A 101,702-nucleotide genomic window follows, 5' to 3' on the forward strand; every position below is an offset into this window, starting at 1 on the left:
GTCTGATACTGGCTGTAGCTGTAGATTTGGCTCTTGTCCTCAAGAGAAGGAATCCTGAGTATAATTTATAATAATAATTTCTGAAGCATGAGAATCTAGCAGCTGGTGTAGTGCAATAAGGTCTGTGCTCACAAGATTTTGTTAATCTCTTTAAGACTGCATTAGCATTCTGTTCTATATGTTTTGGTAGTTTTCAATGTGTGCGGACTTTCACCTGACAGGTACTGAAAGTGCTTTGTCAGAGTAAAACCAAATTAAAGGGGAAAGAGGGGACACTCTGTCAACTTCACCTGTATTTAGTGTGAAGCTTCCAAAGCTTCTTGCTTGGCAAGGAATTAAGAAAAACTTCACAAACATAAGGATAAGATGATATCTAAGTATCAAACAGCTAAGTGCAGGGGATGAAAGTTCATTAATTTTTTCAAAGCATTTTGAAAGAACTGTGAGGCAGGCTGTCTCTAATAGCATCTCTTTGCTAATACTCCTGTCATTATGGCATCAAGCTGAAGATCTGAGCAGTTGTGCAGGGGCTCCTCAGGGAGAGGAGCTGCAAGACCCCATTTCCCAGCCTCTCTTTTCAATAGGTAGCAGAGATTGAGGCCTAGTTTAGTGCACATTGTCATTGAACTAAACTGCTGTTTTAGTATTGATTTCAGTGGAGCAAAACAAGGCCTAGCAGTTCTGATTGCAGTTATAATATATGGAAACTGAATAGATACAGCTGAGAGCAAAATTAATTCCACTATTTGGAGAGGGAGAAAGTTGTACATTTGCAATTATGAGGAACCAAAAATATTTTGAATAAGTCACAGGACATTCAATGTCTTAATAGCCCAATTTAAGACTCTAACATGAATAAACTCTACTTGTTCAGAAAATTGTATGCAAGATAGCAGTAAATAGGCTGAGCTAGCAGTCCTGTAGAAATATTTGCATTCTCACCAGTTTCAAAGCATTGGTCTTCTGCAATTATGTGCTTGTAATAAACCACTATTGAAGGCTGAATTTGAAAAATAAAGTAGAAGATTATTTCACTGCTGACACAGGACTAGTTGTATATCCAAAACAACATCTACTTTTTGTAAGTGCATCAAGGGTCACTGCTTTAGTAAGAAAGGTATAGAGAAATTTGGTATTTTGAACAAACCCTCAGCAGCATTCCATGGCTGATTTCTGCTTTTGTCATACACTTTCAAGCACAAGTTTCTGAATTCAAAAGTACCCTTATCAGGAGAGAGCTGTGTTTGTTCTATTCATCACACAGTTCTTGTGTAAGGGGAAAACTCATGCTGCGGTTTTGTGGAGCTCCAAACACAATTTTTTGAGAAATCTATTCCCAGCATAGTGACTTTCTTGCACAGAACTTATGTTTATTTATTTACTTTTATGATTTTGTAGATATTCAAAATTTCTGCAATTTTGAAAGAGCTCCAAGCTGTTTCTCCAATTTTTCAATCACAATCTCTACATTTAGACACTAATGTTTAATTGAGCATCTTGTGGTGGTACTTCAGTGATTTAAATAATTGCACACAGATTGTCAGCATGCTGCAATTGCTTTGAAATTCACTTCCCATAAATGTTTTTGCAGCTAAATAGAGTTCTTGGTCTTGCATCTGTATTCAAAGGACATACAGTCTTCCTATAGCTTGTGACACAGCTGAATAGTCAAGGAATTATTTAAAAATAATTATTTGAGCAATCCATTGTATGATGGAGCACAAAATAGGATCAGATCAAGAACTGAATGTGCAGTTCCCCAGTGTCCTGAAAGCCCTAACTAACAGCAATTAGAAACTCTGGCAGCAGCAAATTGCAAATGTGATTAACCTTAAATGGAAACAATTTTATTAAACTAAAGATCTGATTAACAACTGAACTGCACAATGCAGATTTTCCAGCAGGGGTTACAATACTACCAAAACTTACAATTTAATGCTGATATGAGTTAATTTGTTTCTTTGCATAAGTGCTGTTGTAAAGAATTTTTTTTTAAACCAGACATGTCCATCCTTAAAATAATTCCTAGGGGATCTATTGTTCCTAGTCAGGAAAAAAAGGAAGATGTGAACTCATTCCCACTGATGGGCATCTCTTGCTTTCTGGGGTAGATATAGCAATAGGTATTGCTGCCTCTCTTCCATTCTCTGTAGTGATATTACAAAATGTCCACAGTTTATTTCCAGCATGTTTTCTTTCTGCCCAGCAGAATTAGGGAACAGTCCCTGTTTGAAAGCTGTAAGGAATTCTGAGGTAATGTACAACACTGTTCCATAAATTCCTTGCCTGTTTTTTATAAAGCTGTTTTTACATTCAGAACTACCCAGCCAAGGTGTGAAAAACAGAGGCAGACAGAATATCTTAGCCAATGTCTAGTGCAGTCATTGCTTTTATTTGTTCAGGCTGCATATTAGGCTTCTCCAGAGAACTCATGACACACCTGGAATCAAACTCTTCTGTAAGAATCCCCACAGATCTAAATCCGCCATGCTCAGTTTTATGGAACAGGGAATGAAGGCACAGCTCATGGGCAGGGGAGCACCACAGTCTATGTATAAATACCAGTAAGAGGAGACCACCTTCATTTGTAATTTCTAGGGATGTTATTCAAGTCTTCTTCCTACAGCCATCTTCTATACAGTTGAAGAAGAGCTCTACAAAGAAAAGATTTTACCATAAATTGGTACATCCTCTCTTTTCCTGTTGCATATGGCCAGTTTTCTGTGGAGTTTAGGTAGCACAACATACCAGTGTTTATGAATGTGGGTGGGTGGGTGGGAGCAAAGTCCTGTTTAGCATTTCATGTAGGAAGTGAAATGTTTCTGCAAATCATCAGCAGAATAAAATGTATGTGCCTTTTGATACTTCAAGGCTTGTTATCCGAGTGCAGTGATGTAGATTTTGACATACACTGAGCTTTTCTTGTGGGGAATCCAATTTTTGTTTTGTGTTTGGGTGAGAGTAGTTGATTCCTTCCAGAGGAATGAATGGAGCACTGTGTGTGTGGTGCAGGGATGTCCAATCCTCACTTGTGAGACTTCTGGCATTATAACAGCCTCTTTTGTGAGGGGAACAATGTCCCTCTGCCACTGCTTTCCCCATTCCCTGGGCAGTGCTGCAGTCCATGCAGTCCTTCTGCCACTGCTGCCATGTGGCTGCTGCCTCTCCACTCCCCAGCATTTTCTATGGGAAAGGAATCTTGTTCCTCATTCAGAAAGCTGGGAATGCAGCTCATTACAATCTTGGCAGCATGAATGAAGCTTGTCATTTAACATCACATCTCATTATGGCTCAACAGAAGATATAAATTGCCAGATAGGGAGCAAACCTAGTACATTATGGATTTAGTAGGATCTTTTTTTTTCTCCCATTTTAATATTTTGGATATTAAATACAAGAGCTTAAATCTCTCACTGAAGTGTTTTTGAAAGTGATCTAATTTCTTCTAGATCTCCAACATTACTGTGCTGCCCTCTTTCTGCCAGAGAATCCAAAGGGCTTAAGGAAATTAAGTGCTGCAGATATGATGCAAGAGTTGCTGAATGGCAACTCCCTTAACTCATTTCCCTTAAGGAGAAATGAGTTATATTTATACATTTTCTTCTTCTTCTTCTGCATTTTCTTTGAGCCTTAAGGAATGTGCACAATCCTCCTGTGAAAATCCTATGCACAGTCTGGAAAAAGGCACAATTTGCTCACTTCCCAATTGATAATCCTCTCTAGTATGTTACTGTTGAATTCCTTTGATTTTGAATTATTCCATGTTATGGTTTTAGGCCTGTTTTACACCTCTGTGTGATGTCATCCCTACCCACATACTCCCACTCCTGCAGTCAGACTTGCTGCTGTACTTCTTTTTTGCCATCTTTTCTAAAAGCACACATTCTCTGTATATATAACTATATCTATTCTCTGTATATATAACTATATATATACTGCAGTTACAGTTGGGGAAATGCTTTCTTGGCTTCTGTGTAGCACTTTTTCCTGATGAAAGCTAAGAAGACTGCAGTTGGGTGAGGTATTGTTAGTGGCAAAAGATTCTTATGGTAGAAACATTCATTCCCTTCCTCAATCCACGCAGATCTCCAGGACAGGCTGAGGAATTATTGGCCCTCATTCCCCAACAATTCCTGCCTCTGGTGGGGGCAGGCAGCTCCTGCCTTGCATGAGTCCTGCACATGGGAAGGAAGGTCTTTTGGGTATTCCTTTAGTCTTTAAAGCCTTGCAGAGGGAAATCTGCAGTAATACTGTCAGCACTAGGAGAGCTATCATTGCACATTAATGCAATCAGGCACAATCTTTCTCTTCATTCCCAAAATGAAGGGATGAGGAGAGGAAAGAATCCTGACACAATCTGCTATGACCATTAGGCACTGGTACAAGGAAGAAGGTACTGCCCCTTTTAGTCTCTGTTGCAGCCAGTTCACTGAGTTTGAAATTAATAGGAAGAAACAAAATCAGAATCAAGTAAGAACCAAAAACATGGTGAAAACTAGCAAGCTGAGTTTATATCATTGAGAGAGAGAAAGAGAGGAGATTTATCCCCACAGTTCAAGTTGCAGGTACAGCTATGTGATCTATATATAGATTTTAATTTCGTGTTAAGTGTGTCCATTTCTGCAATACCTTCTATTTTAACAGGTATTTTCTGCAATTATGCTGTACATGAGTCTGTACTCATGTTATCCATACTTACAGGAGCAAAGTTCAGCTTTCACAGTAAATTGAAACACTGAATGTGTGTGAGTCAAGTTACAGAGCTTCACTAGATGTGTTTAAGCCAGTGTTGTCAGAAAAACTGGAAGATCTTTTAATGAAAAAACACCAGTTATGATTTTAGTTATTACAAGGAATAAGCTGTTTATACTTGTTCAGCTTGTAATTTTTGAGCATTTCAAGTACCAGAAGGTGTATTGATATCTATAGCTTAGAATAAATAGAATTTTGAAATTACTCAAATCATACTGAAATAAAAATTTTAAGAGTCTGAAGCAGCTTTTAATGTTTAACCATGAGTATCTGCAGTAGCTGAGCTGCAATGAGACAATCTGTAGAAATTAAATTAGCATCCTTGAAGTGATTTCCACTGATTTAACTAGATTGGATATGATTCATTTTGTTTTAATTAAAACTGCAGTTCAGACTCTGTGGCTTTCCTGTGTGAGTGAGGCCTCAGAACTGAAGGTACACCAGAATGCAATCTCACCCAGCCCAGCACATTCAACACCACTCGTTTTTAAATCGCATCGCTCTTCTTCTAGGATGAGGAGGTGCTAAAGAAGTGCTAAGTCACAACACAAGACCCATGGTTAAGTCATCTCTACAGTCTGGCAGGACAGAAACTGGCAGTGTCATCTGTCTTACTGTGTTTCTTTGCAAACACACTCTGGTTTTTCCCTGAAGCAAACTGTGCTCTGAGCATAAGGCTGGCTGCGCTCTCTTCGGGGCACCTGTGTTTTGTTGGAGCACAGACTTCAAGTGCTTTTCACACCTGCCAATCATTAATTAATGCACTAAGTTGTGACTGCAAAGAATGGAACTGCTGTGGAAAAGTGTGGCTTCCCTCCTTTATTAAACAAAACACAGAAGAACAGAGTTTTTAAAGGAAATAACAAATTACAAAGCTGAGCACTTGCTAAAGGATGCTGTCTCTGGGCTCCTGTTCTGTGTAGTTTGGGTGATTGTATTAACAGTTCCGATGCCTTAGATGCCTGAAATTAGGTGGGATGAACAGGGGGTCTAAACCTGTTTCAGCCAATGACCTGATTTGCCATGGCTTCTGCAGCTATTAACACATAAGATAACTGTAGCAAAGAGAGAGGCTCCCACAAATAAGCCAGTGTTTAAGGTTCATGTCAAATCAAGAGTCACTACCATTTTCCCTGCATGCTGGATCGTTGCCTGAGGTCCAAGTGTTGGTGCAGTGTGAGCACTGCAGCAAGTTCTGTACTGTCAGCACTGATGGCTGGGGGAGGGGAATGCACAGTGAGTTCTGACTGAACAGGTACTCGAACTGCCTGAGAAGGAGAAGCAGAGCCTGCCATTACCGTGGGTTCTGTTAGTAGGTAAGTAAGTACTGGTGCTTTATACAAGTGCATGCACTCACAGCAGAACTCAATCTATCTATGCAGTGGTGGTGGTTGTGTCAATGGGGACTGACGTCAGAAAAGCTTCAACCTTTTGATGAAAAGCTTAAGTAATTTCTCTAATCTAAAAAGTGCACCCAGCCAGTAATGCAGCCTTGTGATTTCATCATATGTCATGCTGCCTAGCTATTTTGGGCAGAATCAAAAATGTTTGCAGTCTATAACTGTGACGTGGTTTATACAAATAATCTGATCATTAAAAAAAAATCCATAAGACTTAAATTGATTTCATTTATCTACTGTCCAAGCTGTAGTGCCATCATCTGTTTTTATTAGAGCATCACTAAAAATGCTATGCCAGCAATCCCCTATGGTCACCAAGCATTTAGTAGAGAGGATAGGTTATTAGAAGAGGTTATTTTAGCTATTTAGCCTTGGATACTGGGTTTGGAAGTGTAGCTCTTCCTTCTGCTTTCAAATGTTTTATTGGGCTATTTCATGGAGTGTTAGTATTCTCTAACTCCTGTGTTCAGAAAATGCATATGAAAATGTTCATTTTATGGCTAAACATCTGGAAAGGGTAAGGTATTAACCTGTATACAACCAGCCTAGCTGTATGAAACATAACAGAGAGGTTTATGAGATGTCTCTGTAGTGTTCTTTCTGGTTTTTGCATTTGACAGTATCAGCTGAATGCTATGGGTATGAAAAGAGACAACTCTTCAGGGCTTTGAAGTTCTTTTTAAAAATTTTGTCAAGTCTTCCTAATACCAAGCAAACCTAGTAGCAGATGTTGCTTTTCTAGGCTAATACATATCCAGCATACCTTTTTGTCCCTACTGATGGCAGCAGAGATCCCTCATGGTGTGCTGCTTTCAGTGAGGTAGGGACAAAGGACAGGATCTGATAGCCCTGCTGTAGGGCTGACTCTTCAACACTCCTTGAGATCCTGGAGATTTCTGCCCTGAGATTTGCTAGCACAGCTCATTCAATCCAATGTTGTCTCCTGTGGGAGGAAAGCAATGCAGGGTCTGAAATTTAACACACCCACTATAAGGTATTCAGAGGAAAGATATTTGCCAATGTTTTGTTAAATTTCAAAGAGACTGTGGCTCTCTGGAATTTTTAAGTTTAAAGAGGCTTTTAATACATTAAGCCTAGTTTTCACATTATGGAAGGGTTTAAATGTTATTTAAAACATTGCTAAGCAATTATGTCCTAGATACAAACTACCCAGTTCTCCCCTTGCATGTAAGCTCAGCTGAGCTCAGTATGTTGTGGTGCTGCTGGCTGCAAGGCATTATCTGAGCATGTTTGATGGGGAATTACATGCCCTAGAAAGGAAATTAATAAAGATATCTGCTTTCAACTCCTAAATTCTCTACCTACTTCTTTCTGTGATTAAAAAGCACATATTGTAACATATGCAATCCTAACACTTAAAATTACACAGTCCACTTTTTTTGTCACGTCCAGGACTGCAATACAACTCAAGCAATTCATGGGAGAGTGGAAACATTTGTATTATCTCTTCCAGATGAGCTGAAGCCTAGTAAATAGGCTGTAGCCAGCTCTGGGAAAGCAGCTTGTTTCAAAGGGATCCTTTCAGCTGCAGGCCATTATGTCACCCCCTCTGAAGAGCTGCCCAGGCCAGCAGCTCTGGGGGAGCTCAGAGTGTGTCCTGGGCTGGCTGGACAGAGTCCAGGGTTTGGCTGCAGCTTGGGCTGCTGGGTGAGTGGCACATTCACACTGGGGCTGCAGGTGAGAAGCAGAGTGTTAGTGATGCTGGCAAGGTGGCTGTGAAAAAAAGCATTTATATTGCATCCTTTAAGAATCCAAGGTGGTTTTATCCAGCTGCTCTTTGTGGCAGTACAAGCAAAGTCCCACAGAATGCTGTGTTCTTGTGACTCAAAATACACCTCCTGCAGTCATTTGTTTGAGGATTCACCACTGGGGTGTAAAGCTTGCTGATATTAAGATCTGTGATGAAATGTTACTTCCATTACTTTTGATACATGGGCTTCATCCACTTTGTTCACTGGGGCATGGTATTGGTAAACATCCATCAGTGTGTGATACACAAATTCTTTCCTAAATTGGGAAGTAAACTTAAGTATTTTTCACCCCTACGTTTCTTAACCCTTTCTTGTATCTCCTTGAGTAAAACTTGCTTTTTTTTTCATGAGCATCTTTTTTCATCTTCATTTTAACTGGTGGTTTCTCTTTCATCTACTCCTGTTATGTGGTACTTCCATAATAATTTTAAGGTTCAAAACATTAGCAATTTTTTTTTTACAACAGTTCAGTTTATGACAATGTGTATTTTTAGTATCTCTTTACAATGGAGATTCTCCAAATTGCTGTGTCTGTGGGTGTGGTGTCCAGACTACCCTACAGATTTCTAAAGTGAAAGAAGGAGGAAGATATTTTTATGTGGTTTCAGGAGACTCTAAATAAAAGATTAATAAACTGAGATTGAATGCCCTTGGTTAACAACTGGGCACTACCATGGTAAAGCCTACTTGTGACTATGTTACATTCCCTTTCAAACTACTTATTTTTTATCTGCTGGAGGTTAATCACTGAATTAAGGTTCAGTTAAATGCTAATCAAGAGAAAAGCAAGGCTATAAATTAGCACTGAGTTTAGATATGGTCAAGCAGCATGCTGAATTACTCAGAAGCATCTGATGAGCTTCAACCACTTAGGAGGATAATATTCTGTATTACTGGCAATCTTGAATGCCTTTGTGTGTTTACTTTATATATATATTATTTCATGGTCTTGAACTTTGGTGTATTTAGTGTCACTTTGAGAGAAGACTGGGGAGCTGTCAGAGTAATTACTGTGCAGGAGCCACACAGTAATTTTCTGCTAACAGGTTCTTTAGCTTGCAACCTGTGAAAATCCTGTTGACAGCAGGGATCCTTGAAAGCATAAATTCCTTCAGAACACGCATTTAATGGTTTGAAGAAACAGCAGTACCTTGTGTAGCTCCAGGCAGGCCCTGTGAAATGGAAAAAGAAGGTTGGTGCTGTGAGATGAAGCAGAACAAGGCTGCAGGGCCAGGGGCTGTCCCTCCTGTGGTCCCACAGCTCTCCCACAGCCAGCCAGGGAAGAGCTGCTGTGCTTCCAGGGCTGGGATGGCATGGAAGCACAAGGTGGAAGAGAAAGATGACTGAAGAAGCTGGAGTTGATGAAAGATCTTGTCAGGAGTAGGAATAATATCTCATGGATAGTGAAAGCACTGAAGTGGAATTAGGTTCACTTTTCTTGCTTAAATAACTCTAATTATTAATAGTTATTATACACTTGTGTCTGATTAATAAAGGAGCTAAAGGGAAAGAGGGTGATGGTAGTTCTGCCATCCTGATGCAGATGGAAAGAAGGAAAACATAACCAAGTTCACATAGAGGGAATAGCTTGAAACATCTGGAATTAATCTATTTGCAAAAGTTTAAAAGATTAAAAAGGAGCATGGATGATATGGAAGAGAACAATGTTTTGAAAACATAGATCCCATTCAACTTGGAAAGGTCAGAGAAATTGATTTTAAGAGTAATGTGTGTAGTAAAGAAATAGTTGCAGGAATCCAATGAAATATTGTCTGTCCTAATAAATCTTTGCTGTCTGTAGGTAGTATTTTGTTTGTCTTTCTCTTGGAAGTTCATTTCAAATGCAGAAATAACTGCAAGTTTCTGTTATGAAATGAACTTTCGCCCTTTTCTGGTGCCTTTTTTTTTTTTTTTTTGTGAACCTGAAAAACCTGGATCTGTTTTCCAGTTTGCTTTTGCACAGCTGCTGAAAGAGCAGAATTGCAACTGCAGCATTGTCACTCACAATCCTGGCGGGGTTGTTATCACCCATCCACCTTTTCCTGTGTAATTGGGAATTCAGTGCAGCTCTTGCTGAAGAAAGTTGTAGTTTTTTGAGTTTCATTGAGATTTCGTAAGTGCTTCAGATAATCACAGCTAAAAGCATCCAGTGTGCTTGTACTGAAGCAAAGACAAGCAGGTTTTTCCCTTTTTTTCAGGTCAGTGGTCCCCAGAATAATAATGTATGGTTGAACACACAGCCTCAATTCCAGAAGGATGATAACTGCAGCTTGAATGTCTGCTGTTGAATTCTAGCCTCAAATAAACAAATTCTAGCCTCCACATAGGGTTTGAACTGGAAAAAATGCAATATTTTGGTTGATGCCTTGCATTCAGAACCTGAAAATTGATTCATTACTATAATAAAAAGATAAGCTTTAATTTTTTAGAATGCTTATTGTAGGGCACTGAGAATAAAAATTAAATGTGTCAGCAGGAGTTTAACCAATTTGCCCACTGTAATTCCATTTTATTTGGTATATTTGACATTCAAAACTTATCTGAAAAATATCGACAGGCTGACATTTAATTAAAAAGTTGTCACATTCCTCTGCATGGGGAAATTAGATGCTGATTTCACACTGATTTAACATTGCTCTTCTAGGCTGCTCTTGCAGCTGACATTTGTGTCTTTCCTTTGGGTATCCAAACCCAGTGTCTGAACTAATCAGCAATAGCTGAACATTCAATAGTTTCTTCTGGACTATCATTAATTTTATCTTCCTATGAAGCACTGTTGCCTTCACTCTGAGTTTTTCAGGTTTGGTCAGTCCTTTAAACTCTCAGCCCTTTCCACTCTTCCTGCTTCTCCTAGGCAGTAGGCTGGTAAAAACCAGATGTTTGGTAAGGTTGTAATATTTCTCCCTGCAATGCCTTTGCCTCTTATGTATGACTTAACCTGGCTCCAGCCACCTGAAATCTCAAAGAGAAAAAGGAGTTCCCCTGGATGACAGGCATTTTCTGTTTTCCATCTGAACGGAAATCTGCTTATCTCAAGCAAGCAGATTTTTGGATTATATAAACAAACCAAGAAAATAATTACAGACATGTTTTCTTCTGTGCTTGCCTAGAAGGACAAAGAAATTAAGGCGGCTAATTACCATGAAGGTTTTTTGCCCCACAGATGTTACAAAGCACATTTCTGTGTCTGCACCTTCTGGATACAGTGCCTGCCATCTTGTGGACAAGCCACACTCTGAATCCTTGAGATGAATATTTAAAGACCATAATATTTTGTGTATGTGATATTTGTAGCTCAGTGCAAACAATCTTTCTTCTTGGGGACTTATTTTTCAGTTGAAGTTACTTGAGTTTGCTTGGTTCCCTTACTTTTGAGGATGCTTGATTTCCTCTGCTCCACTTGTTAAAACTATCAAATGTAAAATTCTCTGCAGTTTTCTATTTAAGTAAGTTCAAGTCAATAACCTAAAATGTTTATCTGAGAACCAGTCAGAAGTAATTCCGAGAAATCTGTCAAAGCAGCATAATTGCTGCATGCCAACAATAAGGAGAAAATAATTTTAGAAATTCCCTTGCTTCAAATCTGAAAGCAAAAATTTTCCTCTTATTACAGACATAAATAACTTGTGAAAATATTATTTGAAATTAAGATACCTATATTCTTTATTGACCTATACTAGTTTGATACTTTCTTGGTAGAATGCAAGTGACAACTCTTACATCATTCTTTAGTGAGTGAAAAATCCTTTCCAAATGCAATAAGGATTCATTTTATGGGGAGGTCTCTAATCCCCACTATTTGTCAAAATATTGTGCTTGCTAAATTAAATAATTTCCCTTTTGTAAAAGTCCTTTGGAGACAGCCCACTGCCTATTTTTCTAAAATTTGTAGTAAATGTTCCCAAAAAACAAGTATGCAAAAGTTGAAAAAAATTGTTACAAATGTGATGTTTTTGCTGTTAGATTGAAAGTACAGTTCTAACAAGAAACAGCTTCAGCTGTTGGTCTGACTTAAAATCTAACTTGGACTCAATTTTTTTGTTTAAAATCAAAAAGACTGTAATTCAAATTTGATTAAATTAATAAAAGTTAGTGGATGGACTGGCACTATTGTCACTCCCATCTGATTAAAGAAACATTAAGGTTCATTGTGCTGGTAGCTGTGTCTGCCCTGCAGGTGGTCAGAGCCATTCCTGGCTTTAGGGCAGATTTCTGAGTTCAGTTGTGAGCTGCTCCTGCACAGGTGCTGGGAAGGTGGCTGATTCCCAAGCCCTCCCAGCACCCAGGTGTAACAGAATTAGTGCCACAGAGGTAGCAGCTCCTTACAATGGATTTGGGAGGCAACTCTGGGCTGCTGAAACCTACCAAGGAAGTGGCAAAGCAGCTGGGTCAGGAATACAGATGAGGGTAACACAGCTGCTCAGAGAACTGATGACTTACTAAACAATCACCTGGGACTAAACACACGTGTTGCAAGTGTGTGAAGGTTCTAAAAGAGCTGGCTGTAATGTCAATTAATGAGGCTGTGGACAATGTGATAATCATAAGGAACTGTGTTTGCTGACCAGTGCCGGACAGTTATTTATAAACTGGACTACATTGAGCCATAAATTTGCAGAGAAGCAGTTTATTTTTAGTTACTGTAGATTCTGTTGTGATTGTGTCACAGACCACATGATTTTGCTGCAGGGCAAATTCAAGAGGAGCTGTGCATACAATCAAGACTTGCAGAATCTCTGCACCCAGCAGATCAGCCAGCTCTCACCAGCCTACCTGAGGCTTTCTAGTTCACTTATCTTTATTCCAAGTCTTTGTAAGCACGTTCAGTTGTTTACTGATTGCTTTGTTTATCACAAAGGATCGGTCTGAAAAGACAAAGGTTTCATTTCAAACAAGGAGTGTCCCAAACATTTGGCATCCAGTGTAACAAGCCGCTCAAGGCTGCGCAGCAAATTTGGAGAAGTGTTTGCTTACTGTGTAGCAATGGCTGCCGAGATTGCATTTCACCAAGATTAGTCATGTTTGGTAAATGGCTGTCAGTGCTCACACTGCTGTTGTTGTTTGAGCTCTGTAGCTGTGACATTTGTGCCCAGATGATGATAAGCTTCCTGGCTTGCTGCTTCCTACAGACAATCAAGTGACAAGATACAACATCTAATGTGTGAGCTTCTGAAACAGGAACTGAGCCCTTCCAAGCTGAGACTTGAGAGATTCACGGAAGTGGCTTCAATGAAGGCAGTCCTGCAGAGGTGGGCAACTGAAATGCTAAACATGATGTCAAAGCTATCCTTAAATCATAGACCCTAAGTAAAAAAACCTAGAAATTACACCCCAATAAATAAATCAGTATCGATAACTCATAAAGTGAGAGAAGCACAAGAAAATAAATGCTTACAGACATCTAGCTTTGCACATAATGTGTGAGGGATGCTAGAAACAGACTTTAAGGGAAGGGGGTATTTGAGGCCTGAAGGAAAGCCTTATTGGATAACTATGAAATTTTAGTAATATGATCTCAATCTTTATACATATTTCTGTATTTCTTGCCTATATCCCAACTAGATCACAATAATCCTGGATTCCAGATGACAGCTGTGTGAATATTCTATCAGAATTAAGCACAAGAGAATACTGTATCACTCCTTACTCACTTTAGATCCATAGAGTTGGATCAAAGCACTTCATGAAAACATGTCTGGCTGCTGCCTCAAGCAAAATAGCAGGAAGCTTCACTGTAAGATTTAGATCAGTGATTTCAGTGTCAGATACAAGAGCTGGCAAGGCTGATTTATGCCAATCTTATACCACAGCTTGGCCAAACAGCAGGTCAGGCATTATTCTGGAGGAAGGGTAAGAAGAAAGGATTTTTTCAACACTTCGTTCAGCAATGACATCAGAGCAGTGGAAATCATGTTTCAGTTCTGTCTACAGGAAAAACAATCAGGCAGCTTTATTTTTAAATCACATCATTCCTGTACCCTGACAAGGGAGTAGGAAGATGAATTTGAAGGGTAAATAGTTGGAGAATCATAATTTTCCTCTCTATTTTGTCATGGCATTAATAGGTAATCCATCAAATAATGGATAATTTAATCAAGACAGACCTGCTGTTTTTAAAGATGAAGCTTTTCTATCATAATAATTTCTTTTTAGTTGTTCATACTAGGAGAACCATTACTGGCAGTGAGTGGTTATTCTCCTCATAATCCTTTACCTGAAGTGCCAAGTGTTCTGAGAAAAAGAAATCTATCATTACTTCTTTTGACACCACACTTCTGTTTCACTCTCTAAGGGAGATAATATGATTTACATGCTTAAATATTTTGTTGTACTGTGTTTTGCAGTCTGGCAGCTGATATCAGTTGTTATGATGGCCAAAGAACACTACAGGAGTTGGTAATTAAGAAGGAAGCAGTACTAGAAGGACAGCAAAATACTAATATTCAGGTTTGGATGAATTTCACAATTCTGTCAATCAATTGCAGTCCTGGGGAATCATCTGCAGTTTTAGATTAGATATACTGCTTCTGTTTAATGTGATAAATGACACTGAAGTGTGAGATCCTGTTGTCATCTTTGAGGTTTCCCATGTGAACTTCAACACTTGTATCATTGTACTAACTGTTGAAATTGTGTTGGAGTTTTTGTTCTGTTTGCTTAGCAACTTGAATCAGCCATTGCAGCAGTGAAGAAAAAAAACAAACATGCTTTACGATTATTTGACTTAATATATCTGCCTTGCTTCTCTTTAAATCTCTCTTTGTACATTGATTATTGCTCTGAAACTGCATTCTGGTACAACTCCATAAGTATCTAGTATTGCTGAAATGATAAAAAGTCATAGAAATTATCTAACTTCAGCAAATCAGTATATGCAAAATGGCATACACACATAAAAAAGATTTATTTGTATGTGTGCAAGTCCTGTGATTTCCAGGCAGGAGAAATTAAAGGTGAGATGAAGGTTTACTTATTTTATATGTTATTGAGACCATATTATAGTATGTAAAATATGGCTAGCAGGCTTTTAAATGTACATCAACTTTTAAACTTCAATTAGCTTCATTTACAGAAGCCTACTGCTGTAAAAGCAAAGGCTAGTAAATCCAGCATGCAATTATTTTTGGGGTTAAACTGACATCTGCTGGTGTTCTGCAATAGCGTGTGTGCAATCAGTGTGATGACACAACATCCACTGTATGCTTTGTACATTTCCACGGTGCTGTTAGCAGCCCTGGTGATGACTCAGTACAGCAGAGAGAAGCTGAACAGTGAACAGAGCAGAGCAGGTGTGGCTGCTGATCACACCGTGCCACGGGACTGGCATGGAGCAGAGCTCTCGTGGTTACATCCTGCTGCATTTGTGTGTCAGGCTTCTGAAACTGCCACAGGGCCTTTTTATGTATGATTTTTTAAAAATGAGTTATATTTACAATCTTCAGGTACACAGCTCATGGGGAAGCAGGGGTGGGGGTGAGATAAAAAGCTGTATATCAGTTTCTAGCCACATTTCCTCATGCATGTCTTGAGCTGGCACTGGCTGTGGTGCCCCCAGTCATCCAGTGTGCTGCAAGAAGGGAATTTCTGTGGGTGCCAACGTGCAGGCAGCAGCTCTGGGGGAGCTCTGTGGGCTTCCTGGGCCTCACCCAGGTTGGTTGCTGGGCTGTAGCTCTGTTCCATTAGACTAAGAAATCTGGCACAAAATAACCCCACCTGTGCTGGAGATGAGAGGGGCTGAATGCAGCTGGCCTTTATTTCTGGTTATTATCAATTTGGCACTCTGGTCTGGTTGTGTTTATTAAGAACATCCACAAGCACAGATTCACAAATAGTGCTACTTATTGAAGCAACAGGAATACAAATTTGGAATTGCTGTTCATAAATGCTGTTAGTGCTTTAGCACCAGGCAATGGTAAATTAAAAATTCAGTTTTTCATTACACTTCACAGTTATTTAAGCTTAGTTTCACCCATGTATGGTCTGACACAGAAACATGAAACTTACTAAAGAGGCATCTCTCCTTTGGGGAGGAGAGAGGAGCAAAACCATTCACTTGTCTATGAAATGGGGTCATATTCTCATCCTCTACATGGAGGATTCCAAATACCAATTTTATACTTTCAGATAATTGAGGTGAGACTGTAGTCAAATATAATTGGTTACCTGTTGCTTCCATCTTAGATAGTGGGGAGGAAGGCACTTTCTCAGTTGCATGCTGGTGGATGTTTCATAGCTAAATGAGGGATAATGAGGATTTCAGTTACCTTTGGTCAGGCTGAGTGAGGATTAATGGTTGAATCAAAAGCAGAACAGAGACATGATACTTCAGTATTGCTTCCTCCTCCACTCAGCTCAGGCAGCAGTAAAGGTCATCCGACCTTTGCTTGATCATCTTCATTTCCATCAACATTTTACAACTGCACATCACCATCACAGAATCATAGAACAGTGTGGGTTGGAAGGGACCTTTAAATCTCATTTAAAGTCCAAGGCCCCTGTAATGAGCAGAAACATCTTTCAGTAGACCACGTTGCTCCAAGCCCTGTCCAACCTGGCTTTGAATGTTTCCAGGGGCATCCACCACCTCTCTGGGCAAACTGTGACAATGGTTTACCACCCACATTATAAAAGTCTCCCTTTTTAATATCTAATCTAAACTGACCCCTCCTTCCAGTTAAAATCGTAATATCTTTTTCTGTTGCAACAGGCCCTGCTAAAGTTTGTCTCCAATTTTCTTATAGGGCCCCTTCAAGTACTGAAAGGAGCAGTAAGGTCAGTCTGAAGCCTTCTCCAGACTGAACATCTCCAGCTCTCCCAGCCTGTCTCCACAGCAGAGGTGCTGCAGCCCTTGGCACATCTTCATGGCCACCTCTGGATTTGCTTCAGCAGCTCCACGCCCTTGTTCTGCTGGGGGCCACAGACCTGGATGCAGCCCTGCAGGTGGAGTTTCATGAGAGTGGAGCAGAGAGACAGAAACCCCTTCCTTGACCTGCTGGCCACACATCTCCTCAGAGGACCGGATTTCTACTGCTAATACAGCCTGCTGTGTGTGGATAAGGGGGCTGAGGCCCTGTCTCCATACCATGTGTGAGTACACTCTCTGCTTCACTGAGGCACTGGGCTGGGAGCTCTACACTTTAGCCCAGACACCATGAAGGGCTTAAGCCTCCCTCAAGTCAGGTGTAATATAAGCAAGTGCCTCAGCTCATCCTTGCCCAAGCAGCCTCATCAATTCTCCATAGCAAACCTGCCAGTTTTCCACAAGCTTGTCACTGAGAATCAGGAATAAAACTCCTTAACACCAATGTAGTATTAAGAGGCAGGGCTTTACTTTTGGTACCTGATGGACAGGATAACTGTGCCTAAGGTGCACACTTGGCTCAAGGTGGTACAAGTATTTATTAGCAAGGATATACATATTCCCCAGGAAAGTGATACAGTTTGTTACTTTAGGTGGCCACAGAGCCAATTGCCTGTGTTGGGCCGATTTGTTCCACTGAGCACTACACAACATTCCATTAATTGTGACTTCTGTGTAATTGTCCACACACTCCCAAGTGGCTGGCTAAAGCTGATGCTTCTTTCACCCAGTGCCATCCAGCAAAAGGACAGAATTAGCAGATGGTGAGCAGGGTGAGAAGGAGGCTGGACAGTGAGAGGAAATACACTCACCAGTAAATGGATGCCAACTGCCTACTTGGACATTTGGGGGAAACAGTAGTAGGGCAAAAAGGACCTGGGGTCCCCAAGGAGGAGCATGGGCCAGCCTAGACTAGATGCAAAACACAACACATGAGAGAGCATTGGCAGCTGGAGTAAGAAGGCTTTCAGTTGAAGGCCATGCCTTATTTCACCCTGGGACATGTGTTCAGTCATTGCTTATCTCTTTTGTGGCTCCTAAGCTGCTCATAGCCACCTGGGGAAGGGGGTTTAGTTAGTAAGAGAACAATTATTCCAACTTTAGTTAATCCAGGCCAACAAAGACCAAATTACTCAGGTTTTGCTCCTGAGAAAAAGAATATATTATGTGATTTCTTGGTAATGAAGTAAATTTATTCACCTCTAAGTCTAGTTCTAATCTCAGTACTGGTAAATCACACTCCACACTCCTCTCCCTAAATCGGGGGGACTGGAGCATTCATGCCCTCAATACTCTCAACCTCTGATGACATCCCCAAGCGCCCATACTTGCAGGTGAATCAACAGATTACTGTGACTGCAGAGCTTCCTGTTGGGTTTATCATCACTTTGGGTAAACTTCCTTCATCCTATAAAACCTGACTCCTTGCTCCAGGATGGATTTGAAGTTTTAAGTGTGTTCCTTAGGGCAAGGTTCAAGAAGATACTTAAATACAAAACTAGGACTTGGACGGATTTTAGATGTTTTCAGCCAAAAGGCCTTATGAACTGTCCCTGCTGATAATCCGCAGGGGTTAGTTATCAAGACCCTTCAGTCTAAGGTAGATTCACACAAACCAGCATGTGAAGCAGTCCCTTTTGAAGCCCGTTTAGGGATCTGGCCATAATTTAGTTTTGTGTTATCCTGCAGCTGGATAGAGGAAGGATTGACATACTCTTGCGTTTTCCAAAGACTGAATCCAATTCAATTGCTTGTAAAGGCACTACCTAAAATCACAGAATCTTGAACTTGAAAGTTTTGTTGATCATTTTATGTGTTCTTGTATGTTGTCTGAAATATCTGATCTGGTAAGGTAAAGGGCACTGTAGAAGTAGTGAAGTGATTTCCTAGCAGTGTTACAGAACGTGGTGCTTGGCTGCGCTGCTGATGGGGCAGTTGAAGATTACTGGTTTAATGTGAGCGAGCTCTTGGCGAAAGTCGCGGAGTTCCCGATGGCCGTGACTGCGAAACGCGCCAGGAGTGCCTGTACTTGCACAGGCTTTCCCCGTTCCCTTCCCGTCCTGCCCAGACACGCCGCTCCGGGAGCCGATGGCTCGGGGGAAGCGGCCGAAGCGGCTCCCGGGCAGGGCCCGGCCGGGGCCAGCGGAGCGCCCTCCCGAGCAACCCCCGCGGCGCCTGCTCTAGGGGGAAGGGGAGGAGGAAACGCGGGTGGGGACGGGACGGGACGGGACAAGCCAAGCCCTGCTGACGGTGGCCGCGCCCGGGCGAGTGGAGACGAGCGGAGAGGCCAGGAGGGCTGGCGGGCACGGCTGGGCACGGTAAGGGCTGCCCGGAGCCCGGCGGTGCGGCGGGCAGGGCAGGGCAGAGCGGGGCGCCGGGGGGGCTTTGCTGCTCCGCCGGGGCCGCTGCCGGGCCCGAACGCTGCCCTCCCCGGGCCGCTCCCGGTGCTCCGGTGCTCCGGCCCGGCTGCGGGGAGGGGGAGAAGCCGCGGCTCTGAGGCTGGTCCCGCCCCGCGGGAGCCCCCGGGGCACCGAGGGCAGCTTGGGGCTTCGCGGGCCAGCGGTGTCCCGAGCGGCGCGGTCCCGGTCCCGGTCCCGGTTCCGTCCGGGAGAGGCCGTGGGCGGGGGCCGAGCGAGGCCGGAGTTTCGCTTTCCCGAGTGTGGCAGGCGGAAAGTGGCCCTTTCCTTAGGGAATGCTCTCGGGATCCGCGCGGCAGCAGCTCCTCTCGGAGCGGCCCTCCCTGCCCCGGGGAGGGGGTTACTCACAGGATGAAGCCACTCACAGGATTATTCCAAAACTTGACTACTTGATAAAAGTAATACTCTGGCCTCTGAAATCGCTCCTGCCGGCGGAACACACCGTGCTTCTTCTTTTACTTTTATTTCTACTTTTACTACTATACTTCGCCAGTCTAGAATTCAAGGTGACCACAGTGCTGTTGGTTCTTCCTGAAATTGTATGTCAGAGGGTTTTTTTTGTTGTGATTACTGGATTTTATTCTCTCACAAATGCCTGGGGAATTTAAACAACTTTGAGATAGTATTTCTCAGCAGGTTGATAAACTTGGAAGTTGTCCAGAGTTCAGACAAAGTTGGTGGTCCAAGAAGGTGCTGTGTTAGGGCTTTGCACTGCATAACTCCGAGTGCTCTGATAAACCTGTATATCCTGCTGGCTTGTTAAAAGCTTCAACCTGTATTTCATTCTCGGTGTTGCTGACCAGTTGCTGTCTTAGACGTTGATGTGCAGGGAACCCTCAAAACCACCCCTGTTGTTAGAGGGCAGCTTGGGATTTCTAGTGAAGAGGACTGCATAGAAATTGTTTATTTAAGGATTAAATTGTGCCAAATTTTAGCAAGAGATTAAGGGAAGGGCATCAACAGATTTGTTTGGCCAGACTAGGTTAGGATAGCTGTAATTGTAAGCAGCTCTTTACTAGAGGGGTTTTTGGTTGGTTGGTTGGTTTTTTACATACCAAGGAGAGAGGTGGGCTATTATCTTCTTTTTCTCTTGTCCCCAGCCTAATTTTCAAGACCTGGAGTGTGAAACACACTTGCATATTTGCACTGACTGTATGAAGTGATGGATCAAATATCTCTTCAGAGCTGACATTTAAAGCAGAAAGGACATTAGAAAAATGAAATTGAAAAGCTGAAGTTGTGGTTACATCTACATTATTCAGTAATTTGAAGAGGCTTTTTTGTAGTCCCAATGTCATCTTGATGTTTATTAGGAATTTTTGTTTAGATAGATAACTTCAAGGAATTCATACATGGTTTTAGTTTTTTACCATTCACTGTAGTACTTTTTACATGTTGTTTGTGCTACAGATTTGAAACCTAAATAAAAAAAAAGGGATTCCACAAAGTGCTGTGAGGACCTGAAACCTGCTCATGTTTGCCTACAGAAATAGAAAAAAAAAGTGAAAGTGCAGAAAAAGCGCCTTGATCTCTTTTAAACTGAAATGATTGTTCAAAACCCTTTGGTGGTAAGAAATGATCATGCAATGTAATTTAAAATAAGTAAATATCAAGACTTGAAGTGTTCATGCTGGAAGTTATATAACTTTGAAATCTGTGAAAAGGTGTCATTCAATTTCTTACAACTTGCTTGTCAGTGCAGCAGAGCTGAGCAGCTGAAGTAGCTGTGTGTTTAACCTCGCCTGGCAACTGAGCACCACACAGGTGCTCACTCACTGCACCCCTGAAGAAACTGGATGGCTGTGAGAAAACTCATGGGTTGAGATAAGAACTGTTACAGTGAAATAAAATAATAAGAAAAGTAATAATTTAATAGCTGTAATGAAGAGGAAGCTAACAGAGGGAAATACAATCCAGCAAGGGAAGCAAATGAGAGCAATTGCTCACCAGCAACCAACCATTGCCCAGCCAGTCCCTGAGTAGTATTTCTCTCCCAAAAACCTTCCTGGTTTTATGGCTGAGTGTCATGCTCTATGGTCTGGAATATCCCTTTGGTCAGCTGTTCTGGCAGTGTCCCCTCCTGGCTTCCTGTACACCCCCAGCCAACACCAGCACACCAAGTGGGGCCAGTAGATCGTGATTCAGCTCTGTAGTTTAGTCACAAGGAGAAAACTTCTCTTTTCTAAAGAAATCAGAAGATCAGTGTTTTTTAAGGGTATAGCTGTGAAATACTTGTTGCTACAAAAACTTACTGAGTTTCAACATCTTGGACTGCTGTCCTGTTTCCTCTTCATTCTGCCAAAGCTGCAGTGTGAGTATGAGAAAAGTGGGAAGGAGCAATGTTTGTCCCAGGCTTACCACAATTACTGCTCCAGCACCTGTAGGCATGTCTGTTCTTCTGTACCCCTCCTGGCCACAGGGTTACTATAAAACCTACACTTGACTGAGTACACAATTCCCTTTGTAATATACCTTTCCACATTTCTGCTAAATCTGCTGGGAAGACTGTGAGACTCCTGAAATTTATAAACATTGGTGTTTGCTGGTGTATCCCCATGCCTCCAGTGCAGCTGATTAGTCCTGTGTAGCCTGGAAGAGTGAACAAACCTGTGACAAGTTCTTTATGGAAGTGTTTATAGACTTCACTGAAATCCTGATGAAAGCTGTATTGTGTGAGGAAGGTAATCACCAGTATTCCAGGGACTTTTCCATGCTCTGGGAGAGTGGAAGGGCTTGTGTCATTGTTGGGGACTTGTGTGCTGGGTCTCACCCAAGCTTTGTGTGGATGGAGTGACACCAGTCCTAAACAGACACACCCAAAATTCTTTTTCTTGGCCATGTTGTCTTTTGAACCTGCAGATTGCATCAGTGCAATTTCCCTTATTTTATTCACAGTAGTGCTGTGGGTAATTGGAGCTCCTACATAACTTTCATAGCACCATAGAATTAATATTCCAAATACAGCTTGCTTTCCCAGACAGTACTGAGTGAAAAGACATGCATATGTACAGAGGGATCATGTGTGCAGCAGCAGAATGGAGTCTGACTCTTGGAGAGCTGTCTGATGGTCCTTAGGAGGAAGGGGGAAAGGGAGATGCTTGGTCAGCATTGATGCCATGAGACCTTGTTCCACAAAGAAAAGGAAGTGGGTAGGTGGGGAGAAGGAGAGGAAGTCTGCATTGAACCTGCTGTAGTTTCTTGGCGGCAGTCAGCATTCCTATCCTCTGCAACAAAATAACAATTGGTGGAGGAAAGTTTGCCCTACAAACTCATTAAAACATTGCTAAGAAGCAAAAATGGAAAGGGTAGATATAGTAGATATATTTGACAGTTATAAAAGCTTTGAGTTCAGTTGGACATGCTTAATTGTTTGGGTTTCTTTTTCCTTTAATACAATTACTTCTTCTTTCAAATTACAGCAGAGGTAAATAGTATTTTTAAAATATTGAAGTTTTACCACAAACCAGGCTTACATTGGTTAGCAACTACTATGTGGCCTATCATACTGTTCTGTTTTTCAGGAGAACAAGAGAGATTAGAAATAGTGTTCTTGGAGAATTATGAGACTTAGATTATTTAGTATATTAATAAAGCCCCACGTCCCTCCTTTAGTATTTTTAATTTATAAAGGAAGAATTGGTGTTGAGTCAAAGTGTAAAAAATTCCCAGTGAAAAGGAATTGGGTAGTAGGCAACAACAGTGAAATCAAGATTAACATTTAATACTATCAGAAACAAATACCAGCCAATTAATTTTATGCTGGCAAAAGTTCCTTTTAATTTAGTTATCTTCTTGCTGTTGATTCAAGCCAAATTATTTGTCAATTGCCATTAATAAATAATACCTTCTGTTATGATTTTCTCTCTTTGATGTTTTAGACATGTCTGCTGCAAGTGCCAAACCTGTCCCCTCTGCACCACCTTCTTATGAGGAAGCTGTAGGAATCAATGTGAACTATCCTCACCCCTATCCCGTCCCTGGCCCTGGACAGATGCCAGATGGGAAGGGAACAAACCTTCCCCCACACATGGGACAGCCTCCACCAGCAAGTAACCCCAGTAAGCCTCCAGAACTCTTCTGTACCTTATGTCAAGGTGGTGTCAAAGTGGTTGTATAATAGGTGTTGTTAGAAGATGAAAAATTGTGGTTTGCAGGTGTTCAACACCTGCCAAAAGTACTTTTGAAGAGAGTAAGATTAATCTTTTCTTGTGAATCCCTCAGTGTGCAGTGATATCAGTAACATCATTTGGCTTTCTGCAGTTTTTAGTGCAGCTTTATTTTTAAGACAGTGTATTTCTGCATTAGGAAATGCCATGGTTATTTCTGTCATAGTGTATTTCATTGTTCTGAGCCCTGAATATTTCAGTTGTACCTGGTTTAGAGGAAGTTGATTGCTACTCTTTTTTCCTGTTCCTCATGGAGTAACCAGCCATTTCTCTGCCCAGTTACTGTTCAGACGGTGTACGTGCAGCAGCCAGTAATGTTCTATGACCGCCCAGTTCAGATGGTCTGCCCTTCCTGTAACCAGGTGATAGTAACACGTCTCTCGTATGACTCTGGAGCTTTGACCTGGCTGTCATGTGGTGGCCTCTGCCTGCTGGGGTAAGTCAACTCCAATTTGCACTTTTACCTTGACTTTTTTTAGCTCTAACATAGAGCTAAACAGAGCTCTCAGCTTTTCTTTCTCTGTGTGGGACCTGAGCCTTCAATTAGCCTACATCTGCATCTGTGTCCTACTGGACCTTAAAGCAGTTCTGGAACATTTCAGTAATGGACTCCATAGCCATGTGTGTTCTTCCCAAAGCTTATGGCACCAGTTTTACTGATTGCTTTTGAACAAAATACATTTTACCTTCCTGTGTGTATAAAAAGTGGTAAAGCAGTGTTTTTCTCTGTTTTTGCCTTTGCAGGTGTATAGCAGGCTGCTGCTTAATTCCCTTCTGCATTGATGCCCTAAAGGATGTGGATCACACCTGTCCAAAATGCAGTGCTCTTGTTGGCTCTTACAAACGTTTATAGCCAGTGTTTATACATTGATTGATGAAGTTGTTTAGCACCTCTACAGGTCCTCTCTGAAGCTTTATGGAGACTTTCCATTTTTCTGTGCATCCTGTCACTGGAAACAAATAAAAAGTAATGTTTATTGCTAGATGGTTTGAATACACAATTGCTTGAGAGGAGGAGTCTCACTTAGGTCTGTGAAAAGCATACCTAGTCTGTATGGGCCACTCAGTCCAGCACCAATGGAGAGCAATGGAGTGTTTCCCTTTTTGCTTAACACAGAACAGGTTGGTGATATTCTTCAGTTAATCTTGTCTCAGGCATGATGCACATTGTGCTTGCATTGAGACTGTAAAGTCTCAGCACAGAACAAGAGGAGGACATGTATGGAGAACTATTTAGGCCTGTGCTTTGGCAGCAGCACTGCTTACAAACTTGCAGGGAGTTGCCTCAGAGATAGGTGCTCCTCTTTGAAAATAGAAATCCTGTGTTGTCATCTTTTCATGACCACTGGAATTCATTTTAAAACTTTTGTAGTTTGAAGAGAACCAAACCTGAAAGCTTCTTCCTTCTTGGAGGTAGCTTTCCCAAATGGACAATTCAGGTGGTTGTGCAAAAATAGTGAATGAATCTGGTGTCTGAATTTCCTTGCCAGTTTCAAGTCTAGTCATGTCTCTAATCTGAAGTAAAGATGTTCATATAGAAATTTGTTCAGTGGTTTTTGTTAGGCTGGAGGCTTTCTTACTGCTGATTGAAAGTCTTCTTCATGCCAGTGGAAATGCCCAGAGAACCTTGGTTATAGCATTGGAAAACTTCCTTGTACATTTATGTAAGTCAGCTGATTGACCATAAACAAACCTCAGCCTTATCTTAAGGCTCAAATTCCACCTGAAACACAAATAAAACATCCAGGCTTTTAGTTGTTGATCTGCTCATTAATTATTGTTTCCTTATCATGAAGGTAAAATGTGTGTTAAGGAGTTTCTCTGATTTGTCTAAATTAAATAAAAGTTGAGTTCTGTTTTTAGAAACTTAAGCTGGATATGCTTATTTAAGATGATAATCACAAAAAATTTGGGAATGAGGCTCTGAAGGTTGAAGTAATTTCTGTGTCATAAGCAACTGGATCAAACAACATTTTGATGCATATTACAGAATCCAAATCACAAAATCAGCTGGGTTAGAAAAGGCCTTTGAGATCCTTATATCCAACCTGTGTCCTAATGCCACCTTATCAACCAGACTGTGGTGCTGAATACCACACACAATCTTCTCTGAAATACCTCCAGGGACAGTGATTCCACCATCTCCCTGGGCAGCCCATTCCAACATCTGATCACCCTTTCTGGAAAAATCACCTTCCTAATGTCCAACCTAAATGATACCTGTCCAGAAAAGGCAGACAGGTGTTTAAACAAGGCTGTGTTGGTAACACTGTATTAATACCTGTAAAAGTAAAAAGCTAAAATAAATACAAATAAAAATACTGCATTTACTCTTCTTGCCAAATGTGCCTTCTGTATATATTTGGTGTAAATTAGTTTTACAAAAGTCTTTCAACACTTTATGTTTGAAATCCAGTAATTTTGTAGATCATGTACAATCTCTAGGCCTTGTCTTAATTAGGTTTTGTAAACTGATGCTGCTTGTGAGCCCGTCTGCAAGTGATTTAAGAGCTTCCTTGTGCATTTGGAAAAGGTTTCTGGTCTCCTTATGCCATAAGAATGTACATCAGGAGCTACTCACTGGCAAGAGGATGATGGAGATAAAAAGCTGGTGGTTTTGTAGCTTTCCATGCTGATGATGTGGTACCAACAAGTGCTTTTGTCTCCTGGTGCACCCCCATAGTGCACTCTGTGTTCCTGAAGGGCTTGGGTGATGCTGCATTGAATTTTCTGTTCTGGTGACACGAGCAAGTCCTGTGCCTTACTGGGTGTCACAGAAAATGTGCTTCTTGTCAGTTTATTGTCAGAGCAAGACAGAAGAAATGAAGCTCGCAGTGTTTCCAAAATTGGGATTTGCTTGCATGGTACGAAGGATTTTAAATTCTTTTAGTACCTTGTCAGTCTGGTCTGGATAATCCTGCTATATATTCATTTGGTAAGTCTTCCAATTGTTATTACCTTAGCTCCCCTTGTCTCTTTAAAGCAATGATTGGAAAATCTGAGGTGGTGGCACCAGAATGCAAAACACCAAAAAAAAAGATTTATGTGGACAGTCCATTGATTCTCTTTAAGTTCCTTGTATGGATTGCATAGCACACACAATGTTGGCAGCTCTTGCTTCCAATTCAGCATTCTGCAAGGCTTTCTGCTGCCCTTCTGTAGTTGTGTTTCCTTAAATGCAAAGTGTGTTTGTTCTCTTGTGTATGGAATAATCTACAGACTGTGCCAAAGTAACCTGCTTTGTTAAACCTACCTTGGACAAACAAATGCAGGATATAACTTGCTTTGTGTGAAAGCACTTTGTGTTTGATTATGTTGAAATTACTGTTTATTTTTAAAACTGACTCTATTTAAAATAAAAGCTTTGTCTTTCTATCTAGTGCTTGTAATTGAAAAATTATAATATTTGGAATGTTTCCAAACGCATGGATTGGTGAAATGTTAAAAGAAATGTAATTACAGGGAGAAATTTTTCAGTCTCACCTGGGCCAAGTCTCTGATAAATGGCATGGTCTGCCTTGCAGGCCAACTGTCCCACACAGAGCCACACTGAAAATGTGTTGTTTTCTTGCAACCCGGGCCCTAGAAATATTTTTTCAATTAAAACTTTTGGGTAAAACTTTCACTTGCAATGCTGAGATTGCAAGCTGAGAAGGAAAGGTCCCTCCTGAGACTCCTTTCCTCAGGCCCCCCAGCTCCCTCAGCTGTTGCTCATCAGTTTTGATGAGGAGCTCCGCTGCACGTCTCTGGTCACGCCGCAGCAGCTCAGTGTCTTTGTAGCGAGAGGCCCGGAACTGGACACCGGACTGGAGGTGCAGCCCATCACCCGTTTCCCCGCAGCCATCCCTGACTCTTTCGCTCTGCCCGCCCTCGCCCCGGCTGTGCCCCGGAGGCCGAGTTTGGGGCCGGCCCGCCGGGGAGCGGCCGCTGCCAGAGCCCTGGGGCGGACAGGTGGCCCCTCCATCTCTTAACTTCGGCTGGGAAAACGCTCTGGAAAGTGTTGGTACCTCGCAGCGCCTTCGCCGCGTTTTCCCCATAGGTGGGGCATGTTCGTGCTGCTGCCCCGGGCGGTGGCCGGCGCTGTGAGGAGGGCTCCGGGACATGCCCGGAGCTGTGAGGGGTCCCCGGCCGCGGGCTCCGGGACGTGCCCGGTGCTGTGAGGGGGCTCCGGGACGTGCACGGCGCTGTGAGGGACCCCGGCCGCGGGCTCCAGGCGGTGCCCGGTACTGTGGGGGATCCCGGCAGCAGGCTGCCGGCGGTGCCCGGCCCTGTGAGGGGGGCTCCGGGCCGTGCCCTGTGCTGTGAAGGGGGCTCTGGAACGTGCCCAGCGCTGTGAGGGGGGCTCCGGGACATGCCCGGCGCTGTGAGGGGCACCCCGGCCGCGGGCTGCCGGCGGTGCCCGGCGCTGTGAGGGGGGCTTTGGGACATGCCCGGCGCTGTGAAGGGGGGTTCCGGGATATGCTCGGCGCTGTGAGGGCACCCCGGCCGCGGGCTCCCGGCGGTGCCCGGCGCTGTGAGGGCTCCGGGCCTCCGTTCGGGGCCGTAACCAGGCGGAGCTCCCGGCCATGGGAGGGCTGCGAGCGCAGGAAGGCGGAGGTGCGGCGAGCGCAGGTGGGTGTGGGACCCTGGCCAAGGGCTCTTCCCTCCTATCATTGTTACGATAATATTAATTTAATATTATTTGTGGGGCCTTTGCGGACTTTGCCAGTTTGTAAAAGTTCAGGCTTTCTTGGCAATAATGGTGAACAATTCTCTGGTGTCCACGGACAGGCTTACCTGTTGTGTGACAGATAGTACTTTTTATTAAATTCATTTTCCAAACTTGAGTACCGTATCCATTAAAATGGATGAATACTTTTCTGAGACTTACAGCCAGAGTGGGTCTCTAGTGTGTCATTAAACAAGTGTGTTTGCAGCACATGTGTCAGATTTTCTTCCATTTTTTAATATTATCTCGGACAGCAATGTGCTGGAAATTTCTCTTCAGGAAGTTCTTCTTCTGCCTGTTTTGGGGGTGGTGTTTTGATTTTTTAAGAAAAGCTCACCTGTGTTAGGTAGGGAAAAATGCTTACAAGATGTCGACTCTTGGGCTCCATCCTGCACTTGCCAATCACTACATGAGAGATGTCACCTGAGTCAAGTGCACAGGACACTTACGTGGTATTTTATCTTAAAGGTTTGACTTCAGTGTGCATTTAGTGCCTAGCTGCTATTCAGGCACTTAATTCTGTATTTAGATGTTTCAATAAAAACTGCCCTGGTTTGTAGTGAGCAGTAGCTCAGCCTAGACTGGAGGGTTTGCAGCAGCAGGAAACCAATGTTTGCCTGCCCATAGGCTTCCCTTAGGAGGTGCTGGCACACAGGCACAGCTGAGTTGTGGCCATGGCTCAGGGGTACATGGGCTCAGAGTGCATGGGCAATGTGGGAAGAGCCCTGGCCCAGGAAGAGGGGTCTGCCTGGAAGGCCTATGTCTGATGTGTTCTACAAACCTGATTGGTACCAGAAGGATGGTGGTTCAGTGGTTTTGTGTGTTATTCACACACAGTTTCACCCATTTGAGGATTGGGACTTTGGTGGGATGAGCTGCTTCCCATGAACTTGCTTACTCCCAATGGAAACCCCTTCCCTTTACTCCCAAAGGCTTTCATCCTGTGTGCTTTTTTTGGTTGATTGTCAAGGACTGATTGCTAGGGTGGCTTTTATATTTGTTAATTTAGTTTAAACTCACTGCATGGGATTGTTCTGAGCATTTGCTCCGTTATGATGCCATATACCTAATTTTTTTTCCTTGTAGTTTTGTGGGATTTCTCATAGATTAACTTCTCTTTCTCTTCTTTTACAAAAAGGCTGAAATGCTGTTGGGGATGGGATCAGGGGTGATGTGTCTGTCTCTCCCCCTTACCACAACCTCCCCCTCCCCTCTGCAGGCTGCCCCTACCAGAGCCCCTCCTCTGGCAGGAAGAGGGGAGTTGAAATAGTGAGCTCCTGCTTTGTGAAGGAAATTTTCTTTCAGTGCCTTGCTCAGAGGTGCCTTTGAGAGCAGAACTGATGTGTTTTTGTGAACTTCTGCTCTGAGGAGGTGATTTCGATGGCCACAGGGTTGCTCGCCATCATTTTACTCTGTGCTGTTGTGGCTGGAGCTTCAGGGAGTAAGTAGAAGAAATTTTTCCTCTGCTAAGATTGATCTCTCAATGCAGAATACTTCTACTAAGAAATGTTCTCACTGGCAAAACTTCAGAGGATTATGTTACAGCTTGTAGGTTTGTAGTAATTCTTGTAGCAGCTTTGTCTGGGTTTTTATTGTAGTGTAGCAGTTTGCCTGCTGAGCTCTTTGGGTGGTACTGGGCAGGTGGGAGAGCACCCTCCTTGGAAAGGGTGCATTAAATAGTGCATCTTCCCCCAGCATTCTGGGGAAAACAGCAGAAATAGTGAGATTCTGTCAGTCTGTATACTTGATAGAAAAACTCTCATGGATTTATTTGTTTTGAGGACCATGCTTTGATTTCAGTAATTTCACTGAAGTTCAGAAGCAGCAGGTCTGTTCTGAGCTGCACACAAATTTGCAGCACTTCTCTGTTCTGTTACCTGTCATTGCAGGATCCTCAGAGAGGTTAAGTTATGGAGCTTCCTGTTTTACAGAGTGTGCAGGTGAGTAAAACAAGACAAGAAAAGAGGAATTTGAAAACTTGCACAGGGATATTGTGTTCTGAGAAGAATGATACTTATCTCTGAGTGATCAGCATTCATGGAAGTAGCAGAGATGTTCCACCAAGATTTACTGGGTCCACACCTGCCTGAAGTTTGCATTCTGTGAACTCTGAAAAGCTCCTAAGCATTAGAGCTGAGGAAAGGACTAAACCAGTGTGGGACTAAGCCCAGCCATGAGCACAAAAAGCAGAATCTATTTCATCCTGCTGTGGTGGAGGTCCTGCTTTGCTGCTCTCTGAAAGGTGCTGAAAGAGGATCGTGCTGTAAATGCATTACATTTCTGCTCTGCCTTTGGAAATTAACTTCTTGCCTTAAAGGAAATTGTGAGGTTATGTGCTTGGGAGAGGGGAAGTCTTTTCACCCTCCCTACAGGAGCTATGGCTGGCACACAGGGTGTTCTCAGAAATCCAGTTCTTTCAATTGAAAGTCCAAGTGGGAACAATCTAAATATCCATCCCTTTACTCAGGTGATTTCCATGGCTGAAAGATTAAAAGATAGAAAAAAAAAATAGAGAGAAGGGGAAGTTTAATAGGCTTAAGAACACTCCCTATTTTTGTTTATTTCCTAGGACACAGTGCATCATACTTCCCCAAAAGAGCTAGATACAGCTACAGGTACTCAGCAGTCACCAACACATTCCTGCAGGGAAATAGTTACAAAAGCAGTGGCATCTCTCTGGAGAGCACAGTGATCATTGAAGTATTGGGGAATTGCCAGATGGTTTTGAAAGTAAGTATTGTCATAATTGTTTGAGTGATTGAGAGGAGCTGATGTGGAATCTTATTTTTCTTAGGGATTATTACTACATTTCAAACATTTGTTTTTCTTGTAATTGAAAGCCAGTTTGATTCTGGATCTCATAATTAGAGTTGCAGTATTTCTTTGATGCACCACAACTTGAAATTAGGTATTTGCCAGTTTTAAAAGGCAATAATTGTTTTCTTTTCTACGTCACACAACAGTTTCATGGTTTTGTGTTATGAAGTACAGAACTGGAGGTGAAGCCAGTCCTGGAAAGGAACTTGTTTTACTTTAAAGCACTTTGATATCTGTAGGAATAATTTTAAAATAGCAAGCATTTTAAAGAGAGCTTGAGGAACTTGTATGATGTGCTGGATTGGTGCCATTCCTAGCCCAGTGTAAAAGTCAATCTTGTACCACTCCATTCATCCCAACAGGAGATCTGTCTCAGTGACAGGAGCAGCAGGGAGCTTCAAACTGCAGAGCTTCTCCTAGGGTTAGCCCTGTGGCAGGCCAGGTGGAGACCTACAGGGGCAGCAAGGAAAATCAACTCCTCAGCTGCCTGGGCTTTACTTCAGGTTAACAGAGGGGATAATTCACTGGTTTTGCTTTAGTAGACATATGTCTACTAAATACACACCCATGAGGCCAACAAAAAAGAGCAGATTTATACCTCTCCTAGCACATGGATAAAAATTAACTGGTTAGTGATTTGATGGTAAAAGGGATATAATAGTGCTGTGTAAAATGGGTTTAATAGTGAATGAAGTTTCTTCACATAAGAACTTTCTGGAAACTGCCTCAGATATGCTACTGAAGATAGTAGAACTGCTAATGCAGTTCTGTTGCAAGACTGAACCTTTGTTCATATTCTGTGATGTTTGGTGTGGATATCCTGATGTGATAAATCCACAAGTTCCTCTTGACAATGAAATATATTGCCTATAATCTTTGCTCCTAGGTGCAAGATGTACAGATTAAGAAAAGTTTTGCATCCAGAGAGGAGTCTCTGATGGAAATGGAGAGTCTAAGGTAGAAAATCTTCTAATTGGTCTGTTTTTTGGGTTTTTTTGAAATTATATGGCTTAGCAGCAGCTTGACTGGACACCGCTCACTCTGCTTTGTACTCTGCTTAGTTTTAGGGAGTTTCTTTGTTTTGTTTTTTTGTTCTTTGTTTAGTTGCTTTTTTTAGATGAGGATCCAGATATGAGCACCATAAGCAAAAATGAGAGAATGACAGACATTTGGTCCAAACAGGTTTTTCCTCAGCATAACTTTCATCCCTTTGTATGTAAAACCTTTTGGATAGTGGACAGTTCAAATTATTTTGAGTACAAATCACCAGACCTCTAGCAGCATGTGTGGATCACAGCTCTCAGAGCTGCAGATGTTACTTCTACAGACTCTAGAGTGTTGCAGTACATTTCAGAAGTTCTTGGTTTAAAAGATTCTCATAAAGCAAAGCTTTGTGTTTTTTTCTTCCAAGGTATTTATATTTCATTTATTTGTCCAATGAGATTTTCTTCCTTTTCTGTTTTTGGGTTTAGTAGCTCATTCATAACATATGTCAATGTTTCTCATTGACTTGCCAAGGTATAGTCTCTAGTATAGATGGCTAAACAAAAAGATCTCAAACTGTGGAAGTCTGGCATTTTCCCAGAGAGCTGATGCTTCTTGTCTCATCAAAAAAAAAGCAGTTCTGTTGTCTGATGAAGCTCAGCCTTGTAATCTTCCTCTTTGTCCTGCCACTTGGATTCTCAGCCTTTAAACAACACTGAGAGCTGAGGTAATTGACTCAATTCAAAGGGTCAAAAAGAGCAAGCTTGGGGTAAATGCATTGCTTTTTATATTCATCAGGAAGAACTTTGTGTTCTCTCTATGGGCACTGGTACCAGAGTTCAAATGAGTGTACAGGCACATCTTCTGTCAAGTTATTTGCAAGATTTTCATAGCAGTAAGAACAGTTGTGTATTGTTTGCAGAGAAGCCAAAAAAGAGAGGTAGCAAAGAAAGCATTCAGTGAAGCTTGGCTATTCAGAATAATTATTCAGACAAGTGAGCCTTATTAGCATTTGCCTCAGCCTATTGTGAATATACAGTAGTCTAGCTTGTCCTCTGAACATGCATGTAATTTCCACAGATAGTAGCAAAAACAGACTCAGTTGCCTGGGAGTTCAGAAACCTTTATCTCATATGCCCAGTCTCTTCTGGAAGGACTCTATCCAGATGTTGTATATTAAAGTTTTATCTCTTACTTTGTGACTGATTGACTAGATGAATAGTTAGTGTCCCAGTTAATGTGCAGGTGACCTGTCTAGCTCCCTGTATAGGAGCTGACCATTGGGCTACAATAAAATTCTTCCTTTGGATGGTTTGTTTTTCCCCATTTAGAGGGAAAATATATGATTAAAGTATGTTACATTAGGACTGAAAATCAATGTTTAAAAGTGATCTCTTGGAAAGGTAGAAAACACTGTACTCTCAATCTGGGATAGTAAAAGCCATTAGGAAGTGTAGAGATTGGGGAATAAGTAACATAACAGCAGAGATTGGGGAATAAGTTTGGGATAGAGCCTGAGTATTCACACCTAGCAAAGCAGGAAGATATGGGTTAATTGGGAAGCAATTGTTCTTGTGTGCATCACAGCTGAAGAGGTATGGTGCAGTTACTTTGCAATTCAGACATGCCTACCAAAGGCACCCTGAATAATAAAATGGAATTTCTCTCTTAATTAAACAAGAATCATTGCCATTAAGTACATTTACTTGTAAATAATTTGCCAGGACTGTTTTTATTAAGTGTTGCAGTTATGTTGAGGATACTGTAATTATCTTGAGCAGATTTGGTTTTTGGGTTCCACAGGGTTTTTTTAAGGACTCCTTGGGTTAGGCTGAGTTTATGAAGAATAGAAGCTTGCTGTAAAGAATAGAGATACAGAGTGAGACAGATGCATTGTAGAGGAACAGCTCTGTTGAGGAAAATCTGAGTCTAATGTCATAAATTGACTTGCACTCTTTGAAGCAAGAAATGATAAACTTTTTTATCACAGGAAAATACTAGAACAGCATCCTCTTCATTTTTCTTTCCGTGATGGGAAAGTTCTGAAGCTCTGTCCTGTGAGGGGTGAGGAGACCTGGGCACTGAACATCAAGCGAGGCATGCTCAGTGTGCTGCAGACAGAGCCAGAATTCTCTGCTGGTGCTGTTGTTGAGGAGGTGAGTCTGTCTGTCCTGCTCTGAGGTGACTCCTAGCTCTTGTACATGTTAAGTCTACTCCACTTGTAAATAAATAAAGGGTTTTTTCACTTGGCTCAGCAGACAGTGGCAGTTATCTGATTGTTTCTTGTGAATGTTCTAAAATTATCTCAGGCTACTGCTGCGTGTCAGTGCTTACAGAGATGTTCTGCAGTAGGGCTTGGCACACCCATACATAATTGAAGTTACTCTGCTTAGTGATGCTCTTCTGAATTAATGCTTCCCTGCATGCCCACAACATTTTAAATGGAAAAGCATATGTCTGTAATTACCTGATTCAGAATAACACAGTGAAATTAAACAAACCAACAGAGCCTAGATACTATAAACTTGACCAAGGTCTTTAAAATTATTTGCCTTTTCATAGCTTTTGTGGCAAAGCTGGTCTTCTGCAATGGAGAATTTAGATCTCTGTTTTTATTACAAAAAAGGTAACTATTAAAACTAATTGCAATAACCTACACTATCTCCTTGTATTTTATGTGTGTGTGTGTGTGACTCAACAGTGTGTGTTTGTTACTAGGTGGATGTCCTGGGAATCTGCCCAACCAGGTATCAGCAAAAGGGCCCCATTCTTGTAAAGACAAGGGACTTAAACCTCTGCTCCCATCGCTCTTCTGGTTTGACTTCTGTGCAGTCTGTTGTTCTTCCTCACGTGTCAGTAAGTTTTGGAGAATGACACTGACTCTTGCTTTTGACTCATTTGAAGAGAGTGTCTGCCCAAACTTGGGTTCTTAGCAAAGAAATGGTGAATATTATTTTCCCTGTAATGTCTGTTATTCACAGAATTAGTTTCAATGAAAATTTGCATTGTAGTTGATGGATGTTAGACAGTATAAATGCAAGAGGCTGTTAGGCACCTGGATTAAACTTTCATGAAAATACTTTACAGAGGTAAACAGAAAATAGTCTGTGGAAGGGGGGAATCGAGAGATGTAAGAAAAAATAAATCAGAAAAAGAAAGTTACTATTTGTAGAAAACTTTGGAAAGATAGATTTTCTAAATGCCAGACTTGCAACTTTCCACTGTTGACAGAAAATACAATCAATGTTTGTATCTTGTGCTGTTTTTATTAGGTGAATATCACCTGTTTCTTGGATTGTAGTAGCTATTCATAATTTACCAGACTTTTGCTTTTTTCTACTTTGCTGACCAAAAATATCTGATGAACTTTTGAGGCTTTGTGAATTGAAATGAATTGACACCATTTGATCCTGGCAGTTAATAGCAGTTTTTTTAAGTGTAGAAAAACTAGGCTAAAATTAGGAGTGCCTTAACCTCCACAGGCTGGGCACTGTTAGAGATGTGGACAAGAGACTTCTCACTATCCCAGAACTGGAATCCTCTGTGAAGTTGGGAGAGGAAGGATTGGGTAGACTGACACAGGTCATCAAGAATCTTCCTGAAGTATCTGTTTTTCTCAGTCTGAACAGCAGATTGTGTCCTCCCAGCTGGAATGTGTCCAGAGCATCAGGGATGGGGTCCTGGAGGAGGCCAAATGCAGCGAGTCCGAGCGCGCGAGGCTGTTCCCTCAGCAGGGCAGCGGGGCAGAGACGCAGACACGGTCTGTGCTCACACTCATGCACGTGGAAACAGAGACACTCTACAGTAAAGGTAACTGTGCTTCTGCTAAAGTAAAGTAAATTCATTTCCTAGAAAAATACTGTGACTTTGTCTTGCCTGTGAGAACTCTTTGCACCCATGATTTTCACCTTTAACGGAATAAACTGCTTTAATGTGGATGTTTTTACAGGCTGCCTAAGCTGTCCCTTCTTTGGGGCTTGGGCCTGCCATAACAAAACTGTGTGGATCTCCATAACTGGGTAGGTTTCCAACAGTGATGGTCTGTAATGGCTAGCTCCCCTTTATCTACTTTACATACCTAGTCCCCTTGTATGCAGAGCATCAGCCTTCCCAGGTCTGTGGACAATTCCTAGTTTTTATATAAATGGACCCTAAATAATTTTAAGTCCTAATGGAACTAAGGACATGCCATGTCTGAGAACTGTTTTAATTTTTGTTCCTTCTTTGCCCTATATGTTTCTTCTTAGGAAAATTATTTTACTGAAGTCAACAAGGGGCTTGCCTAAGAAATGATTTCCAAGTTGAACTCTAAATGCTGAGGAACATATTTTTTGTCTGTTTCTAAATAATCGTTTGGTTCTTTTTTTTAAAGGAACCCCCAAATTTCCAGAACACTTTGTTTGTAATTATACAAATATAAGATGATAGAATTTTTCCTCAGGAAGAGGTTCAGAGCCAAGCCATTTCTTTTTCTTTGCACCTAGAGCTCCTGTTCACCTTTTGGGTGGTTGAAGTGTGGGACTAGTGATTTGATGACGTTGGAAAAGATGACAAATGTAAAGTAGCAGGGCCATAATAAGAGATGGATGGGTGAAAAATAGGGCTTTTTTTCATGTGTATCTTTGTCTTGTTTCTCTCACTCTTTCTTTGGGTTACACTTGTCTTTGTTCTGTTGTGTTCTTAAATTCAAGCTGACTGCACTCCTGGTAATATTCATACAGGGAGAAATAAAGGCTCAGAAAGGAGGTTTCCCCTTGTATATGGGGTTAATGATAGCAAATGGCCAGCAATCACCAGAGATGTGATTTTTCCTTTATGTTCCTTATTCCAGGGGGCTCTGAGGATCTGTATGTGACTGACATTCTCTATGAAAGGGAGGTAACTAAGAGGGAGGTCACTGGAGCAGAAGTGACTGAACTGGTGTGGAAGCTTTGCTTAGCACACAGTGCAAGTTATGAGGTAAGCTGTACAGCCTCTGCTTCCTTGGGAGGCTCTTTGTGGGCTGAGAATTCTCCTGCACAGATAAGAGGTGACCTGGAGAGCAGCAATTTGGAAATACTGAAGCCTTCCATTGTTTTGGACATTTTTAAATGTGGTATTAGAAAAGAGAAAATGCTTTGAAATGTCATTTTCTTATATAAGCAGTAAATCACACTGAGGAGTTAAAACATACTGTAGCCCCCTGAATATTAGGCAAAAATAATTTTGAACTGTATTGTAAATTAATCTGAAAGAAAATGTCCCAAATTTTTGTTTTGCCGTGAAAAAACAAAAGCATATAAATTATCTGGTTTGGGTTGTCACTGACACTTTTGATACTTGATGTCTTTTACAGCTTTGGTGTGTAATACTACCCCTGGCAGTGCTGTTGTCTCCATGTTTATTGGAGTTCTGCCATCCTTATATTGCCTCATGCCCTCAAAACAGTTGGCACATGAAGCCCTTGCCTCTTGGTCTTGGCTGGCAGGTTCCTTGTGCTTCTGAGGAGCTCTAACAACCATGGTGTTTTCTGGGGCTGCTGCTTGGGTCCAGAGGGAATCTCTGCCCCCTGAACCATTTTCATTGGTGAATGCTGCTAAGATAGGGTGGAATCTTCTGGTCATGTGGAACAGGCAGTGGCTTAAATATTTTTTTATGATGACAATCATTCTAGATATTGATACTGGCAGCAGCTGAATCAGTCAATAATTGTCTCTGTGTTTGAAATTAAGATCCCTGTCTCTGAAATTCAGAGGTTTTCAAGAACACCTGTTAGGTTATAAAGAACACCTGTTGTGTACAATACAGAAGGATCAACAGATGATGGTGCTTAATCACTGTTCACCTGAGATCAGCTGAGGGCAAACAGAGGACAATTCATACTTCATATCCTTCAAATAGAGGGGTTCTTGTTAGTAGTAAAGCTCCTACAGAGAAAAATAAGGGAAAAAAATGTAAATGTGGAAACAGAAGAGAACACTCTTTAAGTAATTTTTGGTTTGGATATTATTAGAAAACAAGTATGTTCTAATAGGAAAGGCACTAAACAGGGCATTGGTGCCTCCATGAATTTGCCACTGATGAGTTTAGTAATTTCATTGCTGATATATTCCCTGTCCTCTGAGGTTCTGGTCAGATTGTTTTACTTTGGAGCAAGGTTATTTCCTGTGCAGAGAGGCTGAGATCTCCCCTGTGAATGCACATAGGTCCAAGTGATGTTAACAGAAGGCTTCATACCCAGCATGGAAGGCACTCACCTTCCTTGTTTAGATGAAGTCCCATGTCAAAGAACAGAAGCTCTCCCTGTCACTCCCCTGGGCTGGACACAGATACTGAGGGATGGAGGAGAGGCTTTATGAGGACTGGAGACAAGTGCAGTGCTGGATTGCAGCTCTGCAGTGATGTCCTGGGTGTGTTCATCCTTCTCTTAGTGTCCCCTGTGATTCATGAGCACAGGTAGGTGTTCATGTTTTGTGTGTGAGACTTCAGGGCAAGGCACAGGGTGGAGCAGGATAAGTCACAGCTGCTGAAGCCATCACCTGCAATCAGCTGTGATAAATTCCAGCCCCAGACCTTACTCCAACCTATTAAATGGTGATCATAGCTGACCTGGTATCACAGCCTGGCTAAAGCCTGGACATGGGGCTGAGCAGAAAGCAGCAGGTGGCCTTTCTGGATGTTGCAATATTAGGGATAAGCTTTTTTCTCTGAGTTATAAGCAGGTCTGCCATCTCTTTTAGCTGCATGCTGTGGAGACTGGGGCTGTGGAGGGCCAAGAGAGCCATACAATAGTGGTTGGTGCTAATACAGAATAAGAGCAGACCTTCCTCTTGGGGAGGGATGATGCTTAATTCCATGGGATTGTCACTGTGCAGCAGTATGAAATGGCATTTAGGCACAGACTAGAGGGTCATATACTGCCTGGAAAATATTGAAGAAAGAAATTACTCCAGGAGACCTGAGAAACTGTAAATCCTATCTTCTGTGGAACACTCCTAATTCAATGTCTTTGAAAGAATGGGAGATGATTTTTCCCAGTAACAATGGGATGTCACTTCTGCCTCCAGAAAGGCTGACTGGCTTCATGTGTGGGAAATTTTGGGGTTTTTTTTCAATCACCAAGATTAGCACAAGTGGCTGCTGTCTGTGCCACTGCCTAAAAGAGAAGTGAATTATTCATCATGTGCCTGTCCCAGCACAGGGTTTGATTGGTTGTCAACCATTTTCACTGTTTCAGGGTGTTCTTTCTGTGTGACCAGACATTTCAAAGAGAATCTTTATCATCCCTCATTTCAACCAATGAAATGTCCTTTGGGCCAAGAAAGAAGTTATGGGAATGCCCACAGTGTTGCTTGGGAGACAGCTTCACTGTTATGCATGTAGAGCTTGTTTGTCCCTTTATTGTTTGGCTCTGAATGAAGTGAGATTATGCATTTCTTTCAGGACACAAAACCAAGAATAAATGGAAGGGAAAATCTCCAGCTCTGGGGAAGCCAGTGAAGGGATGAGAGAATGGAGGTGGAGATGGTGTCAGTTCCAAGGAAGCAAAGTTGTTGTTTAATTTTTTAATGCTATTATGAGACAAGATTGAATTTCAATGTGGATGTAGATTAGCTAATGGACCATTAAGTGAACAAGCTGCCTGCTGACAAAGAATGGAAAAAGCGAGGGGGAGAAGGGACCCTCTCTTGAGAGAGGCTGGAGAGAAGCCTGTCACACCACTTCTGCTGGGGCCGCATTTCCAGTGACTGGCTGGGATTTGGTGCTTGGGCAGTAGCTCTGGTCAATGTGGCTGTGTGTGCAAGAGTAGTCAGATTTGCTTTGCCTTGCTCCTGGACCCCAGTCTGACCCAAAAAAGTTTGTTCTCAGGGCATGATCTTTCATTTTTGTTTGGTTTTGGTTTTTAGGTTTTTTTCCCTGTAGGGCATTCTAATTGCTTTCTTTTACCTAGTTTATTATTTTAAAATAAATAATTTAAATTTAAATAATTTTAAATAATTTTAAATTTTAAAATATGACAGGTCTGCAGGTAGAAGGATAATCTAGCTTCTATGTAGAATAAAAGCCAGGCTTTCTTGTGCTTCTATCAGAGGTGGGAATGGGAGTGAGATTTGAATGTGGTTTGTTATTATGATACTACAAAGGGAGGAATTTACAATGACAGCTCAATTTCAGTGCAACCAACCTTAAAAAATGACAACAGCCCACCTGGTCAGACAGTTCATTCTAAAGATTTATTATTAGAGAGTAAAAATAGCTGCTTGTCTGCAAAATTTTGCATGGAGTTATTAGAGGAGAGCTTGTCTAGTCAGAGGTGTGAAGCAGAATGAAGTCAGTTTACAGTCTAAAATTGTATCACCTAAAAGTAAATCAGTCTGGCAGTTTTATCTTGACCTGTGCTGCAGCTCCAGCTGATGGGACACCTGGGCAGCAGCTGCACACACAGCTCCTTGTGATGAGATCTGTGAGGATCCCCTGCCCCCAGTCGATTTGCCTGTGGAGAAATGCACATAGGGCCCAGGCTTTAGAAATGCTTTTAAAAAATTATTATTATTATTATTATTCACTAGCTCCATAGTGTCCAGGCTTGGAATCTCTTTTTAAAATAGATCTCAGTGGTAATGAGGGAATGGAATGGAATGGAATGCACGTGGATCTATCTGAATTCTAGGTATGGAATTATAAATGTTAACAGAATTAATACATAGGTGGGGCTTCACATACAAGAACAGGTTTTAATTTGATTATATTATATATTATTTCTAAGAATAATATAAATCCCAAAAGAATAAAAACATAAACTATAGCTATATTGGATCTGACAAATTGCTCCCTCAAACAAAATAGTAAGAAGTTACTCAGGCTTCTTACTGAAAGACAGCTTTTTGTTACTGAAAAGGGCTTGGCAGTCTTAAATTAAAATTGAATGCTGGCACTGGGTTGTTCCATGTTTTCATTGTTTTTGGGAGTGGCTCCTGGAAGGAAGGTCAGAAAGTCAAAGTAGGTCTGTCCCCAAACCTTTGGAAATGTGACTTAGTGAAATTAGACTTTGTTTGTATAATTTTTATGTAAAGAAAAATGTTTTCTTTGGAACCATAAATTTAGTCCTATGTCTAAGCCTTTCACATCTGAGGTGAATAAAGCATTGAAGTGAAGCTGACATGGATCGTGTTTAAAGCTTCCACATTATAAAGTTCAGTTAACTTGAACGTACAGGATCTTGTATTGAACATTCTGCTAATTTTTCAAGCAATGAGACCTATCTTCTTTCTTGAACTTTGGATCAGGTCTCAGAGGAATATATCCACATGCTATTTAGCATTGAAAATGCCAGGTAAAATAGCTGCTGTATGATGTAGCAATTCCTCTCAGTGAGAGAGAACAGCTCTTCTGCCTCTGTTTCCAGCTAGTCCTGTGCTGCCTGCAGAGGTAAGGGCAGTTCTGCCTGGGCTTTTCCCCAGTAAGATGGAATAATTTCTCACAGCCCAAGGGTTCTTAAGTGAAACTTCTAAGTGTTGCCCAAATCTCTGTTAAATGATCTTTCACATAAACCTAAGATTCATATACAGTTAGCTTGACAATTTTTTCATTTGTGTCAAAGCTGTCAGCAGTTCTGGTCATAAATCAGGATCTTGCCATACAAACTCAGAGAAGATTGACTTTCTCTTCTGGATTGTAACCACCCTGTTGCCTTTTGGTTTATTATTCATTTGTATGCCAGTGGTATGTGTGGTGGTCACTGAGAACTGTTGTCTTAGGGACTGACTGACACCCAAGGCAAAAGCCCTTCTCCATATATGTTTGCAGTCTGGAGAGAAAAGCAAATGAGGAAGGAATGTAAGGACACAGGGAAGAAAGGGGGTTCAGTCTCAGGTTACATTGTAAATCAGTGGCAATGCCAGCATAACCTCTTGTGCTCTGTTCTCTGAAGCTGGTTTCTGCACAGCAGGAATATTACACTTGTGGTTGTGCACTTACAGACTGCAGACCTTTTCATGACTCTCGTGTTTGAGCTTCGACACCTTTCCCTTGAGGCCTTAAGGGCACTATGGCAAAGATCATCATTCAAGTGCAGAGACAATTGGTAAGTCTTCTTTAGTAATTGCATTCAAAAATATACAGGAAAAAATATTTTGCAAATATTTAATATTTATTTTCAATCTGTGCCAAGTGTTGGATTTAAATTTGGAGCATTTTAAAGGAATAATTTGTATTGCAGATCTTTTTTCTGCAATGGGATGACAGTTTCTTCTCACTGAATGAATGCTGTGTACAAAATAGACTTACCTATTCCCACAGCCAGATTTCCTGTTTCTGAAGCAATGTGAATGGGAAATCTGACTCATGGCTTGGATGGAAATCAGTTCTGCTGCTTTTAAGCTTATGTAGCCATTTGTTATGAAAAAGCTTACCTGGATCTGTACCTTCAATGGCCTTAGTAGTCTTGGGGCAGAGGAGACAGATGTTAGGCTGGAAGTATGGATGTGGTGGAGCTGCATCTTTCAGTAGCAGCTCAATCTCAGGAAGTTTTATGTCAGTTGTAGAACTGTGGCTTTGAAGATCAAGAACCTACTCCTCTGCAGTCAGGAATAGTTCTGATCCAATGGTTTGAGATTATCAGGAATACTAATTCAGTATTATTAAAATCAGTACATTTTTCTCCCTTCATCAAATTGAAAATAATGAAGCAATTCTTTCACTTGGTTTCAGTACAGAATGTCATGAGCCTGTTTGAAATTAATCTAATGCCAAAGTTTGTGTTTGCAACAATATCTTTACTTGATGCACAAGGGGCAAATTTTATTTTGTGTTAGGTTTATTCTCATCCTTTGATAAATAGTCAAGCTAATATTCTTCAGTATTAGATAGTAATTAAACTACTCTGCCTCTTTTATATTACCTTTAAAAAGAATCATTTTACTCAAGAGATGGTTATTAAATTTAGGAGTGAAAGAAAATCCAATGCAGATCCCACTCGGATGCTTTTACCCTATCTAGTTTAACTGCTTTCTAGTCAATGCAATGCAAAAGTGTTCTTCCATCAGTATAAAAGGCAGGTACAGAATATTTACATTACAGAATATTTACTCTTAAGACCTGAAATATGTATTGTCTGTCATGCTGGTGTAAGCTTTTCCCTTAGATAAGGTCTGAAAAAGTTCAGGAAGTAAAAGCTAGTAAATTCAGTTTTAATGCTTTAATATTTTAATTTGTTACTCATGTTACAGGTGAAATGAAAGGTAAAAACCACCTTAATAAATAGTCAGTGCTTTAAGGTACCTCAGTCTTTAGAAATCAAACCTAGGATAAGATGTGGCTTAATTCTCAGAGAAAGCAACTGAATATTTTCTTGAAAATCTGCTTAGGTACTATTGAAACACCAATGCACTTCCATCACATCCTGTCTGAAACATATTTCTGTAAGGCCACTATACCAGAAGGTAATATTGATTTCTGTGGAATCTAGAATTTGCTAAGCCACTGGACATTTATTTACTTTCAAAGAAGCCCAGTCTCAATGTACTTGTTATGTGATTCTTAAGTATTTTGGTCATTTTAGGGTTTTTTTTGTACTTTTTTCTTGTGTTACAGGCAACCATTAATAGATGCTCTCCCATCTTGTGCCACAGAGGCATGTGTTGTCCTAATGAAAGACCTCATAGCTTCTGGAGAAGTTGAGGAAGACAAAGTAGAACATTTCTTCTGGTCATTTGCATTCATTCCTAATCCCACTTCGGGCATGATTGAATCTCTTGCTGTGAGTGGATGCTGTTTTTTTCTTTTTTAATTTGTAATTAATCTAGGTGGCTCAAAGTTTTGTGTTTTACAGTAACAGTCTTTTTCACAGATTTATACAAAACCTGTCCAGGTAATTTTGTTGAGGCTGAATTTGAGTTTGTAAATATTTTGATACATTTATAATCTGTGGTATGTCACAATGGTAATTCTTATTACTTTTCTGAAACATCTCATTCTTTTTATGGTTGTTTACAGCCTTTGCTGAAGTCACCTAGAGCAGGCCAGAGCTGCTTCTTGGGAGTAACTGCTCTTGTACATAGGTTTTGTTCAGCTCACAGCTCCTGTGGTGTTATACCTGCTGTGCAGAGTGTGATGAGGACTCTTGGGAAATTTTTGGGAGGAAACTGCACCGTGCAAAATCCAGAACATCTCAGCAAGGTATTGATTGTACAGAGGCACATGATATAGGGCTTTACTTTTCTGTTCCCTTGACGATCTAGAACTTGTTTGATGAAAATGGCATTCATTGGATTTCCAGACAGCCATGAATACAAGCTTAGTAAATGAATATTTCTTGCTAGAGTGAGCTGATAAAATTTTGTAATCTGACAAGTAGAACCTATCAGTATGGGTGTTCTTGTGTGTGGAAATAAAGAAAAGCCTTGGCTTTCCTGATGAAGTGAACTTCATACCATTGAGCAATATGAAGAACACATATCTGTTGACAAATTAATATTTTAATTTAGCAGTTGTGTCCAGAAATCTATGTTGAATCACTAAAATGTCAAAATATCTGTGATCAAAAGGGACAAAATATCGAAGTACTCGAAAAACCTTTCCAGTACGTAAAATTTGTGACTTTTGCTTTTCTGTTGCAATATAGTCTTTTAAAAAATATTTTTGTATTCCCCCAGGTCTAAGGCAGGTTCTACTTACAAGTGCCACATGGTGCATATTTATCTTGTCCTTCCTGTAAAGCCAGGATATTGGTGGTGCAATAGGGCTTGCAGTAAACTCCCCAAATCACCAGTAATCATTTTAAACAGATTTTTGCACAGAAAATGCTAGTGCCATGAAATTCAATGTACAGCTGCCAGCATTTGGAGAGCTTTCTGTCCTACCTTGCTCTGCATTTCCAGCTGCAGCTGGTGCTGAAAGCCATCGGGAACGCGGGGCTGGCAGCGGCTGCGCTGGCTCCTGCTCTGAGCTCGTGCGCGGCCCTCAGGAGCCATCCCATGGAAATCCGCCTCGCCGCCGTCCAGGCCTTCCGGCGCATTCCCTGCTCCCTCAGGGTGAGTGATTTACTGCCACACATTTGGGACTGGTTGGAATAGTTACAGAACACACAAATGGATAAGGAACAAGTGTAGACATGTTCCAGCAGAGCCCCTCTGCTGTTGGAGGAGAGGGTAGAACCACCCAGATGAACAAACCTATAATGAAGTTTGCTACAGTTGAGGTAAGATATCCAGTGTTTGGGACTTCTTAATTAGGCACTGCAGTTGGGTGCCTTCTGTCTGCAAGGATTATGGCTGAGAACCCATAGGATTTGATTTTTCCCATAGTCTGTTTCACGGTTTTAATCTCTGAAACATAAAGTATTAATGTGAGAAACTTGTTGTGATTTGCAATACACTGGCACAGTTAGAACGTTTTGTTAAGTGGTTTAATGGAAGAAAGTTCAAGACTTGTTTATCTTTAATACCTTGCTACTTAGAAGAATGGCAAAGCCAGGAGTGCTGGCCTGGGCAAAGTGGGCTGTCCTGCTCCAGCAGATGAACAACAAGCTCCACATGGACTTGCATTTGGAGAAACACCTGTCTATGGCTTTTTAAAATTTAATTTCAGCTTGGATTGGTGTGATTCACTTGTTCTGCAGTTATGAAGCTTGGTGTTGCTCATTAGACATTTCTAAGTATCAAGTCTGTATGTTGTTGTGTACCCCATCATTGTCTGGCAAATGAACTGAGTGGACTGGGGCTGTTAAATGCTAATAAAAATGTTAGTAGTATCAGTCACTGGTTTCTTAACTTTTTTTTGTGAACTACCAGGAATTGTCTTGGTTGCTACTGGGGAAATATTGAACAGAATGAATTTGTTGCTGGCCTGCTCTTTGATTGAGACCAAAAGTAATGATCTTAATAGCCTGTGAACAATGCCATGGCCATTGTTGTCTGTGTATTGGCTGCAGCATGTGAGAGGTACAACAGACACATCTCCCATGTGGTGGGATAAAACCATCCTTAACAGTTGTGCTGGCAGGGGACACTCTGTGTTGCAGAGTCCTGTATAGATTTGTCTGTGTAGGATTCAAGGTCATAATGACAATTTGTTCAGGAAATTAGTGGATAGGGTAGTATAGACAATATGTACATACATTTGTATGCATGTTACATGAAGTGGCTTTGTTGGGTATAAGGCTATTTAAGGTATAAAGGTAGCAATAGCTCTTTGAGAACAAAAAACCCACCAAGACCTGAAAGTGGGTTTCAGTGGGAAAAGGTGTTCCAGGGGAGGGAATCATAATTGTCCTTATCTTTTTGTGCTTTTCTCTTAGAATGCTATATTAGTTCAGCTGTATCAAGCGACCAGCGAAGATGTGGAAATAAGAATTGCTGCTTATTATATAGCAATGAAATGTCCACATGAAGAGTTATTTAAACAAGTACAAAAGACTTTGCTGAAAGAAACATCCAGCCAAGGTCAGCCAAGCCTTGAAGTCTTATATGTTGCTAATTGATCCTTCAATGTGACATTTACTTTGCGGGTGTAATGGTACCAATCTATGTCAATTTTTATTTAATTTCAATGCTTTGTAGATAGTTTCTAAATAATTGTTTGTATGATTCTAACATTTTATATTCAAATTGTGATACTGTTAGTTTAGCAATAGTAAGGACTGACTTTTCATAGAATTAGTTCCTTCTACTGGCAACATTTCATTCACTGAAGGCTCCTGAGAAGGATGTATAGATGCTCAGTGCATTAGAAATACAAATTCATGACTGCAAATTGTATTTTGTTAAGTTGAGAAAGAATCAAGTGGCAGAAAAAAATGTTAGGATTTTCTAAAATGGTTTCACCACATTCAGTGAAGGGTACCTCTAGACTAATCCCTTGCATTTCCATCTGTCAAGAAGAAGCAAACATGAGAAGGGTCTCTGTAAGATTGTTTGCAGGCAGATGAAAGCAGGCTCTGTCGGCACTGTGTCTGGATCCTGGCCAGCTCTGCCTTGGAGCTGGGATCCATTTCCCAGGATGTTGTGTCTGGACCAGTGTCTCCTGCAGTGATTGTGAGTTCAGGCTCAGCATTGTGTTCACCTGCTGATGTGGCTTGTGGTTTGGAGGGCACTCATTCCCCTCTGTTCAGAGTTCAGATGGAGAGAAATTGCATCCACCTCCAAAATCCTGTCAAGGTGTGCCCTCAGTGACTCCTCCTGGGGACTCCATGTAGAAAATTTAATTTGTCTAATTTATGAAGGAGCTCTACAAGTCCATCCAAAATGTTGTGCGTAATAAACAATTTAATGCAGTACTCATGAATATTCTTAATTTATTTTCTTTGTCATTTGTTGATGTGACAGCTAAATAATTTATATAATAAACTTTTGAATAACGAGCGCTTTTGAAAGCATGGGGCACATGTTAGCTTTTAGTTCCACAATCAGAAAACGAAATTTGAAAAGAAGTTGTGTTGTGAAAAATGCAGTTACATCAGTATTCAGTGTCTGTGCATTGAACTAGCACTGGAGCCTAATATCTTTTATCTTCAGGAGGCAAAAAAGCCTCTATTTAGGAACTACACTCCAGAACATTTGGGAAATATTTGCCCCCCATCACACATCACATACATGGCCAAGCTGGGACTCCACAATGTCATGCAGAAATACTAATTCTTAATCACAATTGTTTAATTGTATGTGCATTTTTTTATTTAAGTTGCTGTTGCAGTAGGTGCATCAGACTGATTCTAATAATGCTGAAAATGAATGGATTCTGTTGTGATTAGGGGAATGGTGAATTAATGGTGGTATATAAAAAATAGAATTAATGGAAGCATATTAAAAAAATTGCTGTATCTGTTTTTAAGACTCCTGTGATTTTTCTCTGATTTCCACATGCTTTTCTTTGTTGAATTTTAGTGGGCTCCTTTGTTTGGAGTCATCTCACTCAGCTCCTGGAGACAGATGACCCCTTGAAGGAGCACCTTCGAGATTCTATTCCTGATGAAATCCTTAGCAAAGATTTTGACTGGGAGATGTGGAAATATTCCTCATACTCTGATGTCACGTTTCACTCAGGTATGCGCAGTTTTAGAACTTAATAATCCATATGCTACAAAGTATTAACATCCCACGTGGCTTTTCTGACCCTTTACATATTGTTCCAGAGAACTTTGATTTTTATGATTTAATATTATCCAAATATGCAAATGTAAGCTTGATTCTGCTCTGACCTTAACTGGAGCATGTGAAATGTATTTCCAGCAAACCAGATACCATACAACTTTGCCTCTTGTGAGAGAGGAGACTAAGAACCAATGAACACTTAAGATTACTTTTATGAACATCAACTTTTAATTCCTTCCTTAGTTAAATTCCTTTGCAGCCACAGGGGACGGGGATGTTTTTTCTTTGCCTAATCCTTGTGCTGTCCTTGGTATAAGAGTCAAACTAGTTCCTTTCTGTTTTACTATCTGTTCATTTGTTTTCAGTGAAAATGCTAGATGTTGTTTTTCAGAGTTACATTTTGATTTTCTGTCCATTTCCTCCAGTGCATTTATGTATCTTATGCATTATAAATACTTTCCTTTTGATGTTAGTGAGATAATACCCAGTAATATCCAGTAAATATGGAATTCCAGTAACTGGAAGTTACTTACAGTAATGCCTTTGCTGTATTAAAAAGTTAAATATTTTCACCTGTTGACAACGTTTCATTCACCATCTTCTTATTGAGTGGAGTAACAGTTTCCAAAAAATTATGAATTTTGCAAAACATGAGAACAGCTAACAGACATCTATTTTCTATTGCAGCTGGTGCAGGTGCAAATATGGAAGCATCAGTGGTCTTTTCTCCTACATCTTTTCTACCACGATCAGTCATGACAAATTTGACTGTTCACTTCATGGGACAGGCTATAAATCTCCTGGAGGCAAGTTTATGGATTTTTTTAATTGTGGGAGGTTTTTATCCCCCTTCTCAAGTGACACTTGGAATATTGAAGTACAAAGCATTTTCTGCTTTCCTATTGCAGTTCCTTTAGCAAAATGTGCTTTTCACTGCTGTAGCACTGTTGTCTCAGACTGGTGAGCCCTTTGTGTAATGGGCTTAGTCAAAATAAAAGCACTATTACTCTGCTAGTGCCAGGCACTAGGAAAGTGACTTATACTCAGCTCTTGTTGATTCAAATGAAACATCAAAGTCAGTGCTTCCTGAGACACTGCTCCCGTTTAGGATGGTAAGATTCCTTTTCTTGATGTACAGTGGGAAATGGATTGCCTTGGGTACACCATTGCTTTAAGTCAGAGGTAGATTAATTTGTACTTAGCTGAAGTCACTGTTCCAGTGCCATTGACCTTCCAGTGCTTGGCACATTTCAATGACCTGCCTGTAACCTCATCATCTTTACCTGCTGTGCCAGGTACCAATGTGCACATGAAAAAAAGAAAGTATTTAATGTAGCCTTCAGATCTCAAGTTTAAGCTTGCAAGAGAACAAAACTTTTTTTTCAGTGCTACATACCCTGGATTTATCTATGTTAGTAATTCTGTTTTAAGCAAACTTCCAAACAGAATCTTATTTCAGAGCATGAAAAGGATGCGTTATTGTTTTCCAGCCAAAATACAGTTTTTAACATGCCAAACATGTTTTACAGTTTTTTTTAACATGCCAAAATAGCAGTATCCCCTTTTGGCCCATTATGGTGTAAATGGATCTTAATACCTGAAGGAAAAAGTATTTTTATTTTCGACTGAGCTTTACATATCTAATTTTTTGGGGAAGATTTAATACTGGAATATCCAGTATTGAATGCTGAAGGAGGTAGAATGCTAAACTTTGCAGACTGTGATCTTGCCTTGAAAATCTTTTGTGTTGGTTATATCTGGTTGTATATTTGATTTTTCTGCTTTAAAACTGACCGTGGCCTATACATGTCACTGTTAGGCTTTTCACTGCTGCATGCTTTTCACTAGGTTGGTGTACGATTGGAGAATGCTGAAACTCTCATAGAGAAGGGGTTTGGGCCAAAATCTTCTACTTTCAGTGACTATTTTTTTGGAAACACCAAAGAAGGAAACCACAAATCAGAAACTCCAGTGGAGACAGCAGAAGAGGTCAAGCAGAGGAACCCGACTTTGAAGCGATACAGCCCCACTGATCATCTTGTGAGCAAGTCTGGCAAGCCAAAGCTGAGAAAAACAAACCAAAACTGTCTTGGTAGAAAATACAGTAAGATGAATGAATTAGTCAAAAAGGTAACTGAATCTGTAGATCTTGGAAAAATTAATGACATTTTCCAGTCAAACACAGGGCCCCATCTCACACTGGGCAAATGCTCTGGATTACTGTGACTCCTTTGCATAAAGCACATGTAACTTGTTCTGCTCACTTGCAGAGAACTTAACAGCTGCAGAAAATATGGAGCAGCAAAGAGCCAGATTTTAGGGTTTTTTTCAGATTGTTTTATTGTCTCAAAACAATGACACTCAGCCATGGGATTATGTTGCCTGTGTTTTGGGCTTCCTCTCATTATTTTGAGCTCTGGTCCCTTTATGCTGATGTCCTTTTGTCAATTGACTGCTGTGGCACTGTAAACAGCTGCTTGATGTTGAGTTCCTGAGTCCTGTTGTTTGCAATCTGACTTCCCAGTTTGATGTCAGATGTTACATTGACGCTTTGTGAATTTACTCATTTTTGGAGAGAGCTATGTTTTATGTACACAACAGGGAAGCTCTGAGAATTGACTTCAGTTGTTGATGTATTAGCTGGAAAAATCAGGAACTGTGATTCATTTAGTTTGTCTTAGATGATCTCTCTTCTTGGACTCATCTTCTTAGGGTTTCTTCTTAGAGAGTAAGCTCATGATATTGTGTTGCTATGGTATGGTAGAATTGTAAGGACAGAAAATGTAAAATTTTGACTTTCTAGCAGTTGATTTAGCAATCAAGGCATCCCTAATGTTGTTTTGAGATTGTATTTTTCAAAGCTTCATCTATTTATGGGTATGTATTGTAATACTTCTCCTCTGGCTGTCCTATTATGACCAATGTCCATAGTGACAGCCAGCTTGTGTGCTGTGGAGCTGAAGTGTTGCTGGAAAGAGCAGCTGCTAATCCAGGGTCTGAAGTGGCCTCCAAAGTACTTGTAAAAGGGAGCATAATGTTTCTTTACTAATAGCATAGCCTGCATTGAGGAATTGTTTATTGTGAGTTTGAAAGGAAATTATAAAACACTTCCTTTTGATTTCTTTTTTTTACCATGTCAGTTCACTGAGAGGACAGTAAGAAAGGAGGCGTTGAAATGTGAGCTAAGCATGAAAATCTTTGGAAATGAACTTAGCTTCTTAAATTGTGAAGATTTAAGAAAACAAATGAAACATTATTCCTTAAATCTGGCTGAGTTGGCTGTCAAACTTCTGAAGGTAAAAGGAACCTTTTTTCTATTTCAGAGTAAATATGTTGAGAAACTGCCTTCTGACAGATATGTTAAAGATAAAAAATATTGCTTGTTATTTCTCTAAATTGAACTCTAAAAGACACCAGTGTATAGTTGGTTTAAACAGCATTCAGTACATTAGGCCAAGATTTGTTCTGCTGTTTAATGGTTCTTACTTCTCTCATTCAAATCCATCCATGCTTAAATGCAAATTCTTTTTTTAACTAGAGTAGGACTGGTGTCTGACTCATGCCATGGCCATAGGCAGGCTTTGGGCTGCTTTCTTCTTTGTGTCCCAGATCAGCTTAGGTAAAAACACTTTTACAATAGACAGATGCAGTCAAAAGTTATATCTGACAAATTTATTGAATGCTAACTCTATTATGCAAAATAATATTCTGGGTTTTGTTTGGGTTTTGTTCACCACAGGGGCAGGAGGTCCAGTTTAATAAAAGGATGAGCTTGGCCACTGAAGAGCTGCAGTTTCCAGCAATTTCAGGCTTTCCTGTTCAGCTGGCAGTCAATGCCTCAGCAGCAATCAACATAAAAATCAAAGGGAATGCTGATTTCAAACAACAGTCCAATTTCTTTCTAAATGGATATATCAAGCCAAGGTATTAAATGCTGCAAATGTGTCCCTTTCACATGTCCCTGATGTAAAGTAGCAATTCCTGCTGTGAAAGTTTTGTGCCTATTAATTAATTAGGAGATTCCTGAAGAACAAAAGCAGTCATCATCTTTCTGTTGCTGAATGGTTGCCATGGTGTAAGGGCAGCAGTGCTTTCCTGTCCTGCCTGTCTGATTTTGAACTCTCACTGTGTTATTCCAGTACTGGTCTAAGCTGACTATTCCTCTCTGTCTCTAGATCAGACTCCTGAATTGTTGCATGCAGATGATTTTTTGCAATGTTTTACATGTGACAAGGGGATTTTTATTGGGATCAAATAATGCTCTTACAGGTTATGGATGCACAAACCAGTGGAGGATTCAACCCTGTGTTTCCTTACCTGGCTATTTTATCTTTTGTACATACTGAATAGGTTACTAAACTTTTCTAAGTGCTGTACAGAGAGAAACTTGCCCTGTGATACTCAATTCTAATTTTTCCCCTATCTTAATATTTCATGCTGAAAGCTGCATTCAAATCTCCTCCTTATGAGACACAGTAAAACTATAATTCATGTTAGAAAGTGTGTGTTGGTGTACATGCAATCTTTTCAGTTATTTCCTGAAACAAAATTAGTTCATGATTTTAATCACAGAATATACTGTGTTACAGCATTAAATGCTGTGTATTTATTGAAGAGGTTTAAATTAAGTGCTTTAAAAAGAAACTGCATTTCATGTACATGAATCTTTCAACAGTGCATTTGTTCAGCTTTCTGTCCAAATGGGAATTGTGGGGACTCTGGGACAAGCTGGCCTAAAGTGGTTAACAGGAATTAGGACATCTACTAGTCTTGATGGGGGGATCCAGGTGAAGAAAGGGAAAGAGCTCAAAGTTTTCTTGAACACTCCAGAAGAATCTATGGAGATAATTGATTTCAGGTAAGATTAAGCACAGGCATCTTCAAAAACAGTAACTATTAACTTTCTTGATTATAACTGACAATTTTGTTTAAATATTGCTGTAACTTAAGCATAATTGATTTTAAGTTATTGTTCAAAATTCTTGGTTGTAGCTCTAAACTCTACTACAGAATGGTGGATGAGACAGAGGATATAGATGTCTTCCAAGACCACACAGAGACCAGGTCTTGCACTAGGGAGGAAGGTGAGTCCAGCTATTATGTTTGTCTTAGAAAGGCATTCTGAAATATCTATAACAGATTGTTTTATTCACTAGAGTTTCTTTTTTCACATATTATTTCTTAAGTTCTACAGTGCAATGTTAATTTTTGTGTTTTCTTTGTTTGCTGTTCTAATTGAATGTTCAACTGTTGTCTTCCACTAGTATCTGAGATTATTGGCTGGCAGCTGTGTTCTGCATTGTCCTATCCTGGCCCAGCCAGTGGTTTGGTTTTCCCCCTCAGTGGACCTTTGAGAGTGGCTGTGACATTAACTAAGCAAGACAGAGGCCTGCAGCAGTATGTGGTGGAAGCTGCCTATGACCACACAGCTCAGGTACCACTGGCACGCTGGGCTCTGCCTTTAGCTGCAGTTTGCTGTTCTGGTGGATCTCAGTACTGCACATCCAACCCTCTGCATTCCAAACTCTGTGTTATTATTCATTCCATTCCCAATATATGGGAAGATATGTTGGACACAAATTGCTGATGCTGATAGGAGGTGTATACTCTTTTTATCTACTGAACAGCACACACAAACAATCTGTTGTCTCAGTGTGAGAGATTGTTTTGTAAATGGTGTGCCAAATGAATAATGTGATTATCCTTTTTTTCTTTCAGGAGAATTCATGGATCCCTAGTGAAGCTGTCTTTCACTTCTTCCTTGGGACTCCAAAGTCAGACTTGAAAAGAGATATTGGTGTTGACCTAAGTTTTAGTGTCCCACAGAAGAAATTCAGAATCCAGTTTATACAACCTAAGAAAAAAATTGAGATTGATGGTAGGTTTTTCAACTAAGAGCCTGATCATCAGCTAATATCAGTTAGGAGAACTGCATTACAATTAACTGAGAAATATCAGCGTATTTCACAGTGCTGGAACTGCATTATTATGATAACTGTCAGCTTACTGTTTTAGGTAGCAGCCATTCCCAATAGGGTTTGCATCTTGGTTAAGACTATATTTTGCACAGACAGAGGTTCAGTCCTGTTAGAGAAGAAAGCTGTTACCAGGATTGATGAATTGAAGGCTAAAGAATATGGTGCATTGTTCTAACATCTTTTACGTATGCTGATCTTGCCTTACTGTTTCAATTTGCTGTGTTCTGTTAGTTGGGAGATGAACTTAGTTGTTGCTAAATCACTGTAGTGCTGACTATGATATTGTCATCCATTATAATAAAAAATAACATTTTAATCACAGTGTACTATAGAGTTCAGAATCTACAAAACCCATTGAGGAAATATAAACTGATCAATTAATGGTAATAATATAGATAACATATTGCAGCTTCTTTGGTGTGCTGGTCAAGTGATGTTTTGTGTTGATTTATTCTACCATATCATGTATTTAAAATTTTCCACTCCGATTTTTTTTTTTTTTTTTTTTTTTTTGATCCTGGTTATTTCCAGATGGATTGCAAGGACACTTTACCAACACTGTGCAAAACTTTGTGTGCACAGTGTTCTGAGCTCCTGAAATGTCTCCACAGCACAACACAACTTACAAGTTTTAGCACAGACCTAAAGTGCATAAATCAATTCCAGAACTAAGCTGGTTTTGTTGGAGACAGCTTCTTTACCTCTTCTCAATTATTCTCCTCAGAATATATTTTCAAAATTACTAGTTTATTCTGAAGACACTTTGCAAAATGCCTTTGCAAATTCTGATCCTTTTTTTTTCTTTGAGCTGATATTTATGTTTTTAATCTCTCTGTATCTATTGTTTATAAAAAGAACAGCTATCATTTCAAATTCAGTCTTAAGAAGCATCACTGAACAGTAAAGAAAATGTAAAGAGTTTTCTTTTTCTCCAAGGGAGGATTGAGTTCTCTAAAAGTTCCCGAGTTGGACACCTGGAGCTGATAGTGGATGACCGAGATGTGTATTACATTAAGGTATGTTTGCATTTCATGAGGTCTCCTTCTAGCATGAATACTTACATAAAAGCACAGAAAAGAAAGGCAGGGAAAATACACATATTGAAAAACAGTTTTGTGAGCAATCCATCAGAGAAATTACCATTTCTTCTTATTACATATTTTTGAGATAGCCTCAGTGCTAAATTTCAACCTAAAACTCTGTGAGACTGCCAATATTTTCAGTAACACCCTATTAACTTCTGGCCTGATATTGTAACATTTGTAGTGATTCCAGTCCTAAAACCAGCAGAAGCTGAAGGAAGTAGCATCTTGCACCACTGTGACCTCTGTGTAACTGGAAAAACAAATCCATCCTTCCTCCCCATTATTTATCAATGGCAAGTTTTAGGCTTTGTGGGATGTGGAAGGTTTATTGTTATATATATATAAAAACATGTATTTTCTTCCTCCTCTCATCTCATTTCTGAAACACCCAAGTCTATACTATTGCTTTCTTAAAACTTCACTTATGTTGTTGAGCAGCTTGGGGTTTGCTTTTTGATTTGTTTGTTTGTTCTAGGGAATGGCAGATTTGCAGATGCTGAGTGGAGAGCAGAGATACATGACCCAGCTGGAGGTAAAGCTGATAAAGCAAAGCAGTCCTATCATTTTGTCAGGAAACATCACTAAACAGCTTGGCAAGAAGATAGCTTTTTCAGTATCTCTGAATAATTTGTTGAAGGATGCTGCCTTTCTTTCAGGTTAGAGGACAGTAAGTATTTGCCATATAAATGCAAGTTCTGCAGCTGTTATTTGTTAGAGTTGCATGGTTTTGGACATTTATTCCTTAAATTTCTTTCAAGTCCATAAGGACTCCTTTTTAAAATTACTATCCTGCATAAATTAATACAAATATATATATTTCAGAATAAAAGAAATTTTAAAATAAGTCTGTTTTGAATTACTGTTGGAAAGGGTAGAGGAAATAAGATGAAAGGAATTACTTGATAAAAACATGCCAAAAAATAACAGCTGTTTTTCACTTTTGTTAGTACAAAACAGTGCAGAGACACATATTTGTAGCTGAATGTCTCGTAAGACTTGCTGTTCTAAAAATCTTGAAGACTTTTCTTCTCATAAATAAGCTAAGAGGAAAATACAAGAGAAAGTATCAGAAAGAGAGCCTTAATATTTGTATAACATCAATACATTAAAATTAAGATAATAGAGTGAAATAAACCAGTAATTTATGTCTAAAGCTCTCATTTTTGACTGAAATGTCATAGGGTTATGTAGTACTTTCAAACAGAACTAAGAAATGCAGAAGGCAGATTGTTTTTTGGTGGATGACCTTTTGGTGAAGTTTTCATCCTTAGCTTTCACATGGATTGCCAGTGACTGTATCCAAGCCAGTTCTGGTCTGATTTCAAACTCCCAGCACCTGAAAACTTGGCTGCACCAGCTGTGCTGCTGCAAAGCCACAGGCTTGCTCTGACTTTATTGGAGGTGAACATCCACATGTTCACACGTTAGGGCTTAGTTAATTAAAAGATCTGTCTATCTGAATTTATTTCCTTTGAGAAGCAGCTTTGGCTGCATGCATTTCAATAAGCTTGAAGCAGGTTGTGAGAAGTGTGGTCTGCAGGCTGTCTGTGGAGATGGAGAAAGACACTTTCTGAACATCCAGCTCTGTCTTTTTATCTCTTCACTGCACAGGGAGTTCATAATGGTGGAGAGACTGAATGCCCTTTTGGTTTCCCCACTGTAGTATTCCTTTAACTAGCTGAAGTAACTTCAAGTTCTATCACTGCATAATCATTTCTCTTCTTTCTATAGGACTTCTGGAGAAAAAGGTTGATGATAAGCAGAGACAATACTCGTTGGAAGGGGAGACTCACCTGCCAGGTGTTCTTGGAGTTCATGCCATTGCTCTTCTCCAGCAGCGTGAGGGATTGTGGTCTCATGGTCTGCAGATTAAATATGGACTCCTAGGTACACTGAAAAACAGGGAAAGTAAAAGTATTCTGTATTACTCATTTTTCCTACAAGATTTGCCTCTGTTAGAGCACAGTAGAAAGATTTCAGTTAATTTTTAAACTGTGATCTGAAACTTGGGGATGAGTTTCTGTTTCAGTTGGATATACTTTACTCTTTGAGTCTGCATATAAAACCAGTTTTTTTTAAAATGGGCTTTTCACAAGCATTATCCATCATTAGATTAAAAATCACTTTTTCAATGGGAATTGCTCCTAATTATTTTATGTTTTCAGATGATTGCATGTATGCACTCAATAATATGAGGGGTGGTTTCTAGGAAGCAGCTGGTTTTGCTCCCCTGGTTGCAATATAGGAATTGTGTTAATTTTGTGGGACAAAGCAGGTGAACATCAGTGCAGTTATATCAAAGTATTGAATGCTTGTAGTAGCTAATCAACTAATTGTTACAGGGGGGTTGTTTATGTTAACTCTGTTGCACCTTCAGAGAGTATGTAGCAATATGAGTAATAAAGTTTTCTTAAACCTACACAGACATGGCCCCATAATTTTGCTAAAAAATGGCATGCTGATCACAGCATTTTATAAACAGCAAAGAAAACATACCTGGACACTTAAACACTACCTTAAGATGCCTGGCTGTAGCTATGTAATTGTGCAGTTAGATACTTGGAGCATAGTTACACTTCAGTTTAAACCTAGTTTGACAGCTATTCCACCTGAAGTATTCAGCAAATACTTCCTTGCAGAAGTACTGGATTTTTCATTTTAAAAAGTATTCCTAGTTATTAGTTGGAGCTTCAAATTCAGTATTGTAATTTTCTTCTCAGTGTCCAGAAAGGCTGGAAGTTTTTTGGTTTTTTTTTAAAGATGAAATGTCATGTAATGTCATGGTGTTGGGAGCTAGGTGGTAACAGAAAATCATCAGATATTGTGTGATACCAAGAAAGCTGCAAAGTTTGATTGTGATTAGTTTGTAGTTCTTTTACTTCAACCAGGTAAAATTCTGTTTAAGTAATGAAGTTTGTGCATTTATAAGATAAATCAACAAGGATATAATTGTAAAAATAAACAAATCTCACTTTGATGTTCTGAAAAGTAGAACTCTTGAAGCCAGTGCCAGATTTATACTATAAACATTTTGAAAGATTAATTCTGATTTACTTGAATAAGTAACTTTGTGATTTAACTTGAGCAGGAGAGGCAAAAACCCCTTGCCACGAGTGCAGCACGCAGCAGAAAGTTCAAGTGGAGACGGGTGCACGGGGCTTCTACAGCCTGGAGCTGGCCCATGAGTTTCACTGTGTGCAGGCTCCCTCCTACAGCCACCAGGTGGGTGCTGAGCCAGGCACCAGGTGTGCTGGGCACCCCTGTGGCACCTGTACTCGGGGCTCTCAACATGAGCAAGAGATCACAGCAAAAAGGCAATGCCCTCTTCTTTAGGTTCACCTGAAACATGAAGTGACTGCATCTTGGATTTCCTCCCAGATGGAAGTGAACTATGGGAAACATTGGGATGAAGTAAACAACAAGAAAAAAGTGCTGATCAGCCAAGCCTTTAAGAACAGTTCCAGTTCATCTGTAGTCAGCTATTTCATGGAGGTAATAGTGATGGTTGAAAAGTAAGACCTTCACTTCAAATATTTAACAGACAGACTAATAATAAATTTTGTATTTTTTTTATTACAACCTTTTTTTTTTTAAAGTATGATGTGTACTAATAATATAAGACAAGTACCCAGACTTAATAATTTTGAGCTTGGTGAGGTCTTAGCTAAGAGACACTGAATCTCTGACATTTGCTAGAAGATAAATTTTGCAAATACTGGAAAAGTTGGGGTGTAATTTGCTCTGAGGTTTTTGCATTATTAACTCATATAAAATTATTGTAGAGATTTATGAAAGCTGCTTTGGTGACACAATGTGGAAGGAGGGCACAGGTTATAACAACTCAGAATATTACAGCATTTTTCTTTTTGACTCTCCTGTAGTTGTAACGAACGCATATTAAAGAAACTTCAGTCTATTATTGGTGAGCATGCATGAAAATCTATAGAGTGAATGGCAAATGTGCAAAGGCAGAAGCTGTGACCTTCCTGCTTCTGTGTGTGTAATTTACACAGCCCTGAGAATGGGATGTTGTTTTTGTTTAAAGTTGCTTCACTTCTTTTCCAGTTTACCATGCAAGTCCTGGAAAAACAGATGAATTATAGAATCCAGCTGCAGCACTTGCACACCTCTCAGGTGTATTTGCAGAGCAGCACCAACTTTGAGGTGCAGTATAATGACCATGTGCCATTTGTGGCTGGGCTGCAGTGGAAGGATGCGTCCAGAAATGGCCTGAAGAAGTGGGAAGGTGAAGTACCACAAACCATTTCCAGTCTGTGATTAGAAAAGCAGGCATTGGAAGCTGCTGCCAGGTTTTTCTGAGCAGTTTTGTGTGAGTGCAACAGAATGATAAAGATGTTTGTTGGAAGAGAGAGACCCTGGAGATTGTCCAGCCCACCTTCCTGCTCCAGTTAGGGCTGTTTCTAGTAGTAGATCACATCTGCTGTGGCTTTGTCCAGCTGAGTTTTCAAAATCTCCAACCTACCACAGCCTGGCTGGCCTCTTCCAGCAGTTCCATTTACACAAGTGAAGGACATTAATTTCATTATATCCAACCCAGAGATTTTAGCAATTCCAAGAGAAAAGGTTGATAGTAGCATTTTAGCTTCATTCTGGAACCCCTGGATCTTATCAGCCTTGAAGTGGAGTTAGAATCCAGGTAACCTGAAATCTCATATTTGTGTCAGCTTTAATGTATGTCCCTTGCAGGTGGGTTCAGTATAGACACCCCATGGCTCTACCTGTACACAGCTCACAAACTGCACCAGCCTCAGCATTCTGCTTATTTACTGACATCCCAGCTGACAGCTGCAAGAGCTCTCTCCATTAAAGACCTTATACTGGAACTATTCTATAAAGATCAAGGCAATGAGAAGGAAGGAAAAGTTCACATTTACACACCAGCTACCACATACCTGCAGGTGGGTGACATGGTGCTTTGCAGGGTGTATGGCTTTGGGGACAGGGACAGTGCTATCACTGTGCCCTGACTCTGTGGTTTCTAAGCTTCCTCCTCATTTATTTTAGACTGTGATATGCATAGAGGTTTAAAACTAATTTAATCATAGTTGCTGTTCATTAGGCAATGTGGTAGACTTCTGTCACTATGCAATTTAACTTATGTTTATGATTAGGATGTTCCTTTATCAGCTTTTCCTCCTTAGGTCACTACTGCCTCAGGCACAGTCATGGAGAAATGTGAGAAACATTCTTGAATGAGAAAAAAGTGTTCATCAACTATTTAGCTTTTTGTCTCTCTCTTGTTTGGAGGAGATAAAATAAACTTTGAACTCTGTATGGTAATTTGGGGTATTTTGATAATGGAAAAGATGGCACACATTTCTAATAGTTCTTGTAAGTGATCTGTGCTGTGCTGCTGCACAATGGAATGCTGTCTGTTCTGGCTCAGCCAGACTAATGTCTTTGTTTTTCAGGCATCCACAGTTAATCATCTTGGGAGGAATGTTCTGCATAGCTATAGTGAAATGGTCTCTCTGTGGAATCAGCTTGTAAAGAATGAGATTCATTTGGAGAATAATGAACGAGCCAAACTTCTCTGCTTTAAGATAAAGAGTACAAAACAGGAATTTAACTTCACAGCCAGCTATCAGAATCTGCCAACGGTGAGAAAGAGAAACAAAAGCAATTTTTTTTGACTCAGCACTCTCTTCCTGAAAGATGTTATTGCTAGTGTTGAAACTTAAACCCTTCCAGTAATGCATTTATTTCTGTCTGTTTTGACAGGCTGCAGTGTAAATCTAGGTTCAAAAAGAAAACAAAAACTTGTGTGGCATAGTCTGGGGTACTTCTCACCTATTAGAGAGCCCAGTCAGGGAGGAGGGGGTGAAGAGAGACAGCGTGACTAGAAAGAGAGCTGGAGATGTGGTTACTCTCAACTTGAGGAAGATGTATGAGAGGTATAGAAGATTCTGCTGTCCTGGAGAATCAGAATCTCTTGTCTGCTAGTGAGCATGGTAACAACCCAGGTTTATAGGCTATTTTAATCTCTACATCCCTTCTAGTCTTAAAATAATTTTTGCTTTGCTTGATGTCTGTGGCACAGGAAGGATAATCAGCAGTTTCTCCTCAAAATAGGTTCTTTGATCAGTTACTTTGGTCCACTCACACCTTGCAGGAAGTCTTAAAAAGTGTTTTTCTAAACATAGCTTTGAAAATGCTTTTTCCATGCTTTGAAAATCCAGTTTGGATTTTTATGTACCAGAGCTTGCCTATGTTGCAAGTAGGTGCCACTCAAGTGATACATTAATGGGCATTTGTCTTCTGCTGGAGTCAGTGTTCTACTGATGGCACTTTTAATCCTCTGAGAGATTAATGGAGATCTGGACTTAACTGCAGCAGAAACGGTTTGTCTGTGAAGTGACAGCCTTGCTGCATCCTGTTGAACAACATGGTTTCCATATTGAGGTTCTTGAATATGAATGCAGTAAATCTGATGCAATTGTCCTTTCCTGTTCTGGTCTCATGATCTGAGTGCAGCCTAAGAAGACAAACTTTTCTGTGAAGATTGTATGGAGAGATTATAGAAGTCAGCCTGTTATACTGCAGTGTGAAGGTCAGATAAAGGAGCTGAGGAAGGAGAAGATGCTCTATCAAAAACGTGCAACCCTTCATTTCAGGTTTAGTATTCTTATCTCTGTCTTTTAAGAATGTTTTGGCCTAAATTTAATGTGCATCTTGATGCTCTTAGGAAATGTTCTGGGCTTTACAAAGTGAGAGTGGCACATGCACAGAGTCTGTTCTTTGTCCCATCTGGTTCTCTGAACTTGCTCAAGTACAGCAGCTTCATGGTTGATTTTTAGCATCCATTAGGTTTTGGCCTCTTTGTTGAAATGACAATGAACAAATCTGTCACAGGCAACAGACCATGTGTGCTGTGACATGTTTGCTGGCAGCTCAGCCAGGCAGATAGCCTCCTTTCCTGAACACAGCAGGATTTATGGTGTGTCCAAACTTGTATGTGGTGAGAAGTTCCAAAATCCAGATCTGATTCTCTTTGCCATCCATGTGCCTTTTTCCTAGTCCTTAGGCATTATATTATTACCGTGCCTGAGTGGGTCGCAGCTGGTGAGAGAGAGACAGTGAATCTTGTATCTTGATCAGAAGGCTTGGTTTATTAAGATATTATATACAATACATTATGACTATACTAAATAGAATATAGAGAGAGGTTTGCAGAGCAGCTAGGCTAGGCTAAGAATAGATAGAAAGAATCTATAACAAAGTTGTGGCCAAGGACTCAGTCCCCTAGCTTGCACTGGTGATTGGCCCTTAATTATAAACATAGGAAATGAGCCAATCAAGGTGTCCCTGTTGCATTCCCCAGCAGCTGATAATAATTGTTTACCTTGTCTTCTGAAGCCTCTGGCCTCCAGAAGACGCAGAAATCCGAAAGAAAGGATTTCTGTGGAGAAATGTCTGCGACATTATATAGTCATTCTAAAGCCAGAGGTATCCTCTTAGAACATGTAACAAATGGTCTTATTTAGATTTTGGAATATATTTCCATTTTCTGATGAGAATGAGTACACTTCTCCTACATTTTGGCTGTCCCTGAAATTTCTCTCTTCATTATCCATTACTAAAGCCCAGCCTGAGGGTTTTAATAAAAATGTGTGCTCAGATTAGAGACATCTGGATCGCTTCTGGGGACATCTCAGCTTTCTTAAGGCACATCAGCATCAGCAGGAGTGCACAGGAGTGCTGTGCAGCTTAGAGATAACTAAAACACTGGGAGGTGTCTTTTCATTAGAAAAATATGTAAATGAAGACCTGTACCAGGTATTCTAACATGTGTAAAGGCAGTCCAGTGTCTGCTTATAAGGGTTTGTGCATGCTTCCAAGAGGTCTGACTAAGTAAATGTGCAGAAATATTTAATGAAGTCCATAAACCATTACACTGAAGTAAATTACTCCTAGAGCTGTGTAGTGCTGAACATCTGTTGCACAGGATTCTTGACATGTAGATACTGCTTCTACATAAAGCATAAAATGTGGATAGGTGAAATTTTCAAACCTGCCAGGAGCTTTTGGACACTCCCTATTTGAAGTCTTGGCTGTGCAGGTGTAGAAGGTGTATGTGCTGGTTGTGCGTGTCAGAACTTTAGAGCAGAACCTTCTCCCATGCATTTACCAAATCCAGGATGGAAACTCTACCAAAAATTCAGGCTAGTGTGTGGAGTTTGTATAAAGTTGTCATTATGCTCTGTAGTTTCCTAAATGCCCAGTCCCATGTGTTTTGCTTCTGTACCTGACACCCTGGTGGTAACAGATAACTTTGGAGTTCAAGTTGAACTCTGCATAATTTCTTTTTGTAGTTGTCTATTAAGATCTTTTACACTATGTTTATTTCTTGGGGTTTTTCCAGGCATCCTTTTAAAGTGCCTTTTCTGCAGAGCTTCTTTCTGCAGGAGACATTTACTGTTGACAAAAAGCAAAAGCACTATTTCATGGAAACAAAAGTTTTGATAAATGGAGTGGAGGAAACAGTTCAGACTCTCATACTTGGTTACCAACCTGAAAACCCCTATGTGAGTTATCCAAAAACTTCCTTTAGTCTGATATACCAAAACAACTTGTAAATGAGTGGTTTACTGCATATTACTCATGTTCCTTGCATTTTCTCTCAAACTTCTTTTTAGATTTGTGCTGGCTTAACCCATCCTTATAACTACAGCATGCTTCCCAAAGATGTTGAAATGTGCATTTTAACTCTAAGTCATCAAAATGTGAGTAAATTTCCCATTAGATTAGTTAGGAGACATTAATTACCTGTTTATTTACACTTTGTCTTTTCAGACCTCACTTGCTATAGGTCTTTAGTTTCTCGCCACAGAGTTGCTGCAACCAAAATGTTCAGAGAGTGATTATGTGATTGGTACCTCCTTAATTTTGTATAATAATATGTTGTGTAGTAATCCATGATAAGAATACTTCAAATATTATTTTTAGAATGTTATTATGCATGAATGTTATTAATAAAACAAGTACTGGGATAGGATGGATTCAGGGTTCTCACCCTTATCTAGCTGTGTCTATTCATCTTTCTTACCAAACGTATTTTTTAAGCTATTTTTCCTTATTCTCTTGTTTTTCATTCTGAGCCAAAAAGTAATAGCTTGAAAGCTTCATTTTTCATGATGTGTAGGGATGACTTCTCTGATCTTTCATTATACACAGGGTTAATACTCAGTGCACTTTGCTTACTCCCATTCTTAACACACAGGCAAAGCATGAGCTTGAGACTGTCTTAAAGGTGAATAAGGAAGATGTTCTCAGTTTTCTAGGGAGGTATCAGGACAAATCCAGTGAGGCAGATTTTAGACATCTTTTACACATGGATGTGACACACTCATTCCAGGTACTGGGTGGGTTTAATTTTTGGTATTTTTTATGTCTTGCTGACTGTTTTACTGTGTTGTCTTTAGAATTATAATTGTTTGTTGCTGGTAAATGTCCTAATCCAATCAAGTCCTGGCCCTGACAAATAACTGTACGTATCTCAGCGGGTTCACTTATGTATAAATTGTTTGTGTCAATAATACTTTGTAAGGCACACATTGACCTTTTTTTTCATGCTTTTTTTACTGCTTTCAATATATTTTTCAGTATCTTGGGATATAACTGGTAAAATTTGATATGCACATTTGCTTATATGCATCACCCACTTTGTGCTAGAAGTTGAGACATTAAATCACATAAGGCAACTGGGGGGAATGCAATGTTCTGTTCTGATACTTTACCTTGTCAAATAGCTTGAGTTTCCACAAGCAATGGCCCTAAGTGGGGAGCTGTTCTCCAGGCAGACTAAACTGGAGCACTTGGACTGTGGTGTGAGTGTAAAAGTCATCATCAACAAGAACATGTCTTCACAGGTCAGTCCCCTGGTCATTACAGTCTTGTTGCTTCAACTTGAAGCTTTTGCAGTTTGTACACTCAATGACTATAGTGAAGAGGTGTAAATTGTTAGGGAAACAGTTAACTTTTGATTGTTAGATTTTGTTCTGGCTAGATAGCTACATGGGGTTGGAATAGTTGGCTTGTATTTTGGCTGAAATTCAGAAAACTCTTAATGTCTAATTAAATTGTATTTAAAATTCAATGTAGCTCATATTTTGTTGTGACAGCGTTGGGATAAAGACAGGGAGATCACTTACCCATTACCTTCACAGACAAAACAGGCTCAACTTGGGCATTATTAATTTAATTAATTGCCAAACAAAATTAGTTAGATTATGAGAAACAAAGATGAGAACTAAAAGCTCCTTTCCCCTTTGCTCCCCTCTCTGCTTTTGTCCACTCCCAACTTGTCTGCAGTCTCATTGCTCAGACTGGTATTTCAGTATTGTGAATGATAATCTGAGATCCTTAATGTCCTGCTCTCCTTTTTCTCTGTGTGCAGGCCCAGGCAGCCCTGAAGAGTTATGGTGAGAACAATGTCAATGGCTCCCTGCACCTTCATTCCAATGGAAGGGAAATGCTGATGCTGGAGGTTAATATGAACAATGAAAAGAGGAGGAATGCCAGAATTGTTGAACTGAGGGCTTTTCTCCATCAAACAGTCCTGACAAATCCAGAATCAGTACAGTTCCAGCTCATGAGCAAAATATTTCCATCAAGGTAGAGAAATCAGAATGTTGGTTAATTGAGGAACTGAGGAGTGTTCTGGGATACAAATTTAAATGTAATTACTTTCCTATGGCTGCAGCAAGGCCACTGAGTAAATGCCAGTTCATGTGTTATCCCTATTATTGAAATACTTTTGCTCCTTGTGTTGCATAAGTTGGTATAATTTGTGTTAATGTGTTCTAGATGCTTTTGAAGGACTTTGTATAGAGAACTTTGAGTGAACAGATAGTACAAGTTATGCCAGTGGAAATGGGCACTTCCCAGTGTTTATTGTAAGGTTTTTAAAGTATTGGAGAAAGCTCTGAGGTGGCAGAGATGGGAAATAGCAATTTGACTCTCCAAGTTTCAGCTGATTTTTCAAATTTCACAAATACAAAAGTATGCAATGAAGAATTTTAGAACTTCTGCTGAGGTCCCAGTGTTTACTAATTGGATGGGATAAGGAGAATGAGAAAATAAGAGTTAAAGAAATCAGAAGTTACTACAATTTAGATGAAGCACATTAGATTTACTAGTAATACTAAAAATAGATAAAATATTCCAAGAAGGGTATTTCATGTGGTTCTGTAGTATGCTTGCAGTTCTGGGTTTCCAAAAGGGCATTAATTTGTTTAAATACCAGGGTAAGCCATAAGAGAGCAATTTATTGCAGTTCACAGGAAAGAAAACAGAGCACTTAAAATTTTTGGAATGACAGTTTGTTTAGGGTTTGTTTTACAGGGAGAATACAAACAAAAATAAACTGTTAAATGTTTCTGGAGAACAGCTAAAAGGATGCAATCTGTACAGACTTCAGTTACTGACTGATGGAATGAATCTTACTTCCCCAAACAGTGTAGTTTTTGTTCTTCCCATGGAGTGGATTTTCACTGAGTTTTTACTTGTCATGAGTCTTTCAACAGAGTTCCAATTTCTAGGAGGGATGTCTAACACTATGAAAACTGGAGTGATTGCCTCACTTTTAGGTATTTTGTGTAGTATACTTGAGTCTAGAAAGTCAGACAGTTTAGTGGGTATTTTGTTGAAGGCCATGTGAAAATTGTGTCTCAATCTTATACTTAAAACACTGAAAATGGAACTTTTTGTTGCTCCAGCAGGTTTCCCTAAAAAGCTGTGCCGTGTTTCTCCAACACCATTCAATTCAGGGTCAAGATGCAAAGAAATATTGTTGGTTCATTTACCAAACTCAAATGCTGGTGACACTTAAAATTATTTTTTAAACTGGGTTCTCAAATGCTGCTTTTAAATCAGCACCAAAGAGATATTTCATATTGTGACAGAGAAGCTTCATTACCAACTCAGAGTCTCTTCAGCTCTTTCTTTTATTAGGAACCATAACAAAAGCTTTCAAGAAATTTAAAGAAAAATTAGTCTGCCAATCTGTGAAGCTTTACTGAGGGATTTATAAACATGTGGTGAATCGTGTGTGCTGACTGCAAGGCATCTGATGGCCTGATTCACAGCACTGGAACGAGTGTTCAGAGAGTCTGTGGAGTCTCCATCCTTGGAGATACTCCAAACCTGACCACACACACTCTTGAGCACCCTGATCTCATTGATCCTGCTTTGAGTGAGGAGAGATGTCTTGACAATCCTGAATCAACCATAAAAGTATCTTACTAGCAATTTTATGTCTGTCTTTTTAGACTTCTGTTGTCTTCTGACTTGAAGCTTAATGAAAATAGGCTTCACGTGGATTTCATGGGAGCCAGGGAGCAGAAAGTTGGTTTTGTTTTGTCCCTAAATGGAAGAGTCCAACACACTTTTACTGGATTAAAGGCCATACCTCATCTCCTTTCTCTGGATGGATTACTTAAGTGCAAAAACAACATTCATGATGGTACTGTGTTCCTTTGTGTTTTGTCCTAACCTGCAGCTATCTAAGGACACTGCTTAATTTTAATGGAATCCTTCCTGGGCTGCACAATGTATTCAGCTCTGGGGCCCCCAACAGAAGAGCAACGTGTACCTGTGTACCACAGAGATGATCAGAGGGCTGGAGCCCCTCTGCTCTGCAGCCAGGCTGGGAGAGCTGGGGTTGTCAGCCTGGAGAAGAAAAGGCTCCAGGGAGACCTTAGAGCCCCTCCAGTACCTAAAGGGGCTCCAGGAGAGCTGGAGAAGCACTTTGGACAAGTCTTCAGACTCACAGAAGGCAGGTTTAGATTGGATATTAGGAAGAAATTCTTGTGTGGGTGATCAGACAATGGAACAAGTTGCCCCGAGAAGCTGTGGATGCCTCATCCCTGGAAGTGTTCAAGGCCAGGCTGGATAGGGCTTTGAACAACCTGGGGTAGTGGAAGGTGTCCCTGCCCATGGCAGAGGGGTTGGAACAAGATGGACTTTAAGGTCTCTCTATCCTGAACCATTCTGTGATTCTGTATAATGCAGAGCAGAGTACTTAGCATGCAAAATCAACCCTGGGTCATTGGGTTGAGACTATTTTTCAGTGAACTAACATAGTTTGGATTTTTCATGTTTTCATGGATTAAAGGAAATAGTGGGTGGCCTCTTTCCTCTTCTGAAATGTGGGGGCTGACTTGAGAGTCCCACTCCTTTGAATGGCTCCATGGGTGGAGTAGGTCACTGCAGAGCTCTGGAGGGATTGATTAGCCTGCAATTACACAAGTACTAGGTCACAATCCATCTGTAAATTTTCCTTCAGAGGGAGTGCAGTATAGTACAGGGCCTAAGGGCACAAGAAGCTTGGTGAATAAAAAGAAACAGCTGCCAGAAATACTATAATGTAATTTATTTTAAACACAGACACTCACTAGTAGAAAAACCCTCAATACTGAACTGCTTTGCTCTCTAGATTAGGCAAACTTATCTAGTGTAATAAATGGAAATTTTCCTATTTCTTCCTGGTATTAAATAATGGTTAATTTATACATTATTTCTAAAACTGTGACTATTTCTGTCCCAAGAATCTCTCTCCACAGTAATAATTTCTGCCTGTTACAGGTAACATCAATGTGATGGTCAACCAAAGACTGTATGGACTGCAAGTCAGGAACAGGAATGTGTTTGAGAATACCACTGTGCACAATCTCACTGTTGCCATGGTTCAGAATGGCAGTCAGGCAATCCCAGGGGAGGCAAGACTGAAAGGACATCTGGAACTGAGTAAAGAGAAGAAAAGGGGGCTAGCTAGCTTCCAAGTGGATGAGAAGGCTCTTTCTGTAGATTTTTTCAATATCATGGATCATGGGCACAGCAGAGTCAGTGGGACTTTCACACATAATGTTGACTTTTTAAAAGATGCAGGTAGGAACAAAATCTGACTTGATGGCGTGTTCTAATAAGGTGAATTTATCTAAATGACTTCTGATCAGTGGAAACAGATGAGTTGTGTTTGTTCACCACCAGAACAAAATGTGTTCTAGACTTAGCAGCATTCTTTTGAATATTGTTGAGAAAATTAAATTGACACAGAAATAGTTCAAAGAGTTTTGAAATATTTCAGAGTAAATTATGTCCTTCTTGTACATCTGTGTTCTTGCACAGCATCTAAGCTAACCAGTTCCTCCAAGTGTAGTTCTATGCCAAGTGTGGTTTCCTAAGCAAAGCTGTGGATTTTCATGAACTGGAGTTATCAGTAATTTTCATGGGTTCCTTTGGACAGAATAAATATTTTCTGAATTTTTCTGACAGCTGACTACTGGAGTTGGACACAATACCAATTGGTAAATATCCTTTATCAAAAGAAGGAAAGTTCTTGATTTCCAAAGTACCTGCCACATTTTAATTTAGCAGTCCCTTTTTAATATGATTTTCACCTGGTAGGTAATGTCCTTCTATAAACATCAGTAAAGTGATCACACTTTATATAAAGGTGTGTGTTTTCTTATGAAAAATTACAGAAGGCTTCTTTTCATCTTTAATACATCTTTGTAGTCTGTAATGACAACCCAGAAGTGCTGTGTTGATTTTACTTCCTTCCCTGTCAATAGGGTTGCCTTTGGATGGCATTCTTACTGCCACATGTGAGCGTGGCACAGGAAATCACACCATTGCCATAGCCCTGCAGAGTGGCAGTGAAAGGATGGTTGCTGTGTTTGAGGGGCACAGAGTGGCCACAGAGCCTCCAACATCCCAGCTGTCTGTGAGCTTAAAGCACAACATCTCAAAGATCAAGGAACATGGGATCCCTTTTGTTTTAGAAGCTGCTGGCTATTATGCGGTAAGAAGAGTTCTGCCTGTGAAAGTTTAATTTCTGGCAGGACCATTTGTGTATATATAATAACTCTAGGCTTTTCCTATGCAATCTATATTTTTATTTTAGAAGCTGCTCTGTTTTTGAGATGTACTAAATTACTGAGTGAAAGAAAGGTGTTGTCTGGCTTCTTGTCATACTGTGAACCTGTCATCTGAGCTCTTGGAGCTGAACCTAGACTAAATGAGATGCTCCATTCAGTTCTCATTTAAGTGAAATGCTTTGCTGCATATGGACATATGTCTTGTCCAATTTTATCTTTCCCCTATAAATGGGAAGGGGACCACCAGCCCTAAATCTTGCCTCTGGTACTGAATTTAACTGGTCCCGGTGTCATCCTTTGGATGGTTGCTAAAGATCAGAACAGTGTTTAGCATGGCTTTCCCTTTGGAAATTCCTACCCCCAGAAGCATTATGGACCATGGCTCCTGGTATGGTGTTGCTTGGCCACTCTTCTCTGTGTCTGCATTTCTGCTATAGATCTGTGAATGTTACAGCTCCATTGTATTCCAGATTATCTTTTCATAAAAGAAGAATTCAAATACTTTGCTATCTCAGACATCCACTGCAAAGCTCAAGTCACTCACATGCTTATATTTGAGTGGCTTCAACCACTGTGGTAGGGTGAGACACAGAGGTGTGCAAAGAATTCTAAACAGTTCCTTTGCCTTGCTTTTTAATAGTTCCAGTGCTTTAATTGTTTGTGCCTGAGGGCTCAAATCCTTCAGGGTACTGAATGCTCTCAGTATGTTTTGGAGCCAGAAGGAATTATTGATACACTGCATTTAGAAGGTCTGGCATAACACTACAGTCTCTATTTGAAATGAGACTGCCTTTATGAATTTGCACTTTTATTTTACCAGTGCTGCCTCCCTGACACAGGCTGTGATGTTTAAGCACAGTGCAACACACTCTGCCTTTCCCAGTTGTTGTTTTATTCCATGATTTGCTTTCTTCTGTGCATAGAATTTCTCCAGAAAGATTGCTGCAGGGATAACAACCACAGTGGAGACAGAGCAGCTCAAGATTGAAATAGAGAAGAAAATCACTGACACTGCTATAGAAATTTCTCTTTCACTTCACCATGATGTGGGAGGACTGATGGACATTGTTCCACATGTACTAGAGGTTTGCAGAAATCCTGCCATTTATTTTAATGTATTTAGTGCACTAAACTGTTTATCTTTTTGAAACAGAACTCTAACTTTTAATTTATGTTTTGGTGCCTTCATCCATTTGATCCTTAAAGCAGCTTTGTATCTTGCTCCTTTGAATTTTAGTTCTACCTGCTTTTCTTAATTTTCTGAATGTGCTTTGTTGACAACATCAACAGGTTGTTTGCAGTGGAGAATCTGCTAACAAACAACTTTCTGGCCTTTGCAATGGTGCAATTGCATTCCATCATTTTGAGGTATTTGCTTCATTTATAAACTTTGCTCTCAACAGCACATTGTCTTATCTACTGTGGAGGGAATAAGTACTGAAAGTATCAGACACTTAGAAATGGATTTGAGCTTCCTGGAAGTTTTGTGTGCACTTTCAAATATTTTCATTAATAATTGTTTTGGGTTTTCTTCCTGTTGTTTCTATTATGGAACTCCAAAATAAAGATTTGAGTCCATCTCGCTGTTTGTTTCAGCATTTATAATTATGTAGGATGAATGCAAAGTGGTGTAGGGAACAGTTCTCTCTAGTATTATGAGCTTTTAAAAACAGTATGTGATCTGACAGGAAAGCAAACTTGACCACAGTTTTCTGTAATTTTTCAGACTCCAGCAAGAGTTTCACTGAATGGGTCAATATTTACCAGCAACTTTACTGTCATCCTCTTTGGACACGTTTCTTTTCATGACATATTTGCCTGCCTACAACTCTATGCCACCAGTAACACCCATCCTCATTTAGAAATTGACTTCCAGCATTCTTTGCCTTCACTTCATTCTCTGGGAATTGCCAGAGAGAACCAACTGAAGGTGTCAGCCATGAGAAGTGACAAGTACAAGGGCATCCTTGGTATTGTCCTTGGGCCTTGCACTTTGGAAGCTGATGGGGAAGTGAGCCTGGCAGGCAACGAGACAGGATGGGTACTTGCTTTTATAAACAAGTGCGTCAGTCTAGAGGTAAGCCCAGATTGTTGTTTTCTGCATGCCCTTCCACTCTGTGTATTTCAGATCACTGACTCACAGAAAACTGTCTCCTGATACATTTATGGATAGGCCAAATTTGGTCATTAAAGTTCTTACAGAGCAATGAGTCAGAGCATTTGCAGGGGGAAGTGGTAATTTGGAGTAATACAATGGTAGGTGTTGCCATAAAAATGTTGCTTAATAATAGTTTATTAATTAAAATAAACTTTTGTCCTAAAATCTAGTGAAAAGCATGTTCTTTCAGTGTGGAATTGTGGAGGTTAAGATTTTTTCCTTCTGCGTTAATTATGAAAAGATTATTTGAGGATTTATTCTTCTTTCCCCTCTCCCCCCAATGCAGATTTTTTCAGGTTTTTCACAGAGAAATTTCTGATTTCTCTCTGAATCAAGCTGTCTTGTATGGTCCTTTCCAAACACAGATTGTTTCAGAAAGAAGATATGCTTTCTCATGAATTAGGAACAAATGAGAAGACAGTTGCTTTGCTTTGTGTGTTTTAAATTGTGTAATCTTTCCTGTTGCAGAGGATGGGATTGCCTCGTGCTGCAGTCTTGGGGGGCTCATTTCAACACAACATCTGCAACGTGGGCTTGTTAATGAAGCTGCAGTGTGATGGCAGAGCAGTGGATGTGCAGATAGACACCTCCTGCCAGCATGAATACACACTCCAAGGGATGCTCAGGCATTCATTTCCCTGGCTCAGCCAGCTTGGGCTGCCTTTTGAAAACTCAGTCCTGTTCTCTGCAGCCACAGACTCCACCACAGAGGGCATTTTCCTGCTGCAGGCTGGCAGATGCAGACTGAGGGCTAGAGGGGACCTCTGTATTCAGAATAAAGCTGACTGGACACTGGAAACAGAAACAGAATGCCAGCTTCTGCAGGTAGCTCTGGGAAGTTTTAAAGGGAGTTTGGGGATCAAATGAAGGCGCTGTGGGTTTTAGCTAGCATGGCACTGCTGGAGTGCTGGGAAGGCACTCTAAAGGCACCCCTGTCCCAGCATTAGGCAAAGGCAGTGTCACACATCCTGCTCCAGGTGCTCTCTGGGACTGAGATCAGTTCAGCCTTTGCTGAGTGTTGCCTTTGCAGGCCGACACTGCCCTCTAAGGCTGAACAGCAAGATCAGCCTGAACTCTGCCAGAAATACATTCCCTGGTCTGTGAGCCTTCTATCAAAAGAGAACTTCCTTGGTTTTTCCAATTAGCCTCACTGACTACGTTGGAAAGAATGACTATTGCAAAATCAGGGGTTTTTCCTAGATGTTCATAGGCATTTATATTTTGCTTTCAAATCCTCAAACTGAATAACTTCCTCAACTACAAAGTGGCAACATAAAAATGACAGCAAAGTTGTAGTGAGAAGGGAATGAACACCCCTTAAAGTATTAAAAATAGTAGAATTTTCAGTGTTTGTAGAAATCCTTTGATAGAATGGGAAGAAACCTTTCATTTGGGATGTTGCACAAGACAAGCTGGAAGTTTAATTATTATAAAAAACAAACCTACAACCAGGTGCAAGAATGTCTGTTAGGCCTATGTTTTTTTGTACATTAATTTGTTTGAAAACTGAGATTGGTGTGGTCTGGATGAAACATAGAATGTTTAGTAAACTTTGCCAATCTGAAGAAATATGTATTTTATGGTTTTTGTAAATGTAAAACTTCGTAAAGATGGAGAAGTTGTGAATTCTGCAGGACAGTCCTTAAATCATCAGGTCTTATTCAGGAAAAATCACCATCTTTCTTGTTGAGGGGGAGAACAATGGCAGCTTGGAGATTGTTGGTTTTGTCTCTGATAGTGTATCATATAATATACACTTGTCTTAAAGTGTTTGTATATTCCAAAGGATTTTTTGTTTAAATCTTGATAGGATCTCCGTTTCCCAACTCAGTCCCGGCTCACAGGATCCATTCAGAAGGACAAGTGCCAGGCAGAGCTGCTCTCTGTCCTGGAAACAGGAGGCAAAACTGCCCATCTTGAAGTGAGAGCAGAGTGCAAGCCAAAGCTGGCTCTGGAAATTCATTTCAGGCATGACCTCCCCCAGCTGAGGGAAATCCCAAGGGAAAATGAGCTGTCCATCACTGCACGGAAACACTTCAAATATCTCATTGGAGTTGGAATAAAACTGGGGGCCTGTGAGCTTCAAATGAATGGGGACTTTGACCCTGAAAAGAACCTGCAGTGGAAAATGCTTATAGAAAACAAATGCCAAACAATTCAGGTATGGAAAAGAATTTGCTCCTTTAATGTTGAATTTATACATCTAAGCTAGTATAATGCTATGCTAAAGTCAAAAGACAATAATCTAGGTACTTCAAAGAGGTAGCAGAGAAATAATAAAAACATTCTCTTTAAATGTTGCGTCTTACTTCTGGAGCCAGTCATTTACTGTATTTTCATATGGCATACACCAAATTTTCTGTTAATCAGTACCTGCAGATAATGGACTTCCTTGTACTAGCTCTGATGTGTTTTCTAAAAGATGATTGAGAACTCTGAAGGGTTTTTCTGTTCAGAAATTATGATTATTCAAAGTTGTCTCTCAAGATTTCTGAAATATCCTGTGCTGCCTGATATACTTGATTTACAGCTAGGTGATTAAAGTTACTATTATGAATTAAGTTTCAGAGCTATAATGTATTTGTGGTTAAGTGCTAAAGTGGTGATTTTTAAAAGTTTGTTCTTTCCTTTACAGGATCTTGGAGCACCAATGAAAATTGATGGCTCAGGCTATCTTTTGATGGATGAAATGAACCTAGACTCACAGACACTGATCACTGTTGATGAAAGTAAATTCCGAGGACTCTTTATACTAAAAGTCACTGATGTGAGTACCCTGCAGGCTGTTGGAGAGTGTGAACAAAGTACTCAGTAATGCACTCTAACCTATGTTATTTGGAACAAATAGTCAAGCTAAAGTAATAAATGCCAGAATAAAATTGAAATAATAAAATCTTTGAAAATCTGGCACCTTCAATGTGCAGTAACTGATGCATAGGATAATAGGATATAGGCTCTGGCACTTCCTGAATAATTTCCTTGTTATGCTCTTTATGTGTAAATTTTTGTTGTTTGTATTCTACTGTTGGATGTTCTTACTTTTTGTTGTTTGTATTCTACTGTTCTTCACATCACTGTGATTTACCCTGCAAAATAATAGGCAGTGATTAATGGAGACACTGCTGTTTGTTTATTCAGTTAGACAGCAACACAGGGAAGGCTGTGAATCTCTTGCTTTTCTGTTGACAATTACAAGTTTGGATTCTCTTGTCATCAGAGCAAGAGAGCAGAGAGCAACACAAGTACCTGTTTCCTCAGGTGCTTCACTTTCCTGCCATAACTGGTAATTTTGCATGTTTCTGTGCCATAGAGAAACAGCATAGCTAGTGGGAGTTTAATTCCTCTTAAATGTAGGACAGATTTCTGGTTTGAACTCTGTACTGCAGTGATCTTTGGGTTCTACATGTGCTTTGCTCTGTGCTGTGAAATGTTAACAGGAAAGACAAGAGCTGGATGCAGTGCTAACCCATAACATCCAAGGAGCTGCTGACATTGGCATTCCCATGAAGATGTTACTTGATGTGATATCAGAAAAAACCAATGACTTCTATAAAGGATTTATCAATTTCTGTGTGAACAACAAGCAAGTAAGTGTCTTCTCCATATCAGTATTATGTGAAATAGAAGTTGAAGTGAGTTAATTGATTTGGTAAATATTGTTTCTGCAGACAATCCAAATGCAATACTTAGCTGGGCCTGGGTTAGTTCTAAAGGCCTTCATTAAATGAAGGCAGTATCTTCAGCCAGTCCTTTTGTCCTTCTGTGCAATTGCTCCTTGCAACAAATTTTACATCATCAATGATCCTTGACTCTCATTTGTAAATGATCTCAAACCTTCCTTATCAAGAATCTCACTTGGTGCAGCATATTCCCTTTTAACGTACAAAGCTGTGACTTCTAACAAAATTAGACAGTTCTTCAATGTAAAATTTTCATAGTTTTCATAATTTTATTCTAATGTGTAATTAGTCCAATGATTATGGTTATTCAGAGAAGTCTCCATGTCAGAGATATGCCACAGTTAACTTTTGTCATATTTACTTGAACTGAGCAGATTACAGAAGAACTGAACTTTGTCCAGAAGTTGGATGTTGTGTCTCTTAACTACAAACTTACTCATAACATAGACACATTGAAGACTTTGCACATAAAAGACAGGATTGAGTTGCAGGTATGTTATGAACCTGGAGCCATGGCATGAGGGGGGCAGCAGCTGGGGAAGTGAGATGGCAAAGGGCAGTGGGTGTAGATGGGACTTTACACATTTGCTGTTTTGGTGAAGGGGAGTCCAGGTGCTCCCTTTGTTCTTGAGGGGAGTCCAGAAGCTCAGTTTGTTCTCATGGGAGAAGAGTTTGGACCAGGACTTTCCACAGGCCTGGGGCTGGAGGTTGCTCCAGTGTGGGGTGAGAGGAGGGCACTGCATTTGTGGGTCTGACAGAGCTGCAGTGTTCCCTGCACACACAGGGCAGAGGGGAGCACTGCTGAGATTTCACTGGGTCCTTTCCAATTGGTATTTTCCTTCTGAAATTACTATTACCATTGCCATTACCTGACATATTTTTAAATCTGATAAACACAAGACTTATTAACCTTATTAATGTAACTGAATAGCATTAAAGCATGGTCATACTTGAGAATACATGTTAAATGGTTGAATTCTAAAATAAAAGGGACATTTATAACTATGTTGTGTTGTGGTATAAAATGATACAAGATGCATCTTTGACACATCTTTAAGATTATACTGTCTCAATCAAAGAAAGAACCCTGACCAGCAGGAGCTTTAACTTTTACAATTCTGTCTTTTCACAATTTACTTTTGTTGCACACAGGCTATCTTGAACCTCAAAGTCACCAGGAGCTTTAGTTTGAAAGTGCTTTATGGTGCTCACCTAACAGTTCTTGAAGGACAAATTCAGGAGTTGGAAACAAGTACCAACATAACAGGGAATTTCCATCACTCTTTGCCATGGCTGCTACAAGCCAGAGTCCCATCGTCTTTGCAGGTGATTTTGGGGTTTGGTTGTTTTGTTTGTTTTTAATTATAATTATTGTCCTGTATAAGGATGTAATTCAAGTCACGGCTTGAATGAAAACTACCATTTTGTAAGGCACAGGATGGAAGCTGAGATTTTCTGGTATTTAAAAATTGTGGATGCCTAAAACCTGAATTACTGAAAGTTTCTCCTTGACTGAGATTCTTCCATTCTGGTCAGTGGTAGTAGAGTGGGTACTGTTGATGTTGTAACTCTGCAGGACAGCTTGAGCACATTGCACCAGGGACTGGAGTATTGCTCCTGTGCTCTTTAATGGGAATTTTATACTGAAAGAAGTGTTTCTTTGGGTACTATTTTCAGAGAAGTATTGGAGTAGCTACTATCTGGTAAATATTGTCACTAGGTGTATATTAAGTATCCTTTACAAGAAGGAAGTTGTGTTTGTGGGATACAAAAGAACCTAATGAAAATTTGCCATAGATCAGTGAGGCTGGCATGGCTTGACATTCATTCAGTTGAATGAGCTTCATACTTGAAAGTCAAAGATGATTAATGAAAGGCCAAGAGACATTTTATTAATGGATAGATTTTGACATAAGTGTAAACTGGACAGAACTTTCTTTCACTTCCATTTTCTCCTGTCTTAAAACTAAATACTATATAAATATTGTTTTGAGAACTTATATTTACATGTCATTTTTAGATAGATGTGATTTTTCAAGGGAGAAACACAACTCAAGAGAGATATGTGCACATTGCAGCTGGAGAAACATCAATCACATACATAATAAACTCCCATTATGTTGGCCACCAAGTGGATCTGTTCTGCCAGAGTGTGCACAGCAGTGAGGTTCTCCAGGCTTCGGGCTACCCTAAGGCAATCAACTTGATTTTCAGTGTACAGAAATCAGGTGGGTACCTGCCATTCCTGACTGGGTTTTTATTCTACAATAGCTCTATGAGGATGTTTCAGCTGGTCCTTCAACAGGCTACAGACTGAGTAAGATTTGCTGGTAGTACCTAAAAAGAGGCTTTATCTTGTTTGTAAGTGAACTTGTCATCCTGAAACTGCATCTGTGATTAGTTAATGAAGCCAGTCTACCCTCAGAGCTTGCCCTGGCATAAATCCTATCTGCATATCTCTCTTACACTGTGATCAGGTACCTTAAGTGCCCCCAGGGGAATTTATTCATGTTAAAGAAAACTGACAACTGTGAGAGCACCAAAGGGCAGGAATTACTGAGGTTAGCAGGCACTGAATCAATACTGGTGTGAGTGGCCCATTCAGAAAAAGCAACAGGAGAGGAGGGAGAGGTTGTTCTCAGGACAGCCACAGTCACCATGTGATTTCCACCACAAACCCACCATTTCTGTGGGTTTTGTCTTACCTTAAAGAATTTGCAGGGTTTCACATCTCTTATCTCACTTTGATATTTTAGCAGTCTTGTATTTTCCTTTTCAAAAATGAGACGTTGTAGGACAGTGGGGAAAGGTCTTCAGGTCATGCACTTTGGGCATTGTTGAGCTGCTGTAGCTGGATGCAGAGAGTCCCTGGAGGTCAGAACAGCTCAGAGCTCTTCCCTGGGAGAGGCTGCTGCAGGCCAGGGATGCAGTTGGCTGTATGGATTAGTCAGCTCTAGCTGCACAAACACATTCCTGACAGGAACTAACTTGCCACTTAACACTGCATGTGGGTACACAAGCTCTGTTATTACTACAAGACTTTGTAAGGACAAAGTTCAAGGACATCCAGAAAAATTCTGCCCTCCTCCAACCACAGGCTGAAGTTCTTGTAATCCTGAATGATGACTTTGTCTTGATGAATGTATTAAGCTAAAAGCTGTCTGGGTTGATTTTATGCAGGCAGTACTGAAATTTCTCAAAAATCAGCTGCTCAAATTGGAACTGTTTTGTCCCTTCATATAGAAAACAAAGCCAAGACTGTCTGTGAAATCCAGTATGATGAGAAAGATATAACTGTGACTGTGGATGTTGACACAGGCTTTGAACTCTCTGGTATATTTGTGTTCATGGCAGAGGTGAAGCATTCAATATCACTTCTCCATCACCTGGGACTTCCCTTCTCTTTTAAGGTAATGCACCTCAAATCTTTTGCTGTGCTTTGATGAAAGCTGTCACTTGAGTTACATTTCCATTAATCCAGAGCATTTCCAGTGGCCTCAGTGAAATTACTCCAGGTTTATATACAAGTGCAGCTGAGAGCTGACTTGGCCCAGTTTATCTGAATCCTCATTTAACTTAAGTACAAAGCTAGTGGTCTGTTTCTAAGGAGCCTGGTCAGGTACCTGAAATCCCCATTTCCAGGGTTAATAATTTCAGGAAGACATATATTTACTGTCACTTTGCAGCTGATAGGGCTCACAAAAGTAGAAAGAACTTTTGGTAGAAAACAGCTGTCCTTCATACCTAGAGAACTCCTTGCCTTGGTTAAACCACTTGTAGCACAAATACCTAAAATGCTTCAGTGTTGAATAAACAGAAGTAGATTTATATTCCAAACTACTTGATAGGATCAACAAAGGCTGTATCTGTTTATCCCTTGGGAGAAAGAAGCATTACTTGAAATGTCCCCTTCCCTTGTGAAGGGTAGTACACAGAAAAACAATTCCAAGTGATCCACCACCTTCTCTTCAAAAAACAGGACATGTAGCTAGGATGCAAGAGTAAAAGTCAACTTTCCTGAACATAAACATTAGATCAATGTTAAACCTGCACATTAAGTATCAGTGTTTCAAGGGAATATTTACTGCCAACCTTTTATTGCAAGGTATAAGGTATTTTCCCTGCTTCTTCCCCATTAATATTTAGTGAAATGTCTTTTATCCTCTAAATGTTTGAATGAAAAAAAAGAAAAGCTGAGGTGGTAATCGTTGATGTGCCTTATTCATGTATAAGGTACGAGCATAACCAGGGGACTTCAGAAATTACTGTTCCCACAGACTTTGGCAAATACCAGAGTTGCTATTGCAATGTGGGAAATGGCCCTCATCTCTCCCAGAGAAGTTGTTTAGCATTTTCAGGATGAGGCTGTAGATGATGCAGCAGTTGTGGGAGGAATGCCCTGGAGCAAAACATTGGTGGAGCCTGATTCGTTTATTAAAAAAAAAAAAAAAGGCACAATTTCTTTCTGGTAGATGAAACATGAGATTGTGGGAGACATAAACAAGAACCAGCAGCTTTAGACTTAAACCAGATAAGGGTACATGGAAAGTAACACTAATATTTGTCAATAATGCAAATGGGTAGCTATGGAAACACACACAAGTAAAAGGAAAACCTCTCATGAGGCTCTTAGTTTACATCTAGCAAGCATCCAGAAGGCCTTCTGGGAGATAAACTTCAGTCAGGATGATGGTTTTGAGTCAAAGATTGTGCTCAGTTGAGGTGAAATTGGTAGAAGTTATGGCATGTGATTTGTTTATTTTCCCCCTCCACAGATGACAGTTCAAGAAGTCATGACTGAAAATGAAACTGAAGGTGCTCTGAGGCTGACCTATGAACAAAACAAAAATTTCTCCTTTTCCATCAGTAGAAAAAAAGACCAGCAAGGGTAAAAGGGTCATTCTGAGCACTATAAAAAATGTCATTAGGCCACTGATTTCCATGGAATACAGTTACTGTATTCATCACCAAATCACTGGTGAAATGGATAACAAAACTTGGGTAAAGTGAGTAGTCACACCACACACTCTGTAAACCTCAGGGAGTTTCTGAAGGGCTGCAGACAGGTTCTTCCCCTCACAGCTTGGGACCTGTCTCTGCCTGCCCACACAGAATCCAAGTAGCAGACAGTGAAAAAGTCATAAAACTCTAGGCCTGGACCAGACAAGTACTTAAAAATATAACTTAACTTGACATAAATATTTAAATCTTATTAAATTAAGCTTATTAAATTGTTTTGGCACAGTTAAAACTTGTAAAATTATGGTGACTTGATTTTCTAAGTTGATGTCAATATGGCTGTATCTGCACAAAACTCTAGGCTTTTAAGGGTGTTTACAGGTGTGATATTTTTAGCCTTGGGGTATTTCAGATATTTCTTAAGTTTCTAGTGCAAGACCTTTGCACTGAAAAGTCTTGTAAGTTCTGTTAAAATCTCTAATCATTTAAATTCTAAGTTTATAAACCATGACAGTGCTTGCTAAGTCAGATTCCAAAATACCTTTCTCAATTTTAAAAAGCTGATGCATTTGGTATGGCAGAATGTTTTCTGGTCCAGTGGGCTACGTTCTGTCCCTGGGATGCATACACAGATTTTTTATTGAGCTCATTTTGTGTGACTGTATCAAAAACTGGGAGCTGGGTGTTCAGTGGCAGGTGCTGCCATTTTAACTCTAAAAGCTGTGGCAGACTTGGAGCTAACTCAGATGAACTTGTGCTGCCGGCAAGAGTGGACTTTGTAAAATATTGTTGAACAAGAGGACATTTCTTCCCTTTAGTGAAGAGTTGAATATAAAAGCACTCCAGACTCATCCCTTCTTTCTACAGTACTTCCCCTGTGCAGCACAACTGTCTTCTAAGGTAACTATCTGCAAGTAATCCATTGCATACATCACTGTAAAGTAGACTTGTCTAATGTGTTAGGAGTCAAGCTGCTTCATTTCTAGTACTAGTATCTCTAACATTTTTTTATTATTGAGGATGTTCCTGTTTTTAAAGATGTTAACAATTCCAGTATTTTTATTTTTTTTTTTTTTAATTTAATGGGAACTTGAAAAGGTAAATTATGATATGAGTGAAGCAAAAGGCAAACTCTACCTCAGGATGGAAAAAAGGGATTTCAACGTTTCAGCAAAGCTAACTTTGACTGGAAGCAGCTACACCAATGCCATTGAGGTGGCACAGACCATGGCCCAGGTTGGTACCACCCACTGCTAGCAAAGGCAGGCTGTGACAGGAGGGCACTCAGGGGTGGCTGCCAAGCAGGGAAGGACAAATGCAGCTCCTGCTGTGTGAGGTGTTCTGCCCTTGATTTCTGCAGTAGCATGAGCAAGCATTTGATTGTGGATTAGTTTGAGTTTATATTTGTTTGCTCCTATAGATGGAGCACTCATATAGGATTTATAGGAAATAAGAAAAATAATGTGCTACAAACTGAACCAGTTTTTGTAATGCAGGGACACACATCTCTTTCTCTAAATAAGAAAAGACATCACAAGTACCTATTGTTGTTTGTGCTGTCTGCTGGATTTATTTTGTAATAGCAGGACTCTTGATGGTTTATTGTGTGAGATAAAAGAAAATCAAACTGAATAATAATCAAAGACTGTTGTAAAGGGAATACTCAATTGTTTATGTATGTTCCATTATATGCAAAGACAACTTTTGTAGAAATGAAGACAAGTAGAAATGAATAGTTGCTTGTATGAGAGCAGTGGGCTTAGAGTATCATTGTACTAGACCTTTAAAAACACATTCCTACAGACCCCACAGGACTTTGGGGTACCAAAATTACACTCAGGTTTTACCTTCTCAGAGAGCTTGGGGTTTAATGTTTGCCCTCTTTTATTTTTAGTTAAAAATTCTTCCAAGGCAACTTATGTTTATGACAATTTACCAAAAAGGCAACAGAACTCATCTGCTGAGGCACATTGCCCTGTGGGATGGCAAAGAGATAAAGCTAACAGGCACTTACACGGGACTCTTGCCAAAGCTGCCTGGAGGCCATGGCATTCAGGGTAGGTTTCTCAAGTCTTTTACAAGTGTTCAAAGCAGACTATAAATAAACTCCATAAATCTGATTTCAAAATGCATGTCCAAAGGGTTTCAATCCTGGTTTCAGTTTAGGGCTTCTAAGGTCTGATTTGCTTTAAATTCATTATAGGGTCTGGCTGTTAGAAACATCCACTTCAGAATTCTCTTTCTGCTTTGTGAATATGGAACATAAAACTTGAGTGCTGGGTGCTGAAGGGAGCACTGGTCACAGTGGCTGCTACCTTGAGGTGTCAAACCCTTATGTTGAGACTTTATGATCTGAAAATAGAGAAGATAACTGCACTTACCTGTTTGAGTGTTGTGAGCTGTTCCTCTTCCAGTGTAAGGCCATCTCCGTTTCACACAGATTATTTCCCTGGTTGTTGTTGCTGAAGTTGCTCTGGGTGTAGCTGTCAGTCTTTTGGTTATTGCAGGTAACCCCTGTTCTGCTGGTAAATAGAGAGAGGGTTCTGTTCTCACATCTCATGTTGAGCAGACATCAGCATACTGAATTCCTTGTGGCTGCTGGGTAGGGGTGTGTGTGTGAGCAGAAACCACGTTTCCCTGGGAGCCAAGGGATGTCCTGCTGCTGTGGGAAAATGTCCTGGGAAGGGTCATGATTCCTGGTGGGAAATGTTACTTGTTTGTTTTCCTTGTAGTGGAACTTCTCCATCCCCTCTCCATCCCTTTTCCACGGCATGTCTGGGCCAACTTATATGTGAAACATTCAGCACGCACTCACCAGGATGTCCTTACTGTCATTTGGAATGAAAAGGACAAGGTACAGTGGCCCAGAGCAAATAAATGTCAGCAGGGTATCAAGAGGGTTTCTTGGTTTTTGGTTTTTTTTTTTTGTTTGTTTGTTTTGTTTTGTTTGTTTGTTTTTGTTTTTTTGTTTTTTTGTTTTGTTTTTTTTTTAAATTAAAAAAGGCACTAAGGCACAAGGGAACTTGACTATAAGGCAAACTGTCCCCCTTCTTGGATCTATAAAAAGTTCTGACTGTGAAAGCTGAGTAGCTGATATTCTTGTAGGAAGTATTTTCAGGCCATAGGATTGTTTTGTTTGCAGTAACCACACACCTTGCTGCTTAACCAAAGGTAATGAAATGCATCAGCTTCAAAGCACTGGGTAAAGGCCTCTGAGGGTAAGTGGGAAGAATAGCACAAATGTCATGCTTAAAGGAGCTTATGGACAAAGAAATAAAATCTAAGACAAGTGAGCAAGTGTGAGCATTAGTTGAGATTGAGAAGGATGAAGAACTCATTGCATGGGTATAATAGTGGGTTTACCCACACAGTAGAGGACACACACCTTGCTTAGCATTTTCAGCTTTATTGATTCAGTCAAAGCTCTTTTGTATTTCATTCTTTCACTCTCCTCCTTATTAGCAAGACTTACAAATGTGGAACAGTTTAAACCAGTCTCTGTTTTCATAAAGTCATCACTATTGTTTAAAAATATAATAAGTGAAAAAAAACTTGGAGAACATAGGGTAGGTTGACTTCCAGATGTTAATGTGGGACACTTTCCTTACTTGCTGCTAACTGTGCTATCTTTATATGTACATCTGAAATGCAGCACTTTGGCTGAGTATTACATTATTTTCTGAATAATGGAAAGACAGAAGACAATGTATAAAGTATGCTACCACACATAAACATAAATGTGCCTGCAAAGAGCACAGAATTTTTTTTTTCTTTAATAAGTGTTAAAATTCCAAAATTTACTTTAGCAGTTGTACAGAATTTATTTTTTACTACTTCTTAAATTACCACAATTATTAAAATCCCACCACAATATTTTTCTCTTAATAACTTAGCAGAATTTAGTTCCTGATGAAGCAAATGCTTTTTCTTGTGCTTTACGTTTGCAAGTTATGTCCAATGATTCTGTGGCAGTGTAGCCTGCAGTGCCTAAAGATGAGATCAAAATTAAGCTTCAACAAACTTAAGCATTGTTCATTACTTTATTAAAATACAGAGAGTAGTTCTGCTTTGAATTCAAGCAGCAAAAATTGTTCTAATTTTACCATTAATTTACCTCACTTCTTCAGAAAGGACTTTACTGTGCTTGTAATTCATCAGAGGACAAGGTAGAGGGAAATCTTAACTGGGTGCATGTTTGAGGTCAGTATGTGAGAGATGTTTTATTTCACAAGTTCCTTTTCCTCTGTTGATGTGGCTCAGATATCAGTGTCCTCTTCTCTGAAGATTGGAAGGCACCGGACAAGCTACAGAGCCACTGCTGCCCACCCATTTAATTACACTCTGAAGGAACTGGAGGTGCATTCCCTGTCAGAAAGAAGGGGCAGAAAGTACAACCAGCAGGTGAGATCATGAGGCTGGGCTGCAAAACACACAGCTGTGATACTGCATTGACTGTGAGTGTGCCTTTCATCCCTGAGAACTGCAGAACCATGAATCATCCTGAAAAATGCAGAGAGCACTGAGTTCTGTTATCTCCTTGTGTCCAAACCAGCAGCATTGTTTCCTAGCCAACAGTCTTGCACTTTTAGTATTGACTCATTTTGGATGGGAGGAACCCAGAAGTGCCCAGGAACCTGCCAAGCAATGAAAATGAGACTTTTTGTCCATAAAGCAATGAACAAACTTCTATTCTGCACGCACAAGAAAAACAAAACAAAAACCCCCACAACCTTACAATAAAACCAAACCAGAAGCCCTTTGATATCCCTGTGAAAAAAAAAATGTTTGCCTCCACTGTATGGGGATCATTCTGCTGGTTCTGGTCTTGCTGCTGGACAAATCCTTCTCTGCTTTCAGCTGCAGGTCTCAGGGAATGCTGGGCAGCCTGCTCACCTCCAGCTGGGGCTGGAGGATAAATCCAAGATGGACATCACTGCCTGGGGTGGCTGTGTGACACTCTCTGCAGGCCAGGTATGAGTCTTACATGCCTTGGAAGGGATGAGTGTAGCTGAATTTCTGTGTTTGATCCTCACAGAATGATTTTTTTTTCTGTACTTGTTACCATATGAAAGCCTTGAAGTCAACCTTTTTGTGTCTCAGAGGAAGAAAAATAAATGCTGTGAAAAATTCTGTTTCATGATGCCAGACATGGTTGTACTTGGGCTGCAGCTTTCCCCCAGGACAGAGCTGTCAGCCCCTTAGGTTTGCTGGCAGAGCCTGAAGCAGGATTTCATGGGTACAGACCATCCAGGGTTCTCATAGGGTTTGTTTTTGTCCAGGAAACCTACTACAAGGATATACTGAACACTTTTTAAATAATGACTTATATGTGTTATTTTTTTCCACTTTTCCAGCTTCAAAGAATATTAAGCATGGAACACCTGCATGCATGTGGGTCTCTAGAGCAAAGACCAACATTGTTTAGTGAATACCTAGATCTGAACTGGGATGACAAAAAATTCAAACACAACTTTACATATGAGGTAAGAGAAGGCAGTTGTATCTGTTGACTCACCATTTTTATGGAAGCTGTTCTCAGTGAATTATTTTGGTTTTAGATGTAATGTTGAGTGGATTTTAAGAAAACTTCTATAGAGCACCATTTTTTGTGAAATATTATTTCACTTTACCTCTTACATTTTTCTCTACACAGGAAGAAAGCTAAATGGAGCATAGTTAAGAAAGAAAGGGTTCTTCCAAACTAGAGGCTTCACCTGTGCTCTAAATTTGCAAAACTTGTAGGATGGGGACTGGTAACAAGGCTGATAAACTAAAACATTGTCAAATGGAAATCTTGTTCTGAAAATGTTACATTAAAATCCTGAAAAACAAAAAAAAGCCAAATAACAAAATTTTAATAACAAAAGCCAGCCCAGGGATGGGATGAGTGGGCTCCAAGGAGTGTCTAAGACCTTGCTGTCATCTTTCATTGCAGAGAAATCAACTCTTGTATCCTGATACGTTTCAGTTAGAAGCTGTTCTGGAAAATATTTTCCTGACTCCATGTGCCAAACAGAAGATTCTAGGTAAAATAGAAACAAACTACACCTCTTGCCTGGATTACTATTCAAGCTTTGAGTTCTGTGACCTTCCAAATGTAAGTCTCACTTAAACACACTGAACCTATTTCAGTTTAAGTGTTATTACTCATTTGGAGACTTTGTTTTCCTCAGCTGCAACTCTTCAGAAGACTTACCATACTTCTGTAGCTTAAATAAATAAACAGTATCATTTGATGGACTGAGGCAGAAAGGTTCTGTTTGCCACTACAGTGTATTTGTTTGTAAACTCTCACTTCCTCCATGTTCTCTCTTTCTTGTTCCTCTTTCAGAGGTATCTTAATTTTATGTTTCTGGAGAATACCAAAACAGGCTCATAAGTGATCAAAAAGGAGACTAGAGAGGAGTAAAAGTGCTTTCCTTCCCCTGTGGGTAAACGTCTGCTGGTTTTTATGATTGCTCTGCTGGTGGTGATGGATTTTTGAACCATAATGTAACCTTATTTTTCTATTACACACATAAACTGAAGGCCACCCATGATCTTCCTTAGGTGCATGCTGGTCCTCAGAGTTGCTTGTAGACACTCACACAGAACTTGGAACCTGCAATAAATATCTCTCTCCAGTTCCCAGTGGCTGAAACACATCTTGCCTTCCTTATTTATTGTCAGAGCAGCTCATGCTCTGTTGGCAACAGGAAAACTTATCAAGGTGTGATAGAACCTGTTTACAATGCAAAGGTGTATATGCCTGGCACTCCAAAAGCAGGTACCTCTGTACTTTTGGATCATTCTCTTCAAAGGTATCATGGTTTAAGCCTAGCTGGAAATTAAGCACCACAGCCACTCATTCCCCTCTATCCCTATCCTCTCCCTGTGGAATGGGGAGGACAATCAAAAGTAAAACTTGTATCTTGAGATAAGAACAGTTTAATAATTGAAAACAAAGTAAAATAATAATAGTTACTACTAGTAGTGAAAAGGAAAAAAACTAAATGAAGTGATGCACAAAACAATTGCTCATCACCCTCTGCCCAATGTCAGACCCCCCTTGCCAAACCCAGGTTTGCCCATTCCAGGTAACTCCCCCCAGTTTATGTACTGGACATGATATTCTGTGGGGTGGAAAATCCCTTTGGCCATGTTGGGGCATCTATCCCAGGTGGGCTTTTGTGCATCTCCTCACAGGCCCAGCAGGAGGGACACACACACAAAAAATTCCTTGACTAAGGATAAACAACTGAGCAAAACCAAAACATCAGTGTGTAACCAACCCCATTCCCATTCCGAATCCCAAACTGTACCAGCTGTTGAGAAGAAATTAACTCTATCCAGTAGAAACAGGACAGTATTCACCTCACTTCCCATGTATCCCCAGCTTTATCAAAATGTCTGGCTAGAGTAGTTGAGAAGAGTAGGAGCAAAAAACATTGGACATTTTAACAAAATACAGTTCTCTGCAGCTGTTCCTCTGGTCTTAGGGTGTAGTCACTGAAATGCTTTGTTAGAGCACAGAAACTGAAGATATAATGAAGACAGTGCTGTGAGGAGCAGGGAGATGTGCTGATTTTTGAAACTACAAGTTCTGTTTGTGGTGTAATTTAATCAGAATGTTGCCACTGTACAACTTCTAACTACTCAAAGCAGAGTCCATTTGTTTGGAAGAATTTGGAAGCTTTAGCACATTTTTTGTGCATACATAGGTAATTGTTTTATCTGGAAAGCACCAGCTCAACAAAGATGACATCATTTTGCACTCAGAGGGCAGATTCCACCTTGCTGATCATGGGAGAGATGAGGGGCTGATTGGAATATCCATAAAGAATCAGAGCACTGCTGATGTGAAGAACTATTCTCTGGAAATTGAAGTGAGTTTCTATTTTATTTTACTGCCACTGGGGTTTGGTTTTCAAAGGCCTGCTGTCATCTATTTCCCAAAGAGAGCAGGTGCAGGCAGTGACTGTAAAACAGCAAGCAACAAAACACTCCTGGTTTCTGTAGTGCTCTCTAAAGGAGCAGTCAGGCAGTGTCCATGTGGTGTGACCGACAGACAAAGGAAGGCACCAATATGAGTTCTCTGTAGAGCTGTCACAAATATAGCAAGTGTATTTTTGGTGGAGGCACAATTTTAAGAGGCACAAAACAGCTCATATGATGCTCATTCTGAGACAAATCTCTTCGTTTTTCTCTCCCCTCCCCATTTTACATTTGCTTTTAATTTCCTGTGAAATTAAAATGGTGGAGACACCAATGGAGACAACAGAGCGAGGCAAAAAACTAACGGGGTTGGCACCATCCAAACTCTTCATTAGCAGGAATGTAGGTAGTCAGGCACTAACTGAGACAATAAATCATCCCTTAACAAAATAATGATGATGATTTAATCATCAGTAACAAATACTAAATTATTTTTCCATTCCTCTCTCTTTAGAGAGGAGAGAGATTAAATGAGTATCAGCTGCTCTGCATGAGCTTGCTTCGTTCTGTGTTTTGGAATAAATGGCACAAATCAGCAGCTTCACAGAGAACTGACTGGGACATTATGTTTCTTTCATTGCTTCCATTAAAATTTTGTCCACAAGTTTTGTGCTATCCAATCATTCAGCTCCTGGGCCAATCACTCTGATGCTTGTGCCTCTCTCAGTGAAACTCCTGCACAGTGCACAAGCATTGGGAAACATTTCCCTTACCACTTATCCTTTTGTGGGAAGCACTGATATTTGAGCACCATCTCTAAATGATCATTAATTCTGTGTGGTGGCTTTGAATAAATGTTTTTCCTTTACTGCTGCAGTTAAGAGCCTTTGAAGATATTTGGCTAGGCCTGACAGGAACTGCTGCTTCCTCATCTGTCCAGAGCCAAATCCTGGTGGAGGGGATTATTGATCAGAAAGAGAAAGTAAAAGTAGCTGCTTCAAAAGGAAAGGAGTGTTTTCAGTACTACATGGGGTATCTGCAAGGTATGTATCTCACTGACCATGCTCTCAGCCACAGGGCTTTGGTTTAGGTCATCCTGCAAATACAAACACCATGGAGCTGGACTTGATGATCCTGCTGGGGCCTTTCCATCTGGAGCTATTCTGCAACTCCCAGTGCATTGCTCTGAAGAGACAGGAACAAAGTCGTGTCTCTAGCACTGAGCTACTCATTTCATTCAAGCTATGGTCTTTCAGATAAAGAAGAGCTGAAGTTTAAAATTTGTTACAAAGTTCAGTTTGGGGCACATTTTTGTATTATTACAACATATGGTAACAAAAGATAGGATTAATTTCCTCTTGATTTAATTATCTTAAAGTTTTGTGCGTTAAGATAATCATTGCATTCCAAATTCAATAAAGGAAATGAGAGGGGCACCTCCAGAGACTGACTGCACCACATGCTGGAACAGCTGTGTGAACTGGGATGTGTGAGCTGGGATGTGTGCAATCACTGCCTGCAGGGGACTGTCTCACAGCAGTCAGCTCTGACAGACAACAGAGAGGAAAAAAAGGCCTTTGTTTGAAGTTATGTCTGAATTCTAGATGAGTAAAGTGAGGTGAAATGAGCTGCAAGAGGTGAGGCTCATCCACATTTCAGCTGCAGTTAGAGTTGGGTGCAAACCAAATAGATTTTGTGGTATCCCAGTTGTCTCAAACTCATGTTGCTGACAATCCCAGCCCTTGTTTCACTTATGGATTTGCTATTCTACCCTTCTGCAGGGAAGTTTCTCTCAGGTTCATGTCCTCACCTGTAAGTGCTATGATGTTTTTGAGATTAGGACCATTAGTTTGTGAATCACTGAAGTCAGAAGTTTGTAGAAATGACTCAACTCAGCTCTCTCAACCCAGATTCTACGTGTACCCTGCCAACCACTTGTTTATGCTCATCAGTACTTCTGTAGAAAAGACGTGTGTGTGTGGTGGGTGGAACTGACAGGCTTTCATTTAAGGGCTGAGCAGTTTTGAAACATCTGCAACAAAGGACACTAAAGTGAGGACTAAAGTAGAAAAAAGGCCTTGTAAATCAGTATGACCGAGAGATTTAGATTTACATTAATCCAGTGCTTCCTTTGCAGTAGCAAATCTGTCTGTGTAATTCATTAACAAGCCACACAGAAGAGATTAAATCCTGACTGAGATCTAATTGTCTCTTGTTTACCTCTTCTGTTTTGTTTTTTCCTCCACACCTAACACACTCAAGCTCTGATTGATCACCTAAGTAATTAAAAGCTGGCTTGAAACAATGTCTGTCAATGTTGTTCCTATAAATGAAGGCTCCTTTTTCATTCCTTAAGGGGATTTGGAAGAAGGAGTGGAAGTCAGTGCTTGTTCCGATGGGAAACACATGGCTGCCATTAACACCTATCTCAGCATCAATGGTAAAAGGCAGGAAAACGTGGGACAAGTAACTCTAGCAGCTGCTAATGGAAGCTTGAGTTTTCTGGCCCATGGATGTGGGGATCCAGTTCTTAAGGCTGAGGTGAGTGGCTGTTAACTGCAGCATGATTTTCCCAGAATTTTATTTTTTTATTTTGATGGAGCACCTTCCATGCAGGCGAGTTGGTGAGTAACCAGGCAAAATGATGCAATGTTTTAATTATTTTCACGTTGATGTGAGAAGTTACCACGGTGAGAACGAAGAAATTCAGCCATGCCTAGAGATAGAAAATACAGGACCCTCTTCTAACGGGTGGATCCTCTGAGGAGGGTGAGTAAATAAAGTGAGAGCAGCAGTAACTGCTCAGCTTGATGGCTACAAAACTGATGATCAGAATCCTGAACGTACTTTCACTTTTATTAGGGTAGGGTTTCACATACTCTCTACTTGGGGAGGGCTTTTTGCTTTCTACCGTTTGTCTCTTCTGTTCCCTTGTCTGCATTGAATAATGCAGAAGTAGTTTCCCCTAAGAAATGTGAGGCCACTGTGGGTGTTTGCTGGCCCTTAAACTAGTACAAACTTTGAATGATTTGGATCCAGCACAAGCAATTTTAAGTAAGGAATTCAAGGTTTTAACAATCTTCTCACAGAACAAGCTTAATGAAATTGGAAGCCTTTTGAAAGCCACACTGACTGAGAAGATAAAGAAGTTTGATGGATACCTGTGGAGATTCAGGAGATCAGTAAGTGTCTGTACATGATCTGTGAAAACACCATGAAGTGTTCAGCAGTGTTAGTTAAACATCATTATATTGCCTGCAGCTGTTTTGTTTTGCTCAAACATTCGGTGATTACTCCTGTGCTGACCTGTACACAGAGACAAAAAGCATTTAATGTGTCGTGTATCTCTGCACCAACCCTGCAGAGTCAGAACTGCCTCGCAGTGATGTCAAAGCTTTGCTTGAGATCACTGTGTGTTTTTAAATCGCTTCTTTTTTGGAACCACTGTAGGTGCAGCATGTTGGTTTCCTGTCTGAAGCAGCTGGCTGGCCTCCAATGGCCTTGCAAAGGGCAGCAGGATTCCTGCACAGCGGGGCCACGGCTGTCACCCAGGTGTGGAAGCAAAGTGGAATTGGGCACGTTCTGAGAAGCAGGATCCCACTTTACCTGGAGAAAATTCAAGATGTTGTCCAGCAAATGCAGAACGAATTACAAAGTAAGCAAAAAAGTGCAAAACTAGAAGAGGGACAATGTCAGTGCAGGTCAAACCAAACTTCAGTGTAAACTACAAAACATACTGAATAACACAAAGGTTTCTATTTTGATCTAGGAAGAAGTGCTGAGCTTGGCTCTTAGTGTACAGAGTGGGAGCCTTGATGCAATAAGCTCTAAGAAAGCTCTCTGTGAGCACCTTTCTAATGAAATCAGTGGTGAGGCTCTTTCTTGGTCACAGGAGGCTGGGTTCAATTGGATGAGAAGAGAGTCCTTAATTCCTAAGCTGAAGTATTTCTGCTAACAGTTCCCGGGCAAGCCTTTCCTCCCAAAGGGCTGTTCATATCCCTCCTTGAGTTTTTAATGCTTGTGCTAATTGGATTTCACTTGATCTGTTTTTTTCCAAGCCTATCCAGTAGCCACTAATTCACTGTTCAGCTGGACTGTGGCCCATACTGAAACCTTTGAGAAATGTGGTCAGCTGGAATTAGCTGTGAGAACCTTCAGTTCTCACAAGGGTAAAACCTCACTTAGCTCTAGGCTATTCCCTTTCAAAAGTTAAATTTGGTTGATATACCATAACTGAAATCAGTTGTGACCAAACTGTCCTGTTGCTGAGCAGCAGTGTATTTATAAGGGGTCAGGGTCAGAGCTAAATGGCTCTTTCAGTTCACAGCAGTGCAATGTGCCTGACTGCCATGGAGACACAGCTGCCTCTTGTACTTTTCTGTGCTCCCCCTTCACTTCTGCTGCAAGCTGGGTGGGAACAAACAAGCAAACAGCCATTTGTACCAAACCAGCTAAGGTTGTCTCATTAATGTGCTTGCTTCAGAGCCATTAGCAACTTTGAAAGATGCCTACTACGATGTAACCTTGAAGCCACTGGATGAAGTCTGGAAAGAGAAGACAGAAGAGCACATGAAGAAAATCCTGGCTTTCTTACCCAAGATTGTAAAAGATGCGTGGCTAATGAAACCAATTCAGATGGCATTAAAGGTTGTGAAAGCAGGCTTGGATATGGTTAGTATAACTCTGTTCTCCATTTGCAGTTCAAGGCCTACAAATTTAAGTCTCAGCTTTGAACTATGGATGCACATAAACATTTTTGTTTATGGAAATAGTGCAGTTGTCTTTCCACATAATAGCTTGTGCACAGCTGAGTTACTGTTCTTGCAGTATTTGTCCTGCTTTGAAAGAGTACTTTTCCAGCTAAAGGAGATGGAAAAGTCTTCAACTAAGTCTGGTTGAAATCACAGCAGCAGTATTCTGTCATTCATGTAGCTTTTACTTTTCTTGCATAGAGAGAAACTGTGATTCCAATAAACAAGTGTACAAATATATCTAGGCTCTTCTAGTTGAAATGAAAAGCATAAAAGAGACATCATGAGGCTAATTTATATTATTAAAGATACCAGTCCTTTCTAAACTACTGAAGCACATTAACTTAGTGAAGCATTGCTACACTTGTCATGTTATTTAGGAGGAATATATTTCTGTCCATTGGTGCTGTGACTAGTCTGTCCTCTGGATATTATTAACCTCTACATGACAAGATGCTGTCAGACAGGAGGCAAATGCAAGAGACACTGAAGTAGTATTTTGCATTTCTTGATTTAAAACTCATTTGCAAGTACTGACTCTGCCCTGAAATTGCTTTTATAATCTGTGACTCCAACAGGCTACCCAGCAGGTGCTCAGGTGGGCAGAGGCCACGTTTTCCAGAGCTGTAAGCAAGATCCGGAAGCCCTTGCTGCACCTGTACAGTTTTTCACCCAGGTAACTGGTGGCTTTGCAGGATCCCTGCTCTGGGCAGTGCTCTAAAAGGATGTGTGCATGGTTACTCTGCAGGTCAGTGTGCAGCTGAGGGTTCTGGACAGCCACCCAGCCACTCTCTGCTTTGGTCACATCACATCCTAATGTTTATTGCTGTGGGCTGCCAGACCCACTGTGTTTGAAAGGAGCTACTGGGCAGCAAGCAGGGTATCAGTAACTGATAACTGGCCTGAGGTGACCAGGGGAAGTGCCGCTCCTGGCCAGAGGAGGGTTGTTTTTGTTGTTCAAACCAGACTACAGTTCTTATGAATATTTCACTTCAACATTTCTAATAATAAAACAAGAGCATTTCATCAGTTCAGCAGATAAGGGGTGTTCCCTTTGTATTCCACAGGAACTGTTCAGTGGCAGGAAAGCTGCCAATACTACCTAAAGCAGACCTGTCCCTGCAGCTGGCAAACGTTACCACTTACCTCATTGGAGAAAAACTAATGAGGCCTCTGCAAGACCTCTACAATCTCAACATCCTTGCAGAGTACTACAGAATCAAAAGAAGGATGATGGAGAGCCCCTTTGAATGTAAGCCCTTTCAAAGTGCTGCTTTGTTTTGTACCTGGGTCTATTTCCACTGTATAGTACTGTATTCTAAAAATTGTATCTGGGATAGGAGTTTACATAGAGATGGTCACTAATTAATAATTTTCTTATCACCTTACATATACTCTTGTAAGATGATATGCAGAAGATCAACACTCTGGGCAAAGCTGGCAGGCAGTAACACTGTTCTACTTAATATTCATGCAAATTTTGTAACTCTACACCTCCTACTCTGGAGACTAGAAACAGCAGGTGGTATTTATCTGCCTTATCCATATGCTCTTGTGAGCTGATGCTATGGTTCACTGCCACTCTCACCTGCTGGCTCTGTGTCCTTGGCACAAAGGCTTGGAAACTTCAGCTCTGCTGCCTCTAGGATGAGCAAGCTCGGCCCTACCAAAGCTTCATCCACAGTACTGCCTGTAAAAGTATTGCTACATGCTAAAGGAATGCACTAACAGTCCCAACTGTCCCTTAGAGAGAATGGCTTTTCCAGAAATCCCTTTTTAATGGTCTCCTCCCAGTACAGAGAGACCCAACAAAGGGCTGTGAAAGCAGCTCCTAGTGACCCAATAATCTGAGTCATCTATCAGCAGGGTTTCCTGGATTGCAGCTGTTTGATGCTCTGATTTAGAAGGGTCATTTTTAGAGACAATTTTTGAGAATTAATATTCTTGTGTTTTCTGCATAAGAATGTATAATGTCTGTGTGTTTATAAATATGACTGTCAAGTACTACAATGACAAATCAAGGTAAGCTCTGAATCCCAGTTCAAGTTTATCAGAGTTTTATGGTACTCAGGTAAATCTACAACAAAAAATTAATCATTACATTGTTTTGTTTCTGAGAAAAGTTTTTTTTGCAGAGCAACTACATTGTAACTAATTAAAATTTAAGTGTAGTAATGTCACTGTAATTATAAGTTGAGAAATTATTTTAAGAGTATGACAGCAAGAAGCTGTGTGTTGCATTATGTGCAGCATTTACTGCTCTGTGGAAAACTCACTGATGTTTCTTCTGAAATACCATTCTCCAGATCATGCTATGATAGTTGGGAGCAAGCATCTTGTGACTTTTGATGGAAAAATGTATGATTTGGCATCAAAGTGCAGTGTTCTTCTTGCCAAGGATTTTGTTCACAGTGCTTTCACTATAATACTAAATGAGGAAACTAGGAACTCCAGATCACTGTATGTGGAGATGAATCAGACTGTGATCACCATCTACCCACAACTAAAGGTAGGAAGATCAAGTCAAACATTTTTTATTTTTGGCAAAAATTTTCTTCAGCTGACAAAAAATGTTTTTAAAATATTAATGCTCAAAATATAGATCAGAAGCACTCTCAGCCAATGGCTTTAAAGTAACAGCTTCTTAAAAAGAAAACACCTCTCCAAAACAAAACCAATTTACCTCAAGGGCTGCCTCTTTGCTCTCTGTATATGACAGAAACTTTTCAACTTCCCTCTGACATGGTCTAAGAGAATGACACTGAGAGGGAGACTTTGTGCTTTTTGCTCTTTCAGAAGTTTAACACAGCCCTGTTCTTTTCCCTTAATTCTGGGCTAAGTTGTCTCATTGCACCTGTAAATTCACTGTGCTTGCCTGTGACTGAACTTTCCCTATGACAGGTGTGAAACTTCATTTTCATTTAAAACAGATATCCAAGATGTATAACTTCTCCCTTATGGAAGAGAACTGCCAAGTCCTGGATCAATCCCCTGAAAACAGTACCATGAATTCAAGGCAAGGAATCAACAAAATAGAAGTATCTGATCAGAAAGGAGTTTCTGTCTCTTGTGACTTTCAGTATGATCTCTGTACTGTCACTCTGGCTGGGTGGCACCATGGTGAGCATCAATCATGCAGCTGTTGTCAGCTGTTAGTCATTTTGCTATCTCTCTGAATTATCTGTATTACTGGTAGTACCAGCATCTGTGCTTTCACTTTTTTTTCCCCCTCTTCACTTACACCCTGGAAATGGCCCTAGGCATTCCCAGTAATTGCCAAATAGAGCATGGAATGCACCATTCCAGGGAGAAGAGTAATCTTCTGGATTACTGCTGATTCAATGCTATAAAGCAGACAGAAATCAGAGGCATTGCAGTCAGCCCAGCCCCAAAACCTGGCTGAAATCTGCTCTAGAGCAGCTCTAGACCTGCAAGACAACTACAGAGGGAGGCCCAAAACCTCACAGAGTTTTTTGTATACTTGGAATGCATTCCTGTAGCATCCATGTACCCTACATTATTGTAAAAGTCACCCTCCAAAGATTAGCAGAGAATGGATGTGATGCTGTGATGTGCTCAGGAGCCCATGAGCAGCTGAGACACAAGATGGCAATGCAGGCTGGGCAGCTCCTCCACAATAGAGCTGAACCTGCTGGCAGAATAATCAGAGCCCAGAGACAGCTGCTGTAATAGTCCTGTACCTACTCCTGACAATTCCTATTTTACTCCATTTCAATTTTCTCCCAGGTGTTTCAGCTGGGCTTTTTGGTACCAATGACAATGAAGCTGCAAATGAATGGATGGTGCCTAATGGTTCCTTCACTGACAATGTGAAAGAGTTCACCCAGAGCTGGCAGGTAAGGAGCTGAGGGGCTGCTGCCAGAGGGCACTGTCTGACACGCTGGGCTGCCTCAGATGAACCAAAGCTCAATAGTGAAAACAGCAGCACACTGCATTGTTTTGCTGTGTCTACCCAGGGAAAAGGTTGCACATATTTGCTAAAAACTGTTCAAGAAATCCCTATAAATAGGCATTGAATATTTTTGGCCTAGGTAGTAAGGTAAAACATAGAAGTGGTTGTTGCTGATTTTAGAAGAAACTGATATTGGAGCTAAGTATCTTTGATGTTTTCCTCCTTACAGCACCTTCTCCTGGAATGCAACGACAGGGGCTACTAGGTCTGGGCTAAATCTGTACATTCATCACTGAAGTTTTCTTTAGAGTTGTTAGTTCTAGCTGGGTATATTGAGCCTCTTAATTTTCTTTGTTCTCATGCTTTACATCTCATGAATAAACAAAACTTTAGAAACAAATCTATAAGTATTTGAAAGCAAATTTGTTCTCCATCCCCACACCACTAAGTATTCAGACCTTTTTGGAAGGTTAGCTGCTGCTGTCAGTTACTGACTTGCATAAAAAGACTCCTATAACTACCATAAATAAATGTTGTAACGATTTTATACCAGTACCATTGTAGCTCTGCTTAGTTCAAGTATTCTGTCATCAGTTGCAAATCATCTAAATACACAAATGTGCAGTTGTACAGAACCATTTGTGAGTGCAACCTACCAAGTAAAGTAGCCTTAACGTGCTCTCAATTCATGTTGACAGGATGCTTTAAATCCCTTCCAAATCTAATTTTAAGAATCTATTACCAAAAGGAAAAGGAACCAGCACCTTACTACCACAAAGATTTTTTGACTCTTCCATTTAACCTGTCTCACAGATGTCTCAGTTCTGGGAGCAGAAATCTCATTTTCAGTCAGTACTTTACTGTAAAAGAGATAATTGCTTCAAGTATCTTGCTGTGGCAGAGATAAAGTTAATGAGCTTGCAGCCTATGTTTATGATAATGGGGCAGGATCCCAATGTGACTTGACTGACCATAGGCACAATTTTTTTTATTGCTATAAATATTAACTTCTAATATACTCATAAAAATACAAAACTCCCCAGAGACATTGAACAAAAGAATCAATTAAAAGCAATAAATAACAAACTTAGGGTCACACAGAAGCAGGGCAGATTGGCTGCACTTGCACTATTGATTGGAAGGGCTCACACTGCACTGTGAACTCTGACTGCAGCTCGTTCCCAGGAGCTTTATCACAGCCTCTGTCGTGCACTGACCCTGCAAAGGACGTCAGCAGAGCTCCACCATCACAGGGCCAAGGCTGCACAACAGGAAGTGACTGAGTGACTCCTGCAGGATGAGGTTGGCACAGAGTAAACTGCCAGTTCATTTTCCTTAGGAAGTAAAGTAACTACAGTTTACACTTGCTTAAAGAACTTCTTGGTGGTGTGGTTTTATTTTTCTTTTTTTTAAAGCCACCTTTACCTATGAGTAATCCAGCAAGGGTATGAAGCTTTTCTTTTCTCCATGAGAAAGATGTAGTGAAAGCACAACTTTGACCTGTCAGACCTATACAAAAGAGACCTAGCCAACTACCTGCTGTGTCAGCAACTACACACCAAAATCCTACAGTGAATAACAGAATCAATAGCAAAAGGAAACAAGATCTAATCTGTGAGGTGCCTCTCAATATTAATGAACAATCAACATTAGAGCAGGGTACCGAACTGCCCATATTGCCCTTCAAACCAGCTCACACTGGAAATCTGGAGAACTCATCCTACCCTGATGTGCAAAAAAACCCCTAAATACACCAACTTCAGTAATTCTGTTTTCCCAGGTAAATAAGTGCAGTCTTGTACAGAAGAAAGAGAAGCCATGCCCAATTACAGCTAAGCAAAACATCTGCAAAGTGTTCTTTGAAGAACCACATTCACTTCTTAGGAACTGCTTCAAAGTTGTAAGTAGAACTTCAGCCAGAAGCAATGTCTCAATTATGTGTCATACTTCCAAGGAGGTCACATAACCATTGCAAGGATATAGAAGTTTAGTTGCAGAGAACTTTAGAAGTAATAGAAACAGCAATCCAGACGGAAAAGGTGTTTTTATCATTATAAATATAAATGGAGTTCTTTGACATCCACAGAGTAGTTGTGTGACTGCATTGCTCTTTAGGATACAGAGCTAGAATTTGGAAACAGAAATAACCTCCTCACCATTAGGAAGGAAATAAAGGCTTATGAATTGTCCTAACCAGGCAGGGGGGAGGGGACACAACCCAAACCTCTGGGTGTTCCTGCAGGTCCCCCCTAACCCCTCCCTTTGTGGCCAGGTGGAGCCCGAGCCATTCTACACCATGTGCACACAGGACACCTGTGACTCCCCGGCCCTGGGGGCTGCCTGCAGCTTGGCAGCAGCTTTTGTTCATTTGTGCAACAGGAATTTTGTCCCTGTGGAAATCCCTCCACAGTGGTAAGTTTCATTTCTTTTACCACCCTGAATATTCTGACTGCATTGCTCCAGTACTTACATGTCTCTGATGCAAGAACACACGAGAAAATAAAACTAATGAACCTGACTGTGGCCATGAGCAAAACTGATCCTATTCCCAGAAATGCTCTTCTTGCCTCTTGGCTACCTCCCCTTCCTGCTGCTCGCTCACGAGCACACCAGAGCCCATCCACTGCACACTCTCTACTGCCTTTCTAATGCTGTCCTCATGTGCTGTGTGACAGAGGCAGAAGGATACCTGCAGAATACTGTGTGATGTCCCCAGGAGCTCCTCCTCTTGGATACTGTTTCTGCTTCCATCTTATTCTGGTCTCAGTAATGCATTTGGATTCATTTTAACAACAATACAAAATACTCAGGGACTTATTTTTGTATTTTTCAGTATCTAATAATGAAATTTATCTATCTTTTCAACCTAGAATATCCAGATTATCAATACTTGTGTTTTAATGCAGCTGTCATCCAGACTGCATTGTTAAGTGGATTCCTGGAATATAGCCAAGGAAGATGAAAAGCCTGAATAGAGCAGTAGCACTTGCTTGAAATTTTTGTAATTACAATCCTTCCCCACTCCTGTAGTTATAGTGCCAATTTGTGTATTCCAAAAGTGACTGGAGCCATGTGTTTTGGTAACTGGAGTTCCATTATGGATACTCTTGCCCAAGTAGTAACTCACTGAATTTTTACAAGACTGCAATGGAAACATTTACACCAAATAAATGGCAGAATCATGCAGAAGAGCTAATTATGCTTTTGCTTGAAATGAAGCACTTGGGTTTACTCATTTTATGCTCCATGCTTTGCTAAGGCTTAGTAATGAGAAGAGGGTGGAGTTTATTAATATATGTATTGAAGCATTATTTATTTGCATTTGTAAACTCACTACTATCTCAAAGGACTGATTTGGTGACTATAAACCCATTTGTAGTATGCCTTGAAAAATTTACAATTATTACTTGATTTCTTACCCATTAAGGAAGGGAGTAGTATTTGCAGGTGGGTTTGTGTGCCATAAAATAAAAACCTAGAATAAGAACCTTACTGTGTCTGTGAGAGCATCACATCACACTCCCACACACTGAAACAACACTGCCTGTCAGTATCTGCCTGAGCTGTTCAGGTCACTCAGCTCCTAAGCAGTGGATGATCAGGGCATTTCTGGGCAGCAGCTTGTAGGCAGCAAGTGGTTTTAGCTCCAGCAGTTACAAAAACTCTTCAACATATAAATATGAAATACTGAGACAAATTTTGTTAAATCTGAGTTGAGAGAATATTCAGTTGAAAATAAAGTTTTAGAATAGCTTGGTAGCTGAATGATTGCAGTCAGCTAGTGCTGCTAGTTTGCATTATCCCATTTCTGAGGAAAAGGATTGGAATGAAGGTGGACCACAAGCTCAGTTAATGAGAACATGCTAATAAAGAAGCAAAATACATTGGGGATGTACACATGAATCAACACATTGAAGACATGAAATACTTTTTATCTATTTAGCTTATTTCATATATCCACTTTTGGACACCCTGTTTTACTTAAATTGTGAACCAGTTGAGAACAGTCCTGGGGAAAAAATGGAAGGGTTGAGGAAAGACATGAGTTAAGTCTCCAAACATGTAAACACTCTAAAGAGAAGCTGAACAGACCAAACTAAGGGAGAATTAGGTTTGACACATGAAAGAGTCTGTAATGGTTGGGTTACTCACACACAGTAACTGATAACCAGCAACAGTCATGACAGCAAAACAGAAAGTGGCTGTCAGCAGAAACAACCTCTGCACTATTTCCTAGAAATTCATGCTTGTCAAGGATCTTCCACTGAAATAGCTGAACTACTCAGACCTCATAAACTTTAGAAATAATGCTGCCCTTTTTCTCCTAAATGTGAATTTATCAAACATGAGAGAACCTTACATCTTTATTTCGGTTTAGCGATCTAAGATTAAACCGCATCTAAAATGCTGGAGTACTTTCC

The 101,702-nt window shown here is 40.3% G+C and overlaps 2 protein-coding genes across 2 annotated transcripts; both read left to right on the top strand.

Annotated features, from left to right (window-relative positions):
• The first annotated feature begins 18,997 nt into the window (after window positions 1–18,997).
• On the top strand, window positions 18,998–26,742 carry LITAF (lipopolysaccharide induced TNF factor). Its single transcript, XM_063171072.1, has 4 exons — window positions 18,998–19,102; window positions 23,080–23,259; window positions 23,647–23,803; window positions 24,112–26,742. The coding sequence occupies exons 2-4, from the start codon at window positions 23,082–23,084 to the stop codon at window positions 24,218–24,220; spliced, it is 444 nt and encodes a 147-aa protein (XP_063027142.1). The 5' UTR covers window positions 18,998–19,102; window positions 23,080–23,081; the 3' UTR covers window positions 24,221–26,742.
• Window positions 26,743–27,825: 1,083 nt separating this feature from the next.
• LOC134426445 (uncharacterized) lies at window positions 27,826–99,937 on the top strand. Its single transcript, XM_063171454.1, has 63 exons — window positions 27,826–27,978; window positions 29,674–29,716; window positions 29,965–30,015; window positions 30,645–30,805; window positions 31,779–31,849; window positions 33,867–34,032; window positions 34,595–34,732; window positions 35,497–35,686; window positions 36,708–36,835; window positions 41,836–41,939; window positions 43,448–43,613; window positions 43,850–44,032; window positions 44,734–44,886; window positions 46,152–46,296; window positions 47,737–47,895; window positions 48,631–48,749; window positions 49,792–50,073; window positions 51,084–51,239; window positions 51,683–51,867; window positions 52,619–52,801; window positions 52,936–53,027; window positions 53,208–53,377; window positions 53,662–53,821; window positions 54,858–54,937; window positions 55,482–55,662; window positions 56,738–56,893; window positions 58,095–58,228; window positions 58,340–58,498; window positions 59,072–59,252; window positions 59,714–59,925; window positions 64,777–64,896; window positions 65,424–65,641; window positions 67,297–67,490; window positions 68,612–68,914; window positions 69,601–69,830; window positions 70,830–70,991; window positions 71,633–71,983; window positions 73,875–74,225; window positions 74,700–74,831; window positions 75,502–75,651; window positions 76,119–76,235; window positions 77,765–77,972; window positions 78,988–79,154; window positions 81,802–81,939; window positions 82,598–82,760; window positions 83,436–83,557; window positions 84,964–85,104; window positions 85,561–85,674; window positions 86,058–86,186; window positions 86,639–86,800; window positions 88,404–88,568; window positions 89,495–89,660; window positions 90,974–91,168; window positions 91,597–91,799; window positions 92,068–92,272; window positions 93,101–93,288; window positions 93,947–94,044; window positions 94,436–94,620; window positions 95,675–95,877; window positions 96,299–96,488; window positions 97,116–97,225; window positions 99,062–99,181; window positions 99,554–99,937. Exons 1-63 carry the CDS (start codon window positions 27,826–27,828, stop codon window positions 99,695–99,697), a joined length of 10,305 nt encoding a protein of 3,434 aa, XP_063027524.1. The 3' UTR covers window positions 99,698–99,937.
• Window positions 99,938–101,702: the final 1,765 nt, after the last annotated feature.

Source organism: Melospiza melodia, chromosome 18 (genome assembly GCF_035770615.1).
Source record: "Melospiza melodia melodia isolate bMelMel2 chromosome 18, bMelMel2.pri, whole genome shotgun sequence".
Taxonomy (NCBI): Eukaryota; Metazoa; Chordata; class Aves; order Passeriformes; family Passerellidae; genus Melospiza; species Melospiza melodia.

What these genes read in the sequence shown, in the direction of transcription:
- LITAF (XM_063171072.1), top strand. Translation starts at nt 23,082, where the DNA reads ATGTCTGCTGCAAGTGCCAAACCTGTCCCCTCTGCACCACCTTCTTAT. An exon ending in TCCACCAGCAAGTAACCCCA is followed by an intron (nt 23,260 to 23,646) that starts GTAAGCCTCCAG and finishes TTCTCTGCCCAG; the next exon opens with TTACTGTTCAGACGGTGTAC. An exon ending in GGTGGCCTCTGCCTGCTGGG is followed by an intron (nt 23,804 to 24,111) that starts GTAAGTCAACTC and finishes TTGCCTTTGCAG; the next exon opens with GTGTATAGCAGGCTGCTGCT.
- LOC134426445 (XM_063171454.1), top strand. Translation starts at nt 27,826, where the DNA reads ATGCTCGGCGCTGTGAGGGCACCCCGGCCGCGGGCTCCCGGCGGTGCC. An exon ending in GCATGATTGAATCTCTTGCT is followed by an intron (nt 43,614 to 43,849) that starts GTGAGTGGATGC and finishes GGTTGTTTACAG; the next exon opens with CCTTTGCTGAAGTCACCTAG. An exon ending in TGTGGAGATTCAGGAGATCA is followed by an intron (nt 91,800 to 92,067) that starts GTAAGTGTCTGT and finishes GAACCACTGTAG; the next exon opens with GTGCAGCATGTTGGTTTCCT.